Here is a 138,833-nt window from a genome sequence, read left to right as displayed (position 1 = left end):
CCACCTTGGCCTCCCAAAGTGCTGGGGTTACAGGCGTAAGCCACTGCGCCCAGCCTCTGTCTCCCTTTAAAAATCTGTACTGTACACTAAAATTATCTGCAACAATTACAACAAAGCTATCCACTGCAGGTATTCTGGGGGCTGCATGGAGGAGGAGGTGGGGAAGCAGAGGACGGTGAGGAAGGGCCTGGCCTCGTCTCTTTCTTGCCTGTCAAGGAGGGCCCAGGCATCAGGCTTTGGGAGATGAGGCTCAAAGTCAGTTTTGTGGGTAACCCCCCATATAGGCACTGAGGAATGAGAGCTAAGAACCCTGGCACAGTTAGGGCTTGAGGAATATCTCACTTTATAGTGTTACTACTCAGCTATTTCCTTTTACATAATCCTTTACATAATCATATATTAGTTTGTAGAAATAGGGCTTGAAGAATCCCTTTATATAATCCTCTACATAGAATCATACAATAGTTGATAGTATTCGTGCCTGAAGAATATTTCCCTACATATATACCTATAATTATATCTTAGTTCATAATCGGAGGAATGCCTAGAGTGGACACAGTACAGAGCATGAATTAAGGGATAAGCAGCTTATAATCGGAGGAATGCCTAGAGCAGACACAGTGCAGAGCATGATTTAAGGGAAGACAGTTACACCAGGACAAGAATCCATGGCCCGGGCAGCAGCGTTCAGTATCGTAAAGATACCCGCTGTGTGGCAGGCTTGGGGCGAGAGCCGCTCCTCCTGATCAAGGAGTTGTAGGACCTTGCTCCAGTTCCCGTGGAAGGCTGCGCTCCGAACGGCAATCCACCTTGGGGACTGTGAACTTTATCAGCTCTTGCTACTGTGATGCTTGAAAAGCATCTTCCCATAGAAGCCATTGGAAGCTCCCAGAAGGTGGTGGTAACCCTGACAGCCCTGTCACTGCTATGTGACTTAAAGCATCCTCCTATAAATCTTCTTAGAGGTAGTTTGCCCATAGACAGAAGTATTGCACACTGCACCCTCTTCACTGCGCACGGCCCACCTTCAAGCCTCGGTGACCTAATAGGGGTGGACCCCTTACTGCACACGGCCCTTGCCTTCGTGGGAACAGGCCCCTTGCTGCGCACTGTCCACCTGGCCTAGGTGACCTAATGGGGGTGGACCCCTTGTTTTATTGCTCACGATCCTATCACTATCCTTAAAGATGATTCCACTCACTGCCCTGCCCCCAACCTATACACAATAAATACTCTCGCTTCTGGACATTCGGGCCTCGCCTGACTCTGCTTATAGGTGGCGTGGCCTCCCGAGCCCAGCTGCGTTTTCTTTGTACTTCTGTGTCCTGTCTCTTTATTTCTCGGATCCTGCGCCTCAGCACAGCATAAGGCTCACCCCACGACCCTCAGCCCTGCATCTGGCTCCCAACGTGCCCTACAGGTTTGGGGAAAGAGTCAGCAGATACCAGCTGTAGGCAGTTAAGGTCCCACTGGAAAACTTGCTCCTGAGTCGACTTCCAGTTTAGAGGAGACACCAAAGACAAAATAAGGTTCCTGCGTGTGCGCTGCTATTTTAAATAACTGCACCAGGTTGACTCACACTTTCTCCCACTCTCCCATCAGGAATTTCTTGGAATTCTTCTAACTAGCCGAGGCTTCCCAAAGCACAGGCCATTCAACGGGCTTTATTACAAACTGGCACAAAAAGCTAATTTCATCAGTGCAGTTAAAGAGCCAAATTAACCACCGAAATGGCAGGTGTAAGCGAATAAGGGCCCAGACACAGAGGACGCAGGTCCGCCCAGAGCCTGGCTGGCCGCCCTCAGCCCCACACCCCCTGGAGCCGGGGCGCAGTAAGGGCCGAGCAACTTTAAACACGGGTTGCACTTGGCGATAACAAGCATTGTGCAGTGTGTATGTGTGTGCATGTGTGTGTCCACCTCATGTTTTATTTACATTAACATGAATCAGCATTAATCACGTGCCAAAAAGCTCTTTCTGACTCTTCCGTTTCAGGGAAACCACACTGCCTCCAGGACAGGCCTGCACAGACGCCGCTGGGCCCAGGCTTCACCAACACAGGCATGCGCTCGCTGAGAAAGAGGGCGACCTGGTGCTGCTCCTCGTGACAGTGGCACCCTGGCGCCTGGTCACTACCCATAACAGACACACTCCAGGAAACACAGGTGATGGAGGGGGCGGGGCAAGGACAAGGAGGCATCGAAGGCTCCACTTTGGAGAACCCAGAGACCCCGTGCGGCACCGCCAAAGCATGCAGCACTCAGGAGACTGATGGACAGCAACACAGGAAAAAGCCTCCATCAGCCCCTGGGCGTCTCAAGACCAGCAGCCAAGGCAGCCTCAAGCCACCGAGCCAACACTTTGAGACTGACGGGACCCACCTGGCCTCAGGTCACAGCATGGTCACATGGAGGTGACTTTCCAAGGAGGCCAGAACTCACAGGGAGGGGACACCCCAGCCAATGGGCAGAGCTACCCAGCATTTCCAGCCCAGGGCACCAGCAGCATGGGGCCTCTACAGACCCCACGGGAGGGAAATAAGCCTCTGGGGCTACGACGCCCACCACCCGTCCCTGACAGAGGTGCTGCTCACGGTGCTGCTGGGCTTCGCAGTAACACCCCCAGCAGATGACGGAAAGCACGCAGCAATGTCTTCATGTCCCCGAGGGTGGGGTCCTAAAGTACCACAAATACATGAAACTTCCTAACACAAACAGAGCTTAAAACACTGCAGCAGCCAGAAAAGGCTCTGAAATTTTCCAGTTAGGTTTCAAGGAAAGCACTGTGGGCGCAGGACAACATTCCTGAGGACCGCGGCTTCCATGAGCCCAGGGCCACACGCCTTGTACGGCGAGGAGACAGTTTCCACCAAGTCTGCTACACAACCACAAACGCAGTGCGGGGGACGCTCGTAATCTTTGCGGACTTTAAAATCAGTACACAGTCAACGAAGCACGCCTAGGTTCAACGCCAAGCAGTGAACATCACGTGATCTGGGGGAGGACAGGTAATGTAATGTGTGTTTCCAATTCACTCCAACTAAAAACAAGGTTTACTTTTGGCAAATACATTCATTCTGACTCCTTCAAAGCTCCCCCTCAAAATCTCTCCAGACACAACCAAACAACAGAGCACCAAGGCTGGGCAAGAGGGAACAGGGCCTGTGCCGGGAAATTCTCGGAAGGAGCTCCTGCCACACTCAGAAGATGGCAACCAGCATTGCTCCCGAGGGTGAGGGGCTGTCCCCAAACAAAGACGGGAAACTCGCGGCACTGGCACCTCGGTTACATAGGTGGACCCACAGGAAGCCTAACGCGATGGCGGAACAGCTGAGACTTCCAGCCCAGAGGTCTTGTGGCTTGATAAGCAAACGGGTACCTGGGAAAGCAGACTTCATAAAGACAACTGGCTGAGATCAAATATTCCTAGGAGCGAGTTCACCGCAGCACCGCCGCGGAAATGCCAGCTGCTCCTCTCTGAGAGACGCGGTTCTGTACTGATGGGTGAACCCCTAGCCCAATCTCAGGCCCCATCGGCACTTGGTTCTATTCCGATGGATGAACCCACAGCCCAGTGTCAGGCCCCACCAGCACTAACAAGGACCAAGACATCATAGCATCGCCTCCCACCCTGTCCAGAAGGGGTTGGACCCGTCCTTACCATATTTTTTTCTGATCTCATCATGTCTTGTCTTCATCTCTGCTCTCCTAAAACACAGAGAAACGTGATTAGCACCAAGCTACAGCATTCACTGTAACTGCAAGACACGCCCTCCGTTCCGTGTCCCTCAGGAGGGGCCGCAGGTTTCTTCTGGTGGCTTCCCTCCAGTTTCCAGAGTGAAACCAGGGTAGGGACAAGCTTGGTCACCGGGCCACACACCCATGAGGACAGGCAGGGTGACAATGAACCCAGTCTTCCAAGGCTATTCCAATGTATTATCTATTCTTTTCAATAAAATCAATACAAATGCCCAATACTGTGATTTTTAAAAAGCTTTTTTCATACCAAAAAAATACACTGACGAGTAAAAATCGTACACCAGGTTCTGAAGACAGTTAGGAAATGTGATTGTCAGCTTTTACTCAGTAGCATGTCACTTCAAGGTGGATACATGGAAAATCTGTCCCGCCTCCACCCTCACCAGCCGCCAGCTTGACTCTCTTGCCAGGTGTGGCTGACACCACCTCCGCCCAGGGCTACCCAGCAGCCCCAGCACACAGGAGAGTACTGTGTCACCAGGGAATGGTGACAGGACAGCCAACCTGGCCACAGGCAGACGCTGTCCCCTCTGAGCCTCAGCTTGCTCCTGGCACATGAAGGGCCTGGACCAGCCGCCTTAGCAACTGTAACAGACCCATGACGCCACAGACGTGAGTCTCATTGCACGGACTGGGGGAGACAGGCAAGGAAGCCTGTGGAAGCGAGTTCCACGGCCACCACCGGGTTCCCACCCTGTTCTCACTCTCCACCATGACCTAGAAGATCCCCTGGGTGCTACATACATTCTTAATTTCTAAAACCTGAGGAAAGCTCATGATGAATACACGTGACTCCCACAGCCTTGCAGATGTGAATCCCCTCAAGGTGAACTTCTTCCCAGAGGGGATCGCCGCGACCTCACCGTTCCTCCTGCCGTATCCGCCTCTCCTCCCGCTCACGAATGGCCTTCTCCTCGCTCCTGTCCGGCTTCCGGCTCCTCTTCCTCCTGCAGCAGCAGCAGCAGCAGACGGCGATGCCCAGGAGGAAGGCTCCTCCAACCACCGACATGGTAATGATCAACGCCTCAAAGTTCACTGGAGAGTCACACATCTCGAGTCAGGGCCGCCACAGACAGAGAACCACCCCAGCGCAGCACCCTTCCCTAGTCCCTGGGAACCATCTCAGAACACGGGAGCATTAAGTAGGAAACACCTTGGCCCAGCTGCTGGCTCCGGGGTGTGGAGAGCCTGTGGCCTTGCACCCACCCCACAGCGTCCGGCACTCTCTGAGCCTCCTTTCAGCCACAGGTTCTTATCTGTGACTTACCATTATGGATTAACCACGATGAACCCAAGTGACAGGGTAGTCTTCTCACTTGAGTTTGAAAAGGTATTTGAAGCATGAGAAAAGTTAACTAAACCAGAATTCTAAGCTGTATATTCAGACTCTCCTAAGACATTCTAAACTCATAGAAATGGAGGTGAAGCCAGATGTAGCTTTGTTTTTTATTTAAACCAAAGTCAAAAATATTACAATTATTTACAAAAGAAAGAAACTCTCAGGGCACATACTGACTGCCAGATTCAAAAGGAATGACCGGGGAGGGGCAGACCAGGCCATGGAATAAGATGGGGTCATCTTCAAATCTCAATATTTTGGGTTCCCTAGGGTTAAAAAATGGCTAATCAGTACCAAACACCAATGCCTTCCACAACCAACCTTCAGAGACACATGCAAATTTAAAACAAATCTTACTATTCAACTTCTTTTAAAGATCTATAAATTAAAATCAGCCAAGATTTTTCCATTCGGTTCAAACCAGAGCCAATTAGAAAACACCCTAACACTGCTCTGCAAATGTGTTTTCAATCAGCCAGTTCCAACAGCCTCCTTGGCTGGAACACCTATAATCCCAGCACTGTGGGAGGCCGAAGCAAGAGGAGTGCGTGAGTCCAGGAGTTCAACACCAGCCAGGCCAACAAAGTGAGGCCCCACCCCTGCCCATTTCTACACAAACTTTCACAAAATTAGCTGGATGCGGTGGCATGTATGTCTGGTCCCAGCGACATGGGAGGCTGGGTGGGAGGATCGCTGGGGCTCTGGAGGCTGAGGCTGCAATGAGCCATGCCTGCACTACTGCACTCCAACCTGGGCAACACAGCAAAACACGGTCTCAAAAAAAAAACAGAAAATACCCACCCAGCCTCCTGAAGACGGCTTTATGAGCAAACTCCCCTGGGCAGTAGATGACCTGAGATTCACTCTGTTGGTAGCTCTAGTTAGCAGCTGTGCCACACCACAGGTGATAGCCTCTGACCTCCAGGGGCTGCGTGGAGGCAGAAGGCCAGCCTCTGGGACGCCCTCAGTCTGGCCCTTTGCTGCCGTGCGCACTGAGATACACTTCTAGTGAGTTACTTGTTTAACAGAACTCATTTTTTAGTTGATTAAACTAGTTTGAAAATCAGGAATGGGAGTTACATCTGATCAAATGCCTTTTGAGCTTCTGTGTTTTTTCTTTCTCTGAACCGTTCTGGAAATATAGAATTGCAAACATTATAGTAATAGGGAGAACTAGAGAGGGGACCTTCATTGGCAGAAGACGTCATTTTTTTTTGAGACGGAGTTTTGCTCCTGTTGCCCAGGCTGGAGTGCAATGGCACGATCTTGGCTCACTGCCGGGTTCAAGCAATTCTTCTGCTTCAGCCTCCCGAGTAGCCGGGATTGCAGACATGCACCACCACTTAGCTAATTCTGTATTTTCTTAAATAGAGATAGGGTTTGCTCATGTTGGCCAGGCTGGTCTTGAACTCCTGACCTCAAGTGATCCACCTACCTCGGCCTCCCAAAGTGCTGGGATTACAGGCATGTGCCACTGCACCTGGCTAAAGATGTCATTTTTTGACTGGAGAACTCCAGAAAAATAAACTAAAAAACCCAATGAGATCAACAAGATGGCTGGCCCTAAAACATATCTACCCCTCCTCAGACAGCTTTTCTGATTAGCAGCTAAAACTAGTTAAAAACAAACAGAAATCCTGTCATAATGGGAAACAAATTTAGGGCTCCTTTTTGCTGATTATAGAGGGTAAAACCCAGGAAGAAGTTGAACTTGAACCAAAGGATGTAGGAGAGACCTGGCAAAGAAAGGCATCTTTGTCTCTGGACGAGCAGCCAATGCTGCAGACATCTCATTTACCTCCAAGTGAGCGTGTGTTTTAGGTCATTACAATTAAAGCTCCAAAAACATTTTGCCTAGAAACGGATAAATGGTTCTAAAGTTATTTGTAAGAATAAATAAAGGTCTGTGGTGCAAGACCTAAAATTAGCATCATGTGCGCCGTGGGATCTGGTGAAACCAGGAGGGCCCTGAGGGCCCAGCCACGAGTTCTCCTCCCTACTCAGGCCCTGTGGACAAGGTTGGACAAGGTCCTGGCTCAGACAGCCTCTTGCTCCCCTGGCATGTCAGGCACACTTCCTGCTTCTCCCAGAGTAGCGGGTATCGCAGTTCCCTCTCAGCCTCAGAATTAACCGAAGAAGCTCTTCACGCCCCACCCTCCTGTGACGCCGCAGCTGCCTCCCGAGTCCCGGCCTGTTCCCCTGTGTGGCGTGTGGTGCCCCTCCCTGCTGTGACTGTGACTGATCACCTGCTGCTGCTCTCATGTGCAGGGGTGAGTGTTGTGTATCCATCCATTTCTGTAGCCAAGCGTGGGAATTTCATTTCACAAGAGAATTGTCAAAAACGCCCACCATGTGTAAAGGTGCTCAACGTGACCGACTAGTCACTGCAGAAATGCAAATGAGAAGCACAAGACACACTACACACCCACTAGATGGACTAAAATTAGGGTGGCTGGTTACCTTAAACGTCAGGAGGGATGTGGAGCAACCAAGTCCCACATTGCCTGGAGGAGGCCAAACTGGCACAGCTACGCAAAACGTTTGGCAGACTTACTAACACTAAACACAAATGTGCACCGTGACTCAACAACTCCGACCTCCCACCTCCAGAGACGTCAGCGCCTGCGTCAGCGCCAACACGACCACTCCTAGCAGCACTAGGACCCAGACGTCCCGAGCGGCGTGTGGCTGGACAGCTGTGCGGGACACTGCACGAGACTGACGTGAACTCGGACATGTGCCGAATAAAAAGTCAGAGGAAGTACAGGGCTTCCTCCACATACAGGCCACGAACCAGTGACATCAATCTGTGTGATGGGAAGTCAGTCAGTGGCTCCTGTGGAGGTCTTGGCAGGAATTGGGAAGAGTCCTGGAAGTCCTACCTACTTTGCTGTGAGTGGTGATAAGGACTGCAAAAATGCACTGAATATATGTATGTGCACATGTCTGCATTATATAGACTGCATTATATAGACTTGGAAATGGAAATCAATTCGAAGCACGATATTTAAGACAGAAGTTGCAGGGGGATCCGAGATGCAAATAAACAGAAAGAATCATCCAAACACCTTCAGAAAATACTGGCTCCTTTGCAAAGCTTAGGAAGCCTATGTATTACCCCAAAACCCGAGGCCTAAAAGATTAAATTCAACTACATAATAATGAGTTCCAGGTAACAAAACACACCACAGACTGATTTAAAAGACAAACTAGGAAACAATCTGAATCTCACAAGAGCTGATCCCCCTAATTTAAAAAGCCTGCAAAATCAAATATATAAAGATATACATACAAAAAGAGAGGCCTGTGTCCACGCTAAGCAAGGATTCGTAAGCTGGAAAATTGGAGATTCTAGAGGAATTCACAGATGAGTGTCAAGGGTGACATATGAATAAAACATACTATGCAGAGAAGTCAAAACGCTGCCTTCAAACTCACCCTTCCCCTGACGCCTTCCGTAACATCGTGAGATAGAGCTGGGGCTGACAACCTTGAAAGAGGGCCTCCAGGTTCCCCAGGGAGCCCTAGGCTGCTTTCCCATCACCAGATCACCCCTGGCTTCCCAACGCCTTGCTGGGAGTCACAAAGCTACTGGCAGCACATTTTCAGCAACTTCTGCTAATTGAGCACATACTACTATTTTCAAAGAAGTATCGATTTTGCAAGAAGCAAATGAAAACAATGACTTACCCCAACAGACTCCCCAGCGTGCAGAGCTCAATTTACAAAGGGAGGCAGGTGGCAAGACACTTGTCACTGGGTAGTCCAGACATGCCTTGTTAGTGTTACACCAAAGACACTGAAAGAGACCAACAACGTTAGAAACGCAATAGAAAACCAAAGAAAGAACTGTCCAGGCTCTGCCCACAGCCCACCAGTGCCGCCATTGCTCTGTGAACAGCTGGAACGGCTCAGCCTCCCACCTCCCACCTCGTCCCTGCCTTCAGTCCACACCCAGCATGGCGGCCGGCAGCCCTGTCAGCTCTCCACAGACTCACCCAAGGCTTCTATCACTCAGATCCCTTCCACAAGTCACCCTGCTGAGGCCAAGGGGCCTCTGTGCTGCTCCTGGGTGCTGCCAATCCCCACCCCCTGCTCACAGCCTCTGCTTAGCCTGCCTGTTCTGTCTGGAGTACTCTCTCCACATCTGTGTGACTCCCCACCAACTGGACGAGCCCCGCCCCGACCAACTAACTGAACACTGTGGCTCACCTCCGCCACCCCTCCGTCACCTCCCCACATGCTGAGCACCTGGGCACCATATCCACCATGCTCTGTGTGCCTGAGGGCAGGCATCTGTGCACTTCACTGGCTAAAGTGTCCGCAGAACACAGAACACAGCCTGCCCATCACAAGTACTCACTGAGTTTGTGCTGAGTGGACTCTGGTGAGCATGGCCATCATTTGCAGAGACCCATAGCCTACTACAGCCTCAGGAACATGACCACAGCCCACCACAGCCTCTCTTCCAACATGCAGGGTCCTCTTGAGGCCTTCCAGGAACTGGCACCTCCTTCCAGAAACCTCCTGTGTGCCCAAGAGCACACCTACACATGCCTGAAGCTAGCCGCAAGGAAAGTGGCCCTCTGCACTGCCCTGTCTGGGTTCAGAGCTGGAGTCAGGCCTTCAGCCCTTCTGGACTGGCCCCATCCACAATGACCTGGGCAAGTCCATCGGCTGCCTCAGCCATGAGATCGCTGTTGTCACCATACCCGCCAAGGGTGGTGAGGGGTTACACAGTGCACTCCAGTAAAAACGCTCTCTAGGCCACAAAGCTACATGCAACAGTGAGCTATGTTCAAGGCTGGCATGACTTCCAATGGAAAAATCCAGAGACTAAAAAGCAGCAGCATGGAGAAAACACACCAGGACCAGACACATTAGAGCAAGTTCAACATCACCAATGGCAAGATTTGAAACCACAGAAACAGCATCTTCCACTTTTTTATTCAGAAATCAAGTATCCACTCAAGTCCCACAAACTGAAGAGGTATGTGTCCAGCCTGCGCCACTGCCTCATGGAGTGATTTTTTTTTTTTTTTTTTGAGACGGAGTTTTTGCTCTTGTTACCCAGGCTGGAGTGCAATGGAGCAATCTTGGCTCACCGCAACCTCCGCCTCCCAGGTTCAGGCAATTCTCCTGCCTCAGCCTCCTGAGTAGCTGGGATTACAGGCACGCGCCACCATGCCCAGCTAATTTTTTGTATTTTTAGTAGAGACGGGGTTTCACCATGTTGATCAGGATGGTCTCGATCTCTTGACTTCGTGATCCACCCGCCTCGGCCTCCCAAAGTGCTGGGATTACAGGCGTGAGCCACCGCGCCTGGCCAGAACTGATTTTTAAGAACACAGTTCAGGCCTTAGGCTGGAAATCATCTAATACATCTTTCCCAACCTGCCTCGTGGCATCAAACCTGACTGTCGGGGAAAGGAGACCTCGGGCTCAGCAGTTCTCAACACCTGGTAAACCCCGGACTGGAAGGGGCAGGGGGTGGCCTCTCAGGAATCCTGAGAAAAAGCCCCACTGTTTTCTGTGGGATGCTGTTTTCTGCCCAACCACTCCCATCCAGCACGGGCCTGCCCTCAGGTTTCCCACGCTGACCTCACGGTGCCACGAGGAGGCTCTAACTTAGGTGCTACTGAACCAAGAGCTCCGTGGCAAGACGAGCCTAAGAGGCGCCCGCCAGGCTGGCCCGGGAGCAGGCCCCACGCAGAGAAAGCCAGGGGACCCCGTTCACACGCCTTCACAAGACCTGCAGTGTGCTTCTGCTTCCCCACCATGGCTGCTCCTTCTCCCACAAGGACGTCTACATCTGACTCCAGCGGGAAGGCACCCTGGGGAGGCTCGGGCCCCACCTCATACCACGGAGTCTTAGGGAACTTTGCTCCAGACTGCTGCGCTCCTGCGGAAGGTCACACAGGTATTTTAAAAACCTGGGACAACGTCCAAACCTTTTGATCATGACCAAAGAACGCTGTGGACGGCTTGGCCCACTGGCCTCTCTCTCCTTGCTGTGCCCCTTCCGATCCAGTGTGAGCAGCTCAGAAAGCAGCTTCCACTGCAGCCCTTCACAGCCAAGAAAACACAGGCTCACAGCTTTGGGGTGTAGGTTCCAGCTTTACGGACCGCCCAATTTCTCGACAGGGGCCTTGTTAGAAAAGCTGACCCCAAAGTGCAGAGCACACAGCATGGCCCCATCTGCTCAGGAGTGAATCACGGATACTGATCATGCTCAGGCAGTAGCTGCAGTTTTCATGAGAAGGTTTAATATGCCTGCAAGGGCTAAAATAACATTTAAAAAACATCATAAAACACAGCCCCAGTCCCAAACAACAGAGCTCTCCTAATATCCAGGTGACTCCCTGGACTTGGAGAAAGCCCTCTAGTCCGCATGCTACTTACGGAGACGTTCTTCAGGCACTCTTCACAGGTCTTGTTTGTGTTCTGAGAACATGCTGCGGGGAGAGAGAGGCGAGAGACAAGTCAGTCACTGAGAATCAGGCAATGGAAATGTTAGTCCAGCAGGGCGGGGGGCACCAGTGAGGGACGTGGCACCAAGAACCTGTGATTTGGAATCACCAAGTGAAGTTCCTCTCCCTGAACCCCTGCTGCTAACCAGCCTTCTTCAAGAGGTCTGGAACCAGCGTCCAGGAATCCCGCTGCAGGCAGGACAAACATGCAGCTCCTATCCGCAAGAGCTCTTCTGGGAGAGAAGAGTCCCAACACAGAAGGCTGTGTTTCAGATTTCTCTGCGAGAGAAGGTGCGCCCGTGGCTGTGTAATGACTAACCATGGACCCACTGGGACCTTCCCGCTCATCAGCAAGCACTCTTTAGGGAACTCAGGAGCCTCCATCCAAGGCCAGAGCAACACCAGTGACACTGCCAAGCAGCACCCTCATGTCTTCAGACTCACCCACGAAGCTCATGTGACAAAGCAAGGTCTCAGTTCCCTGGCAGCCTCACCCCAGACTGGGCTATGCTCCCTGTACCAAGAAGGCCTGGCAGGCCAGCCTGCGCCAATCATACAGAACACCCTGGAACTCTGCCCACTACTCACAGCACTGCTGCTAAGGAAGGGGTCAAACTCCACACCACCAACAGCTCTGGAACTCAAGCCAATAAGAAGCAAGAGCTACTGCATGAATAATTTCCAATACGCAACCAAGTTGACTGCCTACTCCCCAAATCCCTTAAAACACACACACAACGTGAACTGAAAAGAGCTCTGTGCACATCACCAGCCACCAGAGAAATGCAAATTAAAACTATGATGACAGATGACTGCACACCCACCACAGTGGCTACATTTAAAGAAAATGATAATACCAAATGTTGGCAAGGATGTACAGCAACAGAACTCTCACACGGTGTTGGTGAAAGCGTAAACGGCTCAACTATTTGCAAAGAAGGTCTGGCAGCTGCTCATAAGCAAACATGCGACCACCTACAACTCAGCAATTCCAACTTTATTATTTCTTCCAGGACAGAGGGAGCCTGCATCCACAGACAGACCTGCGTGGGAACGCTGTGTGATGGCCCCAAGCTGAACACAGCCCAGATGTCGCTCTGTAGGAGGTGGCCAGGCTGGAACACTCACACAATACGAGCAAGGCACCAAGCACAGCAATCACATGGCCCCTGTAGGAAGGGATCTTCTGGAAAAGACATTCCAAACACAAAAGGCTGTTTGACATGTCTCTCCTTTAGTGAGCCATGTGGCTGTGCAATCACTAACACCGTTCGGCAATAAAAAGAAATGAACTGGTCTGTGTAAAAGGTAGATGAGTCTGAAGCACATCACATGAGTGAAAGACGCCTTACACAGAGGACCCTACCATGTGATGTCGTGGCCATGCAGCTCTACAACAGGTGAGACTCACCTACGGATGGAAGAGGGCAATGGCTGCCTGGGGACAGCCATGCGTGGGGGAGGCTGAATCTTCCAGGTTGAGGTCTGTCTGGGTCTGGGCTATGCAGATGTAAGTCACTGAACAGTGCAGTTAAATTTCCCACATTTTCCTGTTTAAAAAATGTATCTTGAAAGGAAAAACACAAGACAACTGCTGAACGCTGGTCCCTGACAGGCACGGTGAAGGCAGGGACGTTGCACTCATGTCTGTGACTGACACGCAGGTGTGGAAGGCTGTGGGGGACACCTGGACAAATGCAACACAGCAAAGCGTGGCCACGGCTTCGGTGGCAGGTATGCCAGCGTGCACCACACACCCTCTCGGCTTTGCTGTACGTGTGAAGAGCTTCATGATGAAATGGAGGGAAAAGAGCTTTAGCTTTAAGTTACAATTTCACTCATCACATTTACCAAGAGGGACTAATAATTACAGAGTCCCCTGTTGGGGCCCTTCTATTTAGCACTGTAGTTCCACATCCTACTTTTCTAAATAAAACCCCACTTTATTTGAAATGAAAGCATATTTTGTCACATGTTCTACAGCAGTTATCACTAAGTAGTACTTATTCAGCCCCAGGGAGCTAAAGAAAATTGACAACCAGTGAAAAGCCTCATTTTCTTAAAGCACTGCTGAGAGGCAGGGTTACAGGGTACTTTGATAGAACAGCACTGCTGATGTTTCCAAGTCCCCAGTGACTTGGTGCTGTGGGAGGAAGGGGCAACTGAGGCTGACGGTGGGCAAAGACCCCCGCGGGGCTGCAATGTGATGGGCACCATGACAAACTCTTGATTTTAAAATTCAACTCCTAGCTCTGTCCACTGAAGGGGCCGAGAAAGGACAACACCCAGTAGCAGAGGCATGCTTTTGGTGCCCAGGTCTTGCCTTCTAGATGCTGTTCCCCACTAACAGGAAGTAGAGCTCCTTGGAGAAATGGCTGATTCCAGAAGTGGGGCAGAAAGCAGACAAGATGAGCCACAGACAGCATGCAGTGCCCGAGAGTGACACGGACATGAACGAATGGCAAGAGGACCCAAATGCCAGCCTGCAGAGTCTTTATGGCCAAATGTGGGCCAAGTGAACACCAAAATAAATGATAACAGTGTTATACGTAGAATTTTTGACGCCGCAAAAGAAGTAGCACTCGAACATAAATTTCCCCAGCAAGGCAATTTACTTCTGCAGAATGGTGCGTCTCACAGATGGAACAATGGCGAGTACACACCTAGACAAGAAGGGGAAGGGGTCTCCTTGTCCCCTTCTGACCGAGGTCGCCCCTACTGCTGTGTTGTTCCCCTACTGGCTACAGTTAGACCGCACAGTCTAGTTAACTCTGATTGGCTATTTTAAAGGGAGCAGGGGTACGAGTTGGAGTGGAGGGGTAGGTAGTTTGGCAGGAAGGATGTTACAGGTAGGTCAGAGTAGGTAAGCAGGGGTCAAAGCAGGTGACCAGAGCAGGTGACCAAGATGAGTCAGGACAGGGCAGGGGACCAGAGGAACAGATGTGCACTCCTGATTAGAATCAGTGGAAAATATTGTTTACTGAAACTACAAGGAAATTAAACTTTAAAACAGAGAATTAAAGAATAAGAGAGCTGAACATGCTGACACGCTGATTCTTTGAAGAGAAACTTTGGGTTCACTCTAACAACAGTCATGAACTCTAACCTATAGAATCCATACTGACATGAAATAAAGGAAGGCAAGTGGCAAATGCTGAAGAAATGATGAGCTGAGAAGCCTCCATTTCACCAGCATCACAGTCAACACGAATGCAGGCAGGAATGCCTCGAGGATGCCAAGACCCTGGGGTCTGCCTGTAGACCGACAAGACAGTCTCAAAGCCCCTCCCCAGAGGTGAATCATTATTCACGGAGAGAAGGTAGCACCTTGCAAGTGATCAGTCATCCCCACCATAACCCAGGACAACATGATGATGGGACAAAGTGACAGTGTGTGCCTCCCACAGGGCACTGAGAGGACATAATCATTGTGCTGCTGCCAAAGTGCACCGGAGTTGAATCAAAGGAAACACTTGGTAAGACCCACTGAGGCTCCTTCCACAAACTGGCTTTCTGAAAACAAAGCCAGACTGAGGAACTAGTCTAGATCAACGGAGATGAAAGAGATTAACAATTAAATCCAACTTGTGATCCTGGATTCTGGGTGGGTGGGTGTCCCCCCAGGACATTGCTGGGGACTGGTAAAATTTGTATATGATTTGCCCTATTATAACTCAGGTATTCAATGATATTGTATCAATGTTACATATCCAGATTTTGATAATTATATGTACTTCAGTTATGCAGAAGAATGTTCTCCTTCTTAGGTGATATACTGAAGAATGTAGAAATAAATGGCCACATTAGTAACTTACTCTCATATGGTTTGGTCAAAATAACAAGAAGCTATACAATTGTGATATGTCAACTTACAACACATTTTTAAAATATAAGTAGAGATAGAGTCTCTCTGTGTCACCCAGGCTGGTCTTGAACTCCTGACCCCCAAGCAATGCTCCCCACCTCAGCCACCCAAAGTGCGGGATTACAGGCATGAGTGACCATGCCCAGCAAAATCAATTGTTAAAAATAAACACAAAAAAATTTATTTTATATATATACATTTATTTATTTAAAACAAAGTCTTGCTTTCTCTCCCAGGCTGGAGTGCAGTGGCGCGATCTCAGCTCACTGCAACTTCTGCCTCCCGGGTTCAAGCAATTCTCCTGCCTCACCCGTCTGAGTAGCTGGGATTATAGGTATCTGCCACCATGCCTGGCTAATTTTTGTATTTTTAGTACAGATGGGGTTTCACCATGTTGACCAGGCCGGTCTTGAACACCTGACCTCACGATCCACCCACCTCGGCCTTCCAAAGTGCTGGAATTACAGGTGTGAGCCACCACACCCGGCCGTATTATAAACTTTTAAAATAACATCAAGATACAGAGAGGGAATGCTAAAGCAAATGGAGCCAATGTTGGGAACGAAAGGGCATTCAGGAGTTCACTGCACTATTCCTTCAACGTTCTGCACCTCTGAGGTCTTTCTAAATCAAACCTGGGCAAGGAGACAAGAGGGTATGCCCAACACACCACTTGAGTCCTTTCTGAAAAGTCATCTACAAGGAAGGGTACGTGTGCTTCCTCTCCTCAGTCTACCAGTGGCTACGAGACAGGGATGATGCCGTTCTCATTCACGGGGATTTTCTTTTTTTTTTTTTTTTTTTTTTTTTTTTGAGACGGAGTCTCGCTCTTGTTACCCAGGCTGGAGTGCAATGGCGCGATCTCGGCTCACTGCAACCTCTGCCTCCTGGGTTCAGGCAATTCTCCTGCCTCAGCCTCCTGAGTAGCTGGGATTACAGGCATGCACCACCATGCCCAGCTAATTTTTGTATTTTTAGTAGAGACAGGATTTCACCATGTTGACCAGGATGGTCTCGATCTCTTGACCTCGTGATCCACCTGCCTCGGCCTCCCAAAGTGCTGGGATTACAGGCTTGAGCCACCGTGCCCGGCCCGGGATTTTCATTTTTAAAGCTTCTTTCTGATAACTAGTCTTGTGTGAACTAAAAGAACTGAGCTCCAAGACACACACCATAAACTCACAGATGTCTGGATTACAGGTCAATCTGAGTCAGCAGAGAGGCATGAGAGGAAGAGGCCGGAAAAAAAAACCACCCAACATTCCTCCCGCTCCCAGCAGGCCAAGAACAGGGAGGGTTTTCATCAACGTTTACAGTCCTCATGAAAATAACATCAGAGCTGGAAAAAGGTCATTCTATTCTGTCGTTTCAAAACACATCATCTTGCATAGTAAGAAAAGAAAGGTGTAGTGGCTCACGCCTGTAATCCCAGCACTCTGGGAGGCCAAGGCAGGCAGATCACCTGGAGTTTGAGACCGGCCTGGCCAACATGGTGAAACCCCATCTCTACTAAAAACACAAAAATTAGCCAGGCATGATGGCATACACCTGTAATCCCAGCTACTTGGGAGGCTGAGGCAGGAGAATCGCTTGAACCTGAGAGGTGGAGGTTGCAGTGAGCTGAGATCATGCCACTGCACTCCAGCCTGGGAGACAGGGCAAGACTCCAACTTGAAAAGAGGAGAGAGAGAGGAGAGAGCGAGAAGAGAGAGAGAAGAGAAATGAAGAGGCATGAATCATTTGTTATGGCTTCACAAGCAGTGTTTATTTCTTTAAGAGATCACATCTCTTATCTCATCACGAGATACAGAAAAACCATGTGCTAGAAAACCACAGATAAAAACTGCCCTTGTGTTTCTTAAGTCTGAATGTGATTGCCCTGACTTTTGAGGTCCTATGACTGTAGGACTTCAATTTAAACTCCATTTACCAATTTTTAAAGAACATTCAGTCTCATTTGTTTCAGAAATTGAAGGAAAAAACAACAAAAAACATTTTCTTCTGTCAGGATACACTAACCCTCCATGACCCATTTCAGCACTTTCCTAAAGTTTCAGGCAAGTCAGTAAACGCAGCAAGCACAAAGGAACACACCAGTATGTGAAAGTATCTCCTTGTCAGGCACCTGTCACACCGCAGGCCACAGGCTGCAGTCTCCATACTCATCAGCAGGACAAACAGCCAACAGGGGCAGGGTGCCCACTCTGCACTGTGACAGAGGCATGGAAAACAACTACATTGCCAATTCCGGGGGAGAAAAGAGGGTAGATATGGAGACCAAAAAACCCCACTATTTCAATAGAAAAGAAGGAGTTGCAGACCAGTAGTATGTATCAACACTGTGAACCGTACGGCACCATAGCACTCTAGACAATTAGAAAGCCAGGCTTCTCAGGGTGAGAGGGGCAAAACTACAGATACCTCTTCCACATCAGGAGTCCCCACTGTAGGAGCAGTTGAGTGGGACCCACCACCTGGGGGACCTGCACTGGCCACTACTGCGCCAAGCATCAGAGAGCAGTCTGAGCTCCTTTTAGGGGTTATCTTTCCCCCAGATGAAGCTCTTGGATTGAGTCTGACCCCATACACAAATAAAGTGGGGTCCAAAAAGCCCTGTCCAGGTTGCTTTAACTTCAAGAATCTTGAAGGTGTAGTGGCTCACGCCTGAAGATCTAAAGATCTTCAATACACCATGGGTTCTTAATGTCTCTCCTCCATTAAAACACATAAAAAGATGCTTCAAAGTGTTGGATTTGGATTGGTATAATGTATTCTTTAAATTCACAAAGTATCCTTGTAAAGAAAACAAAATGTTTTAAACATTAGTACTGTGGTCACATTTCCGTAACTATGACAAGCAGTAAAAATCTCACACTAAGCAAGTACTCCGTGGGAAAAGGGGAGTTCTCCATGCTATAAATGGCCCCTTTCTCCAAGGACAAGAGGCACACAGACACCAAGAGCGCTTGGTCAGTGAATGTCAACATGACATGGCATCATTCTTGCTATTTCAAGGGGTCCCCAGTGAGAGAAACAACAGTCCACCCACCAGGACTTGGTGATTAGGTGGTTACTATAAGTGGAAGCAACCGAGGACAGCCTCCAAGTGGAGAAGGAAGTGCTTTTCAGCTGACACACCGATGGGCAGTTCCGGATTAATTCCCAAACTGTCAGGTCCACTCATCCACAGCCACCTCTGCACCCTTCAGAACTGCGGAGCAGCAGGAATCAGAGTAGTCAAACAAAACCTCAGGGTTGCTTTCCTGACACTCCCACTTTAACAATGCAAGCAAACACACCCCTGAGCCACAGATATGAGTTTCCAGTGAATCACAAACTCTCCCCGCAGACGCCCATCTGTTTGTTGAAACGTAACGTTTGTGCTTCAAACTCAATTTGGGCCAAAAGTTCCCAGTACAGTACCACTGGCCTCCTGGATTAACAAACTTCAAGGCAGCTGCATTGCTGACGTAACAAGCAGTACACTTGGAAGTAGATAAAAAGAAACAACTAATTCTGCACTAGAATAAACACTCCATAAGGCCACAAAAATAAAAGGTGCTCTGCTATGCTAGAGTTAAAGAGAACCTCACAGAGCCTGGGCTAACGTGAGTGGACAAAAGTATTAATCCCTCAAGCGGGGCCCAGGTCAACCCGAATTCTAAGGGTCAGGAAACTGAAGTTAGGGTGACGCTATTATCCAACCCTAGTGGTCACCTGGAAACTCCACACACAGAAGCCAGCATGACATTTCTGAAACAGGTCCAGCTGTGACACTCCTCAGCTTAAAATCATCTGGATTTTCCCGCAGCCCACCAGGCCCCGGAGGCCCAGCCCCACAGGAAACCACCCTCCATAAACAGTCCTGGCTTCTGGAACGGAGTCTCATGTCATGCACTTTCCTAACTGCTGGTTTCTTGGTCAGCTTCCCGGGACTCAGCTCCTCTAGGACGGGAGCTCGGTCTGTCGGTCATCACTGTGGCCGCAGCGCCGGGCGCAGATGGGATAAACGAATGAGGAATGCCACCTGTGGGTCTGGACAGCGCAGAGCCGAACTCAGCTTGCCTCAAAATCAGACGCTACCGCCTGCTTTGGGGAGGCCTGCCTTTCTAGGGCATGAGACAACGACGAGCGTTCGCTGCTGTGCAGGGAACTGCAGCCGGGTGGGAGTGGCAGCGTGAACGCCGCCGGCTGCCCAGACACACCGGCCGCGGCCCCCACCACCCTCCAGGGGCCAGGGGCCGCCATCTCAGCCGGTCCCCGACCAGCTGTGCGCCCTCGAGCATATCGTGGGCCGGCTTCCCGGGTAGGGATCGAACCCGAGGAGAGCCGTCTGGGGTCGCGGTGAGACCGCAGGTGCCAAGCGTCCCGCCTGCCGGGCGAGGGCCAACCCGCGGCCACGCGCGAGGAGCGCCGCAGCGACTGGACAGAAACAAAGACAAAGACGAAGGCGGCTCTTCCCAGGCCCGCACGCCAGCCGCGAGGGCAGCTCCCGCGGCCGCCAGACCGGCGTGACCCTCGGGATGCCTCCGCCAGGGTGCTGCCTGCGACCGTGCGCCCGGGCCGCCCACGGAGCCCAGCGCCGCGGCCCGGACCCCGACCCCGACACCGACCCCGACCCGGACCTCCAGCCGCCCCGCCCCCTTCGCGGCCCTCACCCGCTCCGGAAGGCTCCTGCGCGGCGGCCACCGAGATGAGCAGCAGGAGCAGCGCGGCGCCACCGAGGGGCAACCTCCAGTATGGCATCGGCCCGCGGGCCACTCTGGGCACCATGACGGCCGGCCGTTCGCTCGGTCAGCGGTACGTTACGACTCCGATGCCAGCCTCAGCGGTCTCTGCCCGGAAGAGCCGCGGCGCCGGAAGTGGCTCGCTGGGGCGGGGCTATGCGAGGGCGCAGCCGCAAAAGGCAGCTCGCCCCGCCCCCTCGCAATCGGGCCCGCCTCCCGACTCGGCTGTGGCTCAGTGCGCCTGCGCAAGGGAGGAGCGGCCCCTCGGGAGGAAAGCGGCCGAGGCTCGGTGCGTCAGTGCGCCTGCGCGGGGCGGTGGGGCGTGGACGGGTGGAGGGGCTCGCTGCGCCTCCTGCGCCTGCGCGGCGGGGAAGGGCGGCCCGCGGAGGGGACTAGGGGAGCGCGGTGTTTCGGTGGCGGAGGTCACGGTAGCCTCCGTCCTAAAGGGTTGCGCGCATCCGGGACGGCGGCCCCAAGCGCTGCTCACGCTGCTCTTCAGCGAGCTGTGGAAGACGCGCGGGTGGGCTCTCGTGGTCCGCGCCGCGCCCGCGCCCCTCACCCGGGCTTCCCGCCCTGGCCCGCCGCTGTCCGTGGGGGGCTTTCCGTGGATTCTTTATGTTTGTGCGTTACCCTCGCCAGAAGCGGCCCCGGAACGGCCTGACCCGTGTGCTGCCGAACTGTGACCCGCACTCCCGCCGACGCCCCCGCTGCGGCCTTCCGGGCCCCTGGGTGGACGAAAGGACTCAGTCCTGACGGGCGCGTTTCAGGCCACTTCCGAAACGGCCAAAACGCGTTTGCAGGTGGAACCTGAGCACAGGCCGCGCGCTTGGAGCCCCGCGGGGCCGGGGCCGCCCGCTCCCTCGCCCGCGGCTGCTTTCTCGGTCGGGACTCGCCGGTGCCGGGGACGGAACCTCCGCCTTCCTAGTTCGTGACCCTCGTGGGTTCGCTTCTCCTTTGTCCTGCTCTGCTCGGACCGGAGACGGGAAACCGTGGCCGCCGCACCCTCTGACGTGTGCACTGGACCCTCCCCACAACATGCCCTGCCCGTCGTCAGACAGACGCTGTGGCTGTGACCGTGCGCCCGCCTCGTGGGAGGGACGCCGCGGTCGTGCTGAAAGCCCCTCGGCCTCTGCCTCCTGAGGGTCCCTTCCCTCCCGCTTCCCAGGGCGGACTCCACTCCTCTAGAGTTGGTGTTTCTGGGTGGCTCAGCCTCCAGCCGACTGTGAATCAGTCCCCCCGAGTTAGAGTCTGACCCTTTGGTCATTTGAGGTTGGGATTTTGGCGCGTGCAGATGGGCCCAAAGCCAGCCTCCTGGGATCGGTGCCACTGCTCTGGCAGCCGGAGCGCTGGCACCCACGGAGCGGCCTTGGCTCACCCGACCTCCTGGGAACACGTCGGCGTCTCTGGCAGCCTCCCAGGGCTGAGGTTCAGACTGTTCCGCCTCCCCAGGTCCACAGCTGTGGGACTGGAGTTGAAAGTTCGTTTTAAGGCAGGAGTTTCATTTGTTATTTCTCCAAAGAGTTAGCTGTTTGCAGGTGCGTGGTTTCACTTTATTTCCGGGTTGAGGTTTCGTGTGTCTTACTTGCTAAAGTTCGAAACCTTTTTTCTCCGTCAAATTTGGACAAGGAGAAGGCAGTTTTTCTTTGAAAAGAAGCAGCGAATCGTGGCTTAAGCAAAACGTGTCATCTTTAAGATTGGCCAGGTTCCGGAGCTGAGTTCAATTGACATGTTTAAACTTTCTTCTTGAGTAACCAGAATTTCCCTTACAGTCTTTTGTCACTTAAGAGAACTCATAAACAATGGTCCATCCAAAACCAAGTCTTTCTCCAGGAAGGGCCCACCTTTGGAAACTCCAGCTGGATTCCTGTGCAGTACTTACGGCGCCACCTCTTGTCATTATTTAGAAAAATGGTGTCATATAACTTGAGAAAAAACATTTCAGTGACCAAAACCGGGTCCCTTGAAATACCAAGCTAATTTACTTGTTTGCCTAATTGGAAAACGCTCGCTTGAGGATAAAGCAGTTTTGGGGAGAGGTTTTTTTTTTTTTTTTTAATGGTATTTGGAAGCATCCAAAAGAAGTTCCAATAGAGGTATTTCTTTACGAGAGAAAAACAAACAAAAAATATCAAATCATTTCTGAATTTAAAAAGACTGCTGAAATTTCTCCCCCTCCTCCCTCAGCTCCTCCTTCTCTTTATCCTTTGTTGTCTGAACTACCTGGCTCAGACCCCACCTTTCTTCCACCTCCTCCTCCTCCTCCTGTTCTGGGGCCATTTCTCAAACAGCCAGTGTCTGACAGGGGCCAACCACGTACCCTGGTTCATCGGTTATGATCAAAGGTAAGACTTACAAATATAATCAAGGAATTTCCTGATGCTCACCAGGACCCTACTTGTTTTCCCAGAGAATTCAAATACCTGAGTGTGTGACCCTGGCTCTACTGTGGGAAAAATAAAAATTACTTTAAATAGAGAGTTAACACAGTTCTTGTTGCTGACACAAGGGCCTGCTGATACAGCAGTTGTGCTGCCTGTACTAAATCCCACCTTGTTAGGAGGTTCCATTCCTTGGAGTCAAGAAAAAAAAAATTCAAAGGGTAGGGGTCACTAATCCTCCTGTAATGGCACATAAATCTCAGCCTATAGCTTTTAAACTCAGTCCTTTACAGGGCACTCACATTTTCCTTCTGGTTCTATCAGCTGCCATCCATCTTATAAAAAGAGACTTCTTAGAATTATAATAACTATATTTCTTTCTCCCAAAGGGGGAAAATGTATTTAGAATTAGCTGAGAAAGCTGAGTTACTAGACATAAAAAATGTTCCAGAATCTAACTCAATTGCAATCCATATTGCCCTAGAAGACACTAAATTACTGAATAATGAAGAATTACAAAACTTACTAAAGGCAATACTTGATCAAATATGGTCCGAGTCTTCCACTGATATTGGAAGAATCCTCTTGGCTACCCCAATCAAAGTCCTTGACCATAGTGGACTTCCGTAGCATGTCTTTTAGGAGTTCCTGTGGATGAAAGTGTTGGCTTCTCTTTACCTTTACTTGGGAAGGCAGACAATATACACAGACAGCCATGCCCAGGGCTACACTGAGAGCCCAACTTAGGCAAAAACAGTTCTCTTAGATATTGACTTGTTCTTAAAAATTTTTTTAATACAGTACATGGGCAGTTTACTCCTTTGCTCAGAAGATAAGCAAGCTTTTACAGAATGTTGGAAACAGATGCTGGGTGCCACAGAGAAAAATCAGCACTAAGACAAAGGATCTCTCAGCAAGGTAATTTTACTTTCTGTAGAAAGGTGTTCCTGTTAGCCATCTTGCCATGGGAATACAATAAACAAAGGAAATGCAGACATAGTTATCTTTTATGCATTTGGGGTTGTCTTTACTGCTGTGTCTGACCTCCATTGGCTAGAGCCAGACCTCATAATCTAAAACGGAACCCAACCGGCTAACACTTAAAACTTTCTTGAATAGGTAAAAGCAATGGAAAACAAAAAGGAAGTCCAAATAAGGAAGGGACAGGAAGCTGCCTGCGAAAGGACTTAGAAAACTAGTCACATAAATATTCTGGTTAAAGTACAAGGACATAGAATGTACTTATTCCTTTATATCTAACAGCTAGATAGGATCGTGCCTAACGAAGAGTTACTAGTAAAAGGCAAGAAGACTATGAAGAAGTCTTTCTTCAAAGGGCATTGCCACTTGTGAGCTGTGGCTATAAAGAGACTTATTTCTGACATTTATTATTATTATTTAACAAGAAAGGAAACTTTGAAGAGGAACTTTTCTACTTCCCACGTAGAAGATGGGATACATTAATTACAACAGCCCTAAGGTGACATTAAATTTCTAAAGAAACACTTCAGTTTTATAAAAAACAAGTAAAGTACTCGGGCCACTTAATATCTAAAGAAGGACTTTCTATTAATCTAGATTGAAAGAAATTTTAGCTTTCCACCACCAACAACCAAGAAAGAAAAGAGTGTGGGGGACTGGCAGGATATTATAGAAATTGGATCCCAAACTTTTCTTTAAAGCTCAACCATTATATGCTCTCTAAAAACAGGACGTGCCAGGCCCTTTAGAGTCATCAGAATAAAATCCACCAACATTCAAAATGATCAAATGTGACCTTGCTAATTCTCTGCCTTTGGGGCATCCAAATTATAACCTTCCAATTTTAATATTTGTCTAATACATGAAAGTGGTGGAGATGCTTTAGGGGGTCCTAAAACACAAAGATCAAAATAGACTCACAGGCATGCCCCAGCTCACAGCCTATGCGCCTTCCTTATTTGGACTTCCTTTTTGCCTTTTGTTCTCCATTGCTTTTACCTATTCAGGTAAGTTTTAAGTTGTTAGCCAATCAGATTTTAGTTTAGACTGTGAAGTTCAGCTCCAACCAATGGAGATCCGACACAGCAGTAAGGACCCAATGCATAAAGAATAAGTATGCTTGCCTTTCCTTTGTTCATGGTAGTCTCATGGCAAGATGGCTGACAAGGAGTACCCTTTCTGCAGAAAGTAAAATTGCCTTGCTGAGAAAACTTTTTGTCTGAATGCTAATTTTTTCCTTGCAATACCTAGGAACAAGCATTGTGTCTCTAACATTTAGTTTCTAACTTTCTGCCATAACTAGGTATTGAAGGTGTTACTTGACATGTAGAGGCCCCAAACAGATATATACAAAAGGCCTTAAGTCATAGCAAGATGGGTATCTCATTATTAAATAATAAACTTACTTGAGAAAATCTGTATTGTAAAACCATATGGCTTTAGACATACTCACTGAAGCCCAAGGGAAACCTGTGGCTGTCGTAAAACTAAATGCTGTATCTGTATCCCAGATAAATCAAATAACGTTACTGAATTCATGGCTGACATGAAAACCCACATAAACCAACCTTTCAGAGCCAAAACCTCCTCTAAACAACCAGGTAAATAGCTGGTTTCGATCTTGGCAAACTTAGTGACAAAAACTATTAACATATTCTAGAAAGTGCAGTCACTTTTTATATTTCTCCTGTTTGCTCTGGCTCAGCATAAGGAGATAAAGTGGTTGCAAAGGGCCCTTGGTGTCGCTGAGCCACGTCTTTCAGTTTAAGTACTTTACATCTTCATTGGGATCTTCTATTGTATAAAAAGATGTTTAAAAATATATTTGCAGGCTGGGCATGGTGGCTCATGCTTGTAAAAACACTGGGAGGCCAAGGTGGGCGGATCATTTGAGGTCGGAGACCAGCATGGCCAGCATAGTGAAACCCTGTCTCTACTAAAAATCCAAAAATTAGCCAGGTGTGGTGGCGCACACCTGTAGTCTCAGCTACTTGGGAGGCTGAGGCAGGAGAATCTCTTGAACCCATGAGGCAGAGGTTGCAGTCAGTGAGTTGAGATCATACCACTGCATTCCAGCCTGGGCCACAGAGTGAGACTGTATCTCAAAAAAAAAAAAAAAAAAGCCTGGGTGCAGTGGCTCACCCCTATAATCCCAGCACTTTGGGAGGATGAGGCAGGCAGATCACCTGAGGTTGGGAGTTCAAGACCAGCCTAACCAACATGGTAAAACTGCATCTCTACTAAAAATACAAAATTAGCTGGGTAGGGTGACACATGACTGTAATCCCAGCTATTCGGGAGGCTGAGGCAGGAGAATTGCTTGAACCCAGGAGGTAGAGGTTGTGGTGAGCTGAGTTGATGCCATTGCACTCCAGCCTGGGCAACAAGAGTGAAACTCTGCCTCAAAAAAAAATCTGTTTGCAGAAACAGAATCAACACAAGTCTACTTTAGGACTGTGCCCCTAAAACAACCTTTTTTTCATCCTAACAGTACAACCATACAATGCTAATTTAATAGTATTTGAAGGACAGTAGGCGTTTGTAAACATTAACCAAAACTCAGTGAATACCACCACATTTTAAACATTGCCATCACTATGGAATTTTAAAATATTGCCAAGTTTTGGGACAATTTAAGAATGCAGAAATTCAAAAAATGCTTGGTATAATCCAAGTTCCTGTTTTAACCACATAGAAGTCAAGATTTAAGAAGGAGAAACGGGGGGCATTGTGTAATTTAACACGTCTGGAATTCAAAGATATATATATTCAATTGTCAAAGAGCTTTAAGCTCAGAGGAATGACCCAAATGGCACATTATATGGGAAGTACAACTCTAATGACTTTTTAGAGAAACAGAATGATTACTTAGAGCAGTCTGGAGTTAAAAGTGCATATGTCTTTCCATGAAGAAAGATGGTTATGGAATTAAACTGATATCATTGTGATACAATCACAATGGCATCAACTTAGGAGAAGTGACAGCTGAGCCCCAAAGCCATGGAAAGGGCTGTCCACAGGCACAGACAGCCACAGTGGGCTGGAGCCAGAGCCCTCCTGGAGAAATTCCAGGGCCCCCACCTCATTGTGCATGTTGGAGTCACCTGGTGGGGATTTCCACCAGAGTTTTTATTTGGTGATTAAGTATTTGTGCTGTTGAATTTTTTTTTTTTTTTTTTTTTTTTTTTTTTTTTTTTTTTTTGGTCATTATGAGTACATTCCTTAGTAGGTAAAAGAGTTACTTCCAGAGAGGCTGCATAAAGAGTGAAACTGAAACTTCGGGTAACACATTAAACCACCAGATGATTAACACTGGGGAGAACAAAGAGCCCCTGAAGGTCCCAGAGCTTGGACTCACTTTGGAAGGGGTAGACAATGTGGAGCCTGGGTCTGTGGGAGCCCTTAGACAGGCAGGGGTCAGCAGGGTTCTGGGGTGGAGGGAGGCATGCAGGGAGGGAGGGAGGGCTGGGCCACAGGCCAGGGCCCATTTCCCATGACTGGACTAAGCAGTGATGCAGAACCTGCCTCCCCGGTATGTGGGATGACTCCTGCCTCCCCGGTATGTGGGATGACTCCTGTGTGACTGCACGCAGCGCCGTGTGGGGTCTCTTGGGCTCACGGATTTGTCCTTGACCATGACACAGACAGTTCTGGTTGCCCATCCCTTGCAAGGAGTTATGATTCTCAAAGCACTTCCTGTGCCAGCCTCTCCAAATCCTCCCAGGGCCGGGCTTTGGTGATCCCTCCACCTGTACTTTTGATAAGTCAGAACACAGCTTGTTCCAGATCATGCAACCAGTAAGAAGTAGAGCTGGACATGGACTGGAGGCTCACTCTTGGAGTCTGTGCTCCTCCCCATGTCTCAGGAGCTCCCCTCAGTTCCCTGGGACAAGGCTGGAACATCGAAACGACCTTCTGAAAACTGGCAGGAAAATATCAGAAAAACAAAGTGGATTGAGGGCATCTGATGGTTTGTCTTTCTAGAGGCACATCTGGGGTTATCCAGGCCCTTGCTGCAATCACTGAGATGGGTCTCGAGCCAAAGCACGTGTCCTAGGACCCTGGCTCAGGGCCTGTCGCCCATTGCACGGTGATGAGCCAATACACCGAAATAGTAGGAGGTGCAGCAGAGAAAGAGCCTAAGACTCGTGGGGCAGCCAAGCGAGGAGACGGGAGGAAACCTCAAACCCACCTCCCTCGGGGCTTGGGGATGGCGTTTTTCAGGGGTCCAGGCAGGTGATGGGGTCTGAAGTGTGGGGGGTGCTGATTTGTGAGTAAGTGAGGAGTGAAGTCGCGGGACGAGCCACATTCTTGAGCTGAGGCGGTTCCTTCGTGGGGCCTTCAGACCAGTTGGCATCAGCTGTTCTGCCAGAATTCAGGGTGTAGGAACCACCTCAAGCAATTCTTGGCTTAAAAGGTCCAGGCTCAGAGATTCTACTTCTAGGAAGAATGGGAAGCAGGTGGTCCATGTGCTGTGACTCTTGTTAACAGCTGCAGGGAGGTGAGTGCAGAGCCCGCTACACCCCGGTCAGTGCTTAACTCCATTCTTCCCAAAGCCTGCCTTGGAATTAGTAACCCTGGGAAGAGGGTTTCACCAGGGCTGGTATCTGATCTCTGCCAGACGTGCTACAGGCCAGGGCTTCTGATTGCCTGGGTCACCCTCCCAAGTCCCTCCTTCCTGAGGGGGCATCACCACCCTGCACACACCCCTGTAGACCACACCTCGATGTCGGCAACTTGACCTCCATCTCCTAGCTTTGGTGGTTGTCAAACTACAGGGTCCACTGGTATCCCGGGTGGACCTGCAAAGCCCAGATTGCTGGGCCCACCTGGAGTGCCGCTGAGTAGCAGGTCTGGGGCCAGGCCGAGAATGCACCTCTGACAAGCTACCACGTGAGGCTTGACGCCCAGGTCAGCCTTGGGGAACTGAGGCTCGAGGCCAGCGGGTCCCAACCCTGGCTGCGTAGCAGCCTCCCCGACGAACACTAAACACCAGCCACAGCAGCTCTTCTCCAGCAGGGCAGGGGCATTTAGAGCCCCCAGGCACAGGCTGGGTGGAGGACCCCTGAGCTGGGCAGTGGGCAGTGATGAAGTGTCCAGCCATTTCTAGCTCCTCCCACCGGCCCAGGTAAAGGCTCCCAGGCATGTACAGCGAGAGGTCTCACGCGGTTGGAAGTTTGGGTTTTTTTGTATTTTGTTTTTCTCTGGGGATTTTTTTTTTGTGGTCACTCAGGATGGAGTGCAGTGGTACAATCACAGCTCACTGCAACCTCCAATTCCCAGGCTTAAGCCGTCATCCTGCCTCAGCCTCCCAAGTAGCTGGGACTACAGGCACATGCCACCACACTGCTAATTTTTTTGAATGTTTACTAGAGATGGAGTCTCACGGTTGGCGGCTGGGTCACCAGGTGTGCTGTGTGACTCAGCTTTGAGGCTGATCTCGAACTGCTGAGCTCAACCAACCCTCCCACCGTGGCCTCCCAAAGTGCTGGGATTACAGGTGTGGGCCACCGTGCCTGGCCACAGTTAGAACTGTGAAGTAGGGGCCGAAAGCAGATGTCTCCACACGTGCCCATTTGCAGGTCTGCAGTGGCCATGGCAATGTGGCCAGTTTTGTGGCTTGGCCAAACCGAGGGGTTTCCCAGGACAAGGGCCTTTCTGTGTGAACACCAGGATGTTCACCAACTGCAGCCATGGCCAGCAGCCAGTGTGTCCAGAGCTCTCGGGCAGGATCCGTGTGGAGCTCACTGCTGAATTCTGCTTTGGGGCTGTGAGCAGCTTTAACCCAGCTCAGGACCGTTTCCACGCTTCCCCGAAAGTGGTGAAGCAGTACTGGCTTCCTCTCCGCTGAGTACCCCGTTGGAGGCAGAGGGGTCTCTGCAGACAGCCGAAGGGGAGGTGCAGACACAGCTGGAAGGGGGAAGAGAGAGCCAGAGGAGAGGTGTAAACCGCTAGAGGAGGTATAGACACAGCTTGGGGGAAGGTGCAGACAGTCAGAGGGGAGGTGTAGACAGCCGAAGGGAGGTGTAGACAGCTAGAGAGGAGGTGTAGACGGCTGGAGGGGAGGTGTAGACGGCTAGAGAGGAGGTGTAGACGGCTGGAGGGGAGGGCATACAGACACCCACTTCCCTGCTTTGCTCCTGCCCTGGCCAGCCTCCGCCGAAGGCACCTCTTTGGTGGGGCCACCACACCACACCACACCACACCACATTTCTGGAAATTCACCTAGGATTTGGGACAGGGGCTCAGAGCAGGGCCCTGTACGGACCAGCAGATAAGGCAGGAAAAGGGAAAGCAGAGCCTGCCCCCGGTCTGAAGCCGGCCTGTGTGCCTGTGTGGCCGAGGGCAGCAGGCAGGACGGCGCCCACTTGCACTTGGCCGCCTTGCCAGTTGGGGACAGAACGGACAGTGCCCAGTTTCCATGGACAGCCTGTGTTGAAGTTTTATTTTTTTCCATACATGTGGTCAATTAGCAATATAATTTATAGGATGTCGTTTTATACCCTGACAAGTTTAAATGTAAATAAATTGGCACCACCTTTAATTAGACTGCTGTCCTGACTTGCACAGGAAGCACACATCTAACCTCACCAGCCTCAAGCCCTCCTTTCTCAAGTCTCCAAGCAAAGACTGTGCAGGTCAGAGCCAGGCTGTCCCTTCTGAATTCCAAGCATCCGGCCATGACTGCCATTTTGGGGGCAGAAAATAACACTGGATTTCTGGTTAATTGGTGATATCCTCAAGAGCTGTCGAAAGCCGTTTCTCGGCCACATAATGGGGGGTCGTGGTGGATCCCGACGGTCTTTTCGTCACCAGTGCTCCTAACTCTCAGCAAACTTCGGGTTCATGACCGTTGTGGTGGCGCTCTTGAAAAGCGGATTATCCTGGTGGGAAATGCACACAGGGGCTGTGAGTGCGGGAGGTTTTCAGAGCAGAACCTTTCTCCCTGAGGACGTGCCCCGCATGGAAGATGGCTTTGAGGAAGGGCTAGAAGTGGGGCAGCCCTCCCAGGGTCCCAGCACTGGTGGCCAAGCTGACCCACAGTGGCGCAAGCTCAGAGGACAAGCTATGCGAGAGGCTGGGGTACAGCCAAGTGCAGGTGTCCACAGCCCTCTGCAGCAGGTCGAGGAGCATGGGACCCCCAAAGATGGCCACTCACGTTGTTCCACTGGGACTTGAGCTTCTCCTTCTCAAAGCGCCTGTACTCCCGGAGATCACTCAGGTGGGTCAGAGCCTTCCAGATGACCAGCAGGAGGACGCCAATCAGCACGATGCCCGCCACGGTGCCCCCTACGATGGCGGCGATGTTGGGGCCCGCGACGCATTCTAGGGGAGAAGCCACGCACCCGGGCATCAGTCCAGCCCCGTCTCACTGGGCGGTGTGTGCCCATGGGTCGAGGTCATCGCACAACCCAGCACTCAGACGACAGAGCTTCCCGGGACCCGGGCTCACCGTCCATCACCACAGCCAGGGTCACTGAGGACCTGGCCCGGCCCCAGCCAGATTCAAGGCCACGCCCCGTGGTTCCAAATGAAACCTACGGGCCGTTGCCACCACCCCTGCTCACAGAGAAGGCAGGAGACGGTGCGAGGGACCCGTCCTCCTGCAGCAGAGTTCAGGACAGGGCTGAGGGTCCCTGCTGGAGTTTGCTCCCCCCACCACAAAGGCGATTGATGGTCACCGAGGACAGGACCGGAGACCTGAGCTCAGGAGGTGACGCTGCCAGTGGGATGAGCAGGGCGAGGTCCTGGGTCCCGTGGCAGCTGTGCCCGTCTCCTGAGCGTGGGGTCTGTGGGCCATAGTGGGCTAGGCCTATGGCTGCTGACCCCAGGACAGTCACCAGCATGCAGTGTAGTCCCTGGCCTGGACCCCCACCCTCCTTCCCGGTGCCCCCTCCTGCCATCCTGGCCCCCCACCCTCTCTCCCCATCCCCCCTCCTCCCATCCTGGTCTCACACCCTCACTCCCCATGCCCAATCCTCCCATCCTGACCCCCACCCTCACTCCCCATCCCCTCCTCCCATCCTGACCCCCACCCTCACTCCCCAACCCCCCTCCTCCCATCCTGGCCCCCACCCTCACTCCCTGTCCCCCCTCCTCCGATCCTGACCCCACATCCTCACTCCCCATCTCCCCTCCTCCCATCCTGACCGCCACCCTCACTCCTGCCATCCTGCCTTTTCTTCCGGAGACCTGTTGTCCTCAAAGGTGAAGTGACTTGGCCAGGATTGCACAAGCCAGACATGACCCAAGTCTGTCCCTCACAGTGGCCCGCAGGGGTTCCTGTCCTGGCAGGTGGGGGTCTGGAGCCCCAGGCCCACACATGTGCTGTGAGCTCCAGTCATATCACCCAAAGGCTCAGAGCCCCCCACCACCTGCCCCAGGTCCCTTCTTGGGGAGGAAGGAGCTTCCAGGCCTCAGTCCTGCAAGAGTCCTGGCTGGTTACTGGCCATACCTGACGGGGTCCCCCAGCGGCTCCCAGCCCCAGCCCCTCTGCCCCTGAGGAGTCTGTGGAATGTGAGCCCAAGAAGAGAGAGTCAGCGTTGCCAAAGTCACCGTGGGACAGGGCTGGTTCTGACTGGAGCCAAATGGGTGACGGGCGGAGTGTTGGGGACGGCGGTGCCCCTGGGCCCCTCCAGTGCTGAGAGCAGAGCACCGGCATCTCCCAGTCCCCTCAGGGGAGCCTCACATGGCAGCCCTCTTGCCTCTGTGAAGACCCCACGGCCAGAGCTCTGGTCGCCCACACCCCTGCCCTGGGCCCGGTCATCGCTGTGCTCCAGCAGCCTCACCTCGGCTCTCGTCCACGTAGATGAGGTATCGGTTCATCCCGTCCTGCTGCTCCAGCATGTAGCTCACCCAGCAGCCCTCCGAGTCCCTCTCCTTGCAGGCCTTGCCTTTCACGGGCTTGTCCCGCAGCTGCAGGCCTGCACACGCCACGCTGCAGTTCTTCGCGAAGGGGCCCTTGTCGAACTTCAGGCACTCGGCACAGGAGCTGCAGGGGGATGGGGAGCAGGGTGTGAGCGTGGGAGCCAGGGCGGGCGGGGGCTCGGGGCGTGAGCGTGGGAGCCAGGGCGGGCGGGGGCTCAGGCACTGGGGCTTGCTCTTGGGTATGTGTCCACCAGGTGGGGCAGGTGGAGTTGAGACCAAGGAGGGGTCCGAGTGGGGCAGATGCAGGGTGCAGTGGGTGAACTGGAAGACTGATACCAGGGCCTGAGGCCGGTGTGCATGGGAGAGAAGACGGGCATGGGGCACAGCACCGCTGAGAGCCGCTCACTCGAGGCGCAGGCACAGAGAACGCTGGGCTGCAGAGGTGCTCCCTGGAGGCCCCAGGGTGAGCCCAGCTGTTGGGAGGGTGTCCTGGGGATCCCCGCCTGCCCTGCCCACTCCACCTGCACTCACATGTATTTGCCACAGGGCGAGGAGCAGACGGGGCACTCCTGGCACAGAGGTGGCTGGTAGTCTCCCTTGCACACACACACGTTGCAAAGGCACCGGCCGCGGCCGCTGCACTCCACCTGGTTCTGGTTCAGGCAGCCCTGGGTGGTCCTCTCGCACTGGCAGGCTGAGCCCTCGAAGCCCGGGAGGCAGCGGCACTGGCCACAGAAGCAGACCCCTCTGCCTGGTAGACGGCAGGGGTCCAGCACGGCTCAGCTCCGGCTTGGCGTGGGGACTGAGACCCGCCCGAAACCCCACCGGCAGGTGCTCCCTCCAGCCGGCCTGCCTCCTCCAGCCCGGCGGGTGTCCCTGAGTAAAAGGCATGGGCCCAGCAGCCAGGCCTTCCTGCCCCTGCCAGCCATGCGGCCACCTCCTGGCCAGTCTGAGCCTCCCCAGTCCCACTGTGAGTGGGACCTCAGTGAGACTGTGACTGTCCCTCCTGTGGGCCCTCCCCACAAGGACACCTTGCCCTCATGGACACAGGAACTTTGGCAGGGCGGAGTGCAGGGTGGTTCGAGTTCCCGCTGACTCCCAGGGGCCGGGACGCTTGTGCCGTCTGTCCCTCGCTGTTCTGCTCTACGCACCCCGCACGCGCGTCTGTGCAGCGGGATGGCCTTAGCGCAGCGGGGACGCACACACAGGCTCACCTGGGCCGCCGCAGACCTGGCCATTGTGGCGCTCACAGCTGACCGTGTCGCACTCGCAGAACTGCCCGTAGATCTGCTTGCCGGGGACGTCGCTGGTGTGGCACAGGCACTGCCCGCAGATGCAGTCCCCCAGCCCTGAGCACACCAGCGAGCTGTTGTCCTGCCGGCAGCTTCCCTCCAGCTCCTGGCTGCTCCGGCCCTGCGTCTGGCACTCACAGTTTTTCCCAATGTATCCAGCGTCACACCTGGGACAGGAGGGACCCCATGGTCAGGCTCCCTTCAGTGATGTGGGACCGTGACGTGGGACAGCCGCCCCGTCCTCCACGCCTTTTGCCCTTGGTGGAGAACAGACTGCGCTCTCTGTGCGTTCCTCAGAGGCCGACTGAGCACCTGCCACCTACTAAATATGCTTAAAGCATGCAGGGGCCCTGGGCTCCCTCACCAGGATGTCCCAAGCGGAAAGCAGACCCCTGGCCTGGGCCTGTAGGAGCAGGGGCTCTGTTTCGGCCATGCACGTGGCCTGTGCTGGGACACCAGTGCTCTTCGAGTGGCTGGTGTCTGCTCCTTTGTGCCCCACACAGTGGCCAGTGGGGACCCGGCACTGCCACCTGCCACCGCCCTGCCCTCCCTCCTGCCAGCTGCTACCTGCATTTGTGCACTGACTGGCGGGTTGTAGGAGGATGCGGGGACAGGGTTTATCAGAGGTGGAAGCCAGCACCAAGCCGCTGGCGAGCAGGAGCCGCACACACCCTGAGGCATCCTGGGAGACAGCCTTGCCGTGGGCTCTCCCGCTCCCCAGAGGAGGAAGCCGCAGGACCGAGCATCTGAGTACCTGTGGCAGGGCACCCCCTGACAGAGTCACTCCTGCAGTCCCTTCGGGAGGCTGCCCCAGGGCTGCACGCCCAGGACAGGGGGCAGGGTGGCCACTGAGGCACGGGGACACCCGCAGACACCACCAAGACCACAGAGACCGTCACTGACCTGAGATACGGGAGGAGGTCTGGGGGCAGAAGGGCCCTGCCACCAGGGCACTGACTGGCACAGCAGTCAGGAGAGAGGATGAGGTGACCACAGCAAAGGGGGCAGGGCCACTGGAGGTCAGCCCAGCAGCTCCAGACAAGCAGGCCAGGAAAGGGGGACGGCCATACAGCCCCAGGGCAGGCTGCCTGGCCAGCGCTGTGTAAACCTCCCCGCTGGGTCCACCTGTCACCCGATTCTCCCTGAGGTGGGGCACCCATGCCTGGCTGAGGGTGTGCACGTTCAAGGGGTGGCCTAGGTGCTCAGCCTGCCAGAAGCAGTCACCTGTCCTAGGAGGCTCTCTGGCCACCCATGCCCCAGAGCTGCCAGCCTGGTGGTCTTGGGTCCCCAAGGTCAGAGGGAAGCCGGCTCCTGGAGTCAAGGGAGGCCAGGCAGAGAAAGTGACCCACTCAAGGCCATGGACACACCCAGTGGGGACTCCTTATGCCCCTGAGATGGGTCTCCATCATCTGGTGAGGGGTCCTCCTGCCCACCAGTTCCCTGCCGTGGGTCCTCCATGGCCACAGTGTGGAGTACAGGCCTGCATCACTGGCGCCCTGGCTCAGTAGCATGGGTGAGGGCTTGCTGAGGGGTTCGGCTTTCCCAGCCCAGATCTCCCCACCTCCTACAGAAGGGGTCCCCAGGACACCTGCTGCCTGGGGTGGGGGAGGGTTCACAGGACCTGTGCCCACCTCACCTGCGGCACCTGCCCTGTGGGGTGGGGTGGGCGAGGGTTCACAGGACCTGTGCCCGCCTCACCTGCGGCACCTGCCCTGTGGGGTGGGGTGGGGGAGGGTTCACAGGAATCTGCGCCCGCCTCACCTGCAGACGCCACACTCCAAGGAGCCCTTGCCATGGCAGAGGCTGCGATCCCCGCTCTGGTCCCGGCACCGACAGTCACACTGGGGAAGGACTCGCACGGTCACTGTATCCGTGAAGCCCAGCGCCCGGATGACAAAGGACTGCTCCGGGATGCACTCTGTGGCCGTGACCTCCACCTGGAAGGTGATCTGCAGGGCAGCACGGGGCTCAGGTGGGGGCCCGAGGCAGCCGGATCACAGCCCCACTCCCGACTCTTGCCTGCTGGCCCTGCAGGGGCCTCAGGGGGTGTCTTCAGGGTCGGGAGGGGGGGACGGCCCTTAGCAGGGAAGAGCTGATGCTCAGATCTGAGAAGCTGAAGCCAGGCGCCGAGGAGGTGCTCTGCCCTCACTCCCGCTCCGGCCGACACCAGGATCTCCAGGGCTACACACTGGCAGAGACAGGTGACATGCAGACGGCAAACCCTGCTAAAGCTGAGCACGTGCCCACTCAGACCACCCCGCATGAGGGTCATGTCCTGGTAAAAATCCATGGGCAGACTGGGCACGGTGGCTCAGCCTGTAATCCCAGCACTTTGGGAGGCTGAGGTGGGCGGATCACCTGAGATCAGAAGTTCAAGACCAGCCTACCCAACATGGGGAAACTCTGTCTCTAGTAAAATACAAATATTTTCTGGGCATGGTGGCTCACACTAGTGATCCCAGCTACTGGGGAAGGCTGAGGCCGGAAACTCACTTGAACCCAGGAGGCGGAGGTTGCAGGGAGCGGAGATGGCACCAGTGCACTCCAGCCTGGGTGACAGAGTGAGACTCCATCTCAAAAAAAAAAAAAAAAAATCCACAGGCAGCATTTAGGAAGAAACATGTTTGAAGGAATTCCAGTCATATTTAAAAAATGCAATGAAAGCAAGTGTCTTACTGAATATTAGTTCACAGCTAGCAAAAAAAAAAAAAAAAAAAGAAATCAAATGACTGGATAATAAAGCCAAAAGACAAGGGAAGGAACTCAGTGTCCATTCATCACCTGTGTGGCTCATACCTTAATGATTCTGTCAAAAAACAAAATGAAACACACAGAAGAATCATGAAAAGCAGCCCAAGTCGGGTTTGCGGTTTGTGCCTGTTCTGTGCGTCCAGTGTCTGCCCCCAGGGGGTGCGGTCTTCACCCGGTCCCTTAGTCTACACTGGCCTGACCCAGGGATGTGAGGCTTCATGTTGATGAGTAGGACTCTCGGGCCAAGGCGTGTGGAAGCCCCCTCCTGGCACCCTCTCACCGACGTTCAGTACGTCACCTCCACCATGAAGCATCTGGTCTCAACAAAGAAACCAGGACCGGCTGGTGGACAGCGCTGACGCCTGGTGCCTCTCCTTGCCCCTGCCAGAGTGCTGGCCCAGCAGGACCTTTGGGCTAGAATGATCCAGGCCAGAACTCTGAGAGTATCTCTCAGCCAGGGGTAGATTTCCAGAGCAGCCTCGGACCTCTGGTGCCTGCGCCCTGAGCAGCGGGCACCAGGAAGCCCTGGTTCCTTCTGGCTGTTCCCAGAGCCCCTCAGCATGCCGGGATGGGGACCCCCGTGGACAGGCTCACCGGGACGTTGATCTGCACACCGTCGCAATCCCCTCTGGGCTGGTTCCTGTGGGTCACTCCATTGCTGCAGAAGGAGTCATAGCTGACTTTCAGGGTGTCAGGGAGGGCGACGTGCTCCAGGAAGACCCTGGAGGAGAGTTTCTGTGGGCAGAGAGTGGCCACACTTAGGGGAGAGTCTTTCTGCTGTTCTGGCCCTGCCTGGCCCAGTAGTTGAGACCTGTCTCCACTCCTCTCCCTGCAAGTCCCCAGTGTCAGCCAATGACACAAAGGAGAGCACGGCAGGATGGGCCGGGTGTGGCAGGGCTGCCAGGGCCACGGTCCCGCCCCCAAGACAGCCTGACCACACCACAGGGACCAGTGTGGAGCCAGGTGTGAGCCCGGCGACGGAGGCTTCTGCTGCTTCTCAGTCTTGAGTCCCCAGGACCTAGCACAGGGCAGGAGCTGGACAAATTGTTCAAGCGGTAAGAGAGATGGAAAGAAACAGGGAGAGGCAGAAACAGAGAGAGATGGGGCAGAGAGAGAGAGGCTGGCACAAGGAGGGCCTGCTCTGGGGGTCTGGAGCTCTCAGGAGGCTATGGGAAGCAACCGGCACCTTCTCCATGAGTCTTTAGCTTAATTCAATGACCCAGCATTTGTTGGAGGCTCTACGGTCCCTTGAGCCAGCGGGACCTTTGGCCTAGAACGATCCAGGTCAGAACTCTGAGAGTGTCTCCCAGCCAGCGGTAGATTTCCAGAGCAGTCCAGGACCTCTGATGCCTGGACCCTGAGCAGTGGGTGCCTCGTGCACACCTATGCTACCTGTCCCCACCAGGGAGTCTCGGGTGCAGCTTGACGGTCCACGAGCCAGAAGAAATTCAGTGGGTGAGAGCCTCTCTGGGGCTTGCCCAGCAGGTGTGCAGAGCAAGAGGAATCCCACCCCCAGCATGTCTTCCTAGGGCTCAAATCCTCTGTGGGGGTTTCTGAGGCCTCCTCCCACCCCAGGTGCACCGTCTGCACCCCCAAGAGCTGTGCACCCCCTTCTCCATAGAGACCAGCAGAGAAGAGTCCAGAACAAAGAGGGACTGAGGGAGGGTTTCAGGGTGCGTCACCCACGCCATCAACGAGAGAGGACACGGAGCTCCCCATGGAAGTGCCAGGCCAAGGCGTCCTGGAGGCCTGAGGGCCAGTCCAGAGGCTGCAGGCAGCCCGTAGGGCAGCGCTCTTCTCCCAGACCACCCTCCTGATCTGCATAGGGGGATTGCCGGCTGCCCCATGGGTCCCAGCTGAGCAGTGTGGGACTCACGTTGTAGGCGTTCTTAATGAGCTGAACCACGTTGCTGGAGTCCTCAGACAGCTCCCCCACGGCTGACTTGGGGATGATCTCGGTGAGTTTCTGTCGGGCAAGAAGACAGACATGGCGTAGCTAGGACCCGTGCCACAGCGTCTCCATGCACGGCTCACGCTGGCGACTTCTGCGCCTGGAAAATGGCTGGGATGGTCCTCAACAGCTTCTCACTTGGTCCCAGAGTGTGTGGTCAGCGATGTGATGTGAGAGGCCCTTGCGAGTAAAAAACCCTGAGCTGCCCGGGGCCTTGCCTGGAATCCCAGCACTCAGGAGGCCCATGTGGGAAGATCGCCTGAGTCCAGGAGTTAAGGCCCAGCTGGGGCAACACAGGGAGACCCCATCTCCACAAAAAATGCCAATATTAGCCTGGTGTGTTGTCACACGCCTGTAGTCCCAGCTACTCAGGAGGCTAAGGCAGGAGGACTGAGTGAACCTGGGAGGTGGAGGTTGCAGTGAGCCTAGATTGTTCCACTGCACTCCAGCCTGGGTGACAGAGCTAGACCTTGTCTCAAAAAAATAAAAAACAAAACAGGTCAGGCGCCGTGGCTCACGCCCATAATCCCAGCATTTGGGAGGCCAAGGCGGGTGGATCACCTGAGGTCGGGAGTTTGAGACCAGCCTGGCCAACATGGTGAAACCCTGTCTCTACTAAAAATACAAAAATTAGCCAGGGGTAGTGGCGGGCACCTGTAACCCTAGCTACTCGGGAGGTAGAGGCAGAGAACCGGGAGGCGGAGATTGCAGCAAGCCAAGATCACACCACTACTCTCCAGCCGGGGCAACAAGAGCAAAACTGTGTCTCAAAAAAATGAAATAAATAAAAAGTTTAAAATCTACTGTTGCATCATGAGGATAAAAAAAGAAAAGCAAAGCCCTGAGCTGTAGCGTTACCCAGGCCTGTGTGTGGGTGTTCCTGCCTGAGGGTTTCACGCTGGCGACGTCACTGGCTTGGGAGGACGTGCGGGTCCCCAGTGTTGGCCAGCATTCCTACCGCACAGGTGCACTAGGTGGAAGTAGCCCCATGAGCGTGAATCACCATAAAATCACCAGGAAGCAGTCAGCTCTGGGCGCTCTACTGAGTTTCCATGGGTGTTAAACAGCCTAGTGACATTGGCTCTGGCCGGCCAGTTCCAGCCCCTGAAGCGACCCCTGGGGTGGACAGGCCAGGGCACCTGTGATGCCCAGGGCCCCAGCAAGCCTCCCCCACCCCCACACACGCTTGGCTTCTTTCATGGAAGATTGTGGCATCACTTCACCTTCCAGGAACATGGAGCAGATGGTCAGGTCACCTCCCCGCCCAGATCCTCCCGTGACCCCCCTGAATGGACCCAGTCCCTTCCATAGCGCTGCCGGGGCCTGTCATAGCCTGGCCACCACCCTCCTCTGCTCCCCCCCGTCCACTGCCCACTGCCATCTGTCCCATTCTGGGGCCATCTTTGGCTTGGTGGCAAGGGAGGGAGGGGTGCGGGGCCCTCCTGCATCCTGTCCAACAGAGCCTGCTGTGCATTCAGGGCAGAAACACAGTCGGAGGAGGTGCAGCCCGTGTGTCCACATTCACTGCCCGCTGCCTTGACCTCCTGAAAGGTGATCAGGAAAGGCCAAGGAAGGCCTGTGCGCCCCAAGGCCCAGGAGTGGGCATGGGGTGCAGCGTTCCTGCCTCCAGCACCTGCCCCTGGCGCCACACCACACACTGGAACTCAGCTCCCATGACAAATGGCAAAGGATAGTGACAAGGGGACCGTCACGGCCACCTACAGATGGGACATGGGGCTGGGACATCCTCACCAGTGGGCGGTCTCCATGGGTGCCCAGCCCCAGCCCTGCCCTGCACTGAGCCACTGTCCCAGCAGCCTGGCCGGCTCTGGGCACCCACTCGCAGGGCACCTGCCTCTATTCTGTTTCCCCACAGGGTCCTGGTCCCACTCCAGAGCCCAGGGAACCTATGGCAGGAATCACGGGTCTCACTGTTGCCCCAGCGCACCACGAGGTTGAGCTTGGATCTGGGATGCAGACCTCATGATGGACATTGTTGTTCAGCCGTGGTTCAGCCACGTGCACTTGACCTCACGACGGACCCCGTGGTTCAGCCATGTGCACCTTACAAAAGCAGGGACCTCCGGGCACTTTTCTTCCCCAATCCCTGAGTGTCTCCTTGGCCTAAGCAGCAGGGGCAGGGACTGTGACTGCTCAGCTGGCAGAGCCCTGGGCAGGGGGAAAAGGGTGGCCTGGTTTCCCATGTGCCATTTTGAAGATGGCGGTGATTGCCCTGGAATGGCCAACAGGTTGGTCACTGTCCGGATGAGGATAATTGGGCCCTTTAGGGTGGCTGCTCTCTGAATTAGCTGAGCAGGTGAGCTCAGCACCCCATGACGCCCTGCCAGCTGGCACCACTGCCTCTTTCACAGATGAGGAAACTGAGGGCTCGCAGTAAGGAAGGGCCTGGGGTGTCCCGTGGTGAGTAACAGAGCTGGGTGTGGGGTGAGCCGCCCAGGGCCCTGGCCACTGGACAGGTGGCTGTGTGAAGTACAGTGACAACCATCACCTTCCTCCAGCTCAGTCCCTCCGTCCCTGAGGCCTCTGGACCACACTCTGCCAACGGAGGCTCCTTTCAGGAGGCGCGTGCAGCGTTTCTTTCCTTCTAGCAAATCCCTTGTGCAGTAAAGACTGAACCCAGCAGGCCTGGGCTGGCCACACCCTGCACACACCAAAGAGTGGTTTGGCTGTGGCTGGGCTCCTGAGAGGTGGCCTCTGAGCCCAGGTAGGTACGTCCTACCTGATGGCGGTGTCATTGTTCCTGTGGCCTCAGGTCACACCAGACAGTCCCACAGTGTGATCTGAAGTGGGGCTCCGGACAGTTTTCAGCTTGATCTCTGGAGGGCTGGAGACTGAGGTCAGCCGCGTGTTGCAGCTACGCCTCTGTGATGGACCCCCAGTGGACACCAAGGCCCGAGAGCCTTTCCCGGGAACCGTGTTCTATGCATGAGGCCACACGTCACCCCTGGGAGGACGGAGTGCCGCCCACACTCCGTGGGGAGAGGACACTGGGCGCCCGTGCCTGGTCTCCCTCCTGTGCGCCTTTTACCGTTGCTGACTTTTACCTGTATCCTCCCACGTAATAAACCGTAACTGTGAATTCAGTGGTTCCAGAGCTCTGCACGTCCTTCCAGCAAATCGCTGAACCTGAGTGGTCGTGGGAGCCCCGACAGCAGCGGAGGTCTTGAACGCACTAACCTGCTCATGCCAGGCTGAAGGCATGGCACTAGCAGCAGAAACGCAGGGTAAGCAGCGCTCGTCAGCACTCGGGAAACAGCCTGTGCCTGCCTGGCCGATGCCGCCAGGACAGAACGACACCCACATGCAGAGGGAGCAAGGGCTGCAGGGGGCCACCATGACTACCGGAACGTCTTCTCCCTGTTCAGTCCTTCCTCTGTTCCACACTCTGTGGTGCTGTTGAATCCAATTGCCACTCTCTCCAGAGACACACGGACAGGGAGACCCTCTGCTCTGCAGGCCGACGGGGGAGACCCCCTGGTGATGGGAGTCGGACTCTGCTTTCCTCCCAGACACCCTGGTGTCCACAGAGTGCAGTGGCGATGAGCTCCCTGTCCTGGGGGGCTGGGGAAGTCAGGCCTGGTTCTAACTGTGCTTTCCACGTGGGAAGCACAAGTCACAGTTTTGTGGGGTGTGCCGTCCCCCTCCAGGTGGGGTGGGCGGGGCTGCACAGACAGGAGGCTTCGTCCTTCTCTGGGTGGGACAGATTGGGCTGTGCTGAGTGGGGGGCTGCGTCCTGCTCTGGGTAGGTTGGGCGGGGCTGTTTCAAAGCCAGCGCCGAGGCCCAGGCCTCCATTTGTTTGGTCTGACTCCTGCCACTTGAGGCATTTATTGAAGGCTTGTCGCCATCGACGCACGGCAGAAGGACATGCTCTCCGTGTGCGGTGGCTTCCCTCGGGAAGTGCCGTGGGGAGGCAGGGCTTCTGCTTCTAGGAGCAGAGGCTGGTTATCGGCTGGGCTTCCTTCGTGAAATTCATCGGACTCCGCATTCCAAGCTTGTGAACGTTTTTGTATAATTTTATCTTCATGGAGAGTGTTGATGTTCAAATGTATGTGAGCATAAAATAAGGATATTTCCAAAAAATAAAGAGCTGTGCTGTATTCCAGAACAAACAGAAATACCACCAACGCCAAGACATGCTGTTAACACAGCCGAGTTTCAGGGACCTGGAGGGATTCCTCCTCCTGTCACCATGCAGGTGTCCTGCCCTGACAGGAGGCCTCCAGCTCCTCACCCACGGGAATCCGTGCCCCGGGCAGGCTGGCTGCTCATGTGCCCAGCACGTACAGGCAGCGCTTGGGCCTGTGGTCGCGCTGGGTCCGGCCTGCGGCTGGCATGCGCCCCTGCCCGGCGGAAGCCTGGGGCCCGACAGCACTCACCTCGTACGTCTTCACCATCCTCTTGGTCACCGCAAAGATGGGCTGGATGTTGCTTTCGGCCAGCTTATGTGCCAGCTGGCCCACCGATGGGTAGTCCTGGGAAGAGGAGGCCCCGCTCTGCTGACCCCGGGGCAGGACAAGCCTTCCAGATGCCCACTCCTGCCTGCCCTGCTCAGCCTTGGCCCTGCCTGGGCCTTGGACCCTCTCTGGGGAAGGCTGGAGAGGCGGAGGCTGCCCCACAGGGTGCGGCGCAGAGAGCCGCCACGGCCTCTAGCAATGCCTGCATAGACTCAGGCTTTCAGGGCGCAGGCGCCAGCGGCCTTTGAGGCACCTCCCTTGGGACTGAGGAGGTCCCTCGGGCAGAATCCCAGCCTTCCCCACACGGTGGACCTGCTTTCACGCTGAGGGATGCTGGGTTCTCGCAGAGCCCACGAGCGCCGGGTGTGGCTCTCCCTGCTCGAGTCCCAGGACCCGGGGGCTGCCCCTGCCCTGTCTGTGGCTCCCCGCAGAGGACCTGAGTCGTGTGTCTCTAAAGTCCTGGGCAGCGTGCAGAGCCTTTGGTGCCAGGCCGCAAGAGCATCGCACCACGGCCGGCGAGGACAAGCCCCTGCGGCCGGTGGTGGCCGCTCCACCCGCGGCTGCACATCCCAGCCAGACGTCCTGGCCCTCCGTGCCACTGAGGTGCCTCCGACCGCCGGGCTCATCTTACCCCCTGGCACGCGCGGCCTTCTCGCCTCTGTCCCTCCCCGACTTTTCCTCCTGGTCACCACAGCCCCTCACGCGGGTCAGGAGCTGGGGGTCGGGAGGGGCCCCACCGAAGGAGGCGGGCTTGGGGCAGCACAGAGGAGGCCGGGAGGAGGAGGAGGAGGCGGAGGCTCGGCGACGGCCCGGCCGGAGGCAGGGACAGCAGGGTGCGGCTGTAGCCTGGGGGTGGTTACCACACCTTCGCATCCCTCAACGGGGCAGTGGAGCTGAGACCAGCAGAGCCTGGGTGTTCCCTGAGGTCAACGCCGGGACTCAGCCCGGCTGCCTCGCCAACCCCACCCTCCCTGGCCCAACGCCAGTCCCAGGAGACCCCACACTGCCGCTTGGGGCTTCCAGAAGGTTCCTCAGAAATCTGCTGCTTGGGTTGGAAGGAGGCTCTGTGAGCGGGGACCCCGCCCTCGTCCCGATGCCTGTGTCAGTGATGTCCTACCAGGTGGCTGGGGCAGGGACTTACGAACTCGTTGCTGCTCTTGTACATGTTGTCCTCCAGGTGACAGCGGCCATCATTGGGGGTCAGGATGGCGCCGAGCTTCCCGTCGCCGGCAAAGTGGAAGCCGTCGTCGGTGGCAAACACAAGCAGCCGCGTGACGTTGCGCCAGCCGATTTCCTCCTGAGAAGGCGGTGAGGGGGCGGGGTTACCTGCCTCAGTTTCCTGGGCTGGGCCCTCTGGCGCAGAGGAGACGACACAGATCCCAAGGGGCAGCCCTGAGGCTGGCGCTGGTCTCAGGGGCCTCGTGTTCCCCCAGATGCCACGCCCAGAGGAGACAACGGCCCCCAAACGCCCCGTGCGTGTGTGAGGCACAGGGAGTGGAGGCACGCGTGGAAAGGCAAGGAGAGAGACACAGCTGTGGGCCTCCAAGCATCAGAGTCGGGAACAAACCCTCGGGAAACCATCCCCGGCAGGGGGAACCCTCGCAGACGCGTGGACCCCACGCAGAACCATGGACCCCACGCAGAACCGTGGACCCCACGCAGAACCAGCGCAACACAGAGGAAGACGAGCACAGGGCCCCGGCAGGCCTCGGGTCACCATGGACAGCCCCCGGCAGGCGCGTGTGTGGGCCATGGTGTCCTAGGCCTGGACCTCACACCCGTGAGCAGCGTGTCTGTGTCTGCGCTGGGCCTGCAGGGAGAGCCAAGCTGGGTTGTGAGGTGAGGACGGGGCGTGGCCTCAACACGGCACAGGGCCTATGGGGCTCCATCAGGCTCACAGTCACGGACTGGGCAGGCAGGAACCTGGAGAGCGACACGCACTGGGCAGCCAGCGCCCTGCTGCCCTGGAGGGAGGAGGGCGGTTCCACCCCAGGAGCCACAGGACCGGCTGTCTAGTGGCCTTGGACCACCCTTGGCCACTCGCAAAATGTTTAGGCTTCAGGTTTGCCCAGGGACACAAATTCAATTCACAGCAAACAGTGAAATCCGGGTATGATTTCCAGTCCCCCTGCCACCGCCACCCTCCCTCCCTCCTGCCCTTTCTGCACGGGCCTCAGCAGGGTGAGGGGCTGCTCTCCCCAAGCCCAGGCTGGAGTCCCTTAGACGACCTGCCAGCCAGGGCAGCCCCCCACAGTGCCTGACTCAGCCCCCCACACTGGGGAATCCCTGGGACCCCAGCAGGGGCAGCGGCCTCACCGGGCAGGCGGCGACCTGCATCATGGCGTCCAGCCCGCCCTCAGGTGCGTCCAGGTTTCCTGAAATCAGCTGCTTCCCGACCTCTGTCTGAAACTGGTTGGAGTTGTTGGTCAGCTTCAGCACGTGCCTGAAGGCAAACGGGGCCTGGCACTCTTTCTCCTTGTTGGGGCAGGGGTTCCGCAGCTTCTCGGGGTGCGTGTTCACGAACGGCAGCACAGTCTTGTCCACAAAGGACCCAAAGCCTGCAGGGCACACGGCAGGGGGCTGGGGAGGTGGCAGTGACCCCGCGGGAGGGGCAGGCGGGGCTCCGGTGGGAGGGGCAGCTTCAAAGGGGCAGGAGGGCGAGCCTGCTTCCTCTCCCCTAGTAAGGAAAGGGAGAAGGCAAGATGGCACATGTGAGTGTGTGTGTAACCGTGTGTGCTGTGCAAGGATGTGTGTGCATGCATGTGGATGTGTTCATGGGAACCTGGGAGTGTGCCATCGTGTACATGTGTGAGCGCGTCTGTGTGTTCCTGCATGCACGTGTGTGACCAGGTGTACGTGTGGGCATGTGAACATGTGCGTATGAGCATCTGTGTGAGTGCAGCCATCTGCATGTGTGAATGTGTGTACATGTGTGAGTGCAAGTGTGTGCCTGTGTGTCTCTGCATGCACATGTGTGACCAGGTGTATGTGTGGGCATGTGAACATGTGCATATGAGCATCTGTGTGTGTGAAGCCATCTGCCATGTGTGAACGTGTGTACGTGTGTAGCACAACTGTGTGTGTGTATTCCTGCATACTTGTGAGCCTGTTCAGGTGTGGACACGGTGCACATAGGTGACCAGGTACATATGTGGATGTGTGTAAGATTTGTACAAGTGAGTGTGGGGAACATTCCCGTGTGAGACTCCCAAAAGGTGTGGGTCTCACTATACGGTGAGCTTGATCCCAAACACAGTTTCCTGCTGGAGGCAGTCGAGCTATGGGGAAGAAGGAACTGAAAGATGGATGATCAGTTTCTAACAATAACCACGATATCGTTTGGGCCTAAACTATGCGGTGTTGCTAAACTGAGTGACTCCATACCAGCAACCAGTTTCTGCTTTTAACTTTTATGACTCTTTCTTTAAGAATAGCTTTAACCTTTTCTTTACTTGTATGACTGCCTTGTACCCTAGATAATGGTTTAACGACTTAGCTTGTGACTTTCTGATACTGTTATCTGAACAGAGACCCCTTCTGGAAAATAAATAAAGTACACCACCTGGTCACTTTTATGAGCTGTGATCACAAACCCTCTGCACAACAAAATGTACTTGTGACTTTCTGTTCCCTTTTATTGTTCTTCGCATACTGTGAGGATGATGTCATTTACTTTGATTTTAAGGTATGTAATGAGACCCTGGACAAGAATAAACTCGCTGTTTAGGCACTGCCTTCTCAGCCCTCCAGACTCCGCTGCTTGTCTCCCTTTATTTCTATAAGCGCACTCTCTTCCAGGTATTGGGACCCTCTTGCAGGTCGAGAGATCCCCGGCAGACGTGCCGTGCCGACCGTTCCCGACAAGTGAGTGATGACATACATGGGTGATCATGAGTGTGTGCATGTGAGCATGCCTGTGTGCACATGTGGTCTTGAACATGTGTATGTATGTGCATGTGAGCGTGTGCACATGCAAGTGTGTGTCCATTCCCATGTGAGTGTGCATTTGTGCGTGTGAGCATACATTCCCGTTTGTGAGCATGCATTCGTATGCGAGTGAGTGTGCATTTGTGTGTGTGCATTTGTGTGTGTGAGCATACATTCCCGTTTGCGAGCATGCATTCATGTTCAAGCATACATTCCTGTGTGAGCATGCATTCGTGTGTGTGAGCGTGCATTTGTGTATTTGAGCATGCATTTGTGTGTGAGCGTGCATTGCATGTGTGAGTATGCATTTGTGTGCACGTGCATTCGCATGTGTGTGTGAACATGTGTGTATGTGAGCGTGTGTGTGTACATCCCTGCATGTAGGGAAGGCAGCAGAGTGCTGACGTGAGGAGCCATGCCCGGTGGGGAAGACAAGCCACGTCGCTGACACGTGGGTTGCTGGGGACTTACTCTGTGACAGACAGTGCTGGTGGAGCGTGGAGCCCCTGGCCCAGCAGAGCTTGCTGTGTGTTTTCTCCAGGGTTGCCATTGCTGTGCCATCTGTATGCATTGTGGTCTTTAATGTTTAATAATTAGCATTGTGAGACTTTTGTCTTTTAAACATACCAAGAAATAAATAAAGGAAGTAGAAGGTGGAAGGGGAAGTGGAGAACTGGATGACATCTCCAAGTCTTAGGGACCCCCGGGGCCTGGGCATGGCCCCTGGCAGGGAGGCAGGCCAATGCAGCCTTGTGGGCGCTCCAGGGGGGACCTGCATCTGTGGCCCCCAGAGCTGCCTTGGGGACCTGCGTGCGAGGAGGTGTGTGGCTGCAGGAAGGAGTTGCCCGGTCTGGGAAAGGCCTGGGCCTCACCGATGCGGCCAGACTCCGTGATCTCATTGAGGGCCTGTAGCAGGTCGCCGCCCAGCTTCTTGACGTTCATGAGGTCGTCGAGCATGGAGTAGGAGAGGTCCATCAGGTAGTACAGGTCGATGGGGTAGCCCTTGGCCCGCCGGAAGGTCACATTGAATGCTGCTGCCTGGCCTGCAGCGGGGACAGAATGCAATGAGTGACACCTCATGCTTCGTGCAGGGCCTGACACCCCGTTTCAGCCCCAAACCCTCCTGGCCTCCCCTGCACAGGATTTTCCTCCTGCACAGTGAAGATGCGTGCCAGGCCACTAGTGGTCACTCAGCCACTCCGACACTCAGCCACTCCCTCCACCCTTCCCCCGGCACAAGGATGCCCCCGATTGGGTACAGTTCCGTCCTCCAGGACCATCCTCCTGACACCTCCAGCACCACGGAGCTGCACAAACTCTGGCCACAGGCAACACCTCTGTCAGCCTCAGTTTCCCACTGTGCAGTGGGGCATGGGAAAACATGCTGGAGCTGCCTCCAGGGACCACTGGCCAGGCCCTCAAGTTTGAGGTCAGAGGTGGGCGTCCCAGGGTGAAGCAGCTTGTGCCTGCTCACGGGGCAGCAAAGGGGCAGGCCACGCCTCACCACGGGGCAGCAAAGGGCAGGCCACGCCTCACCATGGGGCAGCAAGGGGCAGGCCATGCCTCACCACGGGCAGGGTTTTGTCTCCTGCTGCTCCCAGGGACACCTGGCCCCTGCACGCAGCTCATGCAGGACCTCCCTGCTGGCTCACCCCTGTCCCTCACTGCCTCCCAGCTGCCTCCCTCCCAGATGCTGCCTGCACCCTGGGCCTCTCTGCCCCAAGGCTAACCCAGTGGGCACTGACCTGGGCTTCCCCTGAGGGCAGAGCTCTGATCCCCAGACTGTTCGACACTAGCTGGTTCCCCTAAAGTCACCCCGGCCCCATCTGCACCCCCTCCCTGGGAGATGACTTCACGTTCCCTCCCTGGCCTTGCTGCAGTCTGGGAGGACGCGGGTCAGTGGCCGCGCCATCACACCCACCTTCCTGGAGCAAGAAGGCTTTTCTTTTCTTTCTTTTTTTTATTTTTTATTTTTTTATTTTGAGACAGAGTCTCGCCCTGTCACCCAGGCTAACGTGCAGTGGTGCAATCTTGGCTCACTGCAGCCTCCACCTCCCAGATTCAAGCGATTCTCCTGCCTCTGCCTCCAAGTAGCTGAGATTACAAGGGCAATCACCATGCCCTGCTCTTTTTTTTTGTTTCTTTGTATTTTTATTAGAGATGGGGTTTCACCATGTTGGCCAGGCAGGTCTCGAACTCCCCACCTCGAGTGATCCACCCGCCTTGGCCTCCTAAGTGCTGGGATTACAGGCGTGAGCCACTGGGAGGGAGGGCGTTTTTCGAAGCACTGGCAGGGAGCATGTTCTGAAATAAAGTGCTCGGGTTAACCTGTGTGAGCAACACGGGTTTAAACAGCTACTTTGGTCTCTTGGCTGCAAAACTTATCAGAGCCTTTACTCTTCTAAGAGTACCCTGGCCTTCCGAGTGTGTAATAGAACAGTGTTTTCCAAGGGGTTTGTTCTCCCTTAAAAAAAAAAAAAGATATAGAACGTGGGGCTTCAAGAGAGTGCAGACGCTGGGCGTCCACGGTGAGGGCTCGGGCAGGTCCGCCTGGGGACACGGGGGAAGAGTGCTGAGGAGCCCAGCTTCCCAGCAGCTCTGGGGCCTCACTGGCCCACCCAGCTCTCTGACCTGTACACACGCCCCTTCTGGGCAGCCCTGACATCCCAGAGGAGGGTCAGGCTCTTAGAGCCGATAAGCAGCATAGAGGGTGCCCGGCACCCCCACAGAGGCTAAGCCTACCTGGTCGAAGGTAAAGCGTCACTTTTTGTGGGGACAGCTGCTTCCGGCCCCTATCACCGTCTTCCAGGGTTTCGGCGAGGCTCTTGGGGTCCACGATGTCATCAGCCGGACAGCCCCTCATGAGCAGCTGCGCTCGGGTGTCGCAGCGAATGGAGTCAGGATCACCTGGCCCAGTGAAGTTCTGGGGAAGAGGAGTCACGGGTCAGGGGGAGGCCACGCTGTGGGGCCTGCAGGAGGCTGGCTGGCCCTCAGGGACTGAGGACTCACCCTGTCCCCTCCTCCTCTACTCCTGGAATTTCCGACAGAAATCCCTGTGGGCAGAGAGTGAACTCCTCCGGCCTCCCAGACAGCCCCTCCGAACAGGCTCCCAGCCACGGCAGAACCCTGGGGCGGGGGTATCCGCTCCTCCTCTGCCTCTAGGGGCAGCAAGGACTCAGGACCCACTCGCCAGCCCAAGGCTGACCCAAGAGGAGAGGCCTCGGAGGCCTCTCAAAGCCGGCCAGGGGCTTCTGCAGAACCTTTGTCCAAGGGAGTTGCTCTGTCCCAAAGGAGCGTGGCAGTCCCTAGGCCCGCAAGAAACTTCTGGGTTTCTGGTATGGGCCAGGGCTCTGGCCAAGGCCCTCAAAGTTTAGAACAAATAGAAGCTGGAGGGGAGCATGGGAGCCCTGGGTCCAGGGTGCTTTCCTCTCGGCCACTTTGTCCCTGCAAAGCGCCTGGATGCTGACGAGGGCTGTTTGGTGGGTGCCGTCACTGGCCCCAGCCAGGGAAAGCGTGCCGGCGGTGCGGGGCCCGGAGCCCTGTGCTTGTGCACTTGATTTCACAGAGAAAAGCTCAGGAAGGACAAGCACAGCCCCCCAAGGCTGGTGAGTCCCAAGGGCAGCGGGCGGGCAGGAGAGGAGGGCGACAGTCCCCAGGCGGCCTCTTCATATGGATCTGACTTTTGAAACCAGAAAAGTTCTAAAGTCCTTCAGAAATAAAAATACATCAGCAAGAATAGAAGGAAAAGAAAGGCTAATTGTAATCCACACAGAAACAAACAAAGGTATTTATTTCAGATGAGTGGAAAACCTCAAGAAAGGGAAGAGAAAAAAGCCCAACCTGACCAAGGTGGTTTACACTTGGGGCCTGGCCACACTCCTCAGTCCTGAGGACAGACAGGAGCCACCAGCTTCTTCTCTGTGGACTGCTCGCCACGGTGGCATGGGCTGGAGGCCTGGAAGCCGCTCCCCGAAGCCGCAAAATTGAGAATCGAGGAAGCTGCTAACAGTGCAGGAGCCAGGACTCTCAGGGAAAGGAAACGGAGCCCGCAGGAAGATGTCTGATTCCAGGCCCGGGCAAGGGACGTAAAGATGGGCCTGCGGTGTCATGTTGCTCCAGAAATCAAAAAAGTGCTTGGAAAAATCAGATCGGGGAGCGTGGATGGGACACAGAGCCAAGCCCAGTGGATTTGAGCATCTCGGGGAAGAAAGGACAGTCACAGATCATGCGCTACTGGACAAAATAAAGCTGTGGGTTGCGCTGATGAGCGGGGGGCTGCGGAGAAGGGAGACCCTTCCTAGGTTGGCAGCCACGAGACGCAGGCAGGGACCAGCACCGCTCAGACTTGCAGCCATCTCAGCGACAGCGGCTTCGGGTAGGGACCTCCGTGGATGCTGAGCCTGTGGTGTGCTTTGATGGGAGGCCGACCGTCACCAGCCCACAGTGGCTGTGGGGGGACAGTGCAGCGGGGCGGGGAGGCCGGGCAGGCGCCGTCTCAGCAGAGCCGTCCACGCTGACCTCACCAGGACTGGGACAGCGCGACAGCGGTGCCTCCCGTGGGTACTTAGGACACCCTCACTGAGGGGCGCTCCTGCCAACGCACACCTGAGTCCAGGCAGAGAAGATTCCAGACAAGACCCCTGAAGATCGAGGGTCATTCTACAAAGCTGCTCTCCCGAATCATCAGAAACGCCCAAGGGCAGGAAAGACGAAAGCTGAGGACTGGTCCAGATTCAAGAGCCTAAGGAGCTGGCTGAGTGCAGGGTGAGCCTGGGTTAGGAGACTCGGAGTGTTGGACAGCTGAGTGCTGGGTGAGCTTGGGTTAGGAGATCCACCAGGAAAAACCGCTCACAAGGACATCACCGAACAACCGAGAACATACATGTCCAGTGTGTAGGTTTGATCGTAATGAGACACCAGTGCTGAATGTCCTGATTTTGATACATGTATTTATCAAGCATAGATATACATGTATCAAAATACATCTACATGGTTTTGTCAGTGAAAACCTTGCTCTTAAGAAAGACCTGCTTCCCTTGAAGTACGAAGGGACAAATGGCTTCGTGTCTACCACCTGCTCTGAAATGGCTGAGAAAAAGCAAAGTGTATTTCCAGATAGACCACACATCAGAGCCTCGGGGGCCCCTTGAGGGGAGCGTGAAGCCAGTGTCTGGGGACCCCCCGGAAGGAGGGTGAAGCCAGTGTCTGGGGACCCCCCCGGAAGGAGGGTGAGGTCAGTGTCTGGGGACCCCCCTGGAAGGAGGGTGAGGTCAGTGTCTGGGGACCCCTCTGGAAGGAGGGTGAGGTCAGAGTTTGGGGACCCCCCCGGAAGGAGGGTGAGGTCAGGGTCTGGGGACCCCCCTGGAAGGAGGGTGAGGTCAGAGTTTGGGGACCCCCCTGGAAGGAGGGTGAGGTCAGGGTCTGGGGACCCCCCTGGAAGGAGGGTGAGGTCAGAGTTTGGGGACCCCCCCGGAAGGAGGGTGAGGTCAGGGTCTGGGGGCCCCCCCATGAGGAAATGGAGGTTTTGGTCCTCTGGCTGCCATGGGCTTCAGGGGCAGGACAGGGACCCCACCCAGGGGCTGGGCAGGTGGCGAGGGTCCAGGAGGCGCTTACCAGCTTCTGGCACCAGGCGCAGCCGGGCCCTGACTCGATGCAGTCCCTGCAGGTGCTGACCTTGAACTTGGTGCACTCTTGAGAGAGGACTGAGGGACAAGACCGGCTGGTGAGTGGGCGCCCTGGGCCACCCGGGGCCACAGCCAAGGGGGAGGAGGGGGGGGGTCAGAGGAGGCCCAGAAGAGGGGAGGCAGCCCCCAGGAGGAGACCTCACATCGGCCGCCACCCCAGGTGCGGAGAGGGGCCCCCGGGGAGCAGCGCAGCCACGGCCTCCTGACACATGGGAGACAAGGCCTGAGGCCCAGCCCTGCTCCTGTCCTATCCTCCCAGGAACTTCTGTCCATGGGGACATGAGGGCAGGCCCCGTCCTCCCTGACCGGAATGTCACACATGAAACACAGAACTCACCACATCCTAGGAAGAACAGCCCTAGCAGGGCGAGCAGTCGGGGGCGCAGGCCCAGCATGTCCTGTGGAAGGAAGGGGTCTTGGTGACGGCCTCAGGCCCAGCCCCTGGGGCTCACTTGGGACAAGGAGCTGGGCCCTGTCCCCGCTGCAGGGGGTGGGTTAGTCAGTCAGTCCAGCACAGCTGCTCCGGGCCCAGCTGCCAGCAGCCGGGGAGGGAGGGAGGGAGGGAGGCCGGGTCCCACAGTGTGGGCCGCACATCTGCTCAGCAGCCAGGCACCCAGGACAGCGGCAGGGGCCCTGCAGAGACGTGCAACACAGGCACGCCTGCACACAGGCACGCACACACACACCCCACATGCATGTGTACACACATACAGATGCACGTACGACCACATATATACACGTGCATGCACACACCACACATGTGTACACACAGAGATGTACCCACCCTTACACCATACTCCCCATGAGACAGTACATACCACACACAAATACACATATGCTTGTACACACATGCACACATACACACCACACAGGCACACGTACCACATGCACATACCACACACACAAGCAAATACACACCAAGACCCACAAACCCGGTGTGGGCACTCTGCCCCGTGTGCCCCAAGTCCTCCGTGAGCAGAGACTGTGCTTAGAGCAGAGTCGGGCTTGGCCTCGTCTCTCCGTGGCAGAAACGGGGCCAGGAAGAGAAAGCTGGCTTGATGCCCGTAGGTGCCAGGCTGTATGCAAGGCCTGCCCAGGAGCCCTGCAGGCCCTGCCAGGAGGGAAAAAAAGTCACCTGACTTGCCCAAGCCACCAGCTGCTGGGATCCTGGCCTTTGTTTCCAGATACACACCCTGTGCTCAGCCCAGCCATCCACGGCCGGGGCGGCTCTGTGGTCCCTCGCAGGCCCTCCGCCCCAGAGGCAGAATGAGAGGTAGGCCTCAGCTGGCGCTGAAGGTTGGCAGCACCTCCTAGCAGGCAGCCCTGGGGGTGCCAGCAGGGCCGTTCCACCCCGGTTGTAGCTGGCTGGGACCCTTTTATCTGACACCAAGCGGGTGGAGAGGTGCTGAGGAGGGGTCCCCAGGAGCCTTTCTGCTGTGGTGGCAGGAGGATATTTCTGTTACCCTTGGGCTGTTATCAGAAGCAAAGATCAATGTCCCTCCCCAAGCAAGTGCCAGTTCCTCTTACAGCACCTAACCATCGCAGGCTGCTGGGGCGTTTCTGCCCCACCCACTGCCCTGGGGTGCTGTTGGCAGGGTCACCCAAGGTTCAGTGGGCAGACCCAAGCCAGCAGAGCCCCAACCCAGGGCCTGCCCGCTTTGAAGGCAGCACTGGTGCTGCGTGTGGCCCGGAGGCTCTGGGTGCCCTCAGCCGCGGGCCCTGGCTTGCCCTCCATCCCCCGAGACCCCTGCGTCTGTGCCAGGGGCTCTGAGGTCGACGGAACACCCACTAAAGGTCCCATCTGAGGATCCCACAGCTTAGAGGTCCAACCAGCCCAAGGTCCTGTCTTTTTGGAGGTGATCTGATTCCCTGGTTCCCAGCAAGATTATAATCAGAACCTCAAAATGTTGAAAGGGAACCCTTGGTCCTTCCCGTTCTGGGGTCAAAAGCAGAACCTGCACCCTGCTGTCACTTCCTGGAGGAGGTGGCTTTGGTTCACACTCAGCCCACGCTGTGTCTGAAAGCTCCGTATCTCCCATCGCTGGGGGTTGCGGCTCAGGCCAAGGCCACGTGTAGCCAGTTCCAGCTCTCCATCTGGGCCACTCGAAGTCCTGTGGCTGGACGGACCTTGGTGCCACAAGTGCCCCCAGCCCCTCAGCTGACCGAAGCTTCTGTGCATGTCACAGGGCCTGCATGCTAAAGCCACCCATGGTGCAGGTTCAGCCAGCTCAGGACAGCCCCAGGCTGCAGCTGCGCCAAGTGGGGAGGGGTGCAGGCCTCCCCCGCCCTGCCCCGGCCGCGCTAGCCAGGCTGGTGAGTATCGGCACCTCAGCTCCAGGCTCTCCCTGGGGGCTGCAGACTGACCCCTCCCCTGACACAGCCATGACCAGCGGCGCACAAACACTCTGTAACCTAGAATGGGGAAACTGAGGCCCCCCGCAGTCCATATTCCCAAGCAGGATACCGACTTGGCACCCAGTTACCCCAGGCAGCCCACCTGCCCCCAGGGAGAGGGGAGTGCGCCTTGATTCCAGCAGGACCAGCCCATGGACCGCAGGGCCCTGACCTTGACCACAGGAAGTGGGCAGGCAGGAAGCCACCCTCTCCCTAGTGTTTCTGCTCCACAAACAGCCCCGGGGCCTTGGAGCTGGGGCACCAGAGAAGCCAGGCCCTGCCCCATCCCCCGATGCCAGCAGCTGAGCCCAGAAAAACAGCAGGGGAGGAAGGACGGCTCCAGAGGTGAGGTGGTTCCTTGAGCCTAGCAGCCTAGCGTCCCTTCTGTAGGAGAACAGGGCAGGGCGGCCCCTCTGCCCAGCAGCCAGGGAGTGCCAGGCCTCACCTGAGACTTGAGCAACCAAGACCCCGTCAGGCCTCTCTGCCTCGGTTTCCTCAGTGTGCCTGGAGATGGTTGAAGGACCTGTGCCAGCTCCCTGGGCGACGGGAGTGGGTAAGGTACAGCATTTGGGCAAACAGGCAGGTGCCTGGCCACTGTCACCTCCGGTGCCCTGAGGCTAAGCCGGCAGAGCTGCAGGGCAAGGCGCGAGGAAAGCACAGTCCCCCTCCCTTCCCCTCCCTCCCCCCCCAACCCCTTAGCTGGCCCTGGAGCTCTGGCCTGGAGCCCCATCACCCCGAGGCCCTCCCTGCTGCCTTACCAGCAGAGGTGGGCACCCTCCTGGTCCTCCAGCTCTTGGTCTTTCCCAGTCTAAGGGCGGGTCGGTCCCTTCGGGCGGGTCCCCTTACCAAGATCTAAGTTGTAAAACCCAAAGCTGAGGCTGCTGAGGAATCTACAGTCTCGCAGGCCTCGCAGAACATTGCATCAGTCACCCTTGACCTCAACCCTGCCCACGAGGGAAGCACCGGTGCAACCTCAGCCCAGCTGCAGGAAGTGGGGCGTGTCACCAAGTCCCCTGCACAGGGAGAGGGGTAGAGCGGGGAGGACCGGGGGACTGGGTCATCCTTCCCCGGAGAACCCCTTGGGGGCCAGGCGCCCTTTCCTGCCGGGCACCAAATGAACACAGCTAACGAGAACTCTACTTCACGGCGAGCAAAGCTCTTAACATCCAGGTTCTGAGACATGAAAGCACCATCAGAAGAAAACTGCAGCAGATCCGGGCCAAGCCACGCATGCCCGTTCGCAGAAGTCAAATCCGATGACAAAAGACAGGAGAACAGGAGCAAACATGCAAAATGAAAAGGCAGCGTGGTGGCTGATGCCTGTAATCCCAGTGCTTTGGGAGGCCGAGGCAGGAGGATCACCCGAGGCCAGGAGTTTGAGAGACCCCTATCTCTACAAAAAATAGAAAAAGAAAATAAATGAACCAGATATCTCTAGTCCTAGCTACTCAGGAGGCTGAGGCAGGAGGATCACTTGAGCCCAGGATGGGAAGGCTGCAGTGAACCTTGATGGTGCTGCTGCACTCCAGCATGGGTGACAGAATGAGACCCTGTCTCAAAAAAAAAAAAAAAAAAGAAAGAAAGAAAGAAAGAAAACTTTAAGCAAGACAGCAGAGAGAGGGCAGAGCCTTTCTGGGAGAGGAATCGAGCGGGGTCAGGCCCCCTTTCTGCAGCCCAGTGAAACCCTAAGACGAGACTGCTCAAGAAACCAGAGGCCCCAGAGGCCTGCTAGAGCTCTGCGTCAGAGCGTGCTCCCGCCTGTGCTGGGGCCAGGGAATAAAGCACCTTGCGCTGTCTCAGAGAAGACACACTCAAATCACAGTGGCTCAGAGCTGAGCGGGAAGTGGTGGACGATGACAGCAGGGGACAAGGTTGGAAGGAAGAGGAGGTGGGAGTCCGACCCCCATGCCGGGAAATGAAGGCTCAAGGGATGATTATAAAATGGACATCCACTTTTTAATTAAGCCAGAAGCCGGAGCATGGGGATGGACTTCTTTCTGCTCCCTACGAACATGATAAAGAACTGGACAGAAGCACCATGCGGGTGGGCGCTGGGGCTCTCTGCTCTTGGATCACAGAGGTTCCAGGAAGATCCCGGGACAAAACAGGTCAAATCAAACAGGAACAAGTAGGGACAGAGAGGATGTGGGAAAACCCAGCCTGGTCTTCTCTGAACCTCTGATCTTGCAAAAGCAAGTTTTCCCAAGGGTCAGGGAGACGTGTTCCCACCATTCATTTTACTACCTGTGAAGTTTGATAGCACAAAATTTAAAGGCCACAGTTTCTGGCCAAACGGGATAAAATGAGACACCCCTCCCCACACTCACACACATATTAATGAGGAGCACTAAGGTAGTCCGCTAAATGCCTCCAGTCAAAGGGAAATTGAACGATGTTTGCAGCACTTTAGACAAGGGCACCACTCCTCCATCTAACACGACTGTCTGTTCCCCGGGTGGTGACGTGAGGCCGAGGCCCCGGACGCCCTTGTTGTGGCCATAAAAGAATGGCCGCCAATGTGTAGGACGTTGGTTTTAGGGAATAAAACAATAAAGGAAATAGAAGAATACGTATCTCAGAGCACGGAAATTTCAGCACATAAAACCTAAGGGGAGGCTGGGCACAGTGGTTCCCGCCTGTAATCCCAGCACTTTGGGAGGCCGAGGCAGGCAGATCACCTGAGGTCCGGAGTTTGAGACCAGCCTGAGCAACATAGTGAAACCCCATCTCTACTAAAAACACAAAAATTACCTGGGTGCAGTGGCAGGCGCCTGTCATCTCAGCTCCTTGGGAGGCTGAGGGAGCAGAACCACTGGAGCCCGGGAGACAGAGGGCACAGTGAGCGGAGATCGCACCTCTGTACTCCTGCCTGGGCAGCAAAAGCAAAACTCTGCCTCAAAAGGGGGAAATAAAAGGATGAGGGAGAAAACAGCAAGAAGACAGACTCTAAACATGGCGCCTGGTGAACAGAACAAATCGCAGGGAAGAAATACCTCATATCGCTTAGTGCAAAAGGTAAATGATAATCTTCACCTCTAAAGAGATCTTAGAAATTAGTAACAAAAAGGTAAACACTATTAAAGGATATTTCAAGGCTGTGGCATCATGAACAGATAATTCACAAAAGAAAAAACAGAACTGGCTAATAACATGTGAGTCATCCTAAGAAACAACCAGGGATTTCAACCAAAAGATCTCGATTCTCTGTGTAGCTGTCAACTTGGAAGATGCTTTCACAGTTCTGATGCCCGCACCGTGGAACCCCACCCAGCAGCAAAAGCATGCCAACAGCTGCTCGGGGCAACTTGGCTTCGTGGTAAAAGTGAATTTACGGGTAAAAGGAAGAGAAAGTTCCAAAGTATTCTGCATTTCTCTGGGTATTTTCAATTTTCATTATTCCTGTTTGTATTTTCCACCCTTTCTGCAGTGAATGAATAAAGGACCTGTTAAAACCTGAATGTCACAGTGGCCGATGAATGGGGTCGGAATTCCTCCTCCAGATTCCGAAGCCGCTGGCTTTCTTGTTCCCACTGTAATGTAGCTGAGGATGCTGCTTCCTGGCAATGGGACCTCCCTGCTGGCATGGGCTCGTCATCATTCTCGCTCACCCAGTCACCCATCCACGGGTCAGGGGCTTGCCAGCCTCTCCTCTGGACATGGCACGGGGGCTCCGAGCTGCGCTCCACAGCTCCTGGACTCTGACCTCTGCTGAGACTCTCAGCACCTCTTCCCCCCAGCACCTACCCTGAGTTTTCATCACACACAAAACCTCCACCGCTCCCAGCACCAACACATGGCCCCAGCGAGGCTGTTTACAAATCAGCTGGGCAGGAGCTGTTCCCCTGGGGTGAACTCCTGGGTCCCTGGATGGCTGGAGAGAACAGCAGCCCGGGGTGGGCAGGGCCTCTGCTCAGGGCCTGGGCTCCACAAGCAGAGGCTCGGAGTCCAGGAGGGTGATGACCTCATCAATGCCATGTGAGTGCCAGTTTGTGCCGAGAAGAACGGGAGGGCTCACTGCTGGCATCGGGCCTGGCTTGCTGGGTGGGTGTCCCCACATCACCGTAATTGCCCTGTGCCCACTGCAGAGCACCCTGAGCTGCGGCTTCCCAGTGGCCTGGCCTGGCCCCGCTGGGTGAACGCCTGTGTTACTGACCCCTGGCCGCTGGCATTCTCCTCTGGGAACAGGAGCCAGCCTCCGGTGACATGGCCTCAGGTGGAACCATGGTTCTCTAACAGGACAGGAGTGCAGCCAAGGGGCCTCACACAGGACCTGTTCCATGGAACCGCCATGGGCGCCACGCTGCCCTATCCACAGAGGCAAATGACCCCCGGTCCCGGCACATGGGCCAGAGTGGACAGAGCTGGGCCTGGCAGGAGCCCTGGGGAGGTGAGTTCAATTACACGGTTGACTATAGAGACCACTGGAGTGTGCGCAATTGGCCAGACCCTTCCCCCCACAGATGGGGAAACTAAGACCCAGGGACCAAATAGCCTGCTCCCCCACGCCTCTTCCAGGCAGGGTGCAGACAGGGCCCCTCCCCTCTCCTGGACGGTGGTGGCACCTGTGCAGAACTTCCACAGGCCCTCAGCTGGCTGAGAGTCCCCTCTCCCAGGACTCGAAGGCGTCCACACTGGCTCAGCTGTTCATTTGCTGCTGGGAGTGGAAACTCACGTGCTGAGCGGGAGTGACGCTGTGGAGCTGACACCGGAACCCCGAACTCCACAGCCCGCCTGTCACCTGCTTCACCAAGAGCCACAGTCCCCAGGGTCAGGCAGCTGCAGAGGTCCCGGCTGTGTGGGGAATCTGTCCTGTGGCCCTGCTCAGGATGGCACATGTGGTGGGCACTGGCCCTGGGGTGGAGGAGTGGGCTCAGCCATCGCCCTTCAGGGACACAGCCAGGGACCTCTTCCTGGCACAGGGGCTCCCTCATTCATCTGCAGAAAACCAAGGGGCAAGCTGGATGCCAGGCCGACAAGGACCGTGAGGATTGTGCAGTGAGCTGGGCGGGGTGGGGGTCCCTTCCTAAAATGTGAAGTCTGGAGGCCGATCACGGTGAAGCACTGGGGTAACATCGGATGGCCCAGGGCTTCTAGCAGCTCTTGTTTCTGTGAAGCCTCCAGAAGCCAGCCTCAGCCCCCAAGCCCTCGGGTGTCGCGCCACCATCACGGGGAAGGTGGGTGACAGCAAGTGCCCCTTTTGTCCCCACAGCTCACCCCCAGGCTCTGCTCTCAGGCCATCCCTTTCCCTTCCCCACTGCAGCCATGCTGCCTCTCCTTCTCCCCACCCAGGCATGGCAGAGAAGAGGGCCCCGGACAGGGACAGCAGGGCAGGATCCCAGCCCCCAGATACGGAGGAGGGGGGATTAGGTGTGGTAAAGGGGCGGTGCCGGGGCAGAGTCTGCACTGGGAGTCCTGGCCCCAAGAGAGCAGCGTAGAGGGAGGGGCCAGGTGGGCCCAGGACCCTGGGGCATGGCTTCAATTCCCCTTCCACCAGGGCCTTGGTAAGGGCCTTCAGGAGCCTGGCACAGGGAGGCCAGGTCCACCAGCTGAGCCATCTGGACCAGAATCACACAGTAGCACCCACTCCCCTATAGCAAGACCTCACTCAGCAGTACCCACAAAGGAGTCAGGGCAGCTTGAGAGTCCCCAAGAAGTGGGGAGCATGTGCCACGCCACACCACACTACACTACACACACGTGCACCATACATGTACATACACACAGACACCACACCACATCACACATGCACACACCCACACCATACATGCACACACACACGTACATACATGCACATCACGCTACACTACACACATGTGCACCATACATGTACATATACACAGGCACCATACCACATCACACATGCGCACATGCGCACACACACACACACATGCACACTGTGCCACACTACACACACACCACAGCACAAACCACACCACACCACACCTCACACACACACACTCCACACACGCTGGAGTTGGTCTGGAGATGGAATCACTGTAGCCAGCAGGGGTGGCATGCAGACAGGAGGCCCTAACTCAGGTGGTGCAGCAGGTTCACAGAGGAGGCCCCAGAACCCTCCTCCTGCCCAGCCCGGAGCGCCAGGAACCCCAGCCCCCTGAGAGCTTGTGGTCCCAGCCTCGTCCCCGCCCTGCTGGCCTCACAGCCCCTCGTCCTCCCATGCCGGCCCCATCCTCAGCCACAGGCGCTCCCAGCCCTCACTGCAGCTCTGCTCACCACGGCAGCACTTTCCCTTGCTGGGTCTAAAAGGGGACCCTGGAGCAGATGGTCCTGACACCCCTTCCTGCCAGACACCCCTGGGCTGGGGCGATCAGCAGGGCCAGCAGGGCCACTCCTGGCCAGGGCAGGCTAATGTTCCTCTCCAAAAACCACTGTGGACACGGCGGGGCCTCTGTACACTCACCCTCAGCGTGCTGGAGGCCTGGGTGGTGCTCCTGGCTGGGCGTCGGGCCTTTGCTACCAGTCTACCCTGGGTCACGTCTGGAACCCTCAGCCGGAGGCTCGGGTCCTAAAGTCCCGACACTTCCTGTTTCTCTCAGCTCCTTCTTAGAGGAAGTGGTGGTTTGTACCACTGTGGCCCTCACCCCTGCCCCTCTCTGCTCTACACGTGCTCTGAAGCCAGACGGCAACTCCTCAAGGCAGGTGGGACGTGCCGTTCCTTCCGTGAGGTCCTAGCGAGAAGGACCCGCCTCCGTCAGATTCATACTCCGGAGAGGGGCGCGGCCTCCAGGAGCGCCAGGCAGAGGACAGGGGCCCCGTTAGGAAGAACACAGAGGCCATGAAAGTGAGAAGTTTAATGATGGAAAGAAAGCAACAGTCACACATTCTGCTGAACAGCTGCATGAAAAACCCTGGAGAGCAAATTCCAGAGCTGGACAACGGAGTGGAGGAACGGCCGAGGAGGGTAAAGAGACGGGAACAGGCAGGAAAACCCGGGTGCGTGGACACAGCCACATCCACCTGCATGCAGGGACGGGAGGGGAGGGGACAGGGACAAGGACAGGGAGGAGGAGACGCTCAGGTCCCAGGAGAAAGGTGCAGATCTGGGTGGGGACACGCACAGCAAGGCCAGTGAATGCCCCAGGGACGGATCCATGAGGTCCCATAACGAGGGGCATGAGGATGATGCCACAGAACACGAAAGGGAAGCGATTACAGGCTCAGAGAGAGAGAAGGGGGCAGTGGGGGAGGAGGGGGGGAATTGATTACATCAGACATCTTCAGAGCGAGGACTCAGACACATGACCACCCTAAACTCGGTTTTATTTATTTTTTTATGCTCTCAATTCTTTTTTGAGTCAGAGTTTTGCTCTTGTCACCCAGGCTGGAGAACAGCGGTGCGATCTCAGCTCACTGCAACCTCCGACTCCAAGTTCAAGCAATTCTCCTGCCTCAGCCTACTGAGTAACTGGGATTACCGGCACATGCACCACCATGCCTGGCTAATTTTTGTATTCTTGGTAGAGAGACAGCGTTTCATCATGTTGGCCAAGCTGGTCTCGAACTCCTGGCCTCAAGGGATCCACCCACCTCTGCTCCCAAAGTGCAGGTATTACAGGTGTGAGCCACTGCACCCAGCCCCTAAACTCTGTCTTAAAAATTCTCTGCAGGAATAGACATGAAGAAATCCATGAGAAATACAAGAGCAGATGATACAAAGTTGGGCAGAGAAATAAGTAAAAATTATGACATCACAACCTGTTCATTTAAAAAGTAGTGGTAAAAATAGTAACACTCAGAAGCAAAACTCTGGGAGGGGTCAGGGAGCACACTCGGTTCCACCCTACCTGCAGAGGAAGACAGATGGTCGGCAGTGGTATTTTCATAGAAAATATCTAAGTTCGTATGATAACAATTCAAGAGTCTCCTAAGGAGTAAAAATAGAATGTATACACCCGAAAAAAAAAAGGAAAACATAACAAATCTTTATTGTGTGCACGGTGGGTCACACCTGCAATCCCAGCACTTTGGGAGGCCAAGGAGAGAGGATCGCTTGAGCCCAGGAGTTCAAGTCCAGCCTCGGCAACATTTGGAGACCTAGACTCCCATCTCTACAAAAAAAATTGCAAAAACTTAGCCAGGCGTGGTGGCATGTGATAACGGTCCCAGCTACTCGGGAGGCTGAGGTGGGAGAAGCACTTGAGCTTGAGAGGTTGAGGCTGCAGTGAACCATGAATGTACCACTGTGCTCCAGCCTGGGCAACCGAGAAAAAAGAGAAAAGAATCCTTAAAAAAAAAAAAAAAAAAAAAGTAAGGGAAAATAGAACAAACAAGAAAGGTAAATAAAAGGCAAACAGTAAGACATTGGGAGTCATTTCAAATTCATCAGGAATCACAGCACCTGTGACCGGGTTACAGTTTATCTTTTTAAATCAACAAAGTCTTGCATTGGAGTTTAGAAATAAAGAGACAAAACAAGTACCAATTAAATGTTCTCTGTCAGGGGAATCTTCTCATTACAGACTTCGTCTAGAAAATCATGAAGAAGGACAGGAGACAATCGTTCAGGCAGGGCGCAGTGGCTCATGCCTGTAATCCCAGCACTTTGGGAGGCTGAGGTGGGCGGATCACCTGAGGTCGGGAGTTCGAGACCAGGCTGACCAACACGGAAAATCCATTTCTACTAAAAATGTAAAATTAGCCAGGCATGGTGGCGCATGCCTGAAATCCCAGCTACTTGGGACGCTGAGGCAGGAGAATCCCTTGAACCCAGGAGGCAGAGGCTCTGGTGAGCCGAGATCTTGCCATTGTACTCCAGCCTGGGCAACAAGAGCAAAGCTCTGTTTCAAAAAAGAAAGAAAGGAAGAAAGAAATTAAGATAAATAAAAAGAACAATTGTTACTGTTGAGCCTGAATCAGATCCACAGAGAAGCATCAGGGAGATGTGTTAAATGACATCACAGGAATGCAACTAGCAAAATCCAGGAGGAAGAAGAAACTCCCACAAGAAAAACAGCCAAGCACACGAGGAGAGAGGGAGGGAGAGAGACCCTTTAGGTTAAAAGACTTAATCTCTTAATAGGAACCAACTGCAATGCATGAACCTTATTTTCAAATCATCAGTAGTTGTTTTAGGCGTGACAATGGTTTGTGGTTATGGTAAAGAATTTTCATCCTTTGGAGTTACACGTTGAAATATTTGCAGATGGTACAGTACGATGTTTCAGATTTGCTTCCAAATAAAGAGGGGTGGGTTGGGTGGGGGGAGAGTCGGGAGAGGGGGTTGATAAAACAAGATCACCTGTGAGCTGATCAATATTGAAGCTAGTGTTGGGAACATGGGGCTTCCCTAAACTATTCTCTCCACTTTTGTAGATGTGTGAAATTTTCTGTAGTAAGATTTAAGAAAAAAAAGAAAAGAAAGATTTAAGAAAACATTTCAAGGAAGTGTAGTTATTGTTTCACAGCTATCAGGTTTCCGTTTTGCAAGATGAGATGGTTTTGGAGCTGGCTGCTGGGGACGTTTGTGCAATACTCAGTGTCCTTAACGCCACGGAAATGTGTGCTTCAAACTGTTAAAGATGGTGAATTTTATGTCGTGCATATTTTATCACAATTAAACAGTAAACTGTAAAAAAGGCTCTATCAGATAAACTGTTAAAAGAGAACAGCATTGAAGGCTAAAAACAAAGAAATGGAAAATACACATACGTGCTAGAAAATACTAACGAGTATGTCACATAACGTCCAAAAGATATAAATCAAAGCAAAATGCATCGAATGAACCAAGGAAGATGTAACTGATGAGAGTTACAATCCACAAAGATAGTTCAGTGGCCGTAAACCTTAATGTACTGAACAAAGTGGCTTTAAAATACGTGAAGCAAAGACTGGCAAGTAAGTAAGCAAACTGACACGGCCCAGACAGCAAATGTCTTTAACACATCTCTCAGAAATAAATCCATTGGGCCGGGCACGGTGGCTCACACCTGCAATCCCAGCACTTTGGGAGGCCCAGGTACGCAGATCTCCTGAGGTCAAGAGTTTGAGACCAGCCTCGCCAATGTGGTGAAACCCCATCTCTACTAAAAATACAAAAATTAGCAGGGCATGGTGGTGAGTGCCTGTAATCCCAGCTACTGAGGAAACTGAGGCAGGAGAATCACTTGAACCTGGGAGGGGGAGGCTGCAGTGAGCTGAGATCATGCCACTGCATTCCAGCCTGAGTGACAAGAGTGAAACTTTGTCTCAAAAAAACAAAAAACAAAAAACAAAAAACAAAACAAAACAAAAAACAAAAAACAAGAAAAGAAATAAACACATCAAATAGAAACGGAAATTTGGCAGGCAGAGAAGTAAAGAATTTCAGGAATGTAACCCTTCATCTCCAACTTGTACACAATTGCATCACAGCATGGGACAATGATAAACAGATAATTACTAGACCAGAAAGGCAATATCCCCACATTCTAAAGCAGAAAGCTCATCAGGAGGCCAAATTCGTGGACACAGTTGAATCAAATTAGATGCTGGCCAAAGGATGGCATGAAAGAAAGAAACCAGCACTCCTGAGGAGTGGACCGAAATAGAGCACAGATGGTATAAATGCATGGCAGGACACTCACGCTGTGGAGTAGTCAAGAAACGGCCTTGATGCACTGGTCTGAAGCCCCGTGAGCCACACGATGCATCTCAGAACGCAAACGCTGAGATTCTTCTGAAAAGCAAAATGAGGAAGGAGGCATTGCAGAATGCCACGCACTTCGTCACCGCAGACCCACACATCTCTGAAGACAGAGAAGGCAACGGGCCTGGGACACGGACGCCGAGGGCTTCAATGTTCTATTGTAGAGTTTTCTTTACTAAAAAGGAAGAAAAACTTCTGGGCAAAGTCAGGCAACACATTGAGATTTGATAAGGTGAGAGGTAGGCGTGTGGGGATCGGTGCCAGCACTCTCCACACTTTTCTGTATTCTTAAAATAGTTTTTTGTTTTTTGTTTTTTTAAAAAAAGGAAGTAGAAGGGAGTGACTGCAAATGAGCAGAAGGATCTTTAAGGGGGTGGAAATATTCTGAAATTAGACTGTGGTGATGATTGCACAACTCTGTAAATTTTCTTTCTGTTATTTGTTTCTTTCTTTCTTTTTTTAGTAGAGACTAGGTCTCACTATGTTGCCCACGCTGAGCTCAAACCCTCCGCCTGAGCCTCCCAAAGTTCTGGAATTACGGGCATGAGCCACCATGCCCAGCCCACAACTCTGTACATTTTCTTAAAATCATCATAAAATTGTACACTGAAAGAGAGTGAGTACTGGCTTGTAAATTCTACTTTGATAATGCTGTTAAAAAAACAAAATTAAAGATATTTAGAAGAACAAAAGCTCAGTAGCTTCTAGTCCCAGCTAAGACAGAGTAAGCGAAGTGGACTCCACGTCTGTCACTGAGCACAGCTAAGACACCACACAGAAGAAAATGGCCGCAGACAGACTGTGGCGGGAAATGGAAATGGGAGGCAGGACTGACGGCGTGGGCGGGGTCTTGCCTTCCCTGTCTCCTGGCTTCAATTCACAGAGCAGCATGGTGAGCACGGCCAAGAGAAACCCTCCTTTCTGGTCAGTGGCCTGGAAAGGGGGATGCCCTGGAGATGGACACAGCGAGAGGAGATGTGCTGCTTTCGGGCTCCTGCCGTTGTTCCAGAGGCAAACCCCAGTCCTGAAACTGCACTCCCAAAGCAGCAGGAGCAGACTGCGGGACCCCATGCCTGGAGGCAAGGACCAGAGTGTGAGAAACCAGTAAGAAGGGGAGGAAGGCAGCAAATCCCACTGCCACGTGTGTACCTATGCAACAGTCTTGCATGTTCTTCACATATACCCCAAAACCTAAAATGCGATAAAAAAATTTAAAAAACATTAAAAAGAGGGGCTCGAGAGAGATCCCATAAAGCTCCAGACTCAGCCCTGAACTGAACCTGTGAGGAAATGACCCCAAAGAGCAAGTCAAAGGTTTTGAGAATTGAACCATGGGGTAGACCACTGACTGCTGGGTCTCAGACCAGCCTTCCCCAAGGCCAGTGTGAGTTGGATGCAAATAGACCACACAGACTTTGGAAACCGAACTCATGGCTCACACCTGTAACTCAGCACTTTGGTAGGCTGAAGTGGGAGGATCTCTTGAGTTCAGGAGTTCAAAACCAGCCTGGAAACATGGTGAAACCCCGTCTCTACAAAAAAAAAAAAAACCACAAAAATTAGTTGGTGTGGTGGCACATACCTGCAGTCCCAGCTACTCAGGCAGCTGCTGTGGGGGGATCACTTGAGCCCAGGAGGTTGAGGCTGTGGTGAGCCAAGATCACACCACTGCATTCCCTCCTGGGTAACAGGGTCAAGAAAAAAAAAAAAAAAAAACAAAGAAAGAAAGAAAAGAAAAAATAAAAAACCAAACTCACGTGGGAACCGCAGCCCACAAGAGGCAGGTCTGGACTTGAGGTCTAACCCTAACCAGACTGACTGCTAGCAAAACAAAAAGATCAGTGTTGTCCAGTGGATTTTAGTAGAATCCAGAGTCTTATTAAAAAATATTCAAAATGTCTTTTTGATACAGCCCAAAAGTACTCAAACAACAACAAAGAAAACCTTGAGAACTAGTAAGAGAAAAGATAATTAACAGATGCCAACTCTGAGATAATCTTAAGACTGAAATAATCACATGGAGAATTTGAAACAGGCGTTATAAACATGTTCCATGAAGTAAGGACAAGAACTCTTAAAACAAATGCAAAGGTAAAAATGTTTGACAAAAAAAAACATTAAAAATGAAAATTACAATAACAGAAAAAAAATCAGTGAATGGGCTCAATAGGAGAATGGTGAAGACAGAGTGTGGGAAGTAAAAGTTCCTCTTCAAAGTTTCCTTTCCTGTTAAAGAATAAAAGTGTGCTAACAACTCTTTGTTAAGCCCTATCCTATGTAGCTGTTAAACATGCCATGCTTACAGGCATGTAGTATAGTCTATGTCCTTGTACTTTAACCAAGTTATCTGTGCTGGACGTGCTCACATGTCGCAGCTCACAGCCTATGCCCCCCACCTGTTTAGAAAAGTTTTAAGTTGTTCACCAATTGGGTTTTAGTTTAGATTGTGAGGTCTGGCTCCAACCAATGGAAATCAGACGTAGCATTAAGGACGACCCCAGATGCGTAAGGGAGGAATATGTCTGCTTTTCCTTTGTTCATTGTACTCTTGTGGCAAGATGGCTAGCGAAGGTACCCTTCCTGCAGTCCAGGAAGTAAAAATTGCTGGCTGAGAGAATTGAACCGTGGGGTGGATTTTGTCTCAGTGCTGATTTTTCTTTGTGGCACCAAGCATCTGTTTCCAGCACAGAGGAAAGGATGAGTGAACTTGAAGACCAACAGAAATTATTCAATATACATGACAGAGAGGGAAAAAACAGACAAACAAGAACAGAGCCTCAGAGACCCGTGGAACCATATCGGGAGGTATAACATTTGTTCATTGGAGCTGGAGAAGAGGAGGAGTAAAGGATTGGTACAGAATGAAGTATTCGAAGAAATAATGACTGAAAATCTCCCAAATTTGGTAAAAACATAAATTTACAGATTCAAGAAGCTCAGTGAACTTCCAAAAGATAAACTCAAAATAAACCAATCCTGTATGTACCACGTTAAAACTGCTGAAAACCAAAAATAAAAACACTTACAAAGCTTCAACCAAAAAAAATGATATTCCGCAGCAAGAAACACCCATTTGAATGGCACGTTTCCCATCAGAAACCACGGTGGCCAGAAGATAGTAAAACATTTTAAAGTGCTCAAGGACAAGAAATGCCAACCCAGAATTCCATATCCAGCAAGTGTTCTTCATGAATTAGAAAAAATAAAGGCATTCTCAAATGAAGAGAAACTAAGAACATTAGATCCCAGCAAACATGCTCTGAAAGAAAACTGAGGCAGAAGGGAAATAATACCAGAGGGCAACTTGGAAACTCAGGAATGAAGAATGAGCAGCAGAAGTGGTAACATCTGGGTAAATAGAATAGACCACTTTTCTCCTCTTGCATTCTTTAAAATATGTTGAGAACAAAAATTATAACATTGGTGGGGTTTTCAATGTATATAAATGTAAAATATGTCACAGCTACAGCAGAAAGCAATGACAGTAAAGGAGCTTACACCGTTGTAACATTTCTCTACATTTTACTTGAAGTGGTAAAATACTAATTTTATTCTAAGTGGACAACGAAGTGTTTCATATGTAGCCCCTAAAACCCTATAAAAAGGAGGCTGGTGGAGGGAGTGGAGGGGAGGGGCTAGGGACCCTGGGGCTTCCCAGAGCCATGTCATTGCTGTCGGGGGACCCAGACCTCCATTCCAGGGACTCACTCATCTTACTACCCCCATCTGGTATGCCTGCCTATTGCACAAGGCTGGAAGTCAGAGGCCAGGCATGTTTTTCTTTGTGGAAAGAAAAGTGAGTAATTGGTACGTTTAGTGTAAAAATATCAGGTGCAGCGCACGGAGTGAGAATCACAGGCTCCAAGGAGCCAGGAGGCCTGCTACCTGCCCTCTCACTTTGGTGAGGAAATGGCGGCCACAGAAGGAAGTGTAGCAGCACCAGCACCCATGGGGGCCACGCCGGGCAGCTTCCCAGGCCCCTGCCAGCTGAGCAGCCACAGGAGCAGGTGGATGTGGATCCCAAGCCAAGACTGGAGGAGTCCATCCCTGAGAGTGAAGGGAGTCAGGCGCGTGAAAGGAGCCGCACATCTGGGGACAACTGCTCATGGTTTCTCATCTGCCCAATGATGGAACTAGGTTCTGGGGCCAGTGTGGGTGAACTAGGTTCTGGAGCCGGGTGTGGGTGAACTAGGTTTTAAAGCCAGGCGTGGGTGAACTAGGTTCTAAAGCCAGGTGTGGGTGAACTAGGTTCTGGAGCCAGGTATGGGTGAACTAGGTTGTGGAGCCGGGTGTGGGTGAACTAGGTTCTAAAGCCAGGCGTGGGTGAACTAGGTTCTGGGGCCAGTGTGGGTGAACTAGGTTCTGGAGCCAGGTGTGGGTGAACTAGGTTGTGGAGCCGGGTGTGGGTGAACTAGGTTGTGGAGCCGGGTGTGGGTGAACTAGGTTCTAAAGCCAGGCGTGGGTGAACTAGGTTCCGGGGCCAGTGTGGGTGAACTAGGATCTGGAGCCGGGCGTGGGTGAACTAGGTTCTGAAGCTGGCGTGGGTGAACTAAGTTCCAGAGCTGGGCGTGGTAAACTAGGTTCTAGAGCCGGGCATGGGTGAGCTAGGATCAGGAGCCAGCATGGATGAACTAGGTTCTGGAGCCGGGCGTGGGTGAGCTAGGATCAGGAGCCGGCGTGGGTGAGCTAGGATCAGGAGCCGGCGTGGGTGAGCTAGGATCAGGAGCCGGCGTGGGTGAGCTAGGATCAGGAGCCGGCGTGGGTGAGCTAGGATCTGGAGCCGGCGTGGGTGAGCTAGGATCAGGAGCCGGCGTGGGTGAGCTAGGTTCTAAAGCTGGGCATGGGTGAACTAGGTTCCGAAGCCGGCATGGGTGAGCAGGACTGCAGCGGGATCCTGGGAACAATCTTCTCTTTCCAGGCAGCCCAGAAATTCCACTTGCAGTCACTCTCACTTATGTCTTCCAGAAAGCTGGCCTGACGTCCTCAGGGTTGGTTGGTCGAGCCTTTCCCTGTGCTGGCCTGGCTGAGCTGAGTGCTCCGAGGGGGCCCAACCCTGTGCTCGGGAACACACAACTGAGTTCAGGAGACAAGCGTGTCAGCCGGCGGCTGAACGAGGCGGATGAGAGGGACCCCAGCGTCCAGGCGTGGAAGCACTGGGGGCAGCCCGCATGCATTGACAGGGAAAGAGATTCGGAACCTGAGGGCTGCTCTCCCGCCCTCCTGTCCTGGACACTGGCCCGGGCCCCCCAGCTTCCCTTCACCCAGCTTCCATTCCTGTAACACTGAGCCCCAGCACTTGGGAAGGAGGTCTCTCTGTGACAGGTGGGATTCTGGAAGTTTCCACAGAGGAGACTCCATAGGAGCAGGGTCTGAAGGTTAAGAAAGACGCTAAGTATAGAGAGGGCCAATGGGGTGGGGGTTCCGGGCTCACTTCACAGAGGGAATTGATTGGGGAACTGCAATATTTTGGGAAGAGTCAGGTCAGGGGTTTATACGGGATGAGAACGGGGTCTACACCAGCCCGGAGGACCCCTGGGGTCTGGCCCCAGTAGATGTCCAACTGGCAGCAAGTCCCTTCCTGCCTAGAGAGCGCCCCCGTGAGGACCCTGGGGGCCGCAGGGCCACGCTGCTCCCTCCCCGGCGTCAGCACCTCGCTTCTCTCTCCTGCGGCCCTCCCACCTGGCTGCAAACTCCCCTCCAACCCAGCTCAGGTCTCCTCCCAACCTCGCCCCGGGTAGGCCATCTTTCCTCCCACTTCCTCCCCGCTGTGACTTCCTGCTGCAGGGTTGATTGAGCTCCCTTCGCAGGCCGGGGGCAGGGGTGGGGGAGGGGCTGCAGGGAGGGCTGGTGGAGGAGGAGGTGACACACTCCCTAGAGGCGAGTGGGGAGGGCACAGGGCAGGAAATGGGGTTGGGGGCCCCATGTGGGGCGCTCCAATGAGCTCTTTCTCTGGGATACCCCACAGATCCACACAAACAGGCCAACCACCAGGGCTGGTCCCAGGCCACCCAAGGAGTGCAATGCAGAAATGGAGATCTGCCCAGGCAGCTGGGTGAGGGTGGAAAGGAGGGAGCGGTGCAAGAAGCTAGGGGAGCCTCCATCCCTCTCTGGCCTGTGCGGGCCTGGGCTTCACCCCACGCCACGCAGCTGGGAGCACAGCTCCTCCCTCCTCCACTGTCCTCTGCACGGTGTGACCCCTCCCTGGGGGCGCGAGCTGAGGAGGTGGCATTCTTGCTTCCCTGACTCACCCAAAGAAGATTTCACAGCCTAGCAAGGGCTCCCAGGCAGGCTCACCTGTCACGCTGTCCAGGGATAGACTGACCACCGGCAGCCTTGGCCGGGCGGGGTGGGGGAGGGTTATGCTGGGAAGTGTCTTCCAGGCCCCCTGGGGGTGGGAAGAGGCTCCATATTCAAAGGACACGGATGGAGAAAAACAGTTAAGCAGTGATGAACTCCGGAAAGTAGGTAGAGAAGAGCTGTCATTCCAGCCCGTCCTGTGGCCCAGCAGTGAACAGCCGCTTGAAAGCAGCAGCTCTAACGTGGTGGAACGGTGGAAGGCCATGCCCTCATCCACCAAAACCAGCTGCGCCACCTTCCCAGACCACTCCAGCCTCATTCCTCCATCCACCCCTCCCTGCACCCCACGAAGGTCGCTGACCCGAGAGCAGAGCTGTCGAGAGCAGTCAGGTCGGGTGGGTGAGTGCCCTCGCCCTCACTGGAGCTCCGCCCGGACTCAGGGTGGGCTCTCCCTCGAGCACACCGCTCTTCTTCCTCACACTGCACACGTTTCCTTTCCTGTTCAGTTCGTGGTTTCCGCCCCCGCCCAAACGGAGCCACAAGATGTGTCTCCAAGGAAAGTCGGGGCAGCCTTCCTCACCCTTGGTTCCTGTGACTTGGTTTCCATGGGGCTTTCTAAGCTCGGGGACCCTAAGCCTCCATCAAATCTAATTACCCACCCTGTCTGAGCACATCTGTGTTGCCCCTGTGCCCCTCGACCCCCCCAAACCCTGCCCACACAGTTTCCATCTTGAAGGGTCAGCCCACAGGCTGGCCCACGCGGCCCACGTGTTCCCTTCACCCCACACTGTCCCTACTGGTAGGGAGCTGTTCCGTCTGGGCCCTAGTGTGGCACTTCACACATGAATATGTCCCATGGGTGGCTCTGGTGCCTCCCCCCACGGTGAGGAGGGTGATGACTGTGCAGAGCTCACTGGGCCTCAGGGTACAGGCCTGTCACAGAACACAGAGACAGTGCTCCATAAAAGTGAGCTGCCATTCCTCTGCTAGGATGGGGGTGGGCAAGCTCTTCCCTGGAGGGCAGACCATATGTGTTTTGGGCTTTGCTGGCCACATGGTCTCTGCCGTGACTACTCAACTCTGCCATTGCGGCAGCAGAGCAGCCGTAGACCTTCTGTAAGTGAATGAGTATGACTGTGTCCTAATAAAACTTTATTGACAAAGCAGGTGGAGGGCCAGCCTAAGGGCAAAGGGCCGAAATCTGTAGGTCTTCGTTCTAGACCAGTGACTCTCTGAAGAGGAATGGGGCGTGGGGAGTAGGGACAGTGTGTGAGGGAAGGGGTGGCACACAGGCACGTGGGAATGGCACGGACATGGAGAACACTGGGCGTGGGAAAGAGCTAGAGAAGCTGAACACTGACACTGGCCCCTGGGTGACACTAAGTCTCTCCACAGCCTCCTCTTTTAGCCTTTCCCTCCAGTTTCAAAATGACTCCTCCTCTGAGGGGACTCAGGCTCCCCACCTGGCTCCCCAGTTCCCACCAGAAAGCCCGAGTGGGTGTTCCAGCCTCTGCCCCACCAGGCACCCCTGGAAGGCAGCACCCCCAGGCAGGGACCTTTCCCCCCTGCCCCTCCCTCCTCCAGTTCTGGGTCCTGGCCAAGAGACAACCTCTCAGCTCAGAGGGACCTGACCAGGAAAGTCCGACCACCTCCACCCAGGAAGCCCCTGCAGGCTGGAGGGCAGCCCTCCCTCCTCCCTTGCCCTGTTAGTTTTTCTTTCTGATAGAAACAGCAGCAACTCTCACACACAGAGGAGCTGGGCAGGTGAGTGGCTGGCATGCTGGGCTGCAGAAAGCCGGGCTGCAGCCCAAGGCACCAGCTGAGCAGGGGCTTCGCAGGTTCAGGTCAGTTCCCAAAAGGCACCGCCTTCCACTTGCAAATGGGGTGACAGGTCTGCTTCCCAGGCATAGCAGACCAAGTGTGGGGACTGCAGAGCCTGGGAACACGGGTGGCAGAGGGGACGGGGCCCAGAGACTGCTGAGGGAGGAGGGTGTAGGGGCAGTGAGGCTGGTGAATTCGGCAGGGGCAGAGGGCGGGTTGGGGTGTGAGGCCCAGAGGGGCTGGTAAATGTGGGGAGGGCGGATACACTGATAAGCATTTCCTCCCGGGGCCGGCAGAGCAGGGGTGGGGCTGAGTGGGTCCCTTACTCCGATTTGGGTGGGACCCCATGAAGTCACACGTGGGGGAGACCTGGCAGGGCTGATAGCCTTGCCTGACCCTTTCACACTTTAGCAGCAGCAATTCTAAGCCCAGAAAGGCTGCATGGCCGGGGAGAACAGGGCCCCAGAAGGCTCTTCACCGAGGTCTCCACGAGGTAGGACAGAGGAGATTTTAACGTGTGAACTGTTTTCTGTCTTTTCCAAATTGTCTATGGTAGCCATGTATTAATTTTATAATCAGAAAAGCATGTTATTATAAATCAAGTTAAATGGCTCCAAAGCCAAAGCACCCAGACCCCAGAAGCCTGCCCTTCTCTAGCTGGGGAAAGGGACAAAGTGTGAGGAAAAGGAACAGAAAGCTAGAAGGACCCCTGGGCTCTGGGACCCGACCTGAGGGCGCTGCCGCCAGGGCACCGGGAAGAGGCTCTGCTGGGCGAGGCTGGTCTCCTACCCACCCCAGCACAAGGCTTGCTCAAATCTAGACTTGGCCTCCACCCCCAGCCTCTTCCCCTTACCCCCCCCACCCCGCCCCGCCCTCACCACTTCCTCTCAATGGTCCCCGGGAATTACAGCACAATTATTTTTATTGCAAGAGTTTCCCAATGGGGGAACTCCACTGTTGGGGGAAGCAGCAATGGAGGAAGGGTTTGCAGTGCCCTGACATAAACTGGTTATAAGTAATGTATAAAAGAAATGGGGAGGAAGGCCTCCCTATGCCAGCATATTCCCAGGAACAGTGACCTAAGCTCTGATATTCTAAACACAGTGCCCAAGGACATCACACTCCCTTGACGCACAGGAATGAAACCAGGCATGTAGGCTCCTTGCTAAGCCCGCTCCCACCAGCTACACTGTCTATTGATCAACATACGCTTTTAGCTCTTGAGAAACCCACATGCACAGCCACTGCTGTCAATGTTACGTTTGGAGCACGTTCACCGATTCACCCTGCCACCTGCACTGTAGATAAAAGTGATTCTATTTAATAAATTCAGTGGACACCAGAGCTCGGGGCCTCTGCTTCCTCCAGTTCATGCAGTGGCTCCCTGGTCCCACTTAGGCATTCTTAACCTGTCTTTTTCTCATTCCTTTGTCACCACCGAACTCGGGGTACTCAGGGGTGGTGTGTGGGGGCTGGCCCCCTACACTCCACAGTCCGAAAGATTTGCATCTGAGCTTCATGTAGCATCCCTGGGCGTGGACAGGCAGAACCGGGCTATCCCCATCCCTGTGCACAGAGGCGCACAGGTGGGGTCGGGCCACGCGTCCCAGGAGCCGAGAGGGAGGAATGGGAGCCGAGCCGCTTCTCAGAAATTCGTTATGGGAATGTGTGGGTTATGGAGATGCTCAGACAGCAAACCGTACTGCAAGCACCCAAACGATCATTTTTAACCCGAGACGACCCTGAACCAAAGCCAAAGGCTACAGGTCGCTGGGGCAGAGGCCTTCCGAAACCAGCTGGCCCCTCCTGGCCAAGGCGCACCAGGGCCCCGCCCAGCCGGGGGGATCCCTTGGTGGGGCAGTGAGACTGGGAGTCAACCGCACCCAAGTGCCACCGCGTCCACCCGGCACCCGCGACCCCCGAACCTGGACCCCCGGCGGGCAGCGGCTCACCTTCTCCTAGCCCCGGGTTCCGGGAGAACTGCCGGGAGGTGGCCGGGGTCACCCTTGTGGAATCAGGCCTGGCAGAGGCTGGGGGGCGGGCTTCGCACCTGCCTCAGTCTCCCAATCCGTGGCCCGGGGGATGGAGCCGCTGCGCGCGGAGGCTGCGGCAGGTCCCAGCGGGTGCCCTGGAGCGTGGCGCCTCCTTCCCTGAGCCTGAAGGTGGGTCCCGAAGACGGAGGACGCCGCCTCTCCTTTGCCCCCGCCTCCCCCCAGCCCACACCGCTGCTTGGAGCTGCTCGGCAGGTGATCGGAGCCTCCCCCCGCCGACACCGCGACCCGGCCCCGCCCCGCGCCGTACCCCGTGGCGTTTGCTCCCGGCCAGCACCGGGCCCATTGAGCAGGTGCCTTGAGTAGGCGCTTCCTGGAGCTCTTGATGTGGGTCCTCAGAAAACCCCCTGGCAGCCCCATCGTAGAGACGGGGAAACTGAGGCTCAGCAAGGGCAGACCTTGCCCAAAACCTGCAGTACGCTCCGATTCCCCGCTCCGACCCCGGCCGCCTCCCTGGGGCGCGCGACGGCAGCTTTCCTTCCCCGGGAAGCGCGGAGGCCAGAGACCCGCACTCAGACCAGGCGGGGGCGGCGCGGGACAGCGGCCGGGAGGGCTGGGAGGGCGTCGGGGGCCGGGTGCTCCGGGCTGGGCTCCTGGCCGGTGGATGGGGCCTCGCGAGGCGCCCGGGGTGCCGGAGCGGGAGGAGCAGCCGCGGGGCGCCAGGGCCGTGGGTGGACGCCGCCGTCCCTCCTAAGGCGCAGCCGGTGCTTTGGGACCCAGGAGCAGAGCCCGCGCCTCCCCGGCGGGCTCCCCAGGGTCTCTTGGGGTCTCTCGGGCGCGGAGGCTGAGGTCCGGGCCCCGCAGTAACCCAGGGCGGCCGCGGGGAAGCAGCGCCCTCAGGTGACTCGGGAATGGGTCAGAGGAGCCCCGAGAAGGATGCAGCAGAGTACGGGGCCGGGGCCCGGGCCGGCGGAGGGCGGGGAAGGCGCTCTGGGAAGGTCCAGGCCAGGGCGAGGCTTTCAGAGTCAAGGCCTGCCCACCCTATCCCGTCCCCTGGGGAGGTGAGGGGGGCCGTGAGCAGAGGGGCCCGGGTGGAGAAGGTGCTGCTGGCCAGGGGCGGGGCAGGAGCCCAGATGGGGACTTGGGGTGGCTGAGGGGACCCTCGGGCTGCAGAGACAGGGAGGGGAGCTAGGGGTGTGGCTTGGGCAGGTGCTGGGACACCCCAGATGCCCTTTATTCTGAAGGGGGATGTGCTGCCTGGGTCCTCCGGGAACTAGAAATCCATTTCAAGATTTTCAGGAGTTTCAGGTGGAGACAAAGGCCCTGCACAGGTGAAACTGTGGCAGTGGCAGAGTGTGGGGTAAGAGCCACGGAGAGAGGAGGCCACTGAGGCAGACGATGAGACAGAGGGAGGGAACCAGGATTTTTAAAAACACATCTGAGATGCGTTCGCTTTCCTTTCCCAGAGAAAGTGTGGGCAGAAGCCAGCTCTGAAGCCCAGGCTGCCCAGCCAGCACTGGCAGGGCCGAGGGAGGAAGGCAGGGGCAAAGCCGCATCTCCCTGTCTCGGAAGTGAGCCCCGGAGATCTGGAAGGAGGCAGACAGGCCGGTGAAGCTGAGCAGCCCTGACCCCAGGGCCCCCCGTGCTCCTTGGAGCATGGATCATTGCCAGGTCATGACTCCCGCTATCGGGCACAGGACATGGGCCGTGTGCTGGCATCTGGCTGTTGCAGGACTGAACCCGCAATGCCTTGCAGGTGGTGACCGCCTTCTGGAGGCCTGGCTGGCTGACACTTTGCATGGCTCCTGGAGAAGGGGGATGTGAGTGGAGTCTACGGGTCATGGGCACGTCCTAGGTGCCACCTCTGAGGCAGGACCAGGCCGGGATGGGGAGGGCTGGAGACAGGCTCCTGCCAGTTTCGCCTCTCACCTGTGGTCTTCATGTCTGGGAAGCCACTGGGGACTTGGGAAAACGCAGGAGGCTGGGTCCGTCCTGCCCCAGGGCACCCCTCACAGGTCCCAGGTGAGGTCAGTGTGGCCCGGTGCTGTGTGGCTCTGGACCTAGTCCTTGGGCTCAGTCTGCCAGGCACCCAGGGCCTGGGCTTGGAACAGACCTGTGATGCAGGCAGGCTGTTCCCCGTTTTCTGGGGACATTACATCATCTTAGCTTGGAACACAGGCATCCAGGATTGTTATTCACATCCCTCCTCCATGTCCATCTTTCTGAGAACTTTCACAGGTATGTCAGGAGCTGCGCTTCCACCAGGGAGGCCCAAGGGGAAAGCCTCTTCCTTGTCCTCCAGGAGAGGAAACCTAGTTACATTCCAGGGACAAGCGCGATCCATGTGAGGTGTGGCAAGTCTCACGGTTCAACCGGGGAAATCAGAGATGGCTTCCTGGAGGCAGTGACACCTGTACAGGCTTCTCCACGGAAGGAGGGAAGCGAGTGGGAGAAGCCAAGTGGGAGGAACCCATCACTTAGTGGGAACTGCACCGGCAGAACTGACAACCACCCCCACCCTAGGCCCAGAGCTCTTGGAGAGAGCTGGGCCCCTCGGGGGACACCACATAGTTCCCACTAGATCTTAGGTCTTGCCCCTGGGCAGTGCTGCTGAGACCTCTATGCCTGTCCCAGGCTGAACCAAGGTTTTCTGACTCTTGAGTTGCTGCATTTTTACTAAAGGACTGAGGGACACTGCCCCCAACCCCCAGGGAGCTGGGCTGGCTCTCCCATGGCTCGGCCCACAGCTCCAGCCGCAGGGATGTCCAGAGGATCAGAAAACTCCTTCCCACCTTTAAAGCGGCAGCTGGCAGAGTCTGTGGAGCTCCCGGGGGACCAGGAGACAGGCAGGAAGCCCCCCAGGCAGGCAGGCAGGGGCCCACGCGGGAAGGTTGATCTTTGATCCTCCTCTGATGGCCCAATGGGAACTGTGAGCACCCAGCTGCCCGCTGGGACATCTTGGTGCAGGGAAAGGGCTGAAGCTGGAGCAGCCACAGCAGCGTCCTCTCTCGTAGCAGTGGTCCTGAAACCACGGACATGGTCAGGGTGGCGTGCTGAAAGGCATTGCTGAATGGAGCCTCCTACTGACCTAGAGCCAGCACACACCACTCCAGGGGCAGAGAGGCGAGAGCAGGAGCGGGAGCGATTCCAGGGCAGAGGCAGGCTCTGAACCTGTGGAGATCCTCCCTGAGGCGCCCTCTGCACCTGCAGGGGTCCAAGCCCAGAGCTGGCTCTGCAAGGATCCGGCACTCATACTGTGCACCTCCGCATGGGGCATCTGTGGGTCTCTCTGAAGGTGGGCACCTGGGCAGCCTTCCTGAGGGGTCAGAGCACCCCTGCAGGCATCAGAGATTCCCTCTGTCCCTTTCACCACTGGCCATGGCTGGGGCAGAGCAGCACCACGTGGTTTCGGTCTGGACAGCCCTGAGGCCCCACGAGGCCCAGCATGTCTGCAGGGGCCTCCCCTACCCGCCTCTCTGCACCCTGAGGCTTCACCTGTTGGTCAGAAAGAGGTAGCAGAATCCCAAATAAGAGTGCAGCATGTCACCTACCAGCTCCAGCCCCTGGGGGCAGAGTGGTGACTTGGTGCTTCCGTCCAGCAGAGGCCCTGATGTTCAGCTGCACTGGAGACACCCAGGCAAGGCGTCACCTGCATGGTCAGCTGCAGGGCCGGGGCTGGGGTTGGTAACCACCGCCGCCTCTTGGCCCACAGCATTCTCGCACGTGCTGCTTTGGTCCTGACAGGCCGGGTCCAGGCCTCTCATTAGACCAGGGTTTCTCCCCATGAGGCCCGGAGAGGAGCCTTCTGGCCACTCCTGGGTCAAACAGGAGGACAGCGGCAGGCCTGAGCTTTGTACATACACCAACTGCCAAATATATCGCCATGGCTTTCCTGAAGCTTCTCTTTAGAAAGCTTCTGTTTGTATGCGCAAGGCAGTGTGCATGCAAGCATGTCAGTTACAGCAGGAGATGGGGAACAAGCCACGTGGGAACTGATGGAGCCACAGCCACATCCAGTGTCCTCTGCAGCCGCTGTGGACTGCCGGGGGAGTGGGGGCAAACGTGAAGATCTTTATGACATGAGAGAAGCCAGGCGTGGAGCAGGGAAGAGTCAGGTTTAATTGGTGTGAACCACAGGATCACCGGAAAACATTGTTTTCATAGATAAAACTCTTTTTGTATAAAAGTCTCTAGAATGCGATAGGAAATCTGTAACCATGATTTAAAGTGGGAGCCAACTATGGTCTAGGGTCGGGGAGGAAGGGGAACTGTTCACTGCAAACAGCTCTTCGGGCGTTTCCATTGGGATCAAAGGGTGGCTGACTCTGCCACTGTGACCTGAGGATTACTTCTACCTAAGGCACCTGAAAGATAGCACAGGCAAGAGTGTCATCGAATCTCTCCTTTTCTTCCTGAAGACAGATAAAAATGCCCACGTGAAAGACGCCCTCGCTGTACCACGCAAAGAAATATTCTCTACAGGGAGGTAAGTCATAGCTGACAGGATTCTGTGCAAACAGACATTAAAGTAATTCCCGTCTTCCTTAAGCTCCCCATATGGTTTACTTTCCACATCGGTTTCATCACTTCTTTGGGTCTTTGCTTCCTTATGAGGCTCCTGGACCACATAAAAGTTGTATCACATTTGTATTACGTTTCTCCTGCCAATCCACCTTATTTCAATTTAATTCCCAGGCCCAGCCAGGACCCTAAGAGAAGGGAGGTGATATTTGCTTCCCATATTACTTTTTTAAAAAGAAAATCTGAGGCCAGGTGCAGTGGCTCACACCCATCTTCTCAGCATTTTGGGAGGCTGAAGTGTGAAGACTGCTTGAGCCCAGGAGTTCAAGACCAGCCTGGGCAACATAGGGAGATTGTGTCTCTACAAAAACCCCCCAAAATTAGCTGGGTATGGTGGCACATGCCTGTGTTCCCAGCTATTCGGGAGGCTGAGGTGGGAGGATCACTTGAGCCCAGGAGGTCACCATTACAGTGAGGTATGATTGCACCACTGTTCCAGCCTGGGCAACAGAGTAAGACCCTATCTCTTAAAAATTGTTTAATTAATTGGTTACCTGATTAACACAGTTCCTTACCGTTGAGGGATTCTCTGCTGTGGTCCTTCTGCAGCCCCACCCATACATGAATGGCTTCTTTTGAAGCTTCCTCCTTTGTACATGGGGTAAGTAAAGTTCTTCTCCAAACTTTCCTTTTTTGTTAAAGAATGAACTTGCTAGTAACTCTTTTTGAAGCCCTATCCCATGTGGCTGGTAGACAGGCCATGCTTACAGGCGTGTAGTACATTCTGTCCTTGTACTTTAACCAAGAGATCTGTGCTGCATGTGCTCACAGGCATGTCCCAGCTCACAGCCTATGCCTCTTACCTGTTTAGAAAAGTTTTAAGTTATTAGTCAATCAGGTTTCAGTTTAGATTGTGAGGTCTGGCTCCAGCCAGTGGAGATCAGACACAGCAGTGAGGACGGCCCCAGATGCATAAGGATAAATGTGTCGCTTTTCATCAGTTTGTTGTACTCTTGTGGCAAGATGGCTGGCGAGGGTCCCCTTCCTGCAGTCCAGGAAGTAAAAAACTGCTTGCTGAGAGATCCTTTGTCTCAGTGCTGATTTTTCTTTGTGGCACTAAGCATGTTTCCAACATATGGGTGAGTATCTTTGTCTCTGTCTTAGGCTGTTTTGTGCTGCTGTAACAGATTACCACAGACTTCGTAATTTATATAATGAACAGAAATTCATTGGCTTATGGTTCTGGAGAGTGGGAAGTCCAAGACTGAAGGGCCAGCAACTGGCAAGGACCTTGCTGTGTCATCCCACAGTGGAACAGCAAAGAGAGGGCAAGAGTGTGCCAAAAGGGGGACAAACTAGTCCTTTTATAAAAAATACGTTGACAACAAACCCACTCCCATGATAACAACATTAATTCATTCCTGACGGTAGCGTCTTCAAGCTACTACATCTTAATACTGGTATGACAGCAATTGCATTTCAACAGAGAGGACCAACATTCAAACCACAGCAGTCTCAAATACTGGGCTGGCAGTGGAAGAGGAGGCTGATCTTTAAAAAATACAGTCTTTAAAAACAGGGACAATCCCATGAAGTAAACTCGAGCTAGAATAGGGAACAGGTAGAGGGATCCAGGTGGATAAAACAATAGACATTCCCCTGCATCCAAAGTACGTAAAGATGAGCCCTTTCACCTCCAGAGTCGCTGGGTTCAGATGCTGAAGGCACCCTGAAGGAACTCTAGACACACCAGCCTCTGCAGGTTTCATCTCTGGAGTTTTCAGAGCCAGCAGCATTCCTAGGTAGACTGGTCGAGAACAAATCTTGTTGGAGAGTACAAAGAATGGCTTGTGAATGCTCAACAAACAGGTCTTTCAATATGTAAGTAGACACGACTTCCAGCCAGGTTGCACAGCCTTGAGTATATCTTAGAGGCTATCACCTTGGGCTGTGAGTGGCTTGTGTGGCTTGTGTGGCTCTGCCTGGGAGCCGCTACTCTTCTCCAAAGTGCACTTTGTGTGGATGGGTTTTCACTGTGGATCCTGGGCAGGCGAATGCCGGTGCCAGTGTGGGGAAGCAGGGTAGAGGTGTGGCCATTACCTGCTGGCGTGGACTGGCAGCCTTCCTTTGCGGCGCCCAAACGGCACCTGTTCCATAGTTTCTTCTCCACATGCCAGCTTTGTGGCTCCATGAGAACGAGGCGCTCCTTGAGGACAGGCATTGCCTCTCTCTTCCCTAACGCACCCCAGCACAGACAGCACCGGGTGCCAGCAGTCAGAGGAGCCCGGGACCCAGCCCGTCCCGTCGCTGCTATGTTTCCCATGGAAGCGGAGCAACACCCGATTCTAAGGAACTGTTCTGAGGACTAAACGGAACACTGTAAAAAATAAATGGACACGAAGGGAAGGTCAGGCGGACTAGGGTGGCCAGGCGCCACGTGGCTCACGCCGGCCATCCCAGCGCTTTGGGAGGCTGAGGCGGGAGGGTCGCTGGAGCGCCGGCGTTTGCGACCAGCCTGGGTAACAGCGAGATCCCGGCTCTGGCAGAACATTAATAAAAATCAGCCGCGCGCGGCGGTGCCCACTGGTGCTCCCAGCTCCCAGGGAGGCCGAGGCGGGAGGCCGGCTCGCGCCCGGAGGTCCCGGCTGCAGAGGGCCGACTTCGCGCCACGGCGCTGCAGCCCGGACACAGCGCCGGACTCCGCCTCAAACGCAGAATTAAGGCCAGCTCGACCGCCGCGGAGGTCGCGTCCTCTCCATCCCCAACCCCGGCCCTGGGACCCCACGATCCACACAGAAACCCGCCTCTCGTGCTCCGCGCCACCCGGCGCCGCGGCCCGTTTCTCCCCCGGGCGTCGGCGGAAGGCCGACCCTGCGCCCGCCGGAGCCGCTTCCGGGCACTTCCGGCGCCCGCGCGGATCCCGGCAGCGGTGGCTCGCGTTTCCGCCGGGCGGCGGGAGCGCAGGACCGCCTTCCGGTCGGCGCGTTCGCGGAGCTCCGCTGGGAAGATGGGGAAAGTGAGGGGGCTGCGCGCCCGCGTGCACCAGGCTGCCGTGAGGCCCAAGGGGGAGGCCGGCCCCGGCCCCGCGCCCCCTGCCTCGGAGGCGGCCCCTCCGCCGGCCTCGGCCGGGAGGAAGGTGAGTGGGGGCGCCGCGTGGGTGCGGTGGGTGAGCTGCGGGACGCCGCCACCGGTGGGGGGTGGGGGGTCGAGGCTGAGGCGGGAGGATCGTTTGAATCCACGAGGCGGAGGCTGTGCTTAGCCGAGCTCACGCCACTCTGCCCCAGCCTGGGCCACAGAGCAAAGTGCCGTCTCAAAAAAAAAAAAAAAAAAAAAAAATTCTATCTCTTTACTGATGTTTTCTGTTTGATAGGAGAACGTCGTCCTACCTTCCTTTCGTTCTTTAGACACCGTCTCTTTGTCTCTTTTAGTCCTTGGAAATGTGTATAATGGCTCCCATGAATTCTTTACGTGCGAGTACATGTGGGCTTCTCACAGCAGTTTCTGTTGGGTGGCTCATGCTTTCCTCGTTCTTTGAATGTGTCATTGCGTGTGTATGTGCGTGTGTGTGAAATTGGGCATTTTGGATAGTCCTGTAGCAACCAGGAATTAGTATTTGCTTGAGAACTTTGTTTATTGACCTGACACTGAACCATGTGGCCTCTCTCCTTGTCCCCTTCTGGCTGTGTGCAGCCTCTGATATGCCCCCTTGCTCTTTTTTTTTCCTGTTTTTATCTTTTAGCCTGGCTACTTGGATGTGCTTAAGTTACTGGTCAGCAGTTATTCTTAATGCCTCCTTGGCCAGTGAGTTTTTGCCCTTTACCACTGGTTACCTCTGGCTTGGAGGTGGCTGTCAGGTTCAGCGTGCTTACATTTTCAACCTCCATTCTGCCCTCAGAGAGGCACCGCCAAGGACTAGTCGCTTACAGAGTCCCTCTGCTCACTCCAGGGAGGGCGCGTCCTTGAATGTGCATACAGCCTCCAGACTGCCCGGGATGCAGCTTCCTGGGAACCGTTCCTGGGCCAGAGGGGCTTACTGTCTACCCAGGAGCTTTGGGCACCTTGCCCTCGCTCTGCACCCATCACCACCCAGAGCTCCTTCCTGGTCAACAGCACCCTTAGGCGTGAGCTCCCTCACACCAGTTCCCGACAAAGCGAGTCGCGTCTGGCAAAGCTGTGGAGTTCTACCTCTCCTGGCCAGGAGCTCCCTGTCAGGACTCCGGAGATGCGGCAGGAGCAGCTTCAACTCCCTAGTCGCCTGCCCTCCTTGAAACCTGTGCCCTGCTGGTGGCTGAGGTGGGGCTGATTGGGACCCAGTGTTCTGATGTCCCTGCCTGGGTGGAAATTAGAAAATAGAATTATCAGACAGAAACCCAAAAATAAGTGTCTCTGAAAACTTTTTATTTTTTATTTATTTTATTTTATTTATTTATTTTCTGAGATGGAGTCTTGCTGTGTCGCCAGGCTGGAGTGCAGTGGCGTAATCTCGGCTCACTGCAACCTCTGCCTCCTGGGTTCAAGCGATTCTTCCACCTCAGCCTCCCGAGTAGCTGGGACCACATGCGCATGCCACCATGCCCAGCTATTTTTTGTATTTTTTTAGTAGAGGCGGGGTTTCACCATGTTGACCAGGATGGTCTCAGTTTCTTGACCTCGTGATCCGCCCGCCTCAGCCTCCCGAAGTGCTGGGATTACAGGCGTGAGCCACCGCGCCCAGCCTGAAAATGTTGAAGACATAATTCAGGAATCATAGAAAGGAACAAAAAGCCTTTAAAAAAAACTAGGCAAATTTGAAGAAAAAAGCAAGAGATAGAACTTTTATATCTGGAAAATATAGTTATTGAACTTGAACATGGAACAGACAGGTAGAAAGGATTTCCAGCATCTAATCAGATAATGGCGTTGTAATCCTTGAAAGACATTCAAATGGTGTAACACCAGCATTTTTTATATTAAGCTCCAAAAATATGCATGAATGAGGTGTAAAGTGCGACTGGGGAGAATGTCCCAGGTACCGCGGGAAACACTGTGGAGAATGTCCCAGGTACTGCGGGAAAAGCAGTCGTTTGCTGTATGCCGCCACACATTCGTGATCTGGAAGGCTGCACGCTCCACCCCTTGTCCCCGCCTGATCCCTGTTTGCCTGTGAGACCTCAGCCTACCTGCGCTGCCTTAGCCACCTGCCCCGCCAAGCAGATGAAGAAGGCATCTGTGGTGGTCGCCAGCACTGTCTCCCCGCAAGTCTGATATTTTCCCATGTACCGACTTTCTGTCCTTGCCACATGGGGACGAGAGCAAGGGCTTCTCCGTCAGGTGCTGTGGGTGAGGGCGCCTGGGGAGCTGCAGTCCAGCCCAGCGCCTCTTGGCGTCCTGGCTGACACTTCTGTCTCTCCCTCTCATGTGAGGGAGGCCACATTTACCTTCACTTTCAGGGTTTTTAGGTTGACCCTGAGATTCAGACTCATGTAAGACAGATTAACAGGAGAAAAGCTTACAGATTTGTTGAAGTTTTATGTGACATGGGAGCCTCCTAAGGAAATGCACCCTCAAGGAAGTGGGAGGAACTTTGTGCTTCTGTGAGAGGGTGAGAGGCTGACAGAGGCAGTCGTAGAAAACTAAACCACTCGAGAGGCTGCAGGAGGGGAATGGGTGTGTGACCAGGTGTGTCTGTACAGAGCTCTCCTGGCTGCCCTGATCTGTCCCTGATGATAAGATTGTTACTTTCCTTCTGGTGTAGGAGTGCATCTTCCTTGTGGGGATTTTTATCTCCTTTCAGGAAAAAGGGAGGGGCTGAGAGCCCTCTTGGCACCTGCTGTATTTTAAGTGCCTTTAGCTCAAAATAATTCTTTGCCAAAGTAACGTGTTTTGGGGTGGCGTACTCCGACACCCTTGAGAAGCCTGTGTTGTGGTTGGTGCTGCCTTCCCTGCCAAGGTCAGTGAGTGAGGCTTCCACGTGAGTGGGCCGGGCTTCTGTCTGCTCACAGTGTGGTCGGCAGCTGACTTGGAGGATCTGAAATCTTCACATAGGGATGAGTGTGGCTCAGAAGCAGACCCGAAAAGAGGCCGCTGAGATGAGCGGTGCCGATGGGATGTGGTCAGTCTGCGCTGAAGGCGCCGCAGCCTGGGAGCTGCACGTCCTTCATCTGCTCAGCTCGGGTTTCTCCTGCGACACAGGAGAATGTTGGAGAAGGAATAAGACAAAACGGTTGGGAAGGAAATTTGGTTCTTGAGATACTGACCCTGACTCCTGAAGAACCAGGAGTGAAGCCCATCTGGTAATTTAAGGCAGGGAGCAGGTGGGCCTGGGCGTTGCAGGTCTGCCCTGGAGCTCTGGGACTGGAGGCTCCTGCTCTGGGAGGTGAGGGTTGTTTCCCTGAGGTCCTCCTGGGCAGAGAAGCTAGGGAATCTGGGTTCTTGTCTCTCATCTTCTCCTCATCTTTAATTTCCCTCTGAAACCACAAAGCAAGTCTCACACCTCTTCTTTCCTTCCTTTATTGTTGGGGACCTTAGGACTGGGCGTTCGTCGACACCAATATCTTTGCCAGGACCAAGATAGACCCCAGCGCCTTGGTGCAGAGGCTGGAGCTGGACGTGAGGAGCGTCACTTCCGTCAGGAGAGGCGAGACTTCCGTCAGGGGAGGTGAGGCTTCCTCCGGGGGAGGTGAGACTTCCGCCGGGGGAGGTGAGGCTTCCGCCGGGGGAGGTGAGGCTTCCGCCGGGGGAGGTGAGGCTTCCGCGGGGGGAGGTGAGGCTTCCGCCGGGGGAGGTGAGGCTTCCGCCGGGGGAGGTGAGGCTTCCGTTGGGGGAGGTGAGGCTTCCGCCGGGGGAGGTGAGGCTTCCGCGGGGGGAGGTGAGGCTTCCGCCGGGGGAGGTGAGGCTTCCGCCGGGGGAGGTGAGGCTTCCGTCTGGAGTGTGCAGGTCGCCGTGCTCATGCCCAGCACATCTGGGATCTTGGCAACTTTCCAGCTAACCTGTGCCTGACTGTCCTTGAGCAAAGGTTCCCCGGCTGTTTCTCAGGGTGATCCCCCAGAGTAGATTGCAGCTGTGGTTTTGCTCCTGGGCTGCATCTTGTCTCCCTAGCTACGCAGGAACTGCCCTGGGTCCTGGCAGCAGCGTGGGCTCACCTGTGCCTGGAGATTGAAGCCACAGGAACTTGGGCTGCTTTGGTGACCAACAGGGTTTGACTGTTTTCTCTGTGTGTGCGGATTCTCTCATGGTCTGTCTGTGTTTGGGCAGTTTTGATCACTTTTCTTGAACAAGTGTTTTATGTGTTGCAAAGGTAAGCTCTTTATCATTTTGTACAGGTAACTCTTCAGGGTTTAGGTCCGGAGCCCAGGCGGGGTCCTGTCAGTTTCATCAGAGCCTGGACAGCCCCCCTTCCTGGTCTCCTGCTTGTGCCCCTTGCAGCCCTGAAGCACACACGGCAGCCTGGCCAGGGAGAGTCTGGGAACTCACACTTGCTCCAGTGTCGGAGCACGGCAGGGAACACAGCCCCCTGTGCGTCCTACGGAGTCTGGTGTTTGAGAGAGTTCCAGGCCACCGTGGTCAGCGCTGACAGAGTTGGCTGCCCTGGCTGGAGGGTGGTGGCCAGTCACTCTGCAGGGAGAGATCCAGGAAAGAGCTTCCTTCACTCATCTACAGGAGTCGGAGGACACAAGGAATACTTTTGATGTCTTCACAGCCTCGGGGAGCCACGGGCTGGGGAGGGAGAGGGCCTGGCGTGTGGGTGCTGAGCTTGCGGCACCGCGTGACAGCGAAGATGGGCCACCTGTGAAGAGCCTGGGCTCCGGGGCTCTGCTTCTCACCGCCTGGAAGCCCCTGGCTGGATACCTGATGGCTCTGGGCCAGGGTTTTGCATCTGTCAAAGAAGGTAATAGTATTCACCTGCTAAGTTCTGGTAGTTTCGAGGTTGAGGTGAGTTAGTTGATATGAAACGTTTGAAACAGTGCAATGAAGGCTGTGGAGGTGACTGCTCTGCATCTGTTAACAAGGCCGGCCTGGCGGCAAGGCAGGCGACAGTGGGCTTCGCACCTGCCCAGAGGTGGGCCGGCCCTGATTCCTCGGGCACAAGTTGTGTGATCATGGGCACTCTCTGACCCTTAGTTTCGTTGTTCACATAGTGGCGACAGACACAGCTCATAGATGCTGAGGGCCTCGCTGTGCATCTGGAAAGATCCAGGCACGTTTAACCAGTGCTGGTTTCCTGCGCCTTCTGTCCAAGGAGGACCTGGTGATAGGACCAGGCCAGGTAATTTCAGAGAGGAGCTGTGCCTTCCGGCCAGGAAGGGTTGACATGAGTGGTCTGCCTGAGCTGTGCATTCCCTGGCGGCCGACGGGGCCTTTGAGGCTGCCCCAAGGAGAGGGGAGTCATGGGTCTCACTGACCTGGCTCTGCCCTGAGCCTCTCCAAGCTCTTTCACACAGTGGCCCCTTTCCTCTGTCTTTTCTTAGCCCTCTCCCTTTAAACCCCTGTGGCTCATCTGGTGCCTTAAGTCACCTGCTACACGGACCCTCACGTCCCCTCTTCCCCGCCTAATTTAGGGAGGCATCACCCTCATGACCCCTCTTGCCTACCAGGAAACTTCTCTTTAGCAAGATCTGGCCTCTTGGGCGGAGGTCTTGCCCAGCACTCCTGTGGCCTCTCCTTTGAGCCACCCTGGGCCTTTGTTTTTTGTAAGCTCAAACCTCATTAACTTAGAGTCACTGGTGGGAGAGGGCGGAAGCCTGAACATTACAGTATTGAAGATTGAGTTCACATTTCAGAACCACCTTATGAAAGTAGAGCATAGAAATGTTTTATTGAAATAATTGAATATGTTAAAAAAAATTTTGTGAATCCATTGGATAATGAATTTTTTTTCTTAATTCACGTACTGTTATTTGTGCATAAAAACCTTAAAGCTCACACCAACCGGACGTTAGCGTGGCGGTCCTGGGCTCCCCAGCCCTGAGCTCGCGTAGACTGGACGTTAGCCTGGCCGTTCTGGGCTCCCTAGGCCTGAGCTCGGGTACACTGGACGTTAGCGTGGTCGTTCTGGGCTCCCCAGCCGTGAGCTCACGTAGACTGGACGTTAGCGTGGTCGTTCTGGGCTCCCCAGCCCTGAGCTCGCGTAGACTGGACGTTAGCGTGGTCGTTCTGGGCTCCCCAGCCCTGAGCTCGCGTAGACTGGACGTTAGCGTGGTCGTTCTGGGCTCCCCAGCCCTGAGCTCGCGTAGACTGGACGTTAGCGTGGTCGTTCTGGGCTCCCCAGCCCTGAGCTCGCGTAGACTGGACGTTAGCGTGGTCGTTCTGGGCTCCCCAGCCCTGAGCTCGCGTAGACTGGACGTTAGTGTGGCCGTTCTGACCCTCCCTGCTCGTGTTTGCCATGTTTCCCATAGCCCACCATGAGGGGCACAAGGATGGAAATGATTTGAGCCGGGAGCAGGGTCAGGGTTTTGGGTGCGGGGGAGGAGCCTTGGCCTGGGGTTACACTTAGTGGCTCTGGCCAGGAGCCAGTGGCCTCATGCACTGCCTGTGACTGTGATTTCTGCCTTGGTGCCCCCGGGGGATTCAGGAGAAGGTCCTCCAAAATGGTCCCTTGGAGGTTGTCCCTGAGGTGCCTTCCAGGTGGCTGTCCTGTGGAGGGGGCGTTCTGAGCTTATCACCCAGCCCTCCTGGAGCGAGGCCGCCAGCGACTGTCGCCAGCTGTGGCGCTCACCCAGGGTTTCCGTGCACATTCCTTCCACCACCTGCTGTGGCTTCTCTGCACTGACGAGCCCCAGGCTGGATGAAGGGGACCGTCGGACCTCACGGAGGGCCAGACAGAGGAACAAGCCCCCGCTTCCCCTGCCCTGGGATGTGAAGCGCCAGCTTGGCAGGGTGACAGAGGTGCTTGGCCCCATGGGTGGGGCCTGCAGACCCTCAGAGGAGCAGCTCCACAGGTGAAGGAGCTTGCCCTGGTCTGGGGGCCCCAACCCCTTTTCTTGGGGCCTCCAAGGTATCCAGGTGCCTCAGTGGGTCCTGTGCATCTTGGCCTCTCCTCACCTTATGCCTCTCTCCAGGAACAGGTTTGTTTTTTTTTGGTGTGGTCACCGCAGCTCCTGATTGGCTGGTGCCCTGGGTCCCCACTCCCACCCCTCCCTGCTTGTGCTGGGGCCTAGGCCCAGGGCAGGCCCATGTCATACAGATACTGCATCCTGTGACTTGACCGCCACCTCTCAGTGACCTGCGTGGCTGAAGAGGTGAGGTGGCGCCCCGTGGGTGCCTGTCTGCCTAGATTAGTGTGACACCACCTTCCCACACGCGTCATCCTTGCCCTGGGCTGAGTCAGAAATAGCACTGCATGCTGTATCTCTGGCCAAGGAGCTGAGTGGCTCAGGGGAGGGTCCAGGCTGTGGCTCATCACCCGGTGGACACCCACGTGCCCACCTGCACCCCTCCTCTCCCTCTCTGGCCCTGGGAAGTGGTGGGGCTTGTTTGTCTCTGCGACTAACAAGTTGATGGCATCTTGCCTATGTTTCTTTCAAGCCCTTGGGATCCCAGCTGGCCCAGAAGCCACATCCGCCCCCAGTTCTGTTCCTGTGCCCTGGGGCCTGCCTTGCCATGACAGGTGGGCCCTGCATCCTGGGAGGGACCCACTGAGCTCTGCAGCCTGCAGGCTGTGGCTTCGCCTCCTGCCTTGGGAAGAGACCATGGGTGCAGGGCTGAGGCTGGCTCAGTCCCCTACCCACCCCACTCTCTGAGACCCCTCTACACCCCACGGGAGGAGGAGGGCATGGGTGCAGGGCTGAGGCTGGCTTAATGTCACCTCCTTGCCCCAGCTTTCTGAGACCCCCCTGCACCGCACGGGAAAAGGAGGGCATGGGTCAGGGCTGAGGCTGGCTCAGAGTTCCCTCTCCGCCCCAGCTCTCTGAGACCCCTGTACCTCCCCAGCAGGGCTCAGCTTTGCTGTGGGCCAGGCTGTGCATGCAGAGGCTTTGTGGCCACCCATGGATCCCATGTCAGGGGCTAGATCTCCTCCGTGCCTGCTCTGGGGTGGCAAGGGCCCTGTGACAGAGCTGGGGTGAGCACCCATCTCCCCCTACTCAGTGCTACCTGCTGTGCGTGCTGTGCAGCCAGCTATAGCTGGCATAGTGAGCCTGTATGACACCAGTGCCTGGCAGCCAGCTGGGTGCCCAGTGGTGGCTGCATCCTCCAGCTTTGGGCACGGCACTAATCCTTGGCATCACGTGGCCCAGGGGAGCTGGTCGTGGAGCACATTTAGAATTGGATTTTTAGTTCTGTGTTCCTTCATACCGGAAAATGGCAGAAAATGAGCCCACCTGTTTTCAGACAGGCACTTGGAACTCAAGCCCAGAGACACAGGCAGAGTGCGACGAGGCCTGGTGTGGACTCAGAGCCATGTGAGGCTGGGGGCCCCTGGAGCAGAGGGCGGAGGGAGGCCGGTCACCATTGCTGGAGAGGGAACTCCTAGCACCGTGGCCGGCTTGGGGGTCATGAGGGGCGCCGGTGGTGTTACAGTAGCTGGTGGCACCTTTGCTTGGGCCACTGGGCTCATTTCGCCCACTTGGCCTGGCAGGCTGCTCTCAGCTGACACCACTGGCCTTGATCCCATGCCTCCAAGGGAGACTGGAGTCAGGTAAAGGGTGTGTGAGAGCAAGCATGGGGTCCGGCCCCTGCAGGCCACCGCCAAGCCATCCTCAGCCCCGCCTTGGCTTCCTCCCAGAGCTTGTTGGTGCCCAAGGTCCAGAGGGGGCCAAGGCGGCAGGGCCTGAGTGATTGGAGAGGGTATCGGAAAGGGGAGAGCCCAGTCTGCAAGGGTGAGGTGGGGGGCCTTTGCAGGCCCCCTGAATGCAGAGAGGCCGGGGTCTCCAGCCCTGGCTTGGGCTGCCTGCTCCTACTCCTGCTGGTTCTGTGGAGCGTGCAGCCCTGGCGCTCAGGGCCTGCCCGGGCTCCCCTCACATGGCTTGCGGCCCTGCCCATGGGGTTGCTTCTGGGAGTGGATCATGGGCTGTAGGCCCTGGGCCCTGCTGTCACCGATGTGGGGTGGACCCTAGGGACTCTAGGGATGCTGCCCAGTTGCCCTGCACCATAGCCTTCCCAAGAGGCCCAGGAACCTGGCCCCCTCAGCTGGGTGAGTGCAGCAACCACACTGCTGTCCTGGTCCCCAAAGTGAGGTCCCAGCCCCACCTACTCCCCAGAACCTTCCCTGTAGCAGCAGCAGGCCAGAGCTTGCTGCATGGCAGCGTCTGAAGCCGCAGAGGCCTGCTATTGGATGCCGGGCACAGGGCACCCACTGCCGCCATTGCTCCTCCCACAACTGCTCATACCGCCGCCTGCACCTCCTGCTGTAGATGGCCTGCTGCTGCCGGCAGTGGAACATGTCTGCAGGCATGTCAGACTGGATGACGAGGCCACCAGTCTGTGGTGCAGGGGCACCCAGAGCTCTTGCACCCAGCCCTTGGGCAAGGCTGGCTCTCCTGATCAACACAGAGCGCTGCCCAGGTGATTGTACCTCCTTAGACCTCACTTCACCCGCAGGCACCTACCTCCTTAGACCTCACTTCACCCGCAGGCACCTGCGGTGGAGGGCACCATCTTGGGCTTTCTGGCCATCCCTCTGCACTGGTGATCTGCCCAGCAGAGGGCAGCAGAGCTGTGTCCTTTTCAGGTCAGCACAGGTGTGGCACAGTCCAGTTAGAGGCGCAGAGTCTCCCTCCTGCCTCGCAGAACAGGGACTTGGGAAGTCTCAGCTCCTCATCACATAGTAGAGTCCCTTAGACTCTGGGCTAACAGGGTGGTCTTCAAGTCCCTTAGACTCTGGGGTTGCAGGGTTGTCTTGTGGGATTTCATTTACGATAACTAGGAAATAGCAGGAAATGAGCTTTGCCCACCCAGCCTGTGCCTCTGGGCTTCAGTCCCAGCTGCCTGTCTCTGAAAACAGAATGGGTTCATTTTCTATTTTCCAGTATCTCTTTTTGTACAATTGTGAAGTCAGGGATATGACAGAAACTGTGCAGACCATACATGTGACTTATTTCTACTCCCAAATTAAAATAAGAGCAGGCGGATGGGGAGGTTATGTGGAGACTGCTCCGTGGCAGCGAGGCTTGGGGTCAGATGGCCTCGGCTGGCTGCACCTCCGTGTGTGTCCCCTGCCTCGGCTGCGTGGTGCGGCGGCTGGAGCGGCGCACCTTCTTACCTGTGCTCCTGCATGCCAACTGCTATGTTGGGAGCCCAGTGACTTGTTGCTTAAGCCAGGCATCCCTGTGAGCCATGTGTCATCGAGACACTAGACCAGGGGTTGGAGGTGTGGCCGGCACCAGTCCTGCTGGAGTGTGGCCCTGTTGGTGGCGTTTCTTAGGCCCACAGTCACGTCGTCACATCGTGCCATGCTGAGGTGTTTGCCTTGGACCAGACATGCTGCTGTTCCACCTGTCTTAGAGGGAGTCAGGAGCCAGCCAGGGCGTCTGGGGTTCTGTCCTCCTTCACCTCCTTGCCAGCGTCCTCGGGGTTTCCGAGATCTGCTCCTTCATCTGCGAAAGGGAGGATGTCCGGGGACTGCTTTAGAACTGCCGTGAGTTTATCCTTGTAGAACTTTGAGCATTGAGACTGTCCCAGGCAGGTGTGCATGGCACCTGTGCCTGAGGATCATGGTGATCCCACCTGGTCCCCATCCTGGAGCACGTGGCAGTGACTGGGCACACGTGTTGTGGGCATGGCGCAGCAGGCTAAGCCTTCATCGGATTAACGGTTGGATTTAAAGGCCTTAAAAGTGGTTTAAACACGCAGCAGCAGCAGCAGAACACACAGGAGAAGATTCCACTGGGCCCGGCCAGTCTCTCCTGTGCCTGTGTCCCGTGGCCTGGCTCTTGTTCACTCAGCTTGAGATGAGACCACAGCTGGTGCCATCTGGGTTGCACAGGAGGTTCCCATCTGCTGGTGATGCTGAAGCCCACAGCCATCCAAGGGCCAGCACCTTGAGGTGTCGTGTTGGGAGACAGGCAGGGAGAGTAGTCATGGGTGGCCATGGAGGAAGCAGAGGGACAGGCTGTGGATGTGGCCCCTCACCCATCCTGTTCAAGTCCCAGCTCTACCATCTGGATCCAGGTGCTGAGTCCTCAATGCACAGGGTGAATGGCATTGTCTTCACCCACTCTGCCCCTCGCCCACTCTGGCGCCCTCCTCCTCTGCCCCCCTGCTCCTCTGCCCCCTCCCCCACTCTGCCCCCTCCCCCACTCTGCCCCCTCCCCCACTCTGCCCCCTCCCCCACTCTGTCCCCCTCCCCCACTCTGCCCCACTCACCATTGTGCCTGTGGCTGAGACGTGAAAGTTAGGGATCCACCTTTACCTAAAATTACTTTTGAAGAAAATAACATTTCCTAATTGAAAACGCCACGTGTCTGCACATATCACAGAAGTAACAAATAAGCAATGTTGGGAGAGAAAGGCAGGGCCCTGCCCCCAGAGCCGCCCAAGCACACCACGTGGCACCGTCTTGCCCTCTTGTGTCATCACCCAGGCCTGCTGCAGGTTCGATCACTCACCGGGCAGGTGACTCGGCAAAGGGCCTTGCCTTAGCTAGCAGGGTCTTTAGGGGCTCTTGCCGCTCTTGGCCCAAGCGGGCTTTGGTGGCCGTGTGTGGTTGCTGTGGGCGGTGCAGGTCTGGATCCCACTGACCAGCCGAGGTCCCCGGGCCACCGTCTTGGGCTGGTGCCGCTTGCACCCCTGCTCCCCCGGGAAGCTCGGCCCCTGCCGTTTTCCGTCTTCCAGACAGTGATCGGCAGCCTCCTCGGCCACCCAGGGAGTGACGGCTCCTCCTCAGAGCTGTCTGCTGTCAGGGGTGATGTTTAAGTAGTTTCTGGAACTTTCACACCAGAGCCTGTGGCCTGATCACCTTGGGTCTGGCCTGGAGGTTCCCAGGGGCTGCCCTCCTTCTCCCCTGCAGGTCTGAACCCAGCTGCTTCAGGACCACCCTCTCACGGGGGGTGCTGTGGCCAGCAGAGGTCTTCTGGCCGGCTGCACGGTGGGGTCATGTGGCCCTGTGGGACCCTCCCTTGTTTGGGGGGCTGCTGTGTGGGTGTCTGTGTCATGTGCTCCGGGTGCCCTCCTGCCTGGGAGATGGCAGGGCGGTGTCTGAGCATGTGGGTTGCTATTTCTAAACCTGGCGCTGGTGGCTGGAGCTATTTAAGGTTCTCGGCGTGTTCTGTTGGTGGGGCCTGGCTGCGGCGGCCTGCTGAGGCTGTCTGCACGCCCATTGACAGCTGGGGTGGGAGGGCAGCAGAGCGGTTTCAAATGGAAACGTAGGGGTGAGCAGGGAACTGCTGGGACCCCGGGCGCTGCTGTATTCAGGGCGTGGCGGTCATTCTGACTTGCAGGCCTGAGCCTAGCCTAGGAGGTCCCCAGGGCCCCGCCTCTGGCAGCCTCTTCCAGAGCACCCCACCTGGTGTGTTTTCCAAACCCTGCCTGGCAAGGCCCAAGCCGAGCCTGTGCAGTGGGCTCTCCTGGTCCACCCTCGGACACCGCTCCTTATGGGAGGTGCAGCGAGTGCTCTCCCTGCGACAGGCCTGTCCGTTCCCCGTGAGGGCGCGTGGCCGGCCTGTCACATTGAGAGACCCTATGCAGCCGTGGGTAGGGCCTTTGGGCAGGACCCGTGGGCAGCCGAGTCCTGGGCACTGTGGTTTTCTGATGTGCGGGTCCAAGTTGTAGGCAGGTCATGGAGGCTGTCCTGTGAGATTCCCTAGGTGGGGCCCCTGAAGCAGTGAACCCACCAGGAGCTGCGCTGGCCATCTCCCAGAGCAGGACACCTGTAGGTGAGCCGCACAGCTGCTCCCGGGCACCATCCCTGGCGGTCCACACCTCGGGAGTCTGTCCTCTGTAGACTTAGGACTGAAGCAGTCCTCTGGGGCTCACTCCTTTCCAAGTGGGACTGGGTGGTTTGGGTAGATCCCTAGGACACAGGCTGGGTGAGACTACAGGAGGCCTAGAGTGCCTCTGGCCTGCAGCCTGGGTTCCTCTACTCAGTAGCATGACGTTGGTGCTCTGTGCCTCACCGTCCCTGGGCAGCAAGTGCCACCCCCAAGCGCTCTTGGCTGTGACTGCTCTTCCCTGTTGCGCTGCCGGTACCTCCTCACTGCAAACCTTGGCTGCACCTCAAGGCCTCGCAGAAGCCCTCAGTCCCAGTAGCTGTCACTGCTTTGGCATTTCCTGCATACCCGACCATGCTGTGTATGGGGACGATGGAGGATCTGTCTCTTGCTTCTCCATTCTCTCACCTCGTGTCCCTGGCTGGGAGCTCCCAGGACAGCAAGAAGCCATGCCGCTCTTGGAGCACCTGCAGCATCCGCTATCAGCCCTGCCCCGGTGGGGACTCTGGAGGTTCTCTGTGGGGTGAGCTGACATTGGGGTGGGCGTGGAGAGATTCCTGTGGGGTTTGAAGCTGACATTTCTGATCTGTATCAGCTCCATGATACTTGCTTGCAAGGCCACATCCCATGGGACTCCGCCTCTTCGGGTCAGTGGGTTGCTGAGAGGAGCAGAGGGGCCTGAGCGTTCTGTGGGTGCCGTGCACAGGCTGACTCCGCTGCTCTTGGGGCTGCCTTCTCTCGGGGGCAATGTTGAGCCCCTGCCTGGGGTGGATGGTGTAGTCTGAAGGGTGGGGTCTGTCCGACGTGGCACTTTGAGAACTCTGGCCATCGGCAGGTTTGTCTGTGGTTTTGAATGTCCACCCTCAGGTCGTGGGAGAAGGAAGCTGAAGTGAGCTATTTGCCGTTCCTCAGAACAGCAGAGGTGGGCACAGGGACCAGCAGTGGAAACGTCCCCCCATCCCTGTGATCTGTGGTGCTCCTTGTTCTCTGGAAGGTCCCTGTCCCTCCTGAGATTGGGCTGAAGGCCATGGAGATGGGCTGGTCAGCAGTGGCAGGAGGGGAGGGCCGGAGAGGGGCAGGCGGGAGTTACTCCTGTCTGGGTGGAGTGCTGGGGGCTGCCAGGACAGTCAGTGGGCTGGGCACCCTCTGCTGTCCAGAGGGGGTGCGGCAGAGGGGCCTGCGCCTGGGGCTGGGTGTGTGAGGTCTGACCCTTTGCTGCTGTCCTCCCTGGCCGCTGCTCATCCCCTCCTGGGCCATGGGGTGGGGAGGGAAGGGGTGGACATCTGCAGGAAGACAGCTCTGCTGCCACAGCCTCGGCCAGACCAGTGTCTTTGTATTCGAAGTAAGTCGTACAAGTTTGAAGTCTGTCCTTTTTTGTTTGTTTTGAAACAGGGTCTCATTCTGTTTCCCAGGCTGGAGTGCAGTGGCACGATCTCAGCTCACTGCAGCCTCCAGGTCCAAGTGATTCCTGTGCCTCAGCCTCCAGAGTATCTGGGGCTACAGGCGCGCACCTCTACACCCAGCTAATTTTTGTATGTTTTGTAGAGACGGGCTTTCGCCATGTTGCCCAGGCTTTAAGTCTGTTCTTTTGACATGCAGAACTGTTTGGGGCATCTAAGAATTTGTGATGGAAAGAGGGTTTTCACCGACAGGCATTTTTAGAAATGAACTTTGGTGGCACGAGTTTTAGAAAGTGTGCCGCTGGGGGTGTTGTTAGTTATTGATCATTTTTGTTCCAGGGTGCTGTCTTTGACCAGGACAATTTGTCACCAATTTTTAAAAATGTCTTTGAGTTTTTCTTTAAAATGGACACCTAATTACAAATGTGTGGCATAAAGAAGGAAGAAAACTTGGAAAGCAGAGAGAGAGGAGGGAACCCGGCCCTCCCACTGCCCAGCTCCCCAGCCCCGTGCCCCTGCCGCTTCCTCCAGCTGTCCCAGTGCTGGGCGCATGCACCCCTCGGACGCGCGCCCACCGGTGCTCCTGGGGAAAGGTGTGCCTTCTCTGGCTTCTTCCTGCGGAACAGCCTTTTGGTGGCATTGTACAAAGTGGCACAGGAAAGACATTGTGAAAAACTCAATGCAAACTACCGTTGAGTGACGGCCTCCCTGCCACAGGCGTCTTGTTCTCTCTGCTCCTCTCCTTTTTTTTCCTTTGGTGAGTCAGTGTCTTGTTCTGTCACCCAGGCTGGAGTGCAGTGGTGCAATCTGGGCTTACTTCAGCTTCGACCTCCTGGGCTCAGGCGGTCCTCCTACTTTGGCCTCCTGAGCAGCTGGGACCACAGGCACAGCCCCCTCCGTTTTTTCACAAGTTGGGTGTGCGTCTGCCCTTGCCGGTTCCCTGGGCTGCGTTCTGGGGCAGTCTCATGTCACCGCCGCTCTCCACGGCTGTCAAAGGTTTGTTGTCCGATGTACCCAACTCTATAGGGAGCACCCTCGTGGGCGGTCCTCGTGAGTGAGAGTAAAGACTTTTGTAGATGGAACTGCGGCAGCAGAGTTGCTGCTCCAGCCTGATGAATGTCCAGTGCTTCACAGGCTTTGCCAGGCTGCCTTCTGCAGACTGGCGGGAGCAGCACCGTGTCTGCCTCCATCCCTAGCCTGTGCCTGTGGAGCATGCGGATGGGGCATCTGCCGAGGCAGACCCCGGACGGCAGTGCCTGGTTTGCAAAATGTGCAGCTCTTCATTTGCAAGGCTCCGCTCAGCCTTCATCCCCGTGAGCTGCCTGTGTGTGCCTTTTCCTGTTTTTCTTTTCTGCTTTTTATTGGTTTGGAAAAGCTGTGTAGGAAGGAAGCAATCTCTTTTGTTAACTGCAGATGGCTCCCCCTCGTTGGTAGCTCTTTTGAATCTGTTCACGTTATTTTTTTCTCTGCGGAGGCTTAAAGTTTCTCTGTAGCAGATTCTGTGTTTTCTGTGTATTTTGTGGCCTTTCTGTGTTCTCTGCGGTGCTTTGGGAGTGCCTTTGATCATATTTAATCCATCAGGACTTTATTTTTGTGTACAGAGTGAGACGGATGCTTCCCAGTTCACTTTACCCAAATGGCCTGTCCCGCGGTGCATTTCAGCTTGCATTCACCCAGAAGGTGAGGTGAGGAGAGCCTCAGCACCGTGGGGTGCTGCCGGCACATGCTGCCTTATCTCACCACCTGGATGATGTGGGCGGCATCTGAGCGGCTCTGGAGTCCGCAGCGTCTCCCGTGGCCCGAGCCTGAGATGAAGCAACATGTGTCAGCATCGCATCTTGTGTCCTGTGGCCGAGCCGCATGCAGCTCTCTGTGGACGGAGAAGTGCAGCTCGTGGATGCCTTGCACGGAGAAGCCAGGCTCATGCCACCTTTCCTTAGTTTGTGTCAGCACGTGTCCTGGGAACCGTGTCACCCCGAAGCCTGTCTCTGGTGAGCCCAGTTCTGTGTCTGCTGACCTGACTGGTGAGGGCTGAGGACCCGGTAAACCACCTGCATACAGGAGCGCTGTGTGCCTGCCACATGTGGCGGCCTCCACAGAGCCTGTGTGGCGGCCGCCACTGAGCCTGCTTGGCTGCGTCTCTCCCTGGAGCCCCTTTGTTGGAGCAGAGAGCACTGGCAGCACCATGGCCGCGGAGAAGGCTGTGGCTCCGGCGGGGTGGTTGGCTTGCCCACATCGCCAGAATCGCAGCTGCAGAGCGCGCGCCCCGGCTCCCGGGCGGCAGCATCTCACCTCCACTTTTCCTGTCATGGGTTTTCAGGCAGCCTGTACCTAAGTGTGCGCCCACCCCTCTCTCTGTGCGGAGCCATTCAGCCCAAGCTGCAGGTTTCTGCCCGGCCAGCGGGTGCTCCAGAGACCAAAGCCACCCCCAGTGCTCTGTGACCAGTCAGCTCAGGCCTGGTCTCTAGTCACTCCCGAGGGCAGGGCCGAGGTGAGGTCTTTCAGGGTCAAGGGTTTGCTGTTCCTTGAACAGCCCTGGAGTCCTCCTCAGTGTGCCTCCCAGGGAGGTCCCCACACGGTGCTTGTGAGCTTGGCGCCTCTGTGCAGGTGGGCTCTGTGGCAGCTGCATCCTGGGCTCCTGAAGACTCAGGCAAGGGCACGGCTTCTCCTCCTCCTCCTCGTCCTCATCTCCGTCGTCCATCTGCCCTGCACCTTGCAGTCCAGCTCAGGTACAGGCGCTGTGGCAGCTGAGAGCACCCTGGGGACCACCGGGTGGCCCAGACCGGAGATCGCAGGAGCCGCCCATGCTCCGAGGCCTCATCTTTCACCCTTTAAGCCTGTTCAGTGCCAGTAGCAGTGGTGGCCCGGAGGGTTCCGCAGGTGTGAGGAGGAGTGGATGGAAGCCACAGCGTATTCCCCCACGGGGAGGCCTGGGCTCTGTCTTGGAGGGAAATGAGGGAATGAGTACCTCCTCTAGCCTTGCCTCAGCCCCTGGCTGGGGTTCGGTGAGGTTCAGTTTAATGGGGACTTACCGGTCCCCCTGACGCTTTTGAGCCATGGACTGAGCGGCCAGAAGGAATGGCGATGTCTGAGCTGCCCGTGCAGCAGGTGGCCTGGGATAAAGCAGACAGGGCACAGGGCACGGGGCAAGAAGCCTCTCTGTGCCCAAAGTGTAATGCCGAGGCCACAGCCGCCTCCACCCTTCTGAGTTTGCAGCGTCAGCTCAACCAGCTGGCCGAGCGTGTGAGGTTGTGTTTTTACCATCAGTTTGGGCTTGGTATTCCTGGTGCCCAGTTGGACTTCAGGCCCCTGTGTGAGCTCAAGCTGGGGCAACCTGCCTCAGGTGTGGCCATTGCTGCCGTCACTTCGTCACTAATCAGACGTGGTTGGTGACCTTCCCCTCCCCATAGCCACTGGGGCTGTAGCGCTGGCACTGCTGGGATCTGGGTTTGGGGTGAGGCCCAGGACAGTGGCGGCTCCAGACACCCTCGCTTGAGGCCTGGTGTCTGCACTCCCAGCCGGGCCCTCCTCCAAGCTGGCATTTCTGCTGCACCCATGGGGCATTTCCTGCTCCCCGTGCTTCCGCAGCACCCGGGAGAGCTGTGGTGGGCTGTCTTGGTTGTGTGCCTTGTTGGTTTAGAAACCACAGCAACTTGAGCTGACTTCACACTGTTCCCATCACAGGGTACGGTGCCCCTACCTGACCTGTCTTTATTTTGCCCTAGGCCTGCGGGGGAGAGAGGAGCAGGGCACGTAGGGCGAGCACCCTCTGTAGCCGAGGCACCAGTCTGTGTCAGTGAACCCGGCAGCCCATCCAGAGGCGGGAAGTGGGGGCAGGCGTGAACCTGTGCCAGGGCCCTTCACTGAGGGCGCCTTGGGCCCAGAAAGCGGCAGGAGCAGGGGCCGTGGGGCCGCCGCCAGCAGTTCCAGGCAGCCTCTGCCCCAGCTTCAGCATTCCAAGCCCTCTCCTCCTGTAGGAGCAGCGTGTTTGGTTCCTGTTTTCCTGGTGTCATGGCAATGGGACCGGGGAGCTCCCTGGGGCCAGAGCCGGGAAGGGTCACTGTGCTGCGTTCCCGACCCGGCCTGCGCCCAGGCCTCATTTTCTTCATTCCGACACAAGGCAGGTCACTGTTCGGGTCAGTTTCCACTGGTCTTAGGTTCGTTTTTGTTTTGAAACAATTTGAAGACTATAGAAAGCTGCTTTGTCAGCCCCTCCCCTTTGTGTTTGGAGAGAGAGGTCGGGGATGCTGCGGTGGAAAGTAGGTCAGCCCGGGCGCATCAGGAAGCTGTGGGAGGGGGTTAAATCCCGGGGGTCCTGGGAGGCTCCACACCAGCTCCTGACATGAAGTCGGTAACGCCGAGCACAGTGACTGCCCTTCTCCAGGCAGAGCTGCTTCTGCTTTGTGTTTCCTTAGACACGGCGGGTTTCTTGGACAAGCCAGGAAGGTCTGCATTCATTAAAGAAATCGGAGACACGTCTTGTAGGGATGTGTTCTGGGGAGAACACGTCTGAGGCTGAACCGCCTCAGGAAATCAGTTAAGGCTGAGGAAATGGGGGTGCCCGTGAGTCCACTTTGTTTCAGAGGAAACTGCAGTCACAGACACAGCACCCAATGAGTGCCCTCGCCACCTGTCCCTACCCGCACAACCCTGCGTTGCCCTCCCCCCACCCTGTCCCCCGAGCAAATGAGGCTCCTTTCCCCACCTGCCGGGCAGGGGCCTGGGCTCTGCGTGGACCAAGCACAAGGGGCACCTGTGGAGTTCACTTTATGGGGCCCCCTGAGAGGCAGCCTCTTTCCCTGGGGTTGCGGGACTTTCTAAGAGGTGACAGTAGTCTCTGGATTTATGTCCTAAACTCACTTCACACCGAAAGCCACACCGTCCCATCAATATCTTAGGTTCGGGAGGCTGAGAAGTCTAGAGTTAAGGGCTTGCATCTGGTGCCAGCCTTCTGGCTGGTGGCAGCTCTGCTGAGGCCCAAACCCTCGCTGGGCATCCTGTGCTGAGGGAGCTGAGTGCACCTACCTGGGTCTCTCCTCCTCCTCTTATAAAGCCACTGTCCCCTTCCCCTGATAAACGTTAGTCCTTTCACCCATTAATCCATGAATCTGTGAATGAATCAATTCATTCCTATGGGCAGAGTCCTCATGACCCAGTCAGCCCGTAAAGGTCCCACCTTTCAGTGATGACACATTGGGAACTGAGTTTCAACCTGAGTTTTGGAGGGATGGGTATTCAGCCCACAGCGCATCCCACCCACTCAGCTGATGATGTGGAGGCGCTGAGAGGCTCCGTAGCCAGCAGAGAGCCCCTCCACCCTGCATCTGGGGTCCTGCCGCCCAGGGTGTAGCCCTCGCCCCCTGTCCTGGGCCCCACCTTTGCACCAAGCGGCAGGAAGCTCCGCAGTGGCCGAGCGCGATGTCCCCTCTGGCTGTCCCCAGTCTGTCTGGGCACTGTGTGAACTGTGGCTGTCCCCAGAGAAGGGGAGGCATGGAGCTGTCTCCCGTGTCAGCTGGCACCGCCAAGGCCTCCACAGGGCCCTCCAGTTTGGCCTGCGCCCACACGGTGGTTTCTGCCAACACGGACTGGCCATCTTCGTCCAGCTGTTAGTCAGCTGGGGTTAATGTGGGGCAGGCCCAGCTGACGTCACCCCGGAATGTGTGGCTGCTCGTTGGGGGCAAGGTGGTCCTCAGGGGCCTGGGAGGCTCCACGCTCTGCAGTGTGGGCTGTGTGCATTTTCTTGGCACTGAGAAGCTATACCTGTATCCACACCTTGGTTTACAGTTTATTTTGGGGAATACACTTCCAAATCCTGTGTCTCCAGGATCCCTTTAGCCGTGTGGTCCCGGGGGACAGGGGAAGTGCCGGCTGGGCCTCGCCCGAGGCTGCTCCGCCACTGAGGCTCCGTGGCCGGAAAGGGTGGTCGAATCCAGTGGGCCATCTGCCATGGCGCTTTCACATCCTGCCCACAGCATGGCCCCACGACCTGGGCAAGCCACTGTGCCCTCGGAGCCTCAGCTTTCTCACCTTGAAAGGGGCTAACTTGGAGGATTGTGAACTGACCAAAACAGAGCCCACGTTCCTGAGCATCCCCGGATAATGAGCACACGAGCTCTGCAGGGAGGCCCTGGGCCAGCAGGGCAGGCGGGCAGGCGAGCAGGTGGCCAGCAGGGCAGGCGGGCAGGCGAGCAGGTGGCCAGCAGGGCAGGCGGGCAGGCGAGCAGGTGGCCAGCAGGGCAGGCGGGCAGGCGAGCAGGTGGCCAGCAGGGCAGGCGGGCAGGCGAGCAGGTGGCCAGCAGGGCAGGCGGGCAGGCGAGCAGGTGGCCAGCAGGGCAGGCGGGCAGGCGAGCAGGTGGCCAGCAGGGCAGGCGGGCAGGCGAGCAGGTGGCCAGCAGGGCAGGCGGGCAGGCGAGCAGGTGGCCAGCAGGGCAGGCGGGCAGGCGAGCAGGTGGCCAGCAGGGCAGGCGGGCAGGCGAGCAGGTGGCCAGCAGGGCAGGTGGGCAGGCGAGCAGGTGGCCAGCAGGGCAGGCGGGCAGGCGAGCAGGTGGCCAGCAGGGCAGGCGGGGTCGGCCGTGAGAGCTGCGGGCTGCCAGGCTCCTCCCGCAGAGCACTCACCGGCAAGAAGCAGAGTGCCCTCCACAGCTACTGCTCCTCTGTGTGGCCCCGCGGGGCCATGCCTGTGTGTGTGTCTGTGTCCTCATCTCTTAGAAGGACGCCAGGGCCAAGTAAAGACCCTGTCTCTGAATCCAGTCACATTCTGAGGTTCTGGGGATTAAGGGATTCAACACATGAACTTGGGGACACAAATCAGCCTGTAACAGTTGGGGGTGCAGGCAAGTCGTTCTGGGGAGGTGAGACAGGCCATGGTGGGGGACAAGGTAAGGAGGGCCCCGGCCAGGAGATGAGGCCATAGCGGGGGATGCCCAAGGCCTGCATTTCCATGGCAGGGGGTGTCCTGGGAGAGGGGAGAAGGCAGAGACATGCCCTGCCTTGTGCTGCACCCCAGTTGCAGGCCAGGATGCATCTCCAGGCTGGCAGGTGGGGTGGGCTGATGGCTCCCAGAGCAGCCAGCATCCAAGAGGAATGGTCTTCTCTTGCCGCGTGGGTAGAATCAGTGAAAGGGTGTTGAAACCACCTGTTGCTCAGGATTTAACCTGAGAGTCCTGCTCCCTGCTTCACAGGACATGAGTGCAGAGAAATTCCAGACAGCTGGGGGCCTATAAGCTGGGGCTGAGCGTGTCCAGGTTGTAGGGTCACAGGAGGAGATCCAGCCAGCGGCTCCTCAGGGCTTTAGAGGCTCCTGTTGGTGATCCTGTCTGGTGGGGGTGTCCGGGGCCCCTCCCAGTGCGAACGGCATTTCGAGCCCTTGCACTGCTCACTGCTTTTCCTCACCGTCTGGAGTGACCTTTGTCCTCTTGCCTGGTCCCACTGGTGGGGCACACCCAGCAGGGGGAGTTGGCAGCCCTCACGGGAAGCTGTAAGGAGCCGTTCTGAGCAGGTGAAGCTGTGTTCTTGAACTGCAGCTCTGAGCGTTTCAGCCATTGTGCCGTGATCCAGCACATTCTGCCTTTCCTGAATGATCCCTCAATGACATCGCCAGTGACTTGGGCTGGGGTCTCAGTCGCCGCCACAGGTCCCTCTTTGGCCAGGTGGCGATGACCTGCCACGTGGATGGAGGCTCTGGCTCTGGACACAGTGCCTTCCTTCTGGGCTGTCAGGCAGGGCAGCGTTTGCTGCTGCTGCCCCAGGCAGGTGCGAGGCCCTGCTGAGTCAGCCTCTCCCACGATGGACCGGGCCCTGCAGTGGCAAGTGCAGTAGAAAGTTCTGGGCCTGGGACAGCAGCACCAGCGGAGCTGGAGGCTGCCCTGCCGACCCGTGAGCTCAGAGGAAAGCACCCTCAGGCCACTACTGCCCCCATGCCTTCCAAAATGGGAGGATGGGGGCTTCTGTGCCTCAAGGTGAATAAAAAGCGAGAAACTGGAAAGCATGTGCGATCCCGAACCGAAATCTGTGGAGAAGGGGTCCGGGCGCTGTGAACAGGAGGCTGAGCATGGGAGGGACAGGCTGGGGATGCTGTGTGTTCCGGAAGTCGGAGCCTTATGAGAGGCTGGGATCCCTTGACCCTTGCTTGGAGCCACAAGACAGGCGAGACAGCCTGGGGGAGTGAGCCCCAACCGAACCAAGAGAGCCTGGGGGAGTGACCCTGAATGAAGTGGAACTGCCTGGGGGAGTGACCCCGAACCATTTTTGCCCAGGTAGCGGCAAGGGCAGCACTGCTGTCACCACAGGAGCGAGTATTCGGCGAGCTGGCAGGAGGGGATCCAGGAGTGTTCAGGTCAGCCAGGTGGATGCACGGGCAACGTGTCCCCAGGCCTATGCCCTAGTGGTTCTCCGAGAGCCAGAGCTGCCCTGGCAGAGGGGGCGTACTTGGGCAGCAGGCAGCCTCCTGCCTTTCCACAGACTGCTGGCAGAGAGGCCTGTGGTTCAGGGCTGTGGGCCAAGCCCTGTTCTAAACTTAGGAAGGCAGCAGTGAAAAAACAGGCAAGAGTCTCTGTGCTTGTGGAGCTCACCTTCTCATCAGACAGCAGTGGCAGTGAGGGGGACATAACATGCCTTGTGGGTGCTAAGTAGGGTTGGCCCGAAGTCTCCCGAGTACCCCAGGGTTCCTTGCTCGTGTGAGGCCAGGTCCTGGGGCAGCGCTGTCCCGTCCGTGCTTGGCAGAGGCCCTCCGACACTGCCACTGTCTTTCTGTCTGTGCCCCCGCCAAGGGCTTGTCATCTTTCACACGAGTCCCACGCAGCACTCAGCTTGTGCCCCTGGGTACCAGCCCTTGCCTTGCTGTGCCTCCATCCCCCGGAGCCCCATGGGGACTTTTTTCCTCACTGTTAGTGGCTTTACAGAGGTCAGGGGGAGCTGTCCCCAGTTCTCAGGACTCACCTCGCTGGGGCAGGCCATGGAGGGCTGAGGGTGCCTGTTTTCCTGCCATGTCCTGGAGAAGGCCCCTCCAAACGCTTGCCCAGACACAACAGGACAGGTGGGAAAAGGGGCACCTAGTGGTCTGGGGAAGGCCTGGGGCTGTGGTGGGGGAGGTGTTAGGCCTGGATTGGTGTTTGTTCTGGAAGCTTCCCCCACAGAGGGAGATGCTGGGCAGCCAGCTGGGCTCACAGAAGGGCGTCAGCTGGGCTCCTTGCCACTCCAGGGGGGCGTTTCTGAGAGCCGAGTGCTCTTGGGGCCCTCAGAGGCACCTCTGTGCAGACTACCCTTGTTCTGGGGTCCAGGCTGGGCTGGGCAGAAGCACTTGTCTGCAAGGGGTGGGTCTTGGGGCAGCAGTGCCCTGATCTTGGCTCCTTGTCATCTGTCCCTCACCGGGGATGTGGCTTTAGCCGAGTGTTTTTCTAGCTGCTTTACGGGGTCCAGGCATGGAGCCTCTGGTCCACTGAGCACGTCATCGGGCCTGGCAGGGGGCAGCTATATCACTGGGCCTTGCTTGACCACCCAGGATCCCGGGGACGCCTCCATAAGCACTTCTGCCCTATTCGCGGCCCCCTTCTGAGCCGTCCTGTGTTGCTGTGTGGCTTCGCTGTGGCCTGCCCTGACAGTCGTTCGGGTCATAGTAGGGAGGAGGCGTCTATTTGGGACACCTGCCTGGGCTTTCCAGGGCAGGCCAGGAGTAAGTGGCCAGGCCATCACCACAGGGGGACGCTGCTGAGAGAGCCTCCCAAGTCCAGGCTGAGCTGTGTTGCAGGTGCTGGTACAGGCCAGACCAGTTGCTGTGACTATGGCAGCTCCGCGGTCTGTACCCGCCCCAGCCCATTCTCAGGTTGTGGGGGTCCTCCTGGACATGTGTTGCTCACTCCTGTGCTCTTTGTCCTCAGGTGCAGCGGCCAAGACTATTTTGTCCAAGAAGGAGAAAATGAAGCTGAGGCGTGAGCGATGGTTGCAGAGTAAGTCCACATCTGCGTCTCGAGGCAGCTGCTGGCCAAGTCCCATCCCTTGGGCCCTCCTGTGCCCACAGCTGCACTCCCCCCTGGGGTGCCCAAGGGGATCACCCAAGACCCTTCAGAGGCTGCGGTGGGGGCTGAAGGATAGGGGAAGCCCAGAGAGGGAGGCCTGGGAGATGTGACAGCATGGACAAGCTGCCGGTCTGCCGTTACAGGTGGCACTGCCACCCCACCCGTGTGGGCGCCTGCAGAGCTGGGCTGCCTCTCCTTGGAGGATGGCCTGGGGAAGCTGCTGCTCTTGGCTCCTTGTTTGTTCACAAATTCCCTATTTTTGGTTCCCGCGGTGAATTTTTATTATGGAAGTACCCTGTGCTCGTGGAGTCTCTGTGGTTTGGAAGTGCCTGCAGTGGAGTGTGAAATCTGTCCAGGCCTTGCCCATGGTGAAAACACAGCGTCTGTGCACAGCAGTGTGGGTGTGGGCAGGGCTCCTGGGGTCCCTTTTTTCTGAAGCTTCACGTGCGAGGTTGGCCTTGCCACGTGCTCCCCCTAGCCACTGTCTCCACAGGTGGAAGCTGTGCTTCCCACTCACTTTGTTGAGAGTTTCTCCTTATTTTTCATGGTGCTGAATATTTGCCAGTGTTTTTCTAAAGATTTTTCTCATCAAAATTATTTTGCATTTTTTGGTTATCTTTTTAGTGTGATTCTGCTGACTTCGTGAAATTAATTTGGAATATTTTCTCTTTTATGTCCTTACATGTTAAAGCATGGTCTGCCTATTTTTTTCCTTGGAGGTTTTAAAGAAAATGTATGTGTTTCAGAGGTAGGACCTAGAAAAGTTTGTCAGTTTCTTTCGTGATTATTACTGTTACACGGCTTCTGTCACTTTTTGGGTATTTCTTAAGGAAGTGATTCGTTCCTCCATTTGCGTTTTCACAGTTCCTGGGATAGCAGTGAAAGTGGGTCTGGATGAGCTGCTGCACTGTGGCTGTTGGACTCTGATTTTCTAGGCTTCATTCTTTGATGATGTGTACATTTTATTTTGTGGCACTTGGTCCTTTTTTTTCTTTTTCACGACTTGAGTCAATTTTGGTCACTCATAAAATGAGCAAATTTGTCCAGGGATGGTGCCGCACGTGATCCCAGCACTTTGGGAGGCTGAGGTGGAAGGATGACCTACACCCAGGAGTTTGAGACTAGCCTGGGCAACATAGCAAGACCCTGTCTCTATAAAAAATATAAAAATTAGCCAGATTAAGTGGTGCGTGCCTCTGAGCCGCCAGCCCTTGCGACTTAGAAGGCTGAGGCGGGAGGATCACTTGAGCACGGGAGTTCCAGGCTGCAGTGAGTCATGATTGCCCGACTGCCCTCCAGCCTGCACCACGAGCAGGCCGCTGTCTCTGAATAACACTAATGATCAGATTTAGTCACATCTCAGTCTTTATGTCTTGGCTGCCTTCTCATTAAATATTCTGTTTTCTTTATCATTCTTTATTTGTATCCCCCCCCTTCATTTCTGATTAAGAAGTTTTGTCTCTTCTGTTTAATCATTAACGAATGTATTTAATGATCATTCTACTCTTTTGTCTTCAAAATTGTTAGTTTTTATTTTGATCACTGCTCTCTTCTAGCTTTCTTTAGGGTTCAGCTGCTCTGCTCATTTGTTTTCATATGTTTTGTTCAGGACTGAAAGGCTATGTTTTCTCTAAATACAGCTTTAGCTATATTTCCCAAGGTGTTTTTACTTTATATTTTATTATGAAAAATTTTATTCAGGAAAGTGGGAAGAATTTTACAGTGAATATCCTGGACCCACCACACAGATTTTACAATCTTTATTACATAACTGTTCATCTAGCAATTTCTGTCCATCTGCCAACATGGGTTTTTAAAAATGCATTTCAAAGTAAGTTACAGACATCAGTATACTCCACCCCAAATAATTCTGCTAGAGTTCAATATTTGTTCATGGTTCTTTCTTTTTTCTTTTTCTTTTGAAGGTTGTATCTATGTAAAATGAAATGCGGATCTTAAGTGTGTGATTCAGTGATTTCTGACAAATGTGTACACCTTTGCAGCTGAAATCCCGTTCAGATTACGGACCATTCCCACCGTTCCCGGTAGCCTCCGTACGCTCCAGCCACTCACCCTCCCACCCATCCCAGCGGTGGTAACCAGTGTGCCACTCTTGTTGCCCACAGTTGAGGTGCTCTTGCCTTGGGCCTCATGGAAATGGAATCACATAGGTTGTGCCCTCTCTGTCTGGCATAATGGTTTTAAAGCCCATCAGGCTGCATGTAGCAGTAGCCCATGCCTGCTTCTTGCTGAGGAGTGTTTCGTTGTATGAATACACCATTTGTTAGTCACTTTCCTGCTGACGGACACCTGGGCTTCTTCCATTTTTAGGGACTGTGAATAAGGCTGCTGTGAACATTCTTTACACGTCTTTTTGTGGACATGTTTTCGTTTTTCTTGGGTAAATGCTGAGGAATGGAATGCTGGGTCATAGGGTAGGTGTATGTTTAGTTTTACAAGCAGCTGCCAGACGTTTCTCTAGAGTGGTTGTACACTCTCACTCCCACCAGAAGCCTGTGCGAGTTCTCCCTGCCCTGCAGCTTTGCCAGCACGCGGCGCGGCGCCTCCTGTCTGGGCCGTCTGGTGATCGCGAATGGCGGGACTCATTCTCATTGCCACCAAAGGAGTGTTTCATCTGCTTACTGCCCATTTGCGTTTCAGCCTCAGTGAAGTTCGTTTTCCATGAGACTTTTTGCCTTTTTATTATTGAGCTCTAAGAATTCTTTATCTGTACTGGAGTCCAGTCTTTGGTGTGGGACATGCCTTTTACAGATGTTTTCTCCTGGACTATGACTTGCCTGTTCATTTTCTTAACTTTTTTTTTTCTTTTTTATAAATGGGAGCTTAATTTTGAGTTTAGTTATTGTGTGTGTATGTATGTATATATGTGTGTGTGTCCTAGTTAAGAAAATTTTGCCTGATCCCAAGTCATGAAGCTATTATTCCTATATTTTCTTCTAAAAACTTGATACTTTAAGCCTCCGTATTTAGGTTTTTTTTCTATCTTGAATTGTTCGTGTGTGTGTGTGTGTGTGTGGTGTTAGTGGTTAAGTTACGTTTTTCCCCCCCAGTATGGATATTCAGTTGTTCCAGCACCATTTGTTATAAACACTTTTCTTTCCCCACTGGATTATTTTGTGCCTTTGTGAAAAATCAAGTGGACTCATAAGTGACGGTCTGTTTCTAGGCTGTCTTCTGTTCCACTGATCTGTTTGTTGTACCTTAGCAAATGACATACTCTCTTGATGACTGTAGCCTTAACATTAGTCTGGAAGTCAGATAACGTAAGTCCTTTATGCTGGTCTGTCTGTCTTAAGGTTGCTTTGGATATTCTGGGTCCTTGGCATTCCCATATAAATTACCATTAGCTCATGTGTTTATTTAAAAACAACAAGAAAAACCAGGTCAGGTTCTGACCGGGATTTCATTGAATCTATAGGTCACTTCAGAATTGCTGTCTTAACAATAGCAAATCTTTAGATCCATGAACATGCTACATCTCACCATTCAATTTTTTTTCACCACTGTTGTGTCGTTTTTCGGTAGAGGTCTTACACTAAGCTTCCTGCTAAGTATTTACTAGTTTTTTATGCTCCCTTAAATTCAGTTTGTTTCTAGTTCTCTGCTAGTATATTACATAATTGGTTCCTTAAAATATTAGTCTTGTATCCTATGAATTTACTAATATGTATTAGGTTTGGTAGTCATTTTGTAGATACCTTAGAATCTTTAGAAATGCATATTTTCTGTGTGCATGGATTTTTTTTTTTCCTTCAATTTGCTTTTTTTCCTCAATTTGTGTTGACATTTCCCCTGTGGATCTGAATGCACCACCCCCACCTCGTCTTTGTGAGGACAAGGTCACAAACTTTGTCCCCCCTTCCCGTGCCCTCCCACTCCTGGAGGCCTCTCCAGTCACTCTTCGTCCCTTGCTTTGCTTTGTCTTGTCCACACACTTCCCCGGTGCCCAGGTGGCGCCCCCATATTCCACCACACAGCCTGTGCCCCAGCCATGCCACGGGCAGTGGCTTCCACATCTATGGGCGGGACGGTGGGTAGCTGGAAGCACACATGTCCCACTCAACTTTCCTGTCCCGCGCTGTCCTCCTAGGCGGGCAGGCCGCTTCACGTCCACCCAGCAGCTCCCAGATCCTCTAACACTTGGTATTATGAAACAGTTAAAAGATTTGCCAGTCTGTGAGGTGGCAAATGGTATTTTGTAGCTGTGATTTTCTTTTCCTTGATTTCTAATCAAGTCGAGTGGCTCTTACTATACTTTTTGGCCTTTGATTCCGCTTTGCTTTTAGTATTTAATTCATACGTAACTGATTTTTCGGAACAGCGTGAGAGAGGAATCCAGCTTTTTCCCCAGGAGGACTCAGTTTATCTAAAGCGTCACGTGCTGTGGTCACACTTCGCCCACCGTCTGCCCTGCGGTCCCTAAGCGTTCATCCGCACTTTGCCCCACTGAATGTCTGTCGTGATTTGCTTTAATGTGTGATAGCCCTGCTTTCTTGTTGCTTCTTGTTTTTTAAAAATGTATTTACTATTTATTCTTATGCATTTAATTGTTTTTAAAAATAAAATTTAGAATTAGCTGCACCGGTTTGACTAAAAACCCTGTTGAAATTGTAATTGAGGCAGCGTCAGGTCTTTGCGGGGCGAGCGACTGAGAGGAAGCTCGCCCTCCCATTGGCCCTCCTGGCTGCTTGGAAGCTGCTGTTCGTTTGGGTCTCCCCCAGGCGCTGCCCAGGACAGCCGTGCTGAGTGTTCCGAGTGTGGGTCCCGCCCCCGCTGCCTCCCCACTCCCCACCTCAGAACTGAGCGGGCCAAGTGGGATTGTTGATATTGTGGTCTTTTCTTGTTCTGCTGTATCATTGAGTGTCTGATGTTTTGCTGTGAAACGTGAGACTCGCTGTCAGTTTCTAGCAGCTAATCTCTGTCAAGGAAGTCCTTCTGTTTGTGGCTTCATTGTCATTTTTATCTTGAGTGAGCAGACACTGGTGGTGGTGACTGTAGGCTTTCTGGCCTCTGAGCGGCCCCTGAGGAGCATCACGCGGAGGCTTTCCCGGGGGAACTGCCCTCGCGTGCCTGGGACTCACCCCGCTTGGCACAAGGTGTCATTCTTCCGAAAGGCTTCTGGCTTTGACTTGCCGAGGTCCGGGCCTTTGCGTCTGTCCTCACGGGAGCCACAGGCCTCTTGCTTTGCTTTCCCTGGTCTGGGTCTGCAGCCTGTGACGGAGCCACCTGGCCCGGCCCACCCCTCCCTTCCCCAGCTTCCAGGGTGCCCTGGCTCTCTTTTTGACAAGGTTTCGAGTAACGTGTCTCCCGAAGTCCAGGCAGGATGGAGCAAGCACTGGATTCTTACCGTAGAAACCTCATGATTCCTGAGGCTGCGGAGAGCTGGCGCACGCCGTCCCAGCTCTCACCCTGCGCTGGGGACTAAAGACCCGGAGTAAGGGTGGTCTTTGTCCCAGGTTCTTGTCAGTGATTTGGGGCCAGGTAATCACACCCTGCTACAGGGACCCAGGGCAGGGTGGCATCTCCTGACTTTGGGTTGGTCAGGGTGGGCCCTTCAGACCTTGCTCTGTGAGCCACCTGCTTCGTGGCATGAGAGGGCGCCGCTGTCCCGGACAGCAGGATTGGAGAGGAGCTGGCTGCTGCCACCTCTGGAAACCTGGGCACTGTTCCCACAGAGGCTCAGGTGCTGCCATGCCCGGGCCTGTGCACAAGCTGGCAGTGCCTGAGCTGCAGGCCTGTCCCACTGGGCTGCCCTGAAGAGAGCAGGCTTTGTCCCAGCTCACAGCCTCCAGGAGCCACGTGCAGCGAGCAGCGTGTCCGAGCATGTGTTCTCGTAGCAATTTTCAACAAATACATTTTTAAATGAAATCAAATGCCAAGGCCATGCCCCTTCTGTCCAGGCCTGGCCCAAATCCCTTCTCCAGCGTGGAGGCCTCGGCCCTGCCTGCCACCCACCACGGCCCCAGGCCCTCGGGTCTGTCCTGGGGCTTCTCCCCTTCCCTCTGGGGAGCCCTCTTCCTCCTGGGAACACAGCTGAGCCTCCCAGGCAGTGACTTGCCCGTTTTCTTCATTTTCCCTCTGCTCCCCATCGCATGCCCCAGCCGGTGTCGCCCGTGTCCCTTTGCAGGAGAAATCCTCAGTGGCTGCGCTCCACCTCGTAGTCAGCCCTGCGATTAAAAAGCACAGCTCTGTGATGAAGGGGGAAAAAATAGCTCAAGCCTCCTCGCCTGCAGGTGTCCAGGGGGCGGAACGGGGGTGACCGTGGCAAGGAGAACGGCAGCAGGGCTGGGTACCCAGCCAGGTCTCTCGTGGGCCAGGGGCTCCGGGCCTGGGCTCTCCTTCGCCTCTTGCTTGCCTCTAAGGCCATTCTTCCTTCCTCAGAAATCGAAGCCATCAAGCTGGCTGAGCAGAAGCACAGGGAGGAGCAGAGGCGGAGGGCCACGGTAGTGGTGGGGGACCTGCGCCCCCTCAGGGACGCTCTGCCTGAGCTGCTGGGGCTCGAGGCTGGCAGTCGGCGCCAGGCCCACAGGTGAGTGTCCGGGAGGGGCAGCCCTGTCCGAGCTTTGGGGGTGACGGGTCCAGAGGTGGAGGGGTGTGAGCGGGCCGCACGGGCCCCAGTGGCTCGTGACCCTGCAGAGGCCGAGAGCTGGGGCGTTAGCCGGTGCTCCGCACAGGTACCCTGCTCCCTGGCTTGAGCTTGTGAGGCTGCTGGGGTCTGTCAGGGACGTTTCTGGGACACCCGGGCCCAACCCTGTGAGGAGCCTGGCTCTGCTGACGCCAGCTCCCTCATGTGCCCCTCCCTCCACATCGGCCACAGCTCCTGCCAGGTCCCCCGGGGGGTCTTCCCAACTCCTTGTTCTGTGCCCAGCCGAGGCCCCTGAGCATCCACCATGCCCTTCCCGCGAGTCTGACGGGGGCTCCAGCCTCCCCTCCTAAGTGGGCTTTCCCCTGACACTGCACACCCTGTCCTGCGCTCACTCCGTCCCACGGAGGGTGCCCTGGTGTCGGGCGGGGTGAGCGTGTGGGACCCACACATGCAGGCCCCTGGTGCACGCCTCCCAGGACTTGTCCTCATGGGTGGGATCTGCTTTGTGTGTCCTCCCTAGGAGGGACGGGGCCTGGTGTGAGTCCAGCTGCTCTCCCAAGCTGTACCTGCCTGTGCAGGAGGCACGTGCCACCTGGTATCGTCACAGGTCTGGATGTGGTTTGTTCTTCAGGGAAGAGGCAGGTTTCTGTCCCACCCTTGGCTGATGGCGTCACAGTGCCCCTCCCCTGCCCCCTGCTGAGAGCTGGGGTGGCGGGTTCTGGGCCCTTTGTGCATGAGCAGCCAAGCCAGCTGGCCTGGGCCCGGGCCCGGACATCCGTGTGACACCCCACGCCCCAGCCCTGGGCAAAGCCTGGTCCCTGGCATGAGCCTCCTCCTGACGCGCCGAGATGCTCCCTCCAGACCCCTGTCACCCAGTGAACCATTTGTCAGTGGCAGGTTCTGTGTGTCCTGACGACATGGATGTGGCCCTGCCAGCCTGCCATGGCGTGTGTGCCCCAGGGTGGCTCAGCCAGGAGGGCAGCAGCTGCATGACCCTCCCTGTGGCCTTTCAGGGACACAGGCTGCCAATAAGGTGCTGCCTGTGGTGCCTGTCTCCCAGGAGCTTGCTTTCAGGCTCTTTGTGCCCGGGTCACATGCACGTGAAGGGAAAGCAGCCTCTACCCTTCCCCAGTGGCTGGGAGGCACTGCCCAGCGTGGGTGCCGAGGCTCGGCTCAGGCCCGGGGCTGTGGAGCCACAGCCCAGCTTCCAGGGGTGGCTGGAAAGAGGCTGGGCTGCTCCATCCTGTCTCAGCTTCTGGGCCTTCCTCATTCGTGTCGTCTCTAATTTTGCCTTTTTGAAGATACTTTCTTTCTCCTACTGACTTTCCATCTGGGGAGGAAGCAGGGGCTGGGTGCAGTGTCGGATCTGGGGTCATCCTTCCGTGGCCCAGCCGCCCAGGCCCGGGCTGGCAGTAACGCACCGCAGGTCCAGGCCGCTCCAGGCCGGCGTCCCGTGGCGGAAGCAACCAGAGCGCTGGGTCCAGGCTAGGAGCGGTGGCCCGGAGTGGAGATGTGACGACTGAACATTCCTGGTTCTGGAACAAAAATGTGACCCTAGTCAAGTATCTTTCCCAGTCTTCAGTTTTCTCGTCTCAAAAATGTGTTTGGAGCTCCCAGAAGGGAGAGGGCTGTGTAAACACCCGGCCCCAGGCCGAGAAGGATGTGCCCTGCTGCAGGGCTGCTGTGCCCCGTGCGGGGCCTGGGGCCGGGGCCCATCTGCTCTCAGCCCTGAGAGCCTCCTGTGTCGGGGGTCCCTGTCCCTCCTCAGATGAGGTTCAGGCAGCAGTGCCTCTTGACCCTGGGGGAGCTCTTGGAATGAGCCCTATTTTAGACGGGTTTTAGATTCGTAGAAAAACGGCAGAGATGGTACCGAGAGCTCCTTGCAGCTCCCACGCCCCGCAGGCTGTTCCTCTTACGCTGGTGTGCTGCGCCTGTCACCCTTAAGGAGCCAGCGTCCACAGGGAAGTAGTGAGCATTAACGAAGTAATTAATGGTTAACCAAAGGCCACGCCTTAGCTTTCCTTCGTTTTTCCCTGATGGCGCTTCTGCCTCAGGGTCCCATCCAGGATCCCACGGGACGCTCAGACATCCCGGCTCCCCAGACCCCGCTTGGCTGTGAGTTTCTCAGACTCTTCTTGGTTTTGGTGACCTTGACTGTTCTGAGGAAGCTGTCCCTCAGCTGGCACCTGTTTGATGATTTTCTCGTGGGTACAGGAAGGGACTGAGTTCGGGAGGAAGCCCCCAGAGGTGCCACTCTCACCCACTTTATCAGGCACGCGCCGTCAGCGTGACAGCATGGTGAGGCTGACCTGGCCCTTGTGGGGCAAGGCTCCCCCTCCATGCTGTCCCTTTGGAAGGAAGTCACTGTGCAGCCCTCGTCTCGGGGTGGGGGTTGTGCTCCACCTCCTGGAAGACACAGTGGCTGCGGAGGTTGTCTGAAATTCTGCTGGGAAAGAACTGTTTCTCTGTGCACGCATCTACGTACCGGTCGTGCGTTGGTGGTGTTCTGGACTGAAGGATGTTTCGCTTACACTCGGGGCTGAATCCAGTGCTCCTTGATTTTGGTGCCAAAACTGTTCCAGTGTTTGCTGTAGGGAATTCCTGCAGCTGTTCCTGGCTCCCTTTGGCATGCCCCATCCAGGTGGGGGTTGTATTTTTAGCTCTCTCCCACTGCCTAGCACCAGCAGGTGCCCCGAGTGCCCCTTGGACCTCTCCTGGCAGTCCTGGAGTCTGCTGTTTCTCTAGGGAGCCCCGTTCTGGGTATTGCAGGTGTAAGGCCCTGGGTCTGGTGCTCCGTGTGCCTGGGCGGCAGCCATGTCTCCAGGAACTGCACCTGGTCCCGACGAGCAGGTCTCTGCCCCAGCCACCTCTGCTCTTGGACTCTGATGTGCTCTGGGCTTGAGGAGTCAGCAGGCGAGCACCAGTGGCCTGGGAGGCTGGAGGGTGGACAGTCCCTCCTTCCCAGCCTGGAGCCCCATCTTCTGCTTCTGGGGGAGGGGACCTTAGTGACCACTCAAGCTCCGGACCTCAGCCTCATGTATGTGCTTTGTGGGCGATTGCCCGCACCATGCCCGGAGTGGAGTGGCGGTGATGTCACTGCTCCTGCCTGGAGGGCGCGCCTTGGGGACTGTGAGGCTCCACACTGGGTGGAGGTAGGCTCTGATCCTCTGTGGCTTCCCGCTGCTGGGCCTGGCAGAGTCATGTCACTGCCAGTGCTGCCCCATGGGTCATCCTGGCCTGTGATGGTGACTGCCCAGCACTCCATCCACAGGGCACTGAACTCTCGGGCACCCCACTGGGAGGCTGTGCATCCGCCTGGGAGGATGGGGTGTGGGATGCGAGGGGGGGGATGGTACCTGCGGTGAGGAGGAGGAGGTGCTGTGCCTGGCCGTGTGGGCACTGCAGCCACCCTGGGTGCAGCTTCTCTGCTTTGGAACCTTGGGAGGCATCAGTCCCACCCCTACTGCCATTTCAGCTCTCTCACGAGTGAGGGTGCAGCTACGCGGCCCGAGGTATCCCCAGCTGGGAAGGCTGCCTTGGACCCAGGCCCAGGTCTCCTGCCCCCAGCATGTGGCTGCCCCACTGAGGGCTTCGCCCTGGCACCAGGGATGCACCTGGAGGAGGGGGTCCCACGCTGACAGCTGCTGCTTGGGGGTGGGCATGGGGAGCGGTCAGCCAGCCAGAGGGGAAGAGCTTCTGTGTCGCGTCAAGGCTGGCCCAGGATAGGCCGTGGGGAGGCATCCTTAGCGCCGGCAGAGTCCCTGGAATGTATGCAGCTCTGAGCAGGCGGAGGGGACAGGAGACGCCAGGGGCAGTCATCTGCCAGTGTGAGCGGAAAGGCGTGGGGACTGAGTCCCTCCCCAAGTCAGCGCAGAGCCAGGGTTAAACGAAAGTGGGTGCTGAGGGCTGTTTGGAGCAGACCCCAAATGTCTGTCATTCATGTTTTAAGAGAGCGGTGAATAAAAGAGCCAGTCTCCTGGCCCGAGGCTAAGCATAGGGCTGGCCTGAGGACCCCGCAGCTCCGCCTTCCCCATGCCCTCTGGGTCCCGCCTCGCTGTGTGGACGGCAGATCTGGGTAGGCGCCTGGTGTGGCCCCGCAGCCTCTCCCTCCCTTTCAAGGTGCAGGTTGCTGTCCCGTCGGAACATTCGGCCAGGTGGGTGGCTACCTTGGCCGGCTGACCACAGGGGAGCACAGGCGAGTTCCCAGAATTCCCATGGTTACCTGAGGGTGAGACGCTCCGCCAGGAGTCAGTGCCTGCTTAGGGTGGACGCCAGAGACGGGAGTGTCCTGGCCCGCCCGCGCCCCAAGTCAAGGCCCAGCGTCCTGGTTTGGAGATCCCAGGACTAAAGGAAGTAGCCAGCAGCACTCCGTAACCTCCATGGTTCCTCCACCTGTCCACAGGGATTGCAGCGCTCGCTGGCACCCCCCGCAGGTGCAGGCAGGGCAGGATCTATGGGGGTCCGTGCCCCTGCCCCCTAATTTAGTCATCAGGAGGGCGGGCACAGGTCCCCCCCGGTATAATAGCATGACACGTAGGCAGGGGTGGGTGACTCGGGCTTCCTGGGAAGTGGCGTGTGTGGCAGGCATGGGACTGGCTTTGCCTGCCAGGGTCATTTGGCCCAAAGTGTGAGGTGTTTGCATGGCCTGCCCTGGCCAGGCAGGTGGGGTGGAGACCCTGTGTTTCATGAGATGTGTTCCTGGCAACTGCTCCCTCCACGCCTCACGGAGCCAGGAGGAGCTGTGGGAGTCACCAGATTCCACACAGAGCAGCTCTCGACCCGAGGTCGCAGGACTGGCAGGCAGTGGCACCCCTTGTCCAGGTCCAGCCTCCACAGCCAAAGAGCGGCATGCAGCTGTGGTTCTGCCACGGTTTGCTCACCTCAGGTCACCACCATGTCTGCGCCAAAGAGGGAGGGGCCGGCATTTGCCCGTGGGAAGGCGTCCAGGGATGCTGGATACTGACTTGACGCGGCTGCTCTATCCATGCAGGGAGAGCAGCAAGCCGCGGCCCTCGGAGCTCAGCCGGATGAGCGCAGCGCAGAGACAGCAGCTTCTGTGAGTGCCTCCACCCCACCCTCCCCAGGGTCTTGAGTGTCCCTGGCCTGCCTTCCCAGGGGTTGAGCTGCTGAGAGCCCCCGCCTGCCCCCCAGGCCCCTCCACACTGCTGCAGTCGCTCCTGCCTGTCTACTCCAGGTGGGCTTTGCAGGGCAGTCAGGTGGGCTTTGCAGGGCAGTCAGGCCCGGGACAAGGCCGCCTGCTGCGAAGGCTTCAAGTGCAGACAAGGGTCTCAAATGGTGGGTGGACACGGCCCCTCCCCATCGCCGGATGGCCACGTTGGGTTCTGTGGCTGGTCACTGCAGCCCCTGCCAGCAGAGCTAGGACACTGATTTGCAGAAATGTGTACACAGTTTTCCTCTCAGGTACGAAAGTCTCCAGACCACACTCTGGCCTTTTCGTAGACACAGCTCCAGTTTCCACTGAGGGAACCACATTTTATGCCGTGTAAGATGGTAGTAGTTAGCTACTGGAGTCATTTTTTTTTTCTTTGTGTTTGAAATGACTGCTAAGATGATTCTCAGTAGGGAACATTCTGTGTCGGTTTCTACCGAGGCCCATTGTGCCCTTGCAGTTTATAATCTGGAGTCTGCTTTATAGTTACTGTGATGTTTAGGAGCTGGTGTCAAATGGTAGCTCCAAGTGTTTCTTTCTCATTCTGGCTTTTCTTCAGGGGCACCGATTATACATTCATTGGATCTCTCGTCTGTCTTCCATCTCGTTTTCTCTAATCCATTTGTACTCTAGGTACGTTGTAGTATCTAGACTGAAGTATAGTCGGTGTAGTAATCTGTCTTTTTTAGTTTGCTAAAATGTTTTTAGTTTTATTTTTTAGAGACAGGTCCTTGCTTTGTGGCCCAGGCTGGAGTGCAGAGGTATGATCAAGGCTCACTGCAGCCTCCACCTCCTGGGCTGCAGCGATCCTCCTGCCTCAGCCTCTCAAGGAGCAGGTTCTTCCTGCTTGCCCTCTTTGGTTTCTGCTTCTCTGTCTATGAACAGTTCTTCCTGGGCCAGCTTTGTCTGGAGACAGTTTGCAAACAGCAGAGCCGTCTCTGTGTGACCATCCTCCTGCCTGGCGTCCCTCTCTGCCTCTGCCTGGCACCTCTCCCCAGGCACAGCCTGCTCCAGGGAGCCACTCCCTGCCTGGACGGAGTGACAGGATTTCTTCTCGAAGGTGGTCTGTGGTCCGCACCCCTTGGTGCCTCCATGTCCTTGCGGTCACTGCATTTCGAAGCAGCTCAGGTTAACAGGTCTCCTGGTTTCATCAACGGTAGAGTTTGGTTTCTTGTTGCTTCTGAGAGGATGGCAGGAGGCCCCTTGTCCACTCCGTGTTTTGGAGCCAGAGGACTGTTCCCTTCGTGTCGTGGTGCTTTCTGGCGCATGTGGATGGGGCTCAGGTTTGAGTGCTTAGATCCTTTGATCCAGAGACCCCAGTGGGAAGTAAGAGTGTCCCCTCCCCTGGGCCATGCTCCCATCGGGGCTGCATCTGGGGCATGAGCGAGCCTCAGAGCTGGGGCTGGTGGTCTGTTCCCCAAGGCTGCTCCATGAGGACCATACCAGGGACAGGGGCTGTCATCTCAGGTGGGAGGCCCTGTCTGTCAGCCTCTGATGACAGCTGTCCAGGATAGCATCTGTAGGCCTGGCTCAGCATGGGGGAGCCACACAGCGCCAGGGACACCCAACCCATGCCCCATACAGCATCCACACTCACAGGCAGGCACAGGCTCCCCCACAGCCTCTCACACACAGGCACCCCCACCACAGCCCCTCACACACACACGGGCTCCCCTACCACAGCCCCTCACACACGGACTCCCCTACCACAGCCCCTCACACACACACGGGCCCCCTTACCACAGCCCCTCACACACAGGCTCCCCCTACAGTTTCCCTTCCAGGCCTCACTGCCAAGGCTCCTTTCCATCCCCAGCTCTGGCCTGGCACTCTGAGCAGTGCTGAGAACCTGGCCTGAGCCTTTGCCTGGCCTCAGCTCCTCAGTTGCCCCACATGGGGCCTTGTTGGGTCCTGGTAGCCCCAGAGCTCACTAGTGATGTCCAGGCTGGGACTGAGGCATTTCACCCTGACTTTATGGGGAGAACCCCAGCTGCCATTTCGTGGCCAGGGTGTCAGTGGAAGGAGGAGGTGGCGGTCAGTGCCTCCTGCTGTGGAGACGGCCCCAGCCCCACTGTCCTCAGCAGCTCTGGTGTGTGGGCCCCACCCGGGCGGTTGTCCAGTGGGATGTGAAGGAGCCTTGTTATCTGCCCAGGAAACCAGGGCCAGTGTGGTCCAGCCTCACACACGGCTTTGTGCACCTGGGGCTCACAGGCCTGAGGGGGGCAGCCTCACCCCCACCGGGCTCAGGGCCTCCTGGCCACTGCAGCAGAGTCTGGGAGCTGCTCCTGAGGCTTCTGTGCCTGAGTTGGGCCCCAGATCACCTTCGCGTTCCACAGCGGCACTGCTCCCGGTTTAGAGTGGGAGCTGAGTGGGCACCGGGCTGGGTAGGGCTGGGGGGAGCTGCTGCACTGCTGGGTTGTCACCGTGGCACCCATCTGGGGCAGCCGCGTCCCCTCTGCTGCAGGCCTCTGCCGGCTCAGGCTCCTGGCCCTCCTCCATGCGCGTCTATTTTGGTTACGTGGAGGAAGCTGTCTCTTATGTAAGGTGTGAGTCTGCAGGGCTGGTGAGCCGCCGGCCCGTTTCTCAGCCTTCGCAGCAGACCTGCTGGCCGGGCGATGCCCCAACGGCAGACCCCAGGGTGGGCGCTGCCAGGGCTCTGGGACACTGTGGCCACGAGGAGACCAGGGCAGCCTCTCCCCTCCCGCTGGAAGTTTCTGGGGCCCCAGCGCTCAGCCCTGTGGTGGCCCCAGGCATCTACTTTCATTCCAGCGTCCCAGCTGCACCAGCATGCCTGGCAGAGGTGGGGCTGAGGCGTCTGTGGGTCCCTGCCTGCTCATCTGTGGTCTCCATTCTTTCAGCGAGGAAGAAAGGACCCGGTTTCAGGAGCTACTGGCCAGTCCGGCCTACAGAGCCAGCCCCCTGGTGGCCATCGGGCAGACGCTGGCCCTACAGATGCAGCTGGAAGGTGGCGGCCAGCTCTGACCAGAGCGGCGTGTGCGCCACGACTTCTCAGGACACACGTGTGGGCCCAGGAGCCAGAGAGCACCATGGCCAGAGCCTGTGGATACCATCCCCCGGGTCGGCTGTGGGTCTCAGTAAAGGGCTCCGTGAACCCTTCCCCTGTACCCCAGGGCTGTTCCTGTGAGTTGCTCCCCGGTTCCTAGAGCTGGGCCTACCCTGGGACGGCTGCCTCCACCACACACAGGACAAGCCACGTCCCTCTGCTGGGGGCTCCAAGCCCCAGCCAGAGTTGGGGTGGGCTGTGCACAGGGTTTGTGGGGACTGCAGGTATGGAGGCCTCAGGTCCGACCCTGAGCAGGCACCAGTGCCCCCGACAGCCTCCTGGCTGTGCTGGGAAGGAATTGTGCCTGGCCGTGACACAGCTGTGCCACTAGCCACCCTGATTTGCTTCAGCCTCAGTTCCCGCTGCGGCCCTGGTAGGACCCAGGAGCACTGAGGCCTGGAGGGGCTGCCACAGGGGCTGGCTTGGGCCCTCCCCACCTGGGGGTCTATTTCCCTCCTAGTCTCCTGCTCCTTCCTCAGTCACCAGGGACGTATGTGACCCTGGCAAGGCCCCCAGCCTGCTCCTCACCTGTTGTCCGCACCCCCAGGGATGTGCCCCCGCTACCCTGACCATTGCCTTCGCCCCGCCCAGCTGTTCCGAGCCCAGGCGCCCACTGCCTTGCTCTGGGGGTGGAGAGCAGAGGGTCCTTCCGCAGGGAGGCGGTACAGAGTGGGCCCGGCCCTGGAGCCTCTTGCTGATCCAGAAGTGAAGGGAGGTCCTTTGTTGCTGGAAGCCCTGGGATTTGGAGGTTGGTTGTTGGACTGTGAATCAGTGACTGATCAGTCCTTGTTTTCAGGGTGTGGAAAGCAAGGGGCAGTGCATCCCCAGGCCTCTGAGGCCCAGCTGGGCTCTCCTGGCCCCCCTCCCAAGTGCCTCGCAGAGCCTTGCTGGCCCATGTCCTGCAGGGGGCTGGGCAGGCTGGGCGTGGCAGTGACCCCCACTCGGGTGTCTGGGAAGTTCGGAGCAGGACATTCCCCACTACCAGTTCACGTAGCCCTTTACTGAGCCCAGCACCCTGAGCTGCCCCAGCTGCCTGGGGTGGGGGTGACACCAGGGGCTCCGGGGCCTCCTGACTCCAGGGCATGTGGGCAGCCCCTGTGCACAGCTCCTCTTGTCTTTGAGCTCCCATGCTCCGACCTCCCCTGGCCCTGCCACCTGCGCAGGGTTCAAAGCCCCAGCAGCCCTGTCAAGGCTGCCTGGCGGGTGGGTGGCTGAGGCGACTTGGAGCCTGTGTCCTTCTGTTCAGCATCCTGGCCCTTCCTGACAGAAGCAGACACGGCACCGGCAGAGACACCATGGGCACCTTCAAGGCCCTGGCTGACGGGACAGACGGGCATACAGGAGCCACAGGCAGCAGGTCCCACACTCCCTCGGCCGGGGCCAGCTTGGCTGCTGTCCACCAGCTCCTTAGAGAACGGGCTTCTCACTTCGGAGGAGCCGGTCACAAACCAGTGCTTGTGGCAAAACCATTTTGTGGTAGAGCAAGTGTTGGGAACAGGTCTGGGATGTCCGTAGCACAGTGTGGTGGGGGGTGGGTGCGGCGGCTTCTGCTTGAGGCCAGGAGTTCAAGACCAGCCTGGCAACATAGACCCCCATCTCAACAAAAAATACACAAATTAGCCAGGCATGTTGGTGGGGAGGCTAGAGTGGGAGGATTGCCTGGGCCCAGGAAGCCATAGCTATAGTGAGCCAAGATGGCACCACTGCACTCTAGCCTGAGTGACAGAGTGACCCTGTCTCAAAAAAAATAAAAAATAAATAAAAATGTAAAAACCCTCTTCCTGGTTTTGAAATGACTCCTGTCTGGGCGTGGCTCTCGGTCCCCCTTCTAGGGATCCTTGCGGGCTCTGGGGCCTCTGACTCCTCCCTGGGTGAGCAGCCCCAGCGGTGCCTGAGAGTCGTGGAGGACGGGTCCCTGGACGGGCAGGAGTGACAGCAGGTGTCCCATCAGCTGAGACGGACACAGATCGTCCCAGGAAAGTAGCCCTTGACACGGTATTTGTGGGGGCACCACCCCAGCATTCTTTGCGGGTATAGAGAGCCCGACCCTCAGTGATGGCCGCAGCTGGGACTGGGTCATCCAGCAGAAGAGCGTTCATGTGTGGGGTTCGCCGTAGCTGTCAGCTGAGCTCCGCTGGCCTCCGTTGAGAGGGAGGCTCGAGGCAGAGGATGGGGTGTGTGCATTCTCTGGACAGGCGCATGGCGTAGACCCCTGAGAGAACTGGTTCAGAGAGAATGACTGTCGGAGCTTCAGGGGGGTGAGCCTGAGTCACTTGGTAATCGATTTAAAGAAGTGACAGTTGACTGGGCTTTCAAGCCTTTGAAAACTGGGGCCCTCAGTGCATTTTTCGAAGTTAAAGGGTTAACACAGCAGCCCAAAGCCCCCTGGGGACTGGTGGTGCGTGGCAAGGCCTGCAGGGCCCGGTGAGACGCTCTGGCCTGGGACCGTGGGCGCCAGGCTCGAGCTTACACACTTGGCCTGGACACGTCCTAGGTGCCTCAGCCCCAGACCCAGTGTTGGCAAACGTATTGGGGGCTGCGGGGCCTGGGGGCAAGCTCCTGAGAGCGGGGTCTTTGCTCTGTGTGCGCTGTGTGGGCAGCACCTAGGACTGTGCACAGAAGGGTGTTGCTGAGTGAATGGGGTGCAGGAGACGACACAGCGGAGCTGGACGGGCCCTGCACACAGCCGGGGTGCAGGGTCCACAGGAGGGAAGGGTTGGTCTCTGGGGGCCCTGAATCCAGCATCCTGATGGACCCTCCCCCCACAAGCTCTCTATCTCAGCCTGCCCATTCCACCTTCCCCTGTGGGTCAGCGTGCTGGGATCACCCCAGACGTGTGGGTGGGTGAGTTCCCAGCAAGGGGTGGTTCTGTGCAGCATTGCTGTGGGAGGCAGTGGGACCCCACGCCGACTCTGAGGGCTGGCTTGCATTCTGGTCGCGCGCTCTGCTGCCCGATTGCTGGGCCCTGAGTGTGGCCCACGTGGGGGCTGTGTCTAGATGGGGACTGCATCTGGTTTGCCCAGGCTCCATGGCACCCTTGCACCAGCCCGAATTTGTCCTTGAGGGTTAAATCGGGTCTGTGACCTTTGTCTTATGTGGGGAGGGAGGGCGGTGGGCAGGGGCAAGGCACAGCTTGGCCCCCAGGCTAGTGAGTCAGGGTTCTGTGCTGCTTGGAAGCCAAGTGTTTTACAAACACCAGGCATGTTGCTTCTGGAATGTTCCCTGTCCAGCGATAACGTCGGTGACGGCAGCCTCTGTCATTGCTCCGAGACGCTGGTGGGTGCTGGCTGCCATCCAGGCCTTGTCTGCCAGCAGCCCCCGGCAGCCCCTCCACCCTGGTGGGTTCTCTGCTGCCGCCGTGACCCGGGTTTTCCAGAGACGCTATCAGCGAGGGCTTCCAGGATGCGGGGGGTGTGGGATGCTGGTCTTGCCGCCTTCCCCTTTGAAGTCGCCTTCCTGGGGCCGCATGCAGGGGGTGCCTGCTCCTGGCGCTGAGACCCTCAGGTCTGCATGGAAAGCTCCCTTCTTTTAAAGTCAAAGACCCAATTAAAATGTTTTTTTCCAAAGATGTTAGAATAATGTGGGTCAGGATGACAATTAGAGGCCCCTCCTGGCTTGTGTTTCAGTCTTCCTTAAGATGAAGAAATGTTCACTTTAAAATTTTTGGTAGGGTATTACTCAGAAAGCCAGTCGTTACATGTATTTCCAATTCCACGTCCTTCCTGATGCCACAGATGCAGGGTCAGTCCCTGCAAGGCCATGGAGCAGAGGCCTCATCTCCCTGTGGGCCGAGCCACGCGGGAGAGAAGGCCCTGGAGCCCTGAGTGGGGATGCAGGCCTGGGAGGGGGAGCCTCCCTCCACAGCCGGCCAGGTGATGGGCGCTGACCTTCCGGCTCTCCGTCGACACTGATGGTCGGGATCCACCCCGCTGAGCCGAGTGTGACCTGTGTGCTCAGGCCCAGAGCTGGTGTAGCTGGGGCACCCCTCTCGGGTGGCAGAGCCCTGGCCTCCCCAGTGGGCATCGAGGCTCCTTCTGTCCCCACCGCGGCTCTGGGTTTCCTGGCACAGCTGTGATTATTCCACCCCGGCCCCCTCCCCTGGGCCGGGAAGACTCTAATTAACTCTGAGGTTTAATTAGAGATCGCAGCAGGTCGCCTCTGTGTGGCCCCTGAGGGATGGGTGTGGCCTCCTGCCTCTGGCCTCCTCGGGACTCTGCATGGCTCCTGGGTGGCCTGGGGTTTGACTGGACCTGGCCTTTCCCCCACACCTCCCCCAACCCCTGGCGACACCGCCCCTGCCCACACAGGGCCTGGCTCCTGCTGCCTGAAGCCTGTCCCTAGCAGGGCCCACGAGGTCTGTCTCATTTGTGTGACAGCCGTGAGCCCTGCCCTAGCCACTCCCTCAGAACTCAGCCGCTGGGGGCATAGAACGGCCGCAGGAAGTCCTGTCCCCTGTCCCCTTAGGCTGGCCCTGAGGTCTCCTGGGTAGGGAAAGGGGGCCTGTGGAAGGCAGGAGAGTTTTGAGTAGTGGATGGTCAGCCCTGGGCCGCTTCCAGCCGGGAGGTGCTTGAGGACCAGGCTCTCCCCTCCCGGTTCTGCTGCTTTAGGACGCACTCTGCCAGGTGGGGCCCAGGGGCAGGCAGAACTCAGGCCCAGGCACAGCAGGTGGGGACTGGCCACCAGGGCCCGGGAATGAATGGGGCCTGTTGGCCTCCTCATCTCATGGCAAGCTGCTTATAAGAGAAGACCCATATCCTGGCAGCTGGTGTTTGAAGCGTAGTGGGTCTTTCTGTCTCAAAGTGGGGAGTCTGGACACAGGCAGTCTCAACCTCTGTGATGCCATCGATAGCCCAGGTGCCACCACCCTTCCCTCGTTCTTACGCCAGAGCAGCTGCCAGAGCCCCAGCCATCATGCCTGCATCCCAGTCCCATGGATGTGGCTGTGGGTCCCACAAGGCTGGTGCTTTTGCTTACAGCTACTGAGTGTGGAGGCAACAGGGAAGCTGGCAGGAAGCACCTGACTCGCCCGGGGAAGGTGTCTGTCCCCTGTTGCGCTGGCCAAGGGCAGGGACAGGAAAGCAGCTTGCAAATCCTCTGGGGCCGACTAGGCCCGGGTAGGACCGTGTCACAGACACGCCCAACCCTGGAGGCATGCCCGCCTGCTTCCCGACCGGGTGCCACACGGAGGCCAGGACCCCCAAGCTTCTCCACACCCCGAGGCTGCAGACACTGCTCGGGACTCAGAGGTGGGGCCTGCGGGAGCCCCGTCTGACTGCAGAGCTTCTGCTTGGCTTCTCAGGACCGACCAGGTGTCCTTTCTGCCCTTGTCCCCACCCTGAACTTCCCCCTGAGTGGGGGTCCCGGGGTTCTTCCAGGCCGTTGCTGCCCACTGCTCCCTGCTACTCCCAGGGGTCCCAGCTCTGGTCTGGCCCTCGGATGTCCTGATGCTTGGGTCACTGTCCTGCTCCTGACACTCCAGAGCGAGCCCAGTCCCTGAGCTCTCTGGGCTGGTGGGCCCTTGACAGGTTCGCTCCGCCTGAATTCCCCACTGGGCAGGCCCCTCCCATCCTAGCTGGGGCCGGCTGGGGCCTCCCTGCCTCTGTTTCACAAAACCCTGTTGGTGGATTTCACTCCCTGGCGAGCAGGCCCCGGGGAGCTGTGAGGTGCGCCTGTCAGGCACCACCGGGCACGCGGGAGGGCTGGAGACTCCCGGGTGCCCTCTGGAGCTGCTGTGGGTCAGAGAGGAGCTGGCACCCTCGTGGTAGACAGCGTGGGCGGCTTCCAGAAGGTGACCAGAAACACTTACTGGAAGGAAAACTTACCGTCTAAATTGTTTTCATTATAAGCAAGAGACAGTAAAACTAGATGAACTGAACACTCAATTCCAGACCGTAGAAAAGGAAACCAGAAGCCCAGCGCCGAGGACGGGGAGGGTGTTCGGGGCGGACAGAAAGCAGCCGCCGTGATCAGCCCAGGTCCTCGGGGAGCGGCCTGCGCGGCAGCTGGGTGACCTGGCAGCTTTCTGACCTGGAGCTGCCATCCCGAAGGTGATTCGTCCTCTCTCTGCCAGGAGGAGCCGTCCCAGGAGGGCCAGGAGCAGCCCTGGGGCTGGATGACCGCAGCGTCCCGGACCGTTCTCTGGAGCCAGCAGCCGGGACAAGGCACGCCTCTCTGCAGCAGCGGGCCCTGTGCGACAAGGATGGGGAAGAGGCCTGGGAGCCCACGCCGCGGCGTCTGCCCGCAGGACGGTGGGGCCCAGCCTGCGCCCCACGAGCAGGCGCTGAGCTCGGGGCCTGCCATTCTGTGGTGTGTCGGCACAGTGCTCGGCATCAGCTGTGACGGTCACGCTGGCACTCGCTGTCTGTGGCGTCCGTCTGCATGCTCTGTAGCGCGTCACAGCGGCGTTTGTTCTCTGAGGATGGGGCACTGGCCGTTGGCTGCTCCTGGGCTCACCGTGGGCGCCTGGTCTCTGGGCACTCGCTGCTGGCATCTCCCCGTCCTGCACTGGCCTTTGCCGCTTTCTCCGCGAGGGCCTCACGGGTGCCGTCCGCCTGGGCTGTGGAGCAGCTGCCCTGCAGCTCGGCTGTGCTCGGAGGAGCCAGGGCCGTCAGCCGAGGAGCATGTGGGGGCTTGAGGCCTCTGTCGAGCTTCCCCTGAGGCTGAGGTCCCTGGGGGCCGCTGGGCCGCCCATGACCCTCACAGCGCTGCTGGTGCCGGAGGGCAGAGCACGGAGCCGACTCTTGCCTCACCCGCCCTCTGTTCCAAGGACAACCCTTCCGGACTGAGCCACAGGGAGTCCACGTGAGGTCTGCAAGTGATCGGGTGATCCGGTGATCAGGGACTCCGGCTATCCCAAGGGGGTGCTTCTCAGAACTTTGGGAAGACACCGGAGCCCAAGAGTCTGGGTGGCCACGGCTGAGCATGGCCTGAGCAGCCAAGGTCAGGAGGGCGTCACATGCACCCATGTCAGGGCCGGCTGAGGTGGGAGACTGAGGCTGGGGCAGGTGTCCAGGGGCCTCCAACAGCCGTGCTGCGGTAAGTCTGGGGACACCACCTCCTCAGGCCTGTCCAGGAATGTGGACCCCAGGTGCAACTGTCCAGGGGCCTGGGGCATCCGCGGACCACATGGCAGCCCTGAAAACACAGGCCCCTGTGCCCTGGGCAGACGTCAGCACTGTCGGATACATCGCTGCTGCCCTCCTGGAGATCGCCCGAGAGAGCCAGAGCTTGCTCAGCCCATCCCCAGGAAGAAGCAGCGCCACAGCCTGCAGAACGTTGGGGTGACCCTCCCCCCACTGAGGGCACCCCCGGTCGCCCAGCCCGAGGCAGCATGTGTCTCCCGCAGGAGGAATGACTTCTGGAGCCACCATCCCCAGCAGGCGCTCCAGGGCCGGAGAGCCAAAGCCTAGCAGCCACTGGGTGCGCGGGGCAAGTTGTTTAGATAAAATCCAAACAAGCACCTCATATGTTACAGGTGTCTGTAAAACAAACTTAGCCTTGTGCTAATATTTGGGTTTGCTTTCCTCTCTCCACACTTGGAAGAATGTGCGCGCCCTCCAGCCCTGCACTCAGTAACATTCCAGGAGCTTTGGGAGCGTCTCCGCTGCCAGTCAGGAGCCAGGCTCCCTGCTCCTCGGTCCGGAAGGACCGCTCAGCCTCGGGCTAAAAAAGGGAGAAATTGCAAGCGGATGGTGTCCCAGCCACATCCCCAGGCCATGCGGGCACTGGCCAGGCAGCTGTGAATGGGAGGGCAGAGGCGGCAAGAAGCTCCCGCCCTCAGACACCTCAGTGCTTTCCATAAATCGCCCCCCTCAGTTCCCCTAGCTCGCCAGTCAGGTGCCCTTCGCCTGCTGTGCAGGGGGAGAGACTGGGGCGTAGAAGACCAGGCTCCCCAGGCACCAAGCACAGCCCACGACCCAGAGCCACGGAGTCACCCACGCTGCCCTGGTGAGAGCCAGCCCCAGACGCAGCAGGGCCTCTGGATTCAAGGCCAGGGCTCCTGCTACCCCACCCCCAACTCCTGGCCCTGCCATGGAAGGCAGGGGTCATGCTCCCTGGATCCCTCTTCCCCCAGGGACCCTCTGTGTGTGTGTGTGTGTTTCTCACGCTGCCTGAGCACGCCTCCACACAGGCACTGCTGCCACCACCTTGTGGTCTCCTGGCGGCCACCATGAGGAGGGCAGAGACCACCGTCTGGCCCAGCAGGATGAGGGCCTGGTGACCCCTGGCAGCTGGGCAGAGTGGGGTCTGTGTGCAGGGTTCTTTGGTGGGCCCATGGCCAGCACTGCAGGAGCCGGCTTTGTGGTGGCCCTGATCCCTGACCCCGTGTGGATGTGTTTGGTGCAGCCCTGCCTGCATGGCATCAGGGTGACCTGTGGGACCACAGTCCACGGCAGCCACAAGGGAGGCCACTTCCAGGCCTAGGGAGTTAGGCTGTGGCACCTGGAGGAGACTTGGCAGCCTGGGGTGCCACGTGGTCAGGGGCCGAGGCCTCCCCACAGCCTCATGAGCCCCGTCCTGGACACGGGGCTGACCCTGGCTGCCACCTGAGCCACAGCCACCAGCCATGCTGCCCCAGAAATGAATGAGCTAACACGTGGAGGCCTTTTTTAAGCTGCTATGTTTTGGGGTTGTTAGATGGCTATAGATGTCTGATACGCTGTGGGGTACACCACGAATGTGGGATCTGGTTGGCCCTAGGTTGGTGTGGGAAGTAGAAAAGTTCCCTTTTAAAGTTTCCTTTCTTGTTAAAGAATAAGTGTGCTAATGACTTTGTGAAGCCCTATCTTATGCAGCTGTTGGACACGCCGTGCTCACAGGCACGTAGCACATTCTGTGTCCTTGTGCTTTAACGAAGATATCTGTGCTAAACCTGCTCCCAGGCGTGTCCCAGCTCTCCATCGCTTTTACCTGTTTAGAAAAGTGTTAAGTTGTTAGTTAATCGGGTTTTAGTTTAGATTGTGAGGTCTGGCTCCAGCCAGCGGAGATCAGACACAGCAGAAAGGACGACTCCAAACGCATAAGGAACAAATGTGTGTGTTTTCCTTTGTTCGTTGTACTCTCCTGGCACGATGGCCAGCGAGGGTCCCCTTCCTGAGTCCAGGAAGTAAAAATTGCATTGCTGAAAGATCCTTTGTCTCAGTGCTGCTCTTTCTTTGCGGCACCGAGCGTCTCTTTCCAACAGTTAGCATCGAGCTTTAGGCAGCCAGAGCCCAGCAGCCCCCGCCCCTGCCCAGTGTGACCGTGCACCTGTAGGGCCAGTCCCCACTGCTGCGTGGGCCTCGCCTCTGGACACAGACCTCCGTCCCCTGCCACTGAGGCTCCATGCCCTCCCACCCAGTCCCGTTCAGCATTGCCGGGCACTGTGTCCTCTGCTGCCCACCAGGACCCGGCTTCTGCTTGGCCTGAGCCCCCTCCTCATCTCCCTTCCCCCTCCCCAAGCCCACCCGGGCCTTTGGAGTCCACCCTGTCTTGCTGCTATCTTCCCTGTACCCCCACCTGCCCCATCCCCCCACCTGCCCCGTCCCCCGACCTGTCCCATTCCCCCATCTGCCCCGTCCCCCGACCTGTCCCGTCCTCCCATCTGCCCCATCCCCTCACCTGCCCCGTCCCCCTGCCTGCCCTGCCCCCCACCTGCCCTGTCCCCCCACCTTCCTACCCCCACCTGCCCCATCCCCTGACCTTCCTCATGCCCCCACCTGTCCTGATTCTGGTGAACCTATCGGGTGACACACCCCAACTCTCTCCTCCATGGGGCACCTGGTGAAGCTGAGGGAGGACCCTGGGGCTGGGACTGTTTCCCATCTTTGGCTCCTGGGAATACCATCTGATGAAACAGGCTCTGTTGGGCCGGCCTCCAGGCTGCTGAGGGAGGACAGGTCAAGGGCGCCCTTGAGGGCGAGTGCTGGTCGGTTGACAGAGGGCTGGCCCTGGGAACCCTGTCCCTCCCTGAGGACCACGCCTGCCCAGCACCGTGGCCCGGGTCTGGCCTGTCCACCAGATCCAGTCCCTCAGCCCCCGTGTTTCCAGGGCCCTGGGCTGTGACGGGACGTGGAGGGCTGAGGCACTGCAGGGGGAAGGAAGGACACTTGGGGGCGGCTGTCACTCATGGGAGCATCGATGACGGAGGTTTCCCATAGATGTAGCTGCATTCATGGATGTTCTAAACAGAACTCCCAGCTGGCTTTTTGTGAGACTAATTTATTAAAGATAACATTTCTGTTTATTAGGTGTCTAGTCAACATTTCTAAACAGATGGCATGATGCAGAGACTGGGGCTACGTGGCCGTGAATGTGAGTGTGTATGTGCATGTATGTGTGCATGTGTGTGTGCGAGCACATGTGTGCATGTGTATACATGTGTGAGCATTTGTGTGTGTGAGCATTAGTGCATGTGAGCATGTGTGTGCATGTGTGTATACACGTGTGAACGTGTGCGTGTGTGCATGTGTGTGTGAACATGTGCGTGTGAGCACGTGTGTGCCTGTGAGCATGTGCGAGCACGTGTGTGCATGTGAGCATGAGTGCATGTGAACGTGTGCATGAGTATGCATATGTGAACGTGTGCACATGTGAGCATGTGTGCATGTGTGTGAATGTGTGCATGTGAGCATGAGTGCATGTGTGCATTGTGTGCGAGCATGTGTGCGTGCATTCATGTGTGAGCTTGTGTACATGTGTGAGGATGTGTGCATGTGTGTGCACATGAGCGTGTGTATGCATGTGAACGCGTGTGCATGTTGAGTGTGAGTGCATGTGTGAGCACGTGCGAGTGCATGTGAGCATGTGAATATGTGGGTGTATGCATGAGTGAACATGTGTGCATGTGAGCATGTGAATATGTGTGTATGCATGAATGTGTGAACATGTGTGCATGTGTGAGTGCGTGTGTGGTGAGCACGTGTGAGCATGTGTGTGCTTGTGAGCATGTGTGTGCATATGTGAGCACGTGTGTGCGCATGTGAGTGCATGTGAGCGTGTGCACGTGTGGGTTCATGGGTGTGCACGTCACACGTGCACATGAAACAGAGCTTTCTTGTTCTTGAACTTGACTTCTGGGGCCCGAGGTATCGGCATCGGAAAGCTTGTGGAATGATGATGGGCAAAGCCGGATTCCGCAGCAAGTCTGTGCCCGTGGAAGCCACGCATCAATTTGCTCTCAGGGAATTTTCCATGTTCTTCCATCTCCCCATGTAGGTGCCAGGTCCCGGCCTGCAGGGTGGAGCATTCGGGACTCTGCCTTCTGCTTCGAGGTGGGACTCCCAGGCGCCCACAGCCTCCACCTGGCAGGCTGGCCCAACAGAGCCTGTTTCATCAGATGGTGTTTCCAGGAGCCAAATAACAAACACTCTTTTCCGAAACAGCTGGGAGGAGCAGCCATCTCCCAAGAGGGAAAGGAAAACAAGAGGCTGCTGCAGCCCCCACGCAACCGCCTGGGCCCGCGGCCGGCTCACGCAAAGACCCTGGAGCAGGGGCCACCACTGTCTGCACACCAGGGCCCAGCCCGTGGCCAGGCCTGGGCCAGTGGGTGTGTGCTGGAGCCTGGCTTGGCTCGTGGCTCTGCCAGGCTCTCCTCTGGTGCCAGGCTGGTCTCCCGGGGCCCAGAGGAGGTAAAAACAGGGTCCCTCGACATGGGGAGCCATCAGCCTTACCACTGCCTTCAAGGCCTGGGCACCCCAGCCAGCAGCTTGAGGGCCTGGCCCAGCCAGAGGCTGGGGCAATGTGGGGTGCTGTGGGGGCTTCAGGCTCTGGTGGAGGCAGAGCTGCTGCCTACCCAGAGGCCACAGCCCCTGCCTTGGGCACCTGCTCCCAGAACCGCTGGCCGCAGGGGATCCTGCCTCCATCGCCCCTCAAGCCCCGGCCCCGATGTAAGAGGAGCGGGAGGCCTCCCAGAGGAAGATGCAGGCTTGCAGGCTGCCGGAGGCCGTGGCCTGAGCCCTCCTGGGACTCGAGGGGGGTATCGTGCAGCAAATCTCTTTTCTAAACTCGGCCCTGCCAGAGAGATAGAAGGAGGCACTATGCCTGCAGGGCTTTGCTGCTGTTGGAGGTGGCATTGGCTTTGCACGGGACCAGGTATTCTGGGCTTGGTCTGTCAGCTGAGTCTGCAGCTCTTGCGGGCTGGGGCAAGCTGTGAAACAGGAGCTGACGTCAGGGTCCCAGCCCACCCTCCACTGGGACCCACGTGGGGAGAGACAAGCGAAGGCTCGGGGGCGGCCACATGGGGTTCCCGGTGTGTGTGACCTGGGGACTGCAGCGGCAGGGCGGCTGGCACCATGGGCGGGTGGGTGCAGAGCCAGTGAGGTGCCAGCAGCAGTCCAGCCTGAGCCTCCAGGCCCACCTGCCGCCTCTCCTGGCCTCGGGGCGGGTGGCGGGGGAAGGAGGAGACTTTCAGGCCTCTGGAGTCTGACCAAGGCCCCAGCTCCAGGTGCAGGACCACTTGGCCAAGATGCAGGGGAGAGAAAGGCCCAAGGGAGGCCGGGGAGGGGCTGCAGGGGCCGCTTAGTGGGGAGGTCTGTTCTGCCTGCCCCTTCACTGAACAAGGGCATCCAAGCTCTCAAAGTGGCTCTGAGCCAAAGCAAGAACCAGGCCCCACGAGGGCACTTCACTGCCTCCACCTGCGCTGCTCCAGAAGCTGCTGGCCGTGGGTCTGAGTGCCCATGGTTGGGCTGGCTGCTGCCAGCCCCTCAACTTCCAGCCATCAGGCGGGGTTGGCACAGCCTCTTCCAGGTCCCTGGGTCCCTTTCAGCTCTGTAACCTGGGAGAGCTCACGGGGCCCGAGCTCAGCCCTGTCGCCTCCTGGAGTCTCTGTATGTTTCGTCTGCATCTTCAGCTTTGCAGGTGCCCGAGGACGAGCTGCTGCTGCTGGGTGTTTTTTTAAGAGCCTTGGAGAAGGCTGAGTGGCCAGCACCAGGCATCTCTAGCCCCGTGGGGGAGGGTCCCTTCCAGGGATGGCCCAGGAGTCCAGGGCTGGTCTGGGGCTCTGGTGCCATCTGCACCCTGAGGACTGCCATGAAGGCTGCTCTGGTCCCATGTTGTCTGTGGCAGGAGGAAGGGGCTGTGGGGTGAGCCTCAGGCCCTCCCTGGGTAAGCAGATGACCCCATGGGGGAGAGGCAGGCCCTGGTGTTTGCACAACCTGGTCAAGGCCACCCTGGCTGGGCAGGTGCAGGTGTGTTTGGAGACCATTGGGAGACTGCCCAGGACCGGACACATTAGACATGCTGCCCCTGCAAACACAGCCCGAGGAACCTCAGGCCCGGCAGGAAGATGTGGCAGGTGTGATGGGAGGAAGATGAGACACACTCCAGGAGGACAGCGGGTGCCCCAGGAGGACAGCGGGTGCCCCAGGAGGAGAGCGGGTGCCCCAGGAGGAGAGCGGGTGCCTCAGGAGGAGAGCGGGTGCTCCAGTAAGACAGTGGGTGCCCCAGGAGGACAACGGGTGCCCCAGGAGGACAGCGGGTGCTCCAGTAGGATAGAGGGTGCCCCAGGAGGACCACGGGTGCTCCAGGAGGAGAGCGGGTGCTCCAGGAGGACAGCGGGTGCTCCAGTAGGATAGAGGGTGCTCCAGGAGGACAGCGGGTGCTCCAGGAGGAGAGCGGGTGCTCCAGGAGGACAGCGGGTGCTCCAGTAGGATAGAGGGTGCCCCAGGAGGACCACGGGTGCTCCAGGAGGAGGGCGGGTGCTCCAGGAGGACAGCAGGTGCCCCAGGAGGACAGCGGGTGCCCCAGGAGGACAGCAGGCACCCCAGGAAGATAGTGGGAGCTCCACGAAGACAGCGGGCACTCCAGGAGGACAGCGGGTGCTCCAGTAGGATAGAGGGTGCTCCAGGAGGACAGCAGGTGCCCCAGGAGGACAGTGGGCACCCCAGGAGGATAGCAGGAGCTCCAGGAGGACAGCGGGTGCCCTAGGAGGACAGCGGTTGCTCTAGAGGATGGTGGGTGCCCCTGGAGGAAGGTCGGTGCCCTGGGAGGAAGGTGGGTGTCCTGAGAGAAGAGTGGGTCCCTGGGGAGGAGGGTGGGTGCCAAGGGTCAGAGTTGCTCAGAGCTGTGATTTGCTCAGCCCTGAGAAGCTGGGAACAGGGGTGCTCAACCCAATGCCAGCTCCATTCCTGTCCTCTGAGATGGGGCCCTGACTCCTGTTTCTGCTGCTGGGCTGAGCCAGGTGGCAGGGTGGGAGCCAGGCGAGGCCGCAGGGCTGCCTCCACCACAGTGGGCAGGAGGGAGCCACTGTCCCGGCTTTCCGCACACCCTGCAGCTCTGGGAGCTGGGCCACTCGCCGCTTCATCCTCTTTTGGTGATGGGTGGGGTGCTCACATCAGCCCTGCGGAGAAGCAGCAGATGGGGGTGAATGGCAGCACGTGTTCTCGTGTTCTGGCTGCGTGTGGGTCTCCTGCAGCCAGAGGCAGCACACCCAGCTGTGTGGGGCAAGTGCTGGGCCCACCTCACGGGCCAGGAGGAGGAGCCCACGAGGAAGTCTCCTCCCTGGGAGGCAGCAAGGGACTTCGGCCTGCACAGTGGCCAGAGGTGTCAGGGGAGGCCTGGGTCTGCGGCAGGCGACACCACGCAGCCGCTCAGGTCCCACGGCCCTCCAAGTGCAGATATCAGCACTGCGTGGACTCTGAGGCCTCGCTGGCCCGATGCCTGGCTCTCCCTCCACCCCACCCAGGGGCACCAGCCCTGTGCCATAGAGGAGTCCCCCAGGCAGTGGTGGTGGCAGTGGGGACAGCCTGGCCTCCCTCCTGCACACCCTCGCTGTCCCTGCCACGTGGAGCTGTCCCCGCACTGGATAGCAGGCTGGCGGCAAGGACAGTAGCCAGAGTCCAGCCTACCGCCTCCGGATCTCCTGCGCCCCAGTCCCCATCTTCTCGGAGCGGGGGTGCTCTGGCTGGGCCCCTACCAGGCACCTTCCAGCCACCCTGGCATGGGGAGACAGCTGCATGAGCACCGGGGGCTCAGCTGGGCTGAGCTCAACTTCTGACCCTGCAAGGAATGGTTTGGGGACCCCCAGGCCTCAGTTTCCCTAATCTGAAACATGAACCTGGACCACATGTCCTTGGAGTCCCTGCCCATGCCACAGTCCTTGATCCATATTCCAGAGCGCTTGTCAGGGAGCCTGGGGGTTGGTGCCCCGTCCCCTTACCTGGGGCTGGGAGCTTCAAAGGGGGATCGGCTTCTGTGCTTCATGCCAGGAGCTTCTCCGGGAAGGCGCCGTGTATACCACTCCGCCTCTCCTGGGAGAACGGGCTGAGAACATGGGCCTGGCTCCCTGAGGACTGCAGGGGAGGCGTGGCCCGGCTGCTTCCCAGGCCAGGTCTGCCCACCTCTTGCCCGAAAAAAGCCCCACGCAGAGCAATGGCTCATGAGGCAGCAGCCCAGGGGACCCTTCCAGTCTCAGAATAGAAAAGGGGAATGGAATCCTTCACTCATGCCTGTCTCTGCCAGACAGGGTTCCGGGGCTCTGAGCCAGGTCAGGGGTCACATCCACGTGGATCTCAGGAACCCGATGAAAGGCCAGGCCTCATGGCACTGTCTGGGCGTGCACAGCTCCTCAGGCCCCCGCCGGGCACCACCGCGGCTCTGTGTGCACAGACATCCCCCCTGCAGGCTCAGATAGACCCGTGGGCACTGCAAGGCTGCCTGGCAGCGTCACACCTCAGCCCTCACTGCCCACAGGAGTCCATCAGGAGCTCCGCCCTGGGGCTGGGCATGGCGCAGGGCAGAGGCTTATGGATCTGTTGAGTGGATGGACAGACGCAGCCCACGGGTGAGCAATGGCCTCACCAGTGTGGACCCATGTTCCTGCAAGGCTGCTTTAAATTGCTTTTTGATAAATTAATTTCCCACTGATGTGTTATATTTCCAGAAACGAATTCTTTTTCTTCATTCCTGATTGAGCTTTCCATCGGCCGTGGCCCCCACACGTGGCAGGCACCTGCGGCTGTCCGTCTTCAGCATGTGCACCCCACCTATGCATGCAGAGAGGCCACTGTGGGGTGGCCTCGACTCCAGGAGAAAGACTGGGCTGGAGGCTGGAGCCCCGAGTCAGAGCTCCGAGTTGGCCATGGTCGTGCTGTCTTCTCCTGGGCAGGGCGCTGGCCACTGCTCAGGGCACCCAGCTGGAGCCTCATTCACTGTGAAGTGACCACAGGTGTCTGAAGAAGAGGCACCTGCTCCCTCAGACCTCTCTGCTCACCACGTACTGGGCCCTCTCTGGAGCTGGCGCTGTCAGTCAGGAGACGCTTGGCAGCCAGGAACAGTCAGGCCTCAGCGCAGGGCTGGAAGGGACACTGTGTCAAACAAACACCATGTGTCTCTGCAGGACCTCGGTGGGGGGGCCTCCAGGAGGGAGACGCCAGGCCGTGTTGGCAGCAGGTGGCCGGGAGGATGCCTCAGGGACCTCACCGCTGTTGCTGCACCCCCTAACTCATTCTGCCCGGAGTCATTCAGGAGTCCCCGCTGCGCGGGTGCGGGGCTGCCAAGCAGTGCTCTGAGAGTCACTGTGTGTAGCTTGGCCCAGGCTCTGCTTTAAGATCAGTCCAGCAGCAATATTTACACCACAGCAATTGGCAAACACTACGTGGGCAGCCTGGCATCACATGGGCACC

General features: G+C 56.4%; 3 protein-coding genes and 2 pseudogenes across 12 annotated transcripts in view; 1 reads left to right on the top strand and 4 right to left on the bottom strand.

Moving 5' to 3' along the window:
* PTTG1IP (PTTG1 interacting protein) overlaps positions 1-20,302 on the bottom strand; it is a 21,233-nt gene extending 931 nt beyond the window's left edge. The window contains exons 1-5 of the mRNA XM_003927549.4: positions 20,091-20,302; positions 11,500-11,552; positions 8,788-8,896; positions 4,622-4,793; positions 3,661-3,707 (exon numbers count right to left, since the gene is read on the bottom strand). Of these exons, the coding sequence (XP_003927598.1) occupies positions 3,661-3,707; positions 4,622-4,793; positions 8,788-8,896; positions 11,500-11,552; positions 20,091-20,205 (496 nt within the window). The 5' untranslated portion in view covers positions 20,206-20,302. The remainder of the gene's footprint in view (positions 1-3,660; positions 3,708-4,621; positions 4,794-8,787; positions 8,897-11,499; positions 11,553-20,090) is intronic.
* Positions 20,303-29,934: 9,632 nt separating this feature from the next.
* ITGB2 (integrin subunit beta 2) lies at positions 29,935-75,595 on the bottom strand. Of its 6 annotated transcripts, none has more exons than XM_074389457.1 (17): positions 65,445-65,800; positions 61,283-61,550; positions 52,805-52,865; positions 52,397-52,485; positions 49,526-49,706; positions 47,656-47,826; positions 45,173-45,414; positions 43,998-44,153; positions 42,779-42,874; positions 38,306-38,395; positions 37,024-37,164; positions 35,440-35,627; positions 33,601-33,845; positions 32,918-33,137; positions 32,308-32,510; positions 30,678-30,844; positions 29,935-30,402 (listed from the first exon to the last, which is right to left on the bottom strand). In XM_074389457.1, the coding sequence occupies exons 3-17, from the start codon at positions 52,860-52,862 to the stop codon at positions 30,340-30,342; spliced, it is 2,310 nt and encodes a 769-aa protein (XP_074245558.1). In that variant the 5' UTR covers positions 52,863-52,865; positions 61,283-61,550; positions 65,445-65,800; the 3' UTR covers positions 29,935-30,339. The 6 variants fall into 6 exon arrangements, with proteins under 6 accessions (XP_074245558.1, XP_074245559.1, XP_074245560.1 ...); XM_074389458.1 differs by lacking the exons at positions 61,283-61,550; positions 65,445-65,800 and adding exons at positions 55,307-55,397; positions 55,620-56,333; XM_074389459.1 differs by lacking the exons at positions 61,283-61,550; positions 65,445-65,800 and adding an exon at positions 75,577-75,595.
* A 1,244-nt stretch (positions 75,596-76,839) lies between these two features.
* LOC101036308 (uncharacterized protein encoded by LINC01547-like) lies at positions 76,840-82,994 on the bottom strand (annotated as a pseudogene).
* LOC141582072 (uncharacterized) lies at positions 76,849-77,767 on the bottom strand (annotated as a pseudogene).
* Positions 82,995-83,071: 77 nt separating the features above from the next.
* On the top strand, positions 83,072-124,010 carry SLX9 (SLX9 ribosome biogenesis factor). Of its 5 annotated transcripts, none has more exons than XM_074389455.1 (6): positions 83,072-83,272; positions 86,644-86,752; positions 107,254-107,322; positions 113,794-113,941; positions 118,989-119,054; positions 122,027-124,010. In XM_074389455.1, exons 1-6 carry the CDS (start codon positions 83,144-83,146, stop codon positions 122,148-122,150), a joined length of 645 nt encoding a protein of 214 aa, XP_074245556.1. In that variant the 5' UTR covers positions 83,072-83,143; the 3' UTR covers positions 122,151-124,010. The 5 variants fall into 5 exon arrangements, with proteins under 5 accessions (XP_074245556.1, XP_039336536.1, XP_039336535.1 ...); XM_039480602.2 differs by having other exon boundaries at positions 86,644-86,794; XM_039480601.2 differs by having other exon boundaries at positions 86,644-86,815.
* Positions 124,011-138,833: the final 14,823 nt, after the last annotated feature.

The sequence above is a fragment of the Saimiri boliviensis genome, chromosome 18 (assembly GCF_048565385.1).
Source record: "Saimiri boliviensis isolate mSaiBol1 chromosome 18, mSaiBol1.pri, whole genome shotgun sequence".
Lineage (NCBI taxonomy): Eukaryota > Metazoa > Chordata > Mammalia > Primates > Cebidae > Saimiri > Saimiri boliviensis.
The sequence above is the reverse complement of the archived record's forward strand: the minus strand, read 5'-3'. Positions and strand labels throughout refer to the sequence as shown.

Excerpts from the sequence above, each read along its gene's own strand:
- ITGB2 (XM_074389459.1), bottom strand. The coding sequence starts at position 52,862 with ATGCTGGGCCTGCGCCCCCGACTGCTCGCCCTGCTAGGGCTGTTCTTC. Across the intron at positions 32,511-32,917 it reads TCGCCCTGTGGCAAATACAT|CTCCTGTGCCGAGTGCCTGA; the intron begins GTGAGTGCAGGT and ends ATCCCCCTGCAG. Across the intron at positions 30,403-30,677 it reads TCAAGTCCCAGTGGAACAAC|GATAATCCGCTTTTCAAGAG; the intron begins GTGAGTGGCCAT and ends ATTTCCCACCAG.
- SLX9 (XM_039480601.2), top strand. The coding sequence starts at position 83,144 with ATGGGGAAAGTGAGGGGGCTGCGCGCCCGCGTGCACCAGGCTGCCGTG. Across the intron at positions 86,816-107,253 it reads TGAGACTTCCGCCGGGGGAG|GTGCAGCGGCCAAGACTATT; the intron begins GTGAGGCTTCCG and ends CTTTGTCCTCAG. Across the intron at positions 107,323-113,793 it reads GCGTGAGCGATGGTTGCAGA|AAATCGAAGCCATCAAGCTG; the intron begins GTAAGTCCACAT and ends TTCCTTCCTCAG.